Source organism: Triturus cristatus, chromosome 3_2 (genome assembly GCF_964204655.1).
Source record: "Triturus cristatus chromosome 3_2, aTriCri1.1, whole genome shotgun sequence".
Lineage (NCBI taxonomy): Eukaryota > Metazoa > Chordata > Amphibia > Caudata > Salamandridae > Triturus > Triturus cristatus.
The window spans coordinates 607,039,104-607,183,282 of NC_140584.1; the positions used below are offsets into that span (position 1 = coordinate 607,039,104).

The 144,179-nt window shown below is 47.2% G+C and overlaps 1 protein-coding gene across 1 annotated transcript; it reads left to right on the plus strand.

Moving 5' to 3' along the window:
* Positions 1 to 1,099: 1,099 nt before the first annotated feature.
* PEF1 (penta-EF-hand domain containing 1) lies at positions 1,100 to 104,907 on the plus strand. The gene is made up of 5 exons (XM_085648480.1): positions 1,100 to 1,508; positions 53,603 to 53,903; positions 56,039 to 56,194; positions 57,784 to 57,927; positions 103,625 to 104,907. Exons 1-5 carry the CDS (start codon positions 1,485 to 1,487, stop codon positions 103,852 to 103,854), a joined length of 855 nt encoding a protein of 284 aa, XP_085504606.1. The 5' UTR covers positions 1,100 to 1,484; the 3' UTR covers positions 103,855 to 104,907.
* The last annotated feature ends 39,272 nt before the right edge of the window (positions 104,908 to 144,179 follow it).

The window sequence follows — 144,179 nt, forward strand, 5'->3', positions numbered from 1 at the left end:
TTTAAGTATTTCAAGACTTTATAATTGGTTTATAAATATGCAATATATAAAAGCTTTCTATAATGTTTCTTCACCAAATTCTTTATCAAACTTTTTTCCAAACTTTCTCGGGGCTTGCTTGCTTCACTCTGTCTCTAAATCAACTCCGACCCCAATTTTTACTTGAGAAGTCACCAGCCGCCACTGGGTAAGTGCTGACACTTATAAGGAGCAATTTATCTGAACATGTGTCCACTTCAGAATAGTAAGGCAGATTTGCAACAAGCATTGGCAATGCCAATAGGTCTGACTTTAAAGGACTGCTGTATGGTAACATTAAGCATTAAAAGTAGATAGTATGAGAATGTATGTGTATTAGTGTGGAAGAAAAGAACTGTATAACAATAATGGTATAGGTTAAAAAGGTTGGTGACAGTCGCACTATCTAGCGAGACTGAACAATCCATGTAGCTTAACAACTGTCCTCCTCCCATCTGTGCTACCAAAGAACAACATAAATGATCTAGATATCTAAGTCATTTAAATAGTATCACAGTGTCATGTGTGAGTCCCTGAAAACTGAAGCTCAGGCAGCAGGATAAATACATGCACTTCTGACTTCCAATGGGTAGGAGGAGCCAAAGCCCCTCTCATGGTCATTCTCGCCACATAATTGTCTGGCAACAGCTGCCTCAAGCCAGACAATAAGAATGCTGACCCAGCATACATGCCAACACTTCACAAGCGGAAAGTGGAAGATTTATAAAACTAAATCAGGAGAATGCATTTTTCCCATTGATTTATATTGTAGCAGAGGCGCTGTTAGGCAAGGGACAGCTATAAATAAAGCCATATGGCTCCTAAAACCGGGAGTCTCCCGCCTGAATAAGGTCTGTTGGCATGTATGCCCTAGAAAGGCAGGTCGATTTTTGGGAAAGTGAACGTTTTGAAAAAAGCTTCAGATGCTGGAAGGTTGATAGGTATGCGCTCAATCTTTTACAGCTTTAATGAGAGTGAGAGAGTAACAGAAAGATCGTGCCAGAGAATTACACACTCCTGGCGATCGTGGAATGATAAGATATGTAGAAATGCAGTAATGGCATTACTTCCGGGAGACAGAAGGCGGAACTTAAATTTGTAGACACTAACACCTCGTCCCTTCCCGCTTGAAGTGTCACAGGCTAAACAGACTATTACAAGGTTCGTCGCCACGGCAGGTTATATGAAGCAAATCACGCTGGTTTATAATCGGAATCACTGTGATTTGGTTCTGGTCTGACGCTGTGTTGAAGCACTTATGAATTTCTTTTGACGATTAAAACGTTATGCTCTTTCTAAATTCACTACCCAATCACCGCAGAAGAGGCTGAAATCGGCAACGTTTGTTTGACAGACATCCAGTCTCCCCAATGAAGGTTGAATAGGCGGAGCATGAGCTGTGACATCAGACAGTTGCAACTGAACGGAAAAAGCCGCACCCCGGAAGTGACGTTTCCAGAATAATCATGGCCGGGTATTATGGACAGCAGGTAAGATGGGACTGTTAAAGAGGTCTTAAGAAGGAGGGGCGAATAGCAACACCAGTGTCAGGGTACGAAGTGAGGGGGGCGGAGGCTAGGGGCTTTTGAATAGGATTTTCCATACAATAGGTATTGTGAGAATAGGACAATAAAGAGGCAGGGCGGAGCATAGTGTCGTGCCACAGCGAGTTCTTCATACCTGGACTGCCCGGAAAAGTCTAGGTCTCTTCGGAAACGTGATATTAGTTTTTCGTCCTTAGTTTCGCCTTTTGCGTTGTAGAAATTGTTCTTTCACCCCAATTAGGGCACCCGGCTCTACGATAACAAATTGTAAACGCGCATCCTGGAAGCTTGTTACACCGATGATCTAATGACTATATGTGAGATAAACTGTCGTTGGATTATATGGGGGAACTCCTGTGTATAAATATGTGCTCTCCTTCCTCTACGTGTGCATTTTAATGAAATGTCGTTTTCGTGCAAAAGCAGAAGCATTTATTAATTCATTCCATATTCCTATGTGACTGCTTTAGTGTTTTCGGCGGTGTGATGGTGCGCGTAATTTTTCACCGCCCTGCTGATGTGTCCGTTTGATGTGTTACTGAGCGTGGTTTCCGTGGTGTGCAGTCTCCTCTGGGTAACATTTCTCTGGTGTAACTACCTCACCATGTTGGTTGGGTATAGGCAGGACTACTGTGATTCTGCAGCAACGATGTTTTACCATATTTGCCACATAACCCACCAACTGCTTCATAATTTGCTGATTCCAAACTAAATGAGTTTGTAGCTCAAACGGATCAAGGGACTTTAAAACGCACCAAACGTCGTTCTGTGCAGTGGCATACACCTGTAAATTGATACTTGTATAGCGCACTACTCACCCGCAAGGGTCTCAAGACGCTTGTACGAATACCGCTGTGGAACCCATCCTGGCTTTCCCTGTGAGGCGTCCACTCCGGGCACCTCCAAGGTGGAGGCCAGGCATCCTTAGCGTTGTGGGGCCGTTGTGGAGATTAAGCAAGCTATTGCCCAGAGTTGCAGAGTGGGACTCCATGATTGGAATAGGCACCGAAGCGAGAATTATCAGGTCCGTGGAATTTTTTAGCCCAAGACCCGCCGAGGCGGGGAATTGAACCCTGGTCCCGGGCTAGACCTCTGCATCAGGGTCTGCCGCTCTAATCATTGAGCCACACTTCTTACTTCACACTAGCCCTGTAAGGGTTAACTCGCCACCTTTTATTTGCTTATTGATTGATGTATTCAGGCATCAATGAGGTGATAGTATTCGTATGTTAAAATGCCGAAATAATACTACCTTAGAATGTGCCTCTTTAGGCCATAAAGTCTGCATTCCTTTTTATTTAAATTTGTTTTTCTCCATATTTATATAGCGAGAACTCGACCCGACGGTATTGGAGCGCTTTACATTAGCACCGTATTTACATTACACATTCAGGCATGGGGAGATTAAGTGATTTGCCCAGAATCACAGAATGTGGACGCGACCCGGAGGCTCGAACCCTGGTTTCCAGCACCAAAGTCGGCAGTCTAGCCGAGGGACCACATCCTCTCCCCTTGCAGCACAGTTTAATAAACCCTTTGTATAGGCGGATAAATGTCTGTACATCTTACTGAAGAAGCGCGTCGGCTGGTAGAAGAATGTTAAGATGTGAAGAAAGGGCCACGTGGTAAACTGCGTTTACTGTGGATCTTCCCTGTCAAAGTGGCAAATGTTCTCAGAAAATGGATGTGGACAATCTTGCATTGAATTGATATAAAAGCGTGATCTGTACTGGCAAAGCCTGTTCAGTGACGTGATTCACTCTGCCAGAACAGTGTTTACACTTCTAACATGTTTAAGACCTTTCCAGGCACTAAATATCCTGTCATAGTAGCGAACGGAAGGACTGGGAAAGCATTAACTTCTTAGATCGTCTATATCGAGAAATATCCTGGTTAATTATTTGCGTTTATTGACAAACTCGTTTTTTTTTTTTATCTCTGCCTTGGCAGCATAAAAGCCCATGGGGGTCTGTACCTCTTAATTGGAGTGTAAACAGATGTCTGTAGCAGGTTTGTAAACCAACCAAGGGCCATATCTCCGTTTTTTGTATTTAAAAGCCAAAAAAGCAGAGATAATATTAGCCCCCTATCTACAAGGGGATGCTAACATGCAGTAGCGCATGTGAGCACCCTTTTTCCCGACGCCTCGCTTTGCATCTCTAATGAGATGCAAAGTGGACGTCACTGGGCAGTACAACCTGTAAAATATCGCTGTTCTGCACATCGCGATATTTACAAGGCGGCCCACGCATTTTAGCAGATGTTAGTTTTGGGCGAAAACCACTGTTTTCGCCAAAAACTAACGTCTGCTAAAATCCTGATTCACGTATGTTTAACATGGGAGGGGGGTGGATTCTTGTGTTACGACCACAGGGTCGTATCATCAAGCATATCGCCATTTTGCAGGGAACGTCGCTGGAAAACCGCAATATTCCCTGCAAAACTGCGATTTCCCCGCTATCTCTGGAATTTACATCGCCCTGGAGAAACGCGTTAATAACGCGCTAACAGGGCGATAAATTCCTGCGATAGACAGAGATAAATGCAAAAGCGCTAAGCGCTTTGCGTTATTTATCGCCGTCCGTTGCTGATATGCCCCCAAGTTCTCTTTACTGCCCGCCGTATTGGGCTAAGGAATCGGAAAGTGCCCATTAGACCCTCTGGTTTAATAATTCAGAGCTAGTATCCCCTCCAAGTCCCTGCTCAACCTTGTCTTAAAGTATGAGTAAAATGTATATTTTGCATACTTTTTTTTTAGTTTGTTAAAATTATTGCATGGTTAATTTTTTGTCTTAAGGGTGTAGTAGTGCTGGAGTGAAGCTATATGTCGCATGGCTACTTCTGGCTTGACTGGTTCTGTCCCAGCTCTTTCACCCTTCCAGGTGCATGACTCATAATGACATGCCTGTCATTTCAGAGGTGATCTTGACAAGTTATTGGCACCGTCTTACACAGGGGTCTCCAACCTGTTCTGTAATAAGAGGAACTTATGATCAATGAAAATCGTCCTGAGTGACTAATAATATTAAGTGTTGTACTAGTGGCCACATCAGACAAGATTACATTAGTGCCCATCATATGGAAGATTACCATTAGCGATCCCCTTAGCATAACAGGAGGACTATCAGCAGTCATGTAGAAAAGGCTTTGTCAATTTGGATTGCCTCCATGCAAGTGACACAGAACATGTATGAAATACCCCTGGCACCAAGAAAATATTTGTAATATGATTCCCCACAGCCACATGATTTATCACTCAAATATCAGCTTTAAATATATTTTGGAAATTCAACCATTTTTCTCCAAACATCAGTTTATGCGTTCTGAAAATACACACATTTTCGTCTCCAATACATGCTTTTCAATTTTGGCGTAGACATATTAATTCAACCAGGCAAAATCTTTTAATTTAGTAGGTTGGGCAGAGCTACTTACACATAGCTAAAGAACTACCAGTAGCTTTCGAGCTACTCGTTGCAGAAGCCTTGTCTATCACTACCAATCTTTCAATGTGTGGTGTGACAAGGCAAAACCTAAATCAACTCTACCAGTTTTCCAGAGGCAAATATCACATATGGCTGACATTACCCAGTGTTACTGACCTTTTACAAGTGTTTGTGGCATGTGACTTCCATTGTAATGCTCATGTGATAGATTCTGCTCAAAGTCTGCCCATTTTCAGTGATCCAGACAAGAGACTGTGCTGCTGTCTGCCAAGCTGCCTCATATCACGTGCAAATGATGATTGTCACTGCGCACAATGCTAGGGGTAACAAAGACCCATTGACAAATAATCTCCTTCTCAAAAAAAGTAATCAAACACAACGTTCAGGTACACACGAACATATATTAATACATATATGCGATAAGTGAATACAAGTATATCAGTACATAGACAGAGTATAACACCTATGTGGTGTCCTCAAACTGTTACAATCGTTTCAAAGCGAGATAAATTACAGTGCTTTTAATTCATTGCATGAGAACAAAAAAGTGAGCCCAATGCATTTCGGGACTGTTGAGTCCCTTCGTCAGGGGCAATCTACAACAAAAAAACAATGAAGCACAATATTACTTGAAGTGAACATACATAATATTCAATGAGAAACATTACATTAACATGGTAAAACAGTGAGCCACCCCCTGTGGATATGTGAGCAGCGTACATCTATTGGTATTAATATGTCAATAAATAAATAGATGCCATCACCAAAAGGTAGAAGAGCATTGTGGTTGAAGCAGTGAGGGAATTATGGGGAAACTAATGATCAAGGGGTAGATGGAAAACAGTACGAAAAAATCTGGGTAAAAAGAAGTGAAACGTGACGGGTAAAAACTAACCTCATGCGTGGTATAGCAAAGGAACCTCACTGAGGTAATAAATCGATGTTACCGGCCACCTATGCTGTAGCCTTGAAGGAAGTGAATAAACATAAGTCACAGAGGTAACGTGAAAAGGACTGGATGAAAGGTGAAGTGAGTGGAACCTCGCTTACCTACAGCTGAAAAGCGTGTCCACGGAGAAAGGCTGGGAACTGAAAAATCAAGTCAGAGGGTATTGTAAACGAACGGACTAGCCGTTAAAGGTATTGCATCCATAGAAACCAAACAAACGGGTATCTGCTCCATCAATTCCTTCTACGTCTTCTTTTTTAACACAGGCCATGGACCACGGGCGTCCACCGTCCCAACTAGATCCATCCAAACACACACAACCCGAAAAACACGTAGAGGGCAAGGAAGGAAGCGGAAAGTCCTTACGCAGCGGGAAAACTGTGAATTAGTGATTAATATCTCCTCTCACACGTTGAGTGATCGAGAAAAAGGTCTTCTTGGACGTGGCCTATCATTTGTACCCACATCCCACACTACTCATCTCCAGACGCAAGGTGAATTTTTCAAATGTATGCGATCTATACGATTGAAACATTTCTTCAACAATGTTGTGACCATTGATCAGCAAGACCGTGAAGTAATCCAGCAGCCATTCAAACCCAAGAGTACATTTATGCCTCCTTCTTCTCATAAAACCTTGGATAGTTTTGAGATCCCGGCAAACAAAGACCTTGAAAAACTTAATTATCGACCAAAACACCACAGCAACATCTCTAGGTATGATCGTAACATCATTCGGAACCTAGCAAACAACCCGTCGATCATAATCCAACCAGCTGACAAAGGAGGCGCTATAGTGATTATGGACACTGAATATTACCACCTCAAAGTATCTTCACATGTTTCAGATACCAATACCTACATGTTACTTTCATGTGATCCTACTCCTCAACTTCAGGACATGCTCAACCTATTACTCAAGGCAGCTAGTGAAAATGAATGGATTGATGACGCTAAACGTCTTTACCTCACGACTACCAACCCACGCCGGCCACATTTGTACATGATCCCTAAAACACATAAGAATTCAAATGATCCACCTTTTCGCCCAATAGTGTCTGGATGTGCTTCTATATTCGATCCTATTGGGAAATATTTGGATTTTTATCTTCAAAAGTTTGTGCAATCATGGAGCACGTATCTAAAGGACACGACTCATTTCCTTCAGGCTTTACAACAGGTAAAGATTGACTCTCAAAGTTTCATTTATCTTTGCATCATCGATGTAACAGCTCTTTATACTTCAATCCCACATGCAGCATGCCTTGATGCAGTGGAATGGGCTCTTCTCAAGATGGATGATATTGATACTGACAAAATTTTCATTCTTCAACTTCTCAAATTCTGCCTCCACAATAGTTATTTTAAATATCAACATCAATTCTATGCTCAACTCACTGGAACATCGATGGGCTTTTCTGGAGCTCCGGCGTACGCCAATATCTATATGGCACAATATGAGCAGGACAACATTATCTCAAATCCCACTTGGTGGTCCAAGATCATCTTGTATTATCGTTACATTGACGATATTTTTCTCATTTGGAATGACAGCATACCATCTTTTATCACAATGATTGAGACTCTCAATACCATCAATACACACATTCAACTCACGTACTCGATTCAGGAGGACACCATTCATTACCTTGACGCACAAGTGACTAAAACTGCTTTAAACCAATTCGCTACGACTATTTTCCATAAACCAACAGATCGCAACAGTTTATTGTCTTACTCAAGTTTCCATCCACGCAATCTTATCAATAACCTTCCATTATCCCAATTCATTAGGTTACGTAGGATCTGCTCCAATACTGCAAACAGTTCCTTTGAAGTACTTGAAACCTCAAAACGTTTCCAAGCAAGAGGTTACCCTCAAGAAATATTGACAAAATATCTAACAAAAGCTATGATTAAACAGTGACATGAACTCTTGATACAACAACCACGTATTCCTCAACAAAGACTAGTTTTTGTAAGTAGCTTTTCTACCTCATCCACTAAAATCAAACATATCATCAACTCCATATGGGAGCTACTTCAACAAGAAGATGATTTCCAAAATCTATTTCAAAATAAACCTATGTTTGCGTATACCAAAGGTAGAAATTTACGTACACTTTTGAAACCAACTACAATCACGGAAAAACAGAGTCTGTACCATGGGACACGCAAATGCCAGGCGTGTATACACTGTAACAACGTGATCACGGGTAATACCCTCACTCATCCCATATCGGGTTCAAAGATACAACTTAAACACTCCAGTGACTGCAACACCTCACACGTCATTTACTGTATCAAATGCCCTTGTGGCAAAGCATATGTAGGGAAGACGGAACGTAAAATTAAAACTCGCATTACAGAACACAAATCTAGGATCAGAAACAAAAACACTACCTCAAGTCTCGCCACCCATTGGACTGAAGCACACCACACAATCTCACAACTTAGGTTTCAAATTATTGAAACTATAAAGGTCAGGCCAGTGATAGATGTGAACAAAGTGCTACTCCGCAAAGAAATATTTTGGAGACAAAATCTTTGCACCCTGACCCCAAATGGGCTTAATGATCGTCTTGATATGACATGTTTTCTATAAGATACCTTGTCTCAACCCCTGGCAGCTCATCACCCTTAACCTCTTGCGTGCCCCGCCCTTTCCCCGCCCTGTGCCGGGCTTTCTATTAGCGGGCGGAGTTCATGACGAGATGGTCTCGTCATGGGCACTGAAGGGGATAATTTTTTTTTTCTTTTTTCTTTTTTCTCCTATGCTCTTTGTGGTTTCATTTCACTACCCTTGCACTGTTACCTCCCTTCTATTAAGTTCTTATTAGGCCCCTGGTGTTATTCTCTCACCGTTTTTTCTTATCTGTTTTGACTACCTTTATTTACTTTTTTCTGAGTGCATGTGCCTTATACCTTGCTTCTTTTTCTCTCTCTATCCTATCAGACTCATTGATTCCTTTGCTATTACGGTTTGCACATGCTCATCTCCAGCGTTCTTTCTTTTATTTTCATAGTACCCATCATAGTAGTCATCGTATCCGGTTCCATCCGTGCATCACTATAGCCTTTTTTCACATTGCCTTCGTTTCACTAGCAGTCCATCTGGACATACTTGGGCGTTTTTTCGCTTTATGTAACTTTTTCGTTAATGCTCTATGTTTTGACCCTTTCAGAGGGTTTTTATTGTTGTTACGCCAGCGTTTTATCGAGGTCCTTTTTTCAACAGTGATATGTATTAGTTTCTCTTTTGTTTTCTCGATCTTGTACTTGGTGACATCTCTCCGTTCCAACATGGCGACACTCGTTAGTCTCATTTCTATCTCTATCAATTCCCGGCAATCTGCATCCGCTTCTGTGCTTCTACTTGTGTTGCATTTAATGGCGGGTCACTTCCCTTTGAGGACAGCGCTCCTGCTATTCCCTCTACCGGTCTCTACATTCCACGGTTCTGCTTCTCGTCTATAACGTAAGTCGCCCTGCTCGTTTGTTTGATTTCCATGGATGCAATACCTTTAACGGCTAGTCCGTTCGTTTACAATACCCTCTGACTTGATTTTTCAGTTCCCAGCCTTTCTCCGTGGACACGCTTTTCAGCTGTAGGTAAGCGAGGTTCCACTCACTTCACCTTTCATCCAGTCCTTTTCACGTTACCTCTGTGACTTATGTTTATTCACTTCCTTCAAGGCTACAGCATAGGCGGCCGGTAACATCGATTTATTACCTCAGTGAGGTTCCTTTGCTATACCACGCATGAGGTTAGTTTTTACCCGTCACGTTTCACTTCTTTTTACCCAGATTTTTTCGTACTGTTTTCCATCTACCCCTTGATCATTAGTTTCCCCATAATTCCCTCACTGCTTCAACCACAGTGTTCTTCTACCTTTTGGTGATGGCATCTATTTATTTATTGACATATTAATACCAATAGATGTACGCTGCTCACATATCCACAGGGGGTGGCTCACTGTTTTACCATGTTAATGTAATGTTTCTCATTGAATATTATGTATGTTCACTTCAAGTAATATTGTGCTTCATTGTTTTTTTGTTGTAGATTGCCCCTGACGAAGGGACTCAACAGTCCCGAAATGCATTGGGCTCACTCTTTTGTTCTCATGCAATGAATTAAAAGCACTGTAATTTATCTCGCTTTGAAACGATTGTAACAGTTTGAGAACACCACATAGGTGTTATACTCTGTCTATGTACTGATATACTTGTATTCACTTATCGCATATATGTATTAATATATGTTCGTGTGTACCTGAACGTTGTGTTTAATTACTTTTTTTGAGAAGGAGATTATTTGTCAATGGGTCTTTGTTACCCCTAGCATTGTGCGCAGTGACAATCATCATTTGGTTGTTTTACTTTGGTTATTCGACTGTATGCTTGATTGACAGCAAGCATATCACTGCAGCACCTTTATCATTACAAAGAACAACAATCTAAAGTTAGCTAATAGGAGTGCGCTGCTTCCCACACTTTCTATCATATCACGTGCAACACATTCAGCCGGTCAAGGCTTTTTAATCGGCATTCTCTATCTTCTGTAACTTGTAGTTTTGATTTTTTTTTTCCCCCCATTATAGTTTGAGCTCCAGAGTCCCAACTTGTGAAGTGCACTATATTTGGGGCAAAATTAGCAGATATGTGACTACCTGCTTAATCTTTCGGAAGCATGTTAGGGTGAGGCAGTCATAGGTGTAAGAAAATAGAACTCCATGAAGAATTGCCTTAGAGAATGTATTGTCAATATATTGAAACGGCAACTCCTGGCAAGCATTTCCATGTTTTCATCCATGTACTCTTTCAGGTCTTTATCAGATCATTGCAAACAAATGCATATAAAGAGGTCAGCATCATGTAATTAACAGCTGCTTCCAAACGTTCCAGGCCTGTAGAATTTCTAAAAGTTCTAAGGGACATTGTCACTTGTAAAGTGAATGACCCACAACTAAGTTTGAGTAAAGGGCTCAAGAAATCTTTCAAATTACAATAGCCTCTGATTATGGGGAGCCACAGTTTTCTAAGTCTGAGTGCTCTGCATGCTATTATGGTACAAACCTATAAATGACAATCACTGTTAATTTCGATCCTAATGATAAAATTATTTATAAACGGGCGCGGAAGGCTCACTATAAACAAGCTCATGAGGGGAAAAAACTTTTTTCCTCAAAGATTGAACTTGCAACGAAAAAAACAAGAACATTTTTATGGATTAAATCTCTTTATTGGAATTTTAATGAACATATACCAAACATTCTCATAGCTACAATCATTCTGTCGTTTAACATTGCGAAATCTATGATCCAAACCGTACTAGCTTGGTCCGAATGTGCTGCAAGAGTCTATGCCAATGAAAATGATCCATGTTAACACTATAAAAATCTCAAGACAACAAAAAAAAAAAATCCCAAAAACCTACCCCATCCCCAACCAACCCCCTCACCCGTGCTCCACGTCCACCACCCAGGCTGTGTACACTCTACCCAACCTCCAGGTCAATGTCGTATGTTGTGCATCCGAGAGACGCAATAATCGGAGATTTCGGGGACAAGTGACTTCCCGAAATTCAGAACCCAAGATGGACAAAAAGGGTTGCCCGAGTTCTACAAATTTAGATCCGTCCCCTGCCAAAGTCAGTGTTAACTTCTCCATGCCAAGCACATGCCTCAGCTGGTATAGCCAGCCTGTGAAGGTTGGGATGTGGGCGGTGCGCCAGTGTGTAAGTATGTCTTGCATTGCTGTGCCCAACGCAATCGCCATGTGACGGCCTTTCCGAGAACATAGTGGGTAAGTCAATGCATTAGGAAGGCCCCGAAGGACATATGAAGGAAGTCGTGGGATTTCTGTATCAAAATGTTTATCAATTTCATCCAGGATTTTGTTAACAATAGGGCTGGATGTGGACGCACTCCCACAATAGGTGCACTAATGTACCCACTTGCTCACAACCCTGCCATCATGTCGCTGCTCTAGTTTGGTCCATGGCATGGATGCGTTCCGGGGTATAATACCAGTATGTAGCTATCTTTGTAAGGGTTTCGGTCAGTCCTGTGTGATAAGCGGAGTGACGTGCTCTATAGTATATACCCTGCCACTCTATGGGTGAAGGTCCTGCCTAGGTCTTTCTCCCAACGTGCCCGACCTGAGCTGTAGGTGTGAGCGAATCTGGCCTGAAGCATCTTGTATAAGTCAGAAATAAGCTTTTTGTCTGTTTTGCGTGTAATAATCCAGTGTTCGTAGGGAAGAAGATGCCTGCCAGCCATGGGTCGGACCTGTTCACTGAGCGCCCAGTGTCGCGCCTGCAGCTATCGCAATCATTCCTCCTCGGGCATTCCATAGTCTTGTTTAAATTGGGAGAAAGGGAGGACGCCCTCTGTATTATACATATGATAAAGGAATCGGCACCCTGGGGTGAAATCAGGGTTATCTATCAGTGGTGTGAGTGGAGACGGGAAAGTAGTGTACTCATGCCTGAGGCAAGTCTGGTCCCAAATTTCCATTGGGACTCGCGTAATAAATGAAGCATATAAATTCGGGGGTCTATGCTGTTTGCAGAGAAATTGTATTTCTTGCAGAGGTCGAGCCGCAACTGCTTGGTCTTGGAATAACCAGTGTTTCTCTGATTCCCACCGGCTCCACTCCACTAGCGGGCCTTCATCGTCCCAGTTCCCGCCTAATTTTCTGTCGTAATAGGGAGTAATTAATGATAACCGTGTTCTGAAGGGAGGCAGCTAATCGGCTCCCCAAATACGGGATCGAGTCTTCCGCCCATTGAATAGGAATAAGCTTTGCAAATATTCCCGCGTAGGACGTGCGAGAGACAAATCCAGGGCAACCGACTTGTCCATATTCACCTTGAACCCAGCTGTGCGCGCAAAAAGGTCTAAACCGTCCAGGCACGCCGGCAATGCCTCCCGTGGGTTAGATAATGTAATCAACATATCGTCTGCATAGAGACTAATCGCATGGACGTAGCCCCCAAATTTGATCCCAGTCACTAACGGATTAAGTCGCAGCTTTTGGGCTAGGGGCCCCATATATAGGGCGAAAAGGAGGGGTGACAAAGGGCTCCCTTGCCTCGTGCCCCTCTCAATAATGAACCTGGGAGATGTGTGCCCATTAACCCGGACCGCAGCCCTCGGGAACTTATAGCAGACCAATGTGCGGAACTCCACACCCAACCCCACTCTTTCTAGCACTTGCTCCAGGTAAGGCCAATGGACTCTATCGACCGCTTTTTCCGCGTCAATAGCTAGCATCATGTATTCCCCCTGTGCATGTGGCCTTTTCGATAAGATGCAAAGCGCGCTTTGTGTTATCAGCAGTTTGGCGTTCTGGGATAAAACCCACCTGGTCCGGGTCGACCAGCCCGGGCATAAGTGATGCGAGACGCAAGGCTAAGATCCCCGTATATAGTTTAAGATCGACATTAAGAAGGGAGATAGGGCGATATGCCCCACAGTTCGTCTTGTCCTTCCCCGGTTTGGGGATCACTGTGATAGAGGCTTCCAAAAAATCTTCGGGATCGCACCAGATTCCGAGAAAGAATTAAACAATTTTGTAAGAAGGGGGGCGATTTGGGCACATAACATTTTATAAAAGATAGCTGAGAAGCCATCGGGCCCAGGAGTCTTTGCTAGCTTGAGACGCGAAATGGCGGCGATGACTTCTTCTGGACGGATGTCCCTCTCAAGGTGATCCGCTTGCTCCTTAGAAAGGGCTGACAATGAAATGGAGTCAAGGAAGGCCGCTCCAGTGTCGCTCTCCAAGGGGGAGCAAGCGTAAAGCCTCGCGTAGAAGTCACAAAACGCCTCAGCTATATCGCTGTCCTCCGTGACTCGCCGTCCGTCACTCCGGAGGATCTCTTGCACACTCTGAGTCTGTCTGGTCTCTCGCAATTTATGAGCACGAAGACGCCCACACCTATCCCCCCCTGCATAATAGGCGTGTCACAAGCGCAAGGCCGCAAATTCTGCCCTATCCTGGTTGAGCGTCGCGAGCTTGTGGCGTACTGCCTAGAGTTGCCTCCACACCCGTGGGGCCCCCGTTCTCTGGTGCATTTGCTCCAGTTCTCTGGTCCGCTGAGTGAGTTCCTCTCTTTTGCGTTCAACATTTTCTGCGGTAGAAATGGCAATCAGCTCCCCCCTAACGACCGCCTTCAGTGCCCCCCACTGCGTGGCCAGAGTGTTATCAGTGTTGCTATTATGTGAGAGGTAATCAGAGATGACATGTTGTATTCGTGAAACCACGTCCTTACGGTGCAGTAGCGGTTCCCTGAGGCGCCAAGTACTAAGAGGGCGATGGACAGGTGAAAGGGAGAGAGTAACTGTCACGGAAGCATGATCCGAGAGGAATGCGACCCCTATCCCTAAGTCTGTCACCAGCGCATGAACAGATGTGGATGCCAGTAAATAATCCAACCGGACGTACGTTTTGTGCGCGTTTGAGTAGTACGTGTATTTGCGGTTATGGGGGTGGAAGCTGATCACAAAACCCTAAGTCATGTAAACGGGTCAGACCTTCTGTGGATAAGGCTCCTGTCTGGTGCATGCGCTGACATGATCTATCTATAGTATTATCTAGAACTAGTTTTAAATCCCCCCCACCCCCCAGCAGAATGTGTCGATCGGGTGTGGCTGAAGTATCCGCTAGAGCCGAGTGCAGGAATCGTTCATGGCCTTCATTTGGAGCATACACCGAGCCAATGGTGAATGTGGAGCAACCCAAGGCAAATCGGTATATCAGTAGTCTACCTTTTATCTCGGCCTCTTTGTGCAGAACCTCATCCCGAAACCTCTGTGCCACCAGGATAGCGACCCCAGCGGTTTTGGTGGTAGCTGAAGAAAAGAACTGTGTGGAAAACGTCCGAGATCGGAAACGATGACAGTCCTGCGGAAGAAGGTGTTTCCTGTAATAAGCAGATATCTGCTTGTGTCTGTCCTAAACATAGCAGAACCGCCCTGCGCTTTACTGGGTTATTAAGACCCCTCACATTTAGGGTGATTATTTTAAGCTGGGAGACAGGCATTCACCACAAGATTACTGTAAGAGGTGGTGGTGACGCACTGCATCTGTTGCATTTGAAGCAAAGAAAATGTTTACGCCCAGGAGTGCCTGTGAGACCTGGATCTTTGTTAGCTTCACAAGATGGGTGGACGAGGAGCTCTGCATCCCACCCCCAACCAAACCCTCCCCCGCCTACCAACGCTCATTGTCCATCATCCAAAGGTGATTGGAAAAAACAGTAGTGTAGGGTAGTTCCCCCCCCCCCCCCCCTCCCGCCAACAGCCCGGCACAAGAAGAATGGATCAGTCCATGACCCTGAAGTATCATAAGATCAGCCAGATTGAGTTGCGGCTAGCTCCGTTGATGCTGTCTCAAGTGTGGCTTGCTGACCCTTCGTGATTTCTGCGGCAGGGGGTTCCCTAACGGCCCTGCTGACGCCACCTGGGTTTGGAATCCTCTGATCCCGCTGCAGCACCCCCGTGTCGTCTTCCTCCGGGGGAGGGTCTACCCCCAGCAAGCGGCAGGCCTCCGCCAGGGATCGTAGCTGGAATAGTTTATTGTCCATGCGAAACACCAGTCTGAATGGATGGCCCCAGCTGTAAGAGACGTTGTGTTGTCGCAAGTGAGCAGTGATAGGCCGAAAGAGCCTTCGCTTTTGCAGGGTGAGCGCAGATAGGTCCTGATAGAGCACCGGAGACTGATTGCGAAACATCAGAGGGTGCAACTGGCGGGCCTTCTGGAGAATTTCCTCTTTTAGTGCGATAATCCTGGACGCACACTAAGATGTCCGAGGGTGGACGTGAAGTCGAGGGGCCTCCCTAGGATGTGATTGAAGATTGTGTATGTAAAGAGGTCCTTCGTATCATCTCCCATTTTCACTCCTCGAATCCGGAAGTTGTGGCGTCGGGAGCGATTCTCCAAATCATTCAAGTGCGTCTGTAGGTCCACTTGTTGGTCATGGATCCGGAGAACTTCTTGTTGTAATGTGGCTAGTTCCGTGTCCCTTCCGTCGCTTTTATCCTCCAGTTCGGCCACCCGTTCCCCTATACCATCCACATCTTTGCAGACCTCCTTTATTTCTGCCGCAAACTCCTTCTTGAGCGTATGGATGTCCTCTCGTAACGAGTCGAACAGTGATTCTAGGAAGGCTTTGGTGATCGGCTCTGACCCGTCTTCACGCTCAGGCGCGGTCCATGCCGCAATAGATGCCATATCAGTAGAATGCCTCTCTGCTGGAGCCTTTGCAAATAACTCCTTCAGCGTCTTGTCTCTGCGTCCTCGGGAGGTGGACATTGTGCACCCCACCAATGCCCCTGGGACCTTGGTGAGTGGCCGCGCAACTCAAAGTCTCAGAGTCACAATATCAGGGATCAACTAGAACTAACAGGCCCCACTTCTCTCAGATCGTGATGTTCATGGGTGACAGGGCACCGTGATCGGAGCGTCCGAAGAAGCCGCATTGCTTCCCTCACAAGAGGCTCGCTGTATGTGGTGTTCTGAACGGGTCCGGTCCACTCCCAAACCCGCCGGCAGCCCAACTCTCTCGAGGACCACTCTCTCCCCAGCTTCCTCCGTCCCGTGAGTGCACTCGTGGGGTCGCAGTCAGGGGCAGGCGACGACACGCCCGTAGGTGACCCACTATGAGCCACTGATTGTGTAGATGCTCCATTTGCCAGTCACAAATCCTGCCAGTGGTGGCCCAGGGGATCCCCGACAGCCCCGCACGCCTAACCTCTCGCTGATTCCGGGCTTCTGGCGCAATCTGTAGTGGCGCTCAGCACAACATGGCGGCTGCACTGCAGACGGGCGATCACCTTCACTGCCCCCCAGGACCGAGAGTCACCCCCGCACCAATTGCAGCCTCCACCGATTGCTAGTTGTTTGGGGTGGCCGAAGGAGGAGGTGGCCACATTATTTGTAAGCACTCGACCGATCCCTCAGACTCTCCCGGCCCCACCACACTCCACTATACGACTCCCCAAAGTCTTGCACACCCAACCCTGACGGCGTCTCCTCGTTCCCAGGCCCCAAGGGCCAGACGGCGGGCCCCACGCCTCGAGTCTTGCTGTCAGGGGGCGCCGAATGTCTCCGCGGCCCAGGCCACAGCCGAGACTTACCCCAATGTCCGTCAGTGCGTCTCGCCTGAATCCGATCCAGAAGCGCCTCAGCTCCCCGCTCACGCTCAAGGGGACACAGCCACAGGGTCACCCAGGAAACCCATCACCGAGGACTGTGCTCGAGGCCCAGTCGGGCGGGAGCCTCCATTGCTTCGAAGCAATCCGGCGCCGAGCGGGCCCCAGACTCACCGCTTTCCGTGTCACCGCCTTCGCCGTCCCCGCTCCACCACAGCCGCTGAGGTGCCAACTCTCTCCGCAGTCCAAGGCGACCACTGCGCTCCACTCCATGGAAGGCTCCCAGGACGCCACCACCAGGACAGTAGGCGGTGAAGCGCCTCCAACTCGATCCCAAAATGGCGGGCCGCTATTTCTCTTGCTGCAACATGGAGGGTCACTCACTGCAGGACCTCCAGTACTTGCTGTCACCAGTGCCTATTACTTTGCTTGAAGGAGGACTCCAGCACTGTAAACCTCCTTCCGCGACCTCCATAGCCGGCGCCGCGGCGTCCGAAGCCCCTCCGGTCCGTCAGCAGGCCTCGGGCTGGTCCGCCCCGATTCGTTGATGTGCCGAGGCCGCACCTCGCACCCCGGAAAAGGTGTGTCTTGTGGGGCCTCTGCAATCTTGTGCCGCCACACCAGGAACGTCGCCAACTCGCCAGCCCTGATGCTAGGGCCCAGGTCCGCTAGAACGGCTTAAAAGCCGGTGCTATTCCAGGCCGTCGGCGGGAGCTCCGGAGCGACTCGTCCGCTCACGCCGCCATCTTGGCCACGCCCCCAAGAACATTTTTAGAATAGTTAGTGAATTCTCCTCCCATGCAGTGGCAGTCAAGCCATTCACCCCCTCTGAGGAATGGACAGGCCATATGGCCTCCTCTTTTTATGATCAGATTAAAAATATTCAGGAGACCTTCCCTATAACACCTTCTGCGCACAGAGGCAGTTGTGAGTATGACCCCCTCCTTATTCCAAGTAAGAGAACCATCCCTGGCACAGTTTCCACCTGTCTCCATGGATAAATCTCTAGAAATCATGAAAGGCCTCAAATCCGGCTCTCCCTCCGACCCATGCCCTGCCACTGTTCTGCCATCAACAGCGGAGATTATTAATCCGGCTGTTAATCGGATCCTTAATCTCTCTTTGCAGAAGGGGCTGGTCCCCGAGAGGTGGAAAAGGGCGAAAATTCTTCCCCTATTAAAAAAGCCGACACTGGACCCAGAGTTAGCCTCTAATTACAGGCTAATATCTTTGCTTCCTTTCTTTTCCAAGGTCCTGGAAAAAGTTGTGAAACAGGTTACAACCTCATTTGTCTAATCCAATCAAGTACTCCTTCAGAGTCCGTCAGGATTCAGGGCAAACTTTAGTACTGAGACGGCACTGTTGGAAGTCTCGAAGGCCATAAAGGACACTCTGGGTAAGGGTGGCAAGGCCGTATTGATATTATTTTACGTATCTGCGGCCTCTGATACCGTCCCCATGACCGACTCCTGTTGAGACTTCAGGAGTGCGGTTTTGGGGGCGCGGTTCTCAACTGGTTTGCCTCCTTTCTAAAGGATCGCCGGCAAACAGTTTGGTCCCTGCCTTTTTCTTGCCTCTATTCCCCCTTTTGGAGGTGGGAGTTCCTCGGGGCTCAATTTTGAGCCCCAATCTTTTTAATATATATATATATATATATATATCTCCTTTAGCGACTCTGGCTGAGGGTCATGGAGCAAAAATTGTATTGTATGGTATGTGGACGATACGTAGCTGCTCTTCACCTGCAATAAAATGCGGATTTTAAAGGAGATGTGATTAACACCTGTTTATCAGAAGTGTTCTCCTGGCTCCAGTCTAATCAACTTCAATGCAGTCCCGAAAAGTCGGCGATCATCTTCTTTGGCCACCCCCTCCCCCTAGTAACGTGTGGCGGAATTGGTGGCCAGTAGACATGTCTCCTCCCACAACTTCGGTAAAGACAGTGAAAAACCTAGTAGTAAAGCTGGACGAGAAACTCTACATGCAGGCACAGATTCAGGCAGTTGTCAGATCTTTCTTCGGTATGCTGAAAATGCTAAAGCAGTTTCTGCCCTCCTGCCTATTACACATAGGAGAACGGTAGTCCAAGCTCTGATAGTCTCCAGGCTGGACTACGTAAACGTACTGTACCCAGGGCTGCCGGAGTATCTACTGGCAAGGCTGCAGGTGGCCCAGAACGCAGCAGCCAGAGCAATTCTCATGCTCCGCCCGAGAGCACGGATGTCTTCACAGTTGAAATCCCTACATTGGCTCCCAGTTCATAAGAGGATCCATTTTAAAGCTATGGTCCTGGCTTTCAAGTATCTTCACGGCATAGGTGTTGTGTACATCAGAAAAGAGTCCAGTTCTACTGCCCTCACCGTACACTAAGATCTTCAACGCTTCAGTTGGCACGCACTCCCAAATATCACAGAGTGCGGATAGGGGGACGCTCCTTTCAGGTACAGGTGGCTCAACTGTGGAACATTCTGCAACTGGAACAAAGACTGATGAAGGACCTTCTCACATTTCGGAAGTCACTGAAAACCTGGTTATTCCAGCAATAATATTCAACCTGGTCTCCATAGCACAGGGCTAACGTTGTCACTACGCCTTCAGCGCCGGGACACTATGGAGTAGCTGCGCGCTTTACAAATACTCATTTAACATAAATTGATTTAATGTTGTGTCTTCTAAAACACACAGGTTCCATCTCGGAATGTGATTGACTTGAAGTGCAGACCATGGTATAGGCAGGAGTGCGGAGATCAGTGAATGGGACACACACACAAGGCACATGAAGTCCCACTTCTGGGCATGATGGGCGGATGGGACAGAAACATGCTTAGATGAAAGCACAGCTTTAGTTAGTTTTGCGTCAGCAACCATCATCAGTCTTTTTACCAGGTTGATGCTGATTGGATCACCACTTCTGGTCACAGACGTTGGGGAAAACAGAATACATCAGGAAAAATTTCTGCATCTGTTGGCTTAAGCTTTGGACCTGGTGTTGTTCAAAATGGCTAAGTTGGCAGGCCTTCTCATCTCTAGTGAGGAAACCATGAAGTTGGTTGTGCAGTGTTATTCAGGCAGCTCATTCTGCTCTCCAGTTCCCTCGTTCACACTCCAGCTTATTTGCACACTTATCTCTCCACATCCCAACAAAGCTGCTTTTCATTTTATTATTGTCTACTTTTGATTCAATCAACAGTCAACTCAAAGTGGGCTTTGCCTCTTTCACCTTGATACTGTTGACAGCGCATTACAGGTCCCCTTTGCTTCCGCAGTCTGCTCACCAGGGTGCTACAGTGTCATCCCTCTCATGAACTACTGAATGAGGAAATAGTGCCCCCTCAAAACAATATTTGATTTGTGTTCCTGTCCGAGCACTGAAGCGGATGCTAATCATCCAAGCGTTGCTGGTAATTGTGAGAGTACCCTTCGAAATTCCATAGTGGCTCTATAGTCTGATTTCCATTAGATGAGTGGCTGGTAGTATTCTTACAACAGATCATGCATGTTATTCCATCACTCTGGACAATTCTGAATACATTGTACACTTCAGGGTCAGCCAGAGTGGATTTAAGTTGTACTCCTTGCATTTGGCTAACTTTCATCCTTAACATAAGGGCTGGAGGCTAATGTGAGTGCTTATCCCTGTAACAGGAATGCGCTCAGCTCTCCACACTGCTCAGAGACCTAAGACATCTTACCATTGTAAGGGCTTTTTCTAGGGCTTCAGGAAGCTTGGTCACCCACTCCCACTGGATTGTTTTCCCATTGTTTAATTGTAGGATATTCTGCTACCCTTGCTTAATTGTTTCTCAGCCATTCCGCCCTCTCGCGACATGGCGTTATGATCACTGTCCATTCTATGCAAAATGACCATATTCTTCAGGAATGGCCAAAGACGTATCCCCACTAGGAAATAATCAATACTGCTGTTGTGGCCTTTTCTACTGAAAGTACCTCTGCCCTCCCTATCAGACGGTGTCCTTCCATTCGTTGCTCTTAGGTCTAGATCTAAAGTTAGAGCTAATAGTCGTGCTGCTCTTAGTTGCCATCTCACATCAGGGAGGTCAAGTTATCCTCATCAGGGATCCTCCACCTATTTATCTTTTTCTGAAGTCAGATCGTATGGAGATGCCACCAATGGTTCAAAGGTTGTGTCAAAATCACCCCGGTAAAAGGAAACCATCCATCACCAGGTTAAAGCCTTAAGTTCATCTTCTACTGCTTTTAGCACCTCGGTCTCAGTGTTTCGATCTACCACACGATTGTAGACATTAAAAATTGACAGACCAGTTCCTGAAGACAAGACTATTCTGATTATCAATATATCTGGTGAGTCAATACTGATGAGATGAATTTTGCAACACAACGTTGTCTTAACCCAGATCGCTGCCCCTCCAGACGGGGTACCTCGACTGGGCCACATTGATGCAATAGGGGGAGAACCCCTTCTATGTATGGTGCAAGGCACCACATTTCTTGGAACAGGCCGACGTCATGGTCATCAACAAAAAGTCGCCATTCTAGTTCAGGCATCTTCTTGCTGATCCCAGCCACGTTCCAGGAAAGGATCTTTAAGCAGCCCAGGGCAACCTCAGACACATTTCTTTCCTCCCCTGAACTAGGTAACATATTTGCATCGCCGTTGACACTAGTTTTTCCTTCAGTTTCGGGGCTGGTTTCCCTGAAGGAACTAAAGGCTCCAGCAGTGTCACTACCAACATAGGCCAGTTCTCCACTCTCACTATTTGCAAATGAAACTGACAGCCATCTCTCCATTTCTTTGTATTCTGCTCTAGGGTTCTGACTCCATTTGATCTAGGGCTGTTTTGCGTTCCCAGTCAATTAACTGAACTAGTCTCCATTGGATTGGGGCTCTCTTGCTCCTCCTGGGCATCACCAATGGCTTGATTGCCACCTACACCAGGCACCACTTGGAGTTTATATTTGAGCTGTATTTCAGTATTTGCTTTCAATATAGTTTGTGCATCTGTTGCCATCAGGCCATCCACCAAATCTTGGTGCTTTAAAACTACTCTTACGATATTCCTTGTGTCTCCAAGCCCGAACACCTTTCTACATTTATTATGTCGCTCCTAATAATTGAGAGACCCTGTCCAACACCCTAAACCAGTATGTGACCTTGTTTAGTAGGGAGTCCTTTCCTTCTTTTGCCCCCTCTGCCACCTTGGGAACCTGAGTAAGATAGACTGAAGGCTTGTTTAGCTGTTTGCCCCTCCCCCGGTTTCGCAGCACAGGAGACTTCCTGCCTTACACTTCAGCTGCTGCATTTGAACTCTTGGCATTAACCGTCCTTTGACAGTTGTCTTTTCTGATAAAGTAGGGTAACTTTTGCTTAAAATAAAAAATTATGGGCACATTGTGCCCCTCAGATCCCGCCCGCTTTGACCACTGGTTGCAATCAGAAAAACCCGAGACCTAATGGCCACAAGGGTGGAGTTGCTTAGTTCTGTCAAAACTGTATTGATAATGAACTTTGGCCCCATACATTTTATCAGCCTGTAATTTTCCTATTCATGCTACTATGTAAAAATCTTCCTTGGCTTATGAATGCCACTGTGTTTTGTATGTTGTCCTTATTGGATTCATGATGGATAATAGAAATCCCCTTTGTGTAGGGCTCTTTAAAGTCATTCTTCCAAGACTACATGTTTTTCAGATATGGCATGTAGTGCTTAGTGCTTGAACGTTTAACTTTACTATGTTCGTTGGCTGCATAACTTTTTATGTATTTTTAATCTCCTTTGTATTGCACGTTTCTATTTACGAAAATCAGTTTTTAAACAAGAAGTAAAGCTACTGCTATGCCTTCTCCTCCTTCTTCAGTCAGTGTACCAAGCTAAGCTATCTTGCAAGTTCTCTATTTTATTATAGGATTCAAGGAAGTCAAAAAGTTCATTTTGCTGGCCAACAGTCTATTTCACTGATCCACTGATCACTTTGTGCTTAGGAATCTGTTGTACATCGGTTATTTGGTTCCTGCTAGCCTTGTGTAATTCTTGACATGATTTGGATTGATAGTCCAGGTCAGGAAAAATGTTCTTGTTGACGGGTACTTTATAAAAGTTATATTTCATTGTACTCTACATAAGACACCACTCGTGTTACCAGAAGAGCTCTCTAAATTAATTTTCCTCCACCCTACAGCTGATTTTCTCACAGCATTAGGCCATTCCTGGTTTCACCTTTATCCTCAAATTATATCTCTCCAGCAACATGTCACGTAAAACACCTTAACACTTGGTTCCAGCAGCATCTTCCCCACTGGCCCCATGTCGAGAAAGTTGACCCTGGGACCATAAACGCCTAGACACATTTTCAATGATGGGGCTTCACCTCTGCTTTGGAATCCCCCTAAGTAGGTGACTTTGACATCTGCATGGTAATTCACAATCAAAGGCCACCATCTGCAATGAAAGCAATAATACATGCGGCCTGAGGATCACACAGATAAGAACCGGAAAAATATATCTAAACTAACTGGGAATCCTTCAACGCTAAAGGCGGGTATACATTCACAATGTTTTTTTAAATAAAAGATTACAAAATTGGTTCCACCTTTACTCCTATGGAAGCACCCTTCACTCGTATACATTACTATCAACCAAGCACTCTTAGACACACACCAAGAAACTGTCTCACCATTACAGTGAGCTACCTGTATATTGCATAAACCCCTAACCCTATGTAAACAGATTCACACTCACTTACTCCACCAGAACCACAGATCCACCCACCTGCCAGTGCACTGAAAAATCAATACCTCCCCCAAAACACTTGTTGATCCACCACCCACTCCCTTACTCACTGATCTCTCCTTTCACTGATCATCTCTTTTCCTCTTCCAGCTATTCACGGTCACTCAAATAGTCACTACATGCTTCTGGAGTCTCTGGTAATATCTCCAGTCACCTGGTGGTTTAATTTCCTCCATATTTTGTGATTGAAGGATTTTGGAGCTCCCTTGTTTGAACTATGCTTTTTCTAGGTCATACTTGTCCAGTACATGGCCTGCAGGCCTCAATATGGACCGCAAAGGCATTTTATATGACCCACAGTGGAAGTATCCTATTTTAACAATTTTTAAAACTTTTTATCTCTCAGATAAGCAAGAGCTTTCTGAGCATTGGATTTGTCACAGAGGGTAAGCCACACCAAAATCTGTGCCTACTATCGGCTTCTGTTAAATTCCATAAAACAAAATAGTTGCCTACAGTTTTTTTTTTTGTAACGTCATGATAAACAGATTAGTTTTTCAGCATTTTGTATCACATTTCCCAATGAATCAATTAGACCAATAGCCTTTGTCATAGGCTTGTCCCCATACCCCAGTCAGGCTTGCTGTATTGAACATATGCTTTCCCACTGAAGACTATCAGGTATGCAGTCACAAACTTACAAATGTGTAATTAAAGCTGACAAAAAAATATACAACCTCTTTTAAGAGGTCCTGACAAGAAATGAAACACTACAAATCCGCTAGCCTGAGGCTTTGTCTGGAGGGGAGGGCGGATTAAACCTCGTAAAAAACATTCCCTAGTATGGTAATCTGAGATTCCATGTTGCATAGTAACTGTCTACATCCTTTAACATAGAGTAATACAAATCCACCAGTATAGGCCAATTGGCTTTAACATATGCTTTTTACAGTAAGTAAGTCAGGCCTACTATAGTTGTCATAAACTCTTGTAATAAACAGATTAAAGCTGTGACATCTTACAGAAATGTTCCAAATGAACAAGTTATGTCTATAGACTTTATCATTGGCTTGTCACCATAGCCAGCTCAAGCGTACGGTGTAAGCTTTTCCACAAGGCAACCAGGACAGAAGGCAACCAGGGCAGGTCTTCAAATTTCAAAGATGTACACAATTACATTTGGCAAACCTCTCCTAAAAGGGTCTGACGAGGTTTCTCACTGTGCAGGTCTTGCACAAAACACCACCAAATACATGTCTACAGGCATTAACACAATATGATAGCAAGCCACCCTTAAATGCCTGCTGGCTTTAACATATGTTTTGCGAAATAAATAAGTCAAACCTTCTGCCAATGTTATAACTTTTTATAGTAAACAGATTAGACCCATAGCCTTGAACATTAGTTTGTCACCATAACCAACTCAGTTCTGCTGTACAGAGCATATACTGTCCCACATAGCAAAAACTGAGGTATAAGCACTCCTTTTAAAAAAAAAAAAAGTTTTAATTTTTTATTTGTGGGAGCACCCAACTCTCTCAGTGGTTCTTAAAGCTCTTTTTCTGTTGATCACATTAAGATAAGGCAATAGTGCGCTATTAAACCAGACATTAAAGACCTGCTAGTAACTTGCAAGCAGCTCCTGTTTCTTTGTTAAAGGCTGTGTTCAGCGCTGTGAGCTGTGCAGTCTTCCAGTATGTTTGTTATTTATAACTAGGGCTTCCGGTTTTATGGTATTTATTTTTTTGTCATTTCCGTCTGTATTCATCCATATTTATTTTTTGTTACCTTTATCTGTATTTATCCATATTTATTATGGGTTTTGTGAACAAAGCAAAGCTGTAACTGGTATATTTCCACATTTATTTAACCAATAAATATGCAGTCATGCTTGAATGCCTGCCAGATTTCAGTGATATGAACACCCGCAGAAGATAAATCAATTCACTTGAAAGAAAATATGCACATTTCAATATCAGTCTTGTGCATAGATACTGCTGTTTAAGCCTCTTCACTAAAATCCCTTTCTTTTTTCACCTCATTGCCTATCAAGCCACACAGTTATTAGCCTGGCAGTCATGGCAAAGTGTATTTAAAATCACTTAAAAAGCACCCAATTTCCGTTTTTATCTGCATTTAAAAATAAATACAGACAAATAAATGGGTTTCTGTCTGTATTTATCTGTAAAAATGGAAAACAGGGAGCCTTATTTATAACCGCTGTGGTCTGTGTTAAAAATGCCTTTTCAATCCAGCCTCTTTGGTTGACTGTAACATAACGACAACTAAAGGTGCACTTTCTCTTAACTTTGCGAGCTGGCTAAGTGATAATTGACTTTATTTCTATGAAGTCTTTCTATTTCTATGAAGTCTTTCTAAGTTTTCTGCAATAAAAAGAGTTTATAAAAAGTGAGAGATGACAACCTAGATAGGGCAGAAATGTTACATTCTGAATTAATTCCTACGATAATATACTGGGCATCCTGTATATATCCATGATACAAATGCACCTCATTTTCTGTAATGAACTGGCCTTTAAATTTTGTTGAGTCTTCACATTTGCTGGGCATCAAAGACCGAGGTCAAATGTCAAGCTGTGTTTTCTTGGGAGCCTGGTGTTTATATTGCTGTCGGCTGACTTCAAAGTGAGAGCATTTATAGGAAAGAGGAATGCAGTGTATTTGCTCCATGGAGCCTGCTTGTGGCCTTTTTTCATTTAAATTTAGACATAGCCATCTCAAAAGGTATTTTTTTCTTTGGCTGCACGAAACATTTGTACTTTTTTTGGGAAAAATTACTCTTCCTTGAGTCCATTTAATTTGTGAAACTACCTTTTTAGGAACATAGTACAAAACCTCATTTCAGTCTCAGCGTATGCCTTACATGGTGAACTTGGGCAATTTATACTGTTTATGGCCCATTCACTGTCAAGCACAATATAAGATCTTTTCACTGGAAAGTGCCAGCCACGTTGTAAAACTATTTAACAATGCTTGGTTTTCACCTGGAAGTGTAAAGCATATACTTTATTTATGACCTTTGTGTCAACTCGTTTTGGAGAGTTGGATAAGTTCAAAGAATCTTTTTATGAAAGCTTTTGTGTTTGTTTACCTACACAATAATTATGTATTCCCTCTGCAACTGTGCCTTTTTCAGAACACGTATATTAGCGGATATAAACAATTTCCTTATTTGTCCTTGCGTCTACTAGGGTCATGCTTTCAATGGTCAGGGGCCAAAAGTTCTTGGAGATCCACTGAACAGCGATTATTGCTATATTTTTTCTAAACAAGCAGTCACAAGTGCATTTACCTTGCAGGCACTATGGCCATGATTTGAATGGTGCAGCAGGTGCAGTGGCACATGGGCCAAAAGCTCTCTGTAACCTACTAAATCCTGATTCTGTGTCAGGACCGGAGGCTTCGAATTATGCGTACTTTCTTCACTTTAATTTCAAACACAGCCATTGTAACAAAGAATCGAACCATATTTCCCTGAACTCCAGGGGAATTGGTGAAACCAACAACGGACAAGCACAGTTCATGATGGGCCATTGTCCAATCAGGGTCCAGCATATAGCCCCACTTCTGTGTTCACTGCTCATAGCCACAGATAAGTGCATTTTTCCTTCTATATTTCTTAAGGTGTTTGTGTGCTATGCCTGTTCGGGTATAATCTAGTTTTAGTCACGGGACCGCTTTTTGCTTCTACGCGATACCGTATTGTAATGACCCAGCTTATGTGATGGAGTGCTGTGGTGCATCCGACTGCTAGGTGGCGCTGTTGCAGTTTTGGATTCCCTGTCAGGATCCAAGATCACTTGTCTCCTGTCAGAGGATCCGCCAGCTCCTGGAGAGTGATTCTCTCATTGAGGGTCTGTACAGGCTGTGAAGCCTGCATTACGTTGGGACGCCCTGGGTTGCTCCTGCTGTAGGTATTGCTGATGTCCATAGACACCCATAGGGTCTGTATAGCGGCTGGGCATTACTACCTACCTGAAGGGGATATGCTCCCAGGTGGTGAATTGTGCCTTGTTATACCAAGCGGCAGGATAGTGTACCCAGGGCTGCGACCTTTGGAGTTGGTATGTGTGTGTGTGTATATGTATACATGTATGTATATATATATGTATAAATATATGTTTTTTTTTTTGCTGGTCCCCAGCATCTGGTGAGCAGGCCCCCTCGGGACTACTTGGAGGTCTTACACTGCCCTGCTTGCCGTAAGCAGCACAGGGGTTAGAGTGGCGGATGCCCTGGGCCCTGTCGCTATGATTCTGGACATGGTCGAATGCCAAAGCACCAGGTGCCCTAATGTCTGCGGAGGCCCTCTACAGTTGGGCCTAGCACGCAGTGGTGTTTCTCGGTAACACCAACTGTGCCCTCTCTACTGAGTGGAGACGTTCTTTTATAAGGTTGACCCAAAGTTGGGGCGCTTAGCAGATTCTGAGGCCGGGCGGTGGCCCAGGGAGGATTATTTGGCAAGCCTTGTGTCAAAGAGCTTGGGAAATTTGTCAATACATTCATATCCCTGGATTAGGCCCAGCCGTTTATGAAGCAGGTTTTTTCATCCCGGGTTTTCTGTGGGGCCAGTCGAGGTAGGGGCTGCCTGACCGCACAGCCCTTTCAAAACTCCAGAGGGCAAGGTTCCAAGCGCGGGCAGTCCCAGGATCAAGCCCGCTATAACAACTTCTACCCCACCCGCGGAAGACGCTCAAGAGGCCATGTCTTCAGAGGAGGCAATACTGCCTCAAACTCTGGTATGTGTTTCTACTTCTTGCGGGTGGTGCGGCAGCTTGGCCAGTTTTGTACAGGTGTGGTTAACGATCACAAGCGATGCTTGGGTGTTGCAAACGGTGCAAGGGAATTTCATAGAGTTCTGTGGCAGCCCTCACCAGGAGAGAGGGCCCAGGCCTATCCAGTTTTCACAGCAAAAGGCAGAATTGATCGATGCAGAGGTTGCCTCCCTCCTGAAAAAAGGGGCTATTTGTATTACGTCACCGCTCTCGCAGGGTTTTATAAGCAACATGTTTTGACGAATTGGGTAGCAGCGTCCGGTGTTGAACCTGCACGAATTCAACGAGTGGTTAGTTTGCCACCATTTAAAATGGAAGGGAATCCACCTCTTGAGAGATGTCTTACGCACAGCAGATTGGATCATCCGTTTGGACTTAAGGGACGCGTACCTTGCTATACCGGTTACATCCCCACCCCAACTTACAGGCAGTTCCTTTGGCGCCAGCAGGCATACAAGTTCATGACTCTGCCTTTTGGGCTTTCCTCCGCTCCTTGGTGCTTCACAAAGGTGCTCAAACCAGTCGAGGAACACCTTCGGGCGCTGGAAATTCGCCTCAATGTCTACCTCGATGATATGCTTCTTTTGGCGCAGGATCCCCCGGGAATTAAGGCAGCAGTTGCAGCAGGCGGTCGACCTGTTGAAGAGGCTTGGTTTTATCATCAGTGTCAAAAAGTCTCTGCTGGTACCAGCTCAAAAGGCAACCTTTCTTGGTTTTTTGATAAACTCTACCGAGGCTAATCTCAGCCTTCCTTCGTGGACGATGTCCAAAATCTGCCTCAAACTGTCCAGGACATTGGTCAAGCAGAAGGTGACCCTCCGATAGATCACCCGGTCGGTGGGGCTGTTGTCAGCCTCCATACAGGCCATCATTTCGAGCCCATTACCTTATCATGCTCTGCAGAGACTGAAAATGGGGTGTCTGCGGAAAGGTCTTCTTTACTCTTATTCGTTGGCCAGTCTGGCAAAGCGTGCATAGATTCACTCGTGGCTGCCCATATGAATGGACCAGCGCTTTTTGGCTCCACCCCAGACACCAGCAGGTCCGGCTGGGATGCCAGGTGTGGGGATTTTTCCACAGGAGGTTCTTGGTTTCCGCAAGCTCTGCACATCAATTGTTCAGAGCTTTTGGTCCTTTGGGGTCCGTTGCTGGACCAGAGACCGAATTCAATCATGTGTCCTTCTAAAGATGGACAGTAACTCGGCTGTCGGGCACATAAATCACCTGGGTGGTAATCGGTCGAAGGTACTCTCAGAGCTGGCAACTAATTTTTGGCAGTTGTGTCTAAACCACCAGCTTTCAGTGACATCCGAGTATCTCCCAGGGTGGGAGAATCGGATGACGGCCACTTTCGAGATTCCATTCTGTGGAAGTTACATCCCAAGGGTTTTTGTCATGCTTCAGAACCTTTGGGGACCGTTCTCCATGGATCTTTGTGCCTCCAGACTGGATCATCAGATACCCCGGTTCTTCAGTTGGAGGCTGGGACCCTCTGGCCTCTGCCACGGATCCATTCCTGCAGGATTGGACTCAGAAGCTAGCCTACGCGTTCCCGCCATTTGCGATGATCACGAGCGTCAGCCAAATATCAGTTGGCAATGTGCGGAGGTCGTTCTCATCACCCCAATTTGGAGGTTGCAAGTTTGGTTTCCGGTTCTACTGGAACTTTCTTGGGATTTTCCAATCTGTTTTCCCCAGTTGTCAGAGTTTCTTCTCGACCCGGATCGGGATCCCCATCAGATAGCGCTGGACGGGTCCCTACATCTGATGATGTGGAGGATTCCAGGAATGGATGGCCAATCCCAGGCCTTTGGGCATACACTGGAGACATCTTGTCCAAGGCTTGTTCAGACAGCACAGTCAAGAGATACCGGTCGGCCTGGAGGCAATGGTGTCGTTCATGTGTGCGACGCGGTTGTGAACCTGTGTGCGCTGACATAGTGTAAATCTTGAATTTTCTAGCATGCCTGGCCCAGCAACGTTTGGCCTATCATAATGTCAATACCTTTTGTTCCGCCATTTCGGCACGCCATGTTCCAGTGGAGGGGTCACCAGTTGGGAAACACCCGTTTGTGTGTCTGCTTCTGAGGGGTATGAGACTATTTCTGCCCCCAGAGCCGCGATATTCAGAGCTATGCGATGTGAACAAAGTCCTCAACCTGTCTTATCTTGGCAACCGAATGAGTTCTTGTCGCGGAAAGAACTATCAGCAAAACTGGCAATGCTCCCCTGTCTGATCTCATGTAGACGGGTCTTGCATGTTAGAGCCCTGGATATCACAGGCAGGGTTTTTCCCCCTACAGGGGTTTCTTTCACGATTTTGTCGTAGAACTAAATGTCACACCAGCGTGATCGAGTACCCCGCATTTCCAGACTCTCCTAAGTTGTGTGTGGTGCGATGTTTAAAGGCATATGAGGAGATACGCTTGGGCGTCTGGGAGTGAGGCAACTTCTGATCGCTCTCCGAAAACCTCATAAAGCGGTTTCATCTCCCACTCTAAAACGCTGGGTGGGTCATGCATTAGGCGAGCATTGATCTTCGACATTTTGGAGATCATTCTGCTATGAGGCAATGGCCTACAAGGCTTTCACACTAGGGGCGAGACTGGAAGACATAATGATTGCGGCCAATTGGTCATCAGACTTGAACTTCAAAAGGTTCTATTTCAAGTCTATTATTGATATGGCCCATTTGGTGGTAAGTAAACTTTTAACTAGCAAAATCCGAAGACTTCGGTCCTGACCTAGAATGAAAACTTTCCTGGCTAATGTAAGGGAAAGTTTCAATTCTATTAAGTTTTCTGAGGCGAGGATTATCCCACCGTGGAGGAGCTCAAGAGTTCCCACCCCGTAAATGGTAAGCAAAGTGTTTTCTTGGAATTTTGGCATGTGTCCTAATTCCGGAGCTGTGATAAATGTAATGTTATCTTCGTTTAGAATGTTTAGTAGTTGTGATTTAAGGGCATGCTTTTCTCTGTGGGGAAATGGCGATTGTCTTGAATGTATTCAACCATAGCTGAGTCTACTTTAGTACTGGTCTTGCTTCTTTGTTTCCAGGAGGGGATCCTGGAAAGCAGGAAGTGTAAGAAAAGACGGATGGCATGACTCGCACTACAAAAAAGGAAGACCAGAACACAGAGAGGGGCTATGTGCTGTATCCTGGACCCTGATTGGACAATGGCCCGTCATGAACTGCGCTTGTCCGTTTTTTGTCACACCAATTTCCCTGGAGTTCTGGGAAATGTGGTTTGATCCTTTGTTGAAATGTCTGCTGTTTGAAATTAAAGTGAAGAAAGTAAAGCATAATCCTCGCCTCCGAGTCCTTAATAGAATTGAAACTTTCTGTTACGTTAGTGAGGAATTTTTTCATTATTGCTATATTTTATTACTAAACAAGCAGACACAAGTGCAATTACCTTCATGGGTCTAGGATCATGATTTCAATGGTGCAGCAGGTGCAGTGGCACAAGGGCCACAGGGTCTGGAAACCCACTGAACACAAATTGTTGCTATATTGTATTACTAAACAAACAGTCACAATTGCAATTACCTTGCAGGCACTAGAGTCATAATTTAAATGATGCAGCAGGGGCAGTGGCACAAGGGCCGATAGGTCTAGAAAACGAACTGAACACCATATATTGCTATAGTTTACTACATATTAAGCAGTCACAAGTGCAGTTACCTTGCAGGCACTAGGGTCATGATTTGAATGATGCAGTAGGTACAGGTGCAGTTTCACAGTATCTAAAGTTCTAGGAAACCCCCTGAACACCGACTATTGCTATATTGTATTACTAAACAAGCAGTCAGTAGTGCTTTTTTTGGTTCTTTTGTAACCATTGCACCCCATGTAACACATAGCCTAAAGCATCACTGTCATAAAAGCTGTAACCTATTAGACTTTTCTGTCTACCTACAAGTTATGTTCCATTCAGTGCATTTATATGGCACATTTTCACAGTTTTTGTATGGTCCTAAAACTTTTCAGAATCTGGACAGACCGACACCTGGGCAAGATTTATTTGCTTTGTTAATGTTAATTTGAGCCATATGATACAGCAGTGTTGGATTCAGTCCAGCACAACTGGAAAAAGTTAAATCGTTCTAACGCGGACAATGCTGGCTGTGCCATACATTTTATTTTACATTACTTTCAGCCATTTGCAACATAGCTTAAAACATTAGCAAAACCAAAAAATCTCATAGACCAGGCCAATGCTTGTTGCTATAACTAAATTGATGACATTAATTTTTATCAATGTCTGTATCAATCAGTCTGTATTTATATAGTGCGGCTTATCACCCGGGGTTGTATCCAGGTGCTGAGGAATAGAGGTCCTTAGTCGAAGAGCTAGGTCTTGGGTCCCTTCCTGAAGTCGGCGAGTGAGGGGGCGATTTGGAGATGGAGTGAGATGTCTTTCTAGGACTTGCGGACAAGTGGAAGAAAAAAAAGCCTCCACTGCAGCTCTGAAAAAGAATTCTTGCAAAGATTTTAAAACATGGCACTAAACTTTTTCTTAGGATTGGAATCTGCAACACATATCAATCCACTAAGACCTCTTAGTAGTATTTGAACCTGGGACCTGCAAGTAACACTTCATGTACTGCAGAAGACACATTAACATCACTACTGTGGATAGAAATGGCATGCAAAAATGCAACTGGTTTGAGGAGCTGAGGGCATGTGATGTCATGGTTCTGTGTAGTATCCTGGGGCCTAGTATAGGGTGTTGGTTGGGCTCTGAGAGCCAACGAGGAGGGACTGATGGTCTCTTAGAGACGAAACTCAGGGTTTGAGGTGCCTTGAGACTATCTGATGAGCAGTTGACAGACTCTGAGGGCCAACAAAGATGCACTTCCTGGCATGGTGATCATCACTCGGATCCCATAAAGTAGGTCTTGGTGGTTGGCGGGGTTATACTGAGGGTCTGGGAATAGGTTGGATATGCAGCAGCCCGGTTGAGAGTCCGTGAGGCTCAGCCAAGGTTCTGGGAGGGCCGTTTTATGTAATCTGAGCTCCTGCTAAGGGCTCCTCTGGGTTGGGAAAGGGTCTCTCAGGGACAGGCAAGACTCTTTTGAGTCCTTCTGGGGCTAGCATATTGTATGATGAGGTAGGACATTTACATTCTGCCACACTGACAGGATCCTGGAGGGCTAAGGGGCTGCTTTTAGATCTGCCTGAGCTACCAAGACCCACCCATGAGACCCATCGTCGCTCCAATGTAGCTGTTGTCTTCTGTGGTGTGGGGCTTTCTGGTTTAAACATTTTTACCACCGCTGATTTTGGTTTCCAGTCTGACCATAAGCTAGGCAAGGTTGAAGGTGTCTTTGGAAAGACAGAGTGGCCAAGTAGAGGGGGTTTAACAGACTGAACTCCGAAGAGCGGAAGTGAGAGCATTTGAGAGTGACTGACAGCATTTAACTTGTGCTGTACCTTTTTGGGAAAACCATGCACTGCTGCTGTCTTTTCAGGATTTGATCGGTGTTTGATCAAACTTGGATAGCTCCTGCCTGTTCTTTGTGTTTTAGTTGAGCTTACAGTGTCGCTGCCTGTGTCTGTTTGTGTACGACAATTTTGTAGTACGCTTGTGCCTACTGAAGTTTGAAGGTCACGGTATGCCAATGAATATCCTGCTTGTTCATCTATTACAGATGTTCTTTCCAGTCCCCCTCAACAGTTAACATACAACAGAGGCATCCTTCAGTTTCCCCTGTTAAACATTTTATCAAATTACAACACTTATATGTGTGTGTTTACAGGTGAGCCCTAAATCAACACTTTTTCACCATTGTTCTATTCAAATGTCAAACGCCACTCAAATTATGCACCACAGCATAAAGTATGAATCAGTGGACCAGCCCACTCCAGCCTTTGGAAGCTTTCTCTTTGAGTGACTGCTTTATCCGTTGCGTTGCACATGTATACATACACCTGGAGAAAAAAAAAAGTTCCCCAAACGGTTGCACATGTATACATACACCTAAAAAATAGTTCCCCAAGAATAGAACGTTTTAGACGTGTGCTTCCCAGTAACTGCTAGTCCCTATGTGTAGTAGTGTGCCGTCAAGTATTTCTATATACTAGGCATCTCACTATAAACCAGCTTTGGTATATTTATTTATCCTACAGATGATCAGCACTAGTCATTAGAGTAGCTAGAGAGAATACACAAGTTTCTAAGTTGAAGCCACAGCCTGTCACATTTGTGCTTGCCATTTCAAGCACTTGTATCTGACTTGGGTGAAACCTCTCTAATAATGCCTCGAGGAACTGCAGCTTCATGAAAGAATTTCAGTGCTTTTGATATCTTTTATATCTGGGTTATATTGAAATTACGTTGGCATAATTCGCATCATTTTGGGAAATTTGCTTTGTACTTGTTACGTGAAATTTCAAAAGTTATGAAACATTGTGAATTAAGTGCCATTTGCGGTAAGAATGTACAGCAAATTTCACATTTTGCAGTAAAAAATTACTACAAACGCATAGGAACAACAGAACATAAGTGGCTGTTCTTCGCAGTGCTTTTGTTTAAATACGTCCTTGTGCCAAAAAATGATTTGAGGAAGCATTTTCTGCTAACTACAGCATGAAATTACAGGTTTACATTTGGGATAATTACCTATAATTTTGTTGTAGTTTTGCGGAAGAAAATTATGCAAATTTTGCATTCCTGTCATATCTTTTTCTATTGTGTTGCTCAATTGACATGGGTAGTTTGCTTCCTTCTGCCACAGCATAGAGCTGTGAGCTTTTAATATAAGCAGATGGCATTATTAGTATTCATATATAGTGCCACTCAAAAGCCAGTTTATGAATACGTTTGAAGGCACTTAAATTTACTTGTGACCGTTGGTAGTTTATACTCAAAAGCTGCCGGCCTGACGTTTTTCCCAAAAATGAATAAAAATAGCCAGCCATCTCTATCCAGTAAATTGCTCAGTTGTTACTCAAATTATGCCCATAGACATAGAGATAAACATACTTCTATTTTTTAAGTGCAATTATCATAAAGAAAGGTGTATGTGGCTTCAAAAATACCATAGGCATTAAAATTAAAATATTATTTTACCAGTTTATTCATTTTCTACAGCTAAATAACAGTAACTACTATCGTTTAGGTGTGTTCTAAGTCACACTTTCTCCTCCAGGTGTACAGGCCCCGACACTACCCCTTTGACCTCCGTTAAAGTGGCACTTCCGCAAACTGTGGTGATTGCTCAGTAAACGTGAACCCAAATTAGTTTTAATACTTGATTACCACATCTCATTTTTTGTTCTCTGTGTTGCATTTCTTATTGTCATTACATGCAGTTCACTTTAGCCGTGATCCTCAATGTGTTTTAGGTTGGCAGCGCTTTGTTGGGTCCGATCTAGATGCAGCTGTAGTTGTAATGCCAGACTCCTGTTTCACCTAAAAATATAATAAAAATACATACATTTATGCAAACATTCAGGGGCTTTCTGTCAACTCTCTTCATTCATTGGTCTGTTCAGCTGTCATGCACATTTTCTTACGCTCATCGCAGCATCCATCATGGGCTACATGTCAGCCCACTTTATCCATTGACTGTTTTGCCATGTGAGTATCGGCATTTTGTCTGAACATATATACAAAGCCACCTGAAAAGAAATGCACTTCATTGTTGAGACTGGTGTACCTGGGCTTTTGGGCCACTCCTTTTTATTTTTATGGACCACTTCTGTTTGTTCAAAACAACAGCAAGTTGTTAACATACACAGCTGGACTCCTACAATCAAGGGGCCCGGCAGCATCCATCTAAAGGTTCATATTTTAGTTAACACAGTTGTCTGCCTACAACCCTAAGGCTGGCAGCATTTCTGAGGCAAATTAATGTAGTAAATCGCAAAAAGCCCAAACAACTTCTCAAATTCCTTCATTAGGTATAGCTAAGTGGTCTATGGAGGAAATATGTTGAGGCAAGTGATGGAGATTTAAGCGTGTGTGATAGTCGTAGGATTATGCTGGGGCAGAGCTGTCAGTGGACTCACTCACTGGGAGCAATCAGAGCAGTTTAAGGTAACTTAGGCATGTTAATTCATTGGGCAAGAGTCACCCTTTTGATCAACAGCTAAGGACAATTATCCCATTCCCAATATGAACCATCATTTGTGTAGCCAAGCACTGTAATCTGGGATCCTATCGGTGCCTCGTAGGCGAGAATCACCTGGGGGGCCGCCCCCAGTGCTAAGGCAATTTGTTTCACTTTAATAGATCAAAGCGAATATGTCAAGGGATTAGGAAGCCCTGGAATGGTGCAAGTTGGGAACCTTGCCTTTGTGGCAATAAAGGCTTGATCTGTATCGTTAAGTATATGTTCCCAGTAGCGGGCTAGTTTTGGACAGTGCCAAAGGAGATGGAGCAAGGTTTCTGTATCCATGCAACCTCTCCAGGAACTGAGTGCCTTGATATATAGTCAGCCAATGAGTCATGCCGGAGGAGTTGTGGGAAGGGGTGGAGGGAGGGGGGAGGGGATGTTTTACGGTATAGTTAGATGATCGATTTAGGATTAGTTGTATTGATTATGCACTGGACCTGTTGAGTGAGAGCTCTACTATTCATATGCCTGTAACATGACCTTGCATGGAGATTTGATGGTGGAATTACTAGAGGCTATATTGCAAGGTGTATAGGGGGAGCGATAATTCAGAGAGTATGTCATCAGGTACCACTGGGCATGGCTGTACTAGGATGGCTGTCCATTTGGAGGTTTTACGTAAGTGTTGATTGCTGACTGTAATGTGCTTGCATGATCTCAAATGTTAATAAACATATTTTACACAAAAAAAAAAAATCCATGCAACCTCTCCAGCAATCTTTCGAACGTTCAGCGTTCCATGATGGGGTCCGGTACCAGTAGTACAGTATTATGTACGCAGTTTTGGTGCTTGCCATGTTGTGGGCCGTGTGCCGGGCTCTGCAGTAGATATCTTCCCAGTCTTTGTCAGAGTGCCCTACCAAATTCAGCCTCCCATCTAGTTTGTCCTACAGTTCTAGTCTGTAACACCCCCTTACCCAGCATGGAGTGAAGCTCATTAATGAGGCACTCATCTGTTTGAAAGAGTACCCATTTTTCGAAGGGCGAGGAGCCTCTCTGCTTGTGGCTTAATGGAGGGCTGCATCACCTATTGTCGTACCTGAAGGTATTGGCTACGGTTTGCAGACGTAGTCTTATTTTAAGTGTTCAAATGGTATCATTCCTTGGAGATCGAACATACATCCTATGCATTTCCAACCACCCTCCTTCCAGCACCAAAACCTGTCCTGTTGCATCCCTGGAGTAAAGTCTGGGTTAGCCATGATTGAGGTTATATTGGGCGGAAAGGAGGCCAAGCAAGATTTGGTCGCTACAGCATCTCATACTCTGAAAACAGAGCCGGTTACCGGTGAGGAATATAGTCCCAAAGCCCTAAGCTTACAGGGGAGCCAGAGTTCTTTCCAAATACAAGAGCCTGCTATTGCCTGGTCCATGAAGCACTAATGCTTCTCAGAGCGGATGGCTCCACTTCACTAGAAAGTGGAGCTGAGAGGCTTGGTAGCATCGCAGTAGAAGGGGCACTGCGAGTCCGCCTTCCCAAACGGACAAAATAGTAGGCATTTCTGAAGGCAGGGTTTCTTCCCATCCCAGCTAACTTAAGTTCTATTTGCAGAGACCACAGTGTGTGGTTCGGTGGAGTCAGTGGAAGGGCCGGATAGAGGTAAAAAATGTGTGGCAAAATTGACATTTTAATAGCAGCTATTCTGCCTAGCCATGAAAGGCGCAGGCGGCTCCATGTTTCTAAATCAGCTAATATTTGAGAGGTAAGGGCCACGTAGTTGAGTGTGATGGTTTTAGGAACCGACCATGCCAACTTGATCCCAAGGTAGGTTACAGAATCTGTCAAAAGTGAGCGAAGATGGAGGAGGAGCTTAGCGCGCATCCAAGATGGTCGCGTGAGCACAGGGCTCCCCGGACCCTCGCCGCTCCTCGCAAATTATCCTGATAATATCCTGATTTCTTGGACGGACTCTTGAAGGTGAACCTCGGCTGAGTTCATAACTCTTTCCAGAATTTAAATCGGACTTGGGCAACCGGAATTACAGCACTTTGAACTTTTGAGGCCCACCTGGAGGCCGTGCCGGGGTCTTGGCGATTTGTGGATCCGGGACGTAGTTGAACAACAACGGCAGTGGGACCTCATCGGTGGCCGTACCCCCACTTTCGCTTTCGTTTCCGGATCCTGGCAGGGTCTGATTGAGAGACCGTTTCGCTCGGTTGGGGACCAATCCAGCCTCCATTTACTGTCATTGCTGCTTCCTAACTATAGCCTCCTGGGTCCAGTCGTGACTTTCTCTGGGCCGTACGAGCCGGTTTCGTGATCGGTTGGTGCCCGACCTGCCGGCGGCCATTCTCACCAGGTCTCGCGGGCCCCTCCGGGGTGCATTTTTCAACATGACGGGCAGGGGTGAAGCCGAGAAGCAGAAGACCAAGACGCCTCTTCGTGGGGGACCGTTCCAGACAAACGTTATGGATCGGTACACTCAAGGCAAAGGATCCCCCGGGCTCTCCAGCCGTACCCCGGAGGACGCCAGAGACGACCCTTCTGCTCCTGTTGATTTGTCCCTGCAGGACATTATGGGCGCCATCACCGGCATGAAGGAGACCATCGGCCAGCAATATGAGGCTCTGGCTCGCAAACTTGACACGGTTGCCATTGATGTCACTCTAATCAGGGCCGACCTGTCTAAGACTAACGAGAAAGTGAAGTCATTGGATTTGAAGACTTCCAGCCTCACGGCCGATGTGTGGGAACTCCATTCGGAACTTGGCAAGTTGAGATCGGCCACCGACCTGATGTCCCATCGGCTGGAGGATTTCGAGAACAAGGCACGACGCAACAACATTCGCATCATAGGTGTTCCAGAGAATCCCGCGACTCATTCGGTTGACCTCCTGGTCGAAGACCTAATCCTCACCCATCTTGCCCCTTCTGGACTGAGCAAGTTTTTCGCTGTGGAGCGTGCACATCGTGTTCTGGGCGGTAAGCCCAAGCCGGGCGCTCCTCCGAGGCCTATCATCGCAAAACTCTTTCATTTCAGAGACCGTGATGGGATCTTGCAGGCTTCGAGAGTGCACGGCCCGATGAAATTTGAAAACTCCTCTGTAAATTTTTTCCCGGACTTCACTCCGCTTGTCCAGAGACATAGGATGGGCTTTCAGGGGGTTAAGCGACGTCTCCTGGACCTGGGATTGAAGTACGCAATGCTTTTCCCTACCAGGCTTCGAGTGGAATATGAGGAACGGACCTTCTTTTTCGAGCAACCGGACAATGTGAGTAACTGGTTGGATTCCCTGCCTGGTCGGGGCGATCGAACGTAGCACCCTGGCGGTGCCGAAGGTGGTGAGCCTACACAAAAGTGACCTCTCGGTCCCTAACCTCCGACAATCTGACATTGCTCAGTTGGGGTTTATCCTTTTTGTATATTTTTCCTTATGGTAGTTCATGTCTGGGTGGCGGGCGGAGACGAGCCTCTTTCCTCCTCCGGGGTATTTTTGTAGAATGGGAGTGTTAGGGCGACAGGCACACTGCATTTTGGGGTGGCTTTTCAGTCTGCAGGGGTGCAGGGAGGGGGGAGTTGTAACGGGTTTCGGTTGGGGGGTGGGAGGGGGGTGTTTGTCTTTGTGTTTTCTTTTCTCAAGGCGGCAAATTGTTTCTTCCTCTGCTTCAGGTGTCCTGCTCTTTGTGGGGAGACTCATGCAACACTTGCGGGGATGGGGGGGTAGTGGGTTGAGGTTGATATCCTGAAACGTCAATGGATTGGGGGATCGTATTAAACGGGGTGTTGTACTGCAATATCTGCGTTGTTTGACTCCTTATGTGGTACTCCTGCAGGAGACGCATTTGGTCGGCAATGTGTGTCATGCTATGAATAGGTGGGGATACCGATTGGTTGCACACTCCGGGTTCACCACTGGTTCCCGAGGGGTTGGTATTCTGGTCCGGTCTTCCTTCCCACTAGAGATCGATAATGTCATCCTTGATGACAGAGGGCGTTACGCCGCCCTAACCGGTAGGTGGGAGGGCAAGACTCTTTCTTTAGTCACGATATATGTTCCCCCGGGCCTCCAGACCTCCACTTTCTCTGATGTCGGTCGGATGTTGCTGGAGCTCCCTGATAGTCTTCTCCTCATGGGTGGGGACTTTAACTCTGTGCTATCCGGCGACCTGGACCGCCACCCCCCCAGGGCCCTTCCCGTTTCCCAATCATGGCTTGGTGGGTTCTTGGACACCTTTGGTCTGGTGGGTTGCTGGAGGTTAATGCATCCGACGCAATGTCACTACACCTTCCACTCCGGGGCTCATGGGAGTCTCTCCAGGCTTGATTACTTCCTCATGCCCGCTGCCCAGTCCTCCTGCGTTGGGGAGGTCAGACACTTGGCCCGGGGCATTTCAGATCACTCCCCTGTGTGGCTTCTTTTCGACACGGGGATGCACGCAGCGGGGCGGATCGCCCCTATCAATCCGTGGCATCTGCGCAACCCCAAGACCCGCAACAACCTCATAAAGTCGCTCGACCACTACTTCCTGGAGAACGAGGGGTCTGTTTTGTCCTCAATATCCCTGTGGGAAGCCTTCAAAACTGTTATTCGTGGACAGGCCCTATCTTTAATAGTCGAGACCAAGAAAGCTAGGAGTGGGGAGGTCGTGAGGCTGGAGGCCGAAATACTGGAGTTGGAGGCTGATCTAGACTTAGGCGTCACCCAGGATAGACTCCACGCCCTTAGCTTGAAACAGTTTGAATATAAATCCCTTGTTACCGATGCTGCCAAGACAATGTACAGGGAACAGTAAGGTAGACTGTATGATGTTGGGGACAAGGCGGGTAAATTGATTGCCTGGCTTGATAAGAGGGAGAGAGCGAATCGTGTGGTCCCTGTGATTCAGAATTCTGACGGCGTGAATGTGACTGACCCTGGCGAGATTGTGGAGTGTTTTGCTGACTACTTTCGTGTGGTCTACTCCCCGGTGTCCGATAGGGATGAGGATGACTCTCGTTTATTGTTGAGGGACATTGCGCTGCCCTGCCTGTCTGCAGAGGATCGAGAGTGCATGGAGGCGTCGTTGTCGGTCGACGAGATTGCGACCGCGATCCGTTCTGGCAAAGCGTTGGGCCCAAATGGATTGCCGATTGAATTGTACAAATTGGGCCCAGATAAAGTCGCACCGTTTCTACGTGATATGTTTATGGAGTCGCGTGATCTTGGCTCCCTCCCTTGTGACCAGCGTCTGGCTACTATAGTTGTGATTCCTAAGGAGGGCAAGCCTCGTGATCGTTGTGCCTCATACAGGCCTATTTCCCTACTGAATGCTGAACCGAAGATTCTCGCCAAGGTCCTCGCTAATCGCCTACTCCCTGTCATTTGTGACCTGATCCATCCGGATCAATCTGGTTTCATTCCACACCGGAACACTGCTCTCAACTTGCGGCGCTTACATGGCGTTCTTGCCAGGGCGGAGTTTCTGTCCGAGCCGGCCATCCTGGCCTCCTTGGACGCCACGATGGCCTTTGACACGATAGAATGGCCGTACCTTTGGGCCACTCTGGCGAAATTCGGTTTCGGTGCGGGATTTATCAGTTGGGTGAGACTTTTATATACGGATCCGCTGGCTCAGGTTGTTGTCAATGGTAGGGTGTCCTAGTCCTTCGCTCTCGGGAGGGGTACTAGGCAGGGGTGCCCGTTGTCCCCCCTGCTCTTTGCTCTTGCCCTAGAACCACTTGCAGCCTGGCTCTGATGGGCACCTTCGATAAGGGGCATTCAGTGGGCCCCCGATTTTGAAGACCGGGTCTCGTTGTACGCTGACGATATTCTCTTGTACCTCACCTCCCCTCGTGAATCCCTTAACGTTCTATTTGACGTCCTCACCTCTTTCGGTAAAAACTCCGGGTTGATCATTAATTGGTCTAAATCGTGTGTGTATGTCATCTCCGGTGGCCTTCCCCCCCTTACCGAATAGGTTTCCCATTCAAATTTCGCAATCCGGTTTCAAATATCTGGGGGTCTATGTATCGTTGGACCCGGCGGTCCGCCACGAGCATAATCTCCTTCCTCCTCTCCGGTGATTGAAGTTGGACATGGCCCGGTGGCGTAGATTGCCGTTGTCGCCCCTCGGTCGAGCGGCACTCTTTAAAATGATGTCCCTGCCCCGATTTCTCTACGCACTCCAGAACTCCTTTGATATCATTCCGGTGGCCTACTTTCGGGAGGTGGAGGGCTTACAGAGGAGACTTGTTTGGGATGGTCGCGCACGGATCGCTCTCGCAAAACTGACTCTCCCCTGGTATGACGGGGGCATCGCGCTCCCGGACATCAGGGGGTATTATTGGGCCTCCCAGTTGTCCGCCATCAACCATGCTTCGTATGCACCCGGTCCAAATCCGGCTTTCGAGATGGACAAATATCAGTTGCCTGGTGGCAACTTCAACAGAGCGCTCTACTCTCGGACAGCGGGGAGGAATCTAACGGGACCCACTAAGATTGCAGTACGTGTGTGGAAGGATGCCAATGTGGCCATGGGATGGAATGATCGATTGACGCGAGCGACCCCTTTGTTTGCTTCGGAACGGTTGGGATGCCTCTGGACAACGAAAGGTTTTGAAAACTGGGATACGATTGGCATCAGCAGAGTGGGTGATCTCTGGGTAAAAGGTGCGGTCAAATCCTTTGCGGTGCTTCAGAGTGAGTATGAGTTGAGTGAGAGGGAGTTCTTCAGATATGCACAGGTTCGCCACGCTTTGCTGTCGGTCTTCACGGCCGGTACAACTGTCCCTGTATCTTCCCCACTCGAGGACCGTATACTTGATGGTCATCTGCCCGATAGTACGATTTCTTTGATTTATAAGAAATTAATTAATAATCGGGCGGATCTCCTTGTGCGTCTTAGGGAGGCCTGGACCGGAGACGGGTTGGAGCTGGATGACGAAGACTGGCAGTCCGCACTGTCCTCCCCGAAAGAGGTCGCCATTCCTGCCCGTCTCCGTCTCGTCCAGCTCAAAATTCTTCACCGTGTTTATGTGACGGGTCCTCGTTTGGTTGCTATGGTTTTTTCTTCGGATGGGTTGTGTAAGCGCGGATGTGGAATGAGCGCCACCTTCCTGCATATCCTTTGGGAGTGCCGCGAGGTTGCGGCGTATTGGCACCGTGTGCATGCTGTAATGGAGTGTGTCACTGGGGTCGCTCTGTTGCCTGAGGCTCGTAGATGTTTGTTGAATGTGTGGGAGCCGAATGATTATGATGTTGCCCGGGCCCGGTGGGCGGCACTTGGGAACATGATTGCAAAGAGGGATATTGCGCAGCTTTGAGGTTCCCGACGGCCTCCCACCGTGTCAGCATGGAAGGAGAACATGGACTGGTGCATGTTTAGAGAGAAGACGGTATATCTAGCTAGGGGCAAGCCTGGGGCGTGGAGTAAAATTTGGGGCCAGTGGAACACCTACCGAGGTAACATCTGTACGCCCCCCTTCGAGGACACTCCTGACATTTCTCTGTCCCCCTGATCCTGAGGTTCCTAGACTACTGTACTCCTTTTGCTGATTGTCCTGACTTCCCCACTGCCTCCCCCCCTGGTCATCTCTATTGTCCTCCTGATTCTCTACCTGGTATGGCAGGTCCCCCCCTTCGGAGCTCGACACCGTTTAGAATGTTTCTCGCCTTGAGTTTTGTTTCATTGTTTTTCTGTTGGTTCCTTTTTCTAAAAATTTAAAATATTGGTATCCTGCCTATCTTCTGAGTTGCCGAGAATATATCCTGTAATTCTGCTGGGCCTCTGGGGACCAGTCGCTGCTTTTTGTCGACAGACAATTGATTTGTATATACTAGCGGCCGGCCCTTGCGGTTGTAGGCCCATATTTGTAATGATATTGTTTTGCGCAATAAAGTTTTCCAAAAAAAAGTGAGCTCGATGAGCTTCATGAGGTGGAGTTACCGAGAGGATTAAGATCTGGGACTTTTGTATGTTTACCTTAAAACCTGATAGATAACCAAAAGTATGAACTTCTGTTACGAGGGCAGGGAGAGACAACATTGGTTCAATGATGGCTGGAATCCCGTCGTCAGCGTGGGGGCTAATGAGATGATGGTCTCCGCCGTACAGTATTCCAGAGATGACTGGGTTGGACCTTATCCATTGGGCTAGGGCTTCCATGTATAAGGTGAAAAGGAGGAGGTACATCCCTGTCGTGTTCCACGTTGGATATGGAAAGGCTGGGACATTACCCCATTAACTCTCACTGTTGCCCTAGGAGCACTGTAGATACTACGGACCCATCTATGATATTTATTGCCAAAAAGTGCCCCAAGGTCTCAAACAATCTGGGCCAATGGTCTCTATCAAATACTTTTTCGGTGTTGATAGGGAAAAGAGTTTTTTTCTGGGATTTATGGATCTTGTCCATTGCATGTAAAATGCGTTTGGTGTTATCTCGGCATTGACGGGTGGGAATAAATACCTGTCTGATCTGGGTCAATCAAGTCAAGCATTAGCAGAGCTGAGGCGGTGGGCCAGAATGTTAGTAAATAGTTTGGCTTCAATAACCGGAAGAGAGATGGGTCTGAAGGACCCGCAGAGAGCGGAGTCCTTGCCGGGCTTTGAAATGACAGGGATTGAGGCTTCTAAAATAGAGTCAGTGAGGGAGCAGGTGTCGGCAAAGAAGTTATAAAGGCATGTGAGCACTGCGGCTAGGTCACGGTAAAAGACCTTATAAAATTGTGGGGCCAAGCTATTGGGACCACAGGACTTCATCAGTTTCAGGCGGGCAATGGCTGATATTGCCGCCTCCTATTCGTATTGGTTTCTCTAGTGTCTCAGAATCGTGGCGTGTAAAGGGGGAGGGGGGTGGGGAGGGGGGGGGTGGTAAGCAGGCTGTCCCCGAGATAACCCGAGAAGTCATCGGAAAGTGCTATCTGAGGCTGTGTATAGTGTGCTATAGAAATTCTGGAACAATGATGCAATTTGGTTATCTGTGTGCGCCTCAGTGGATGTGCTGGGTCAAATCACTTGGACCGATCCTGTATGGATTTTGGCCCGGATGCGGTGTGCAAGCATCTGGCCACGTTGATTACTCCCTAAAGTAGAATTTGTGCTTCAGCCATTGCATAAACTGCCCTATCTAGATCTAGACGCATGCAGTGTAGTATTTTTTCCAGTTCCCACCGCACCCTTGGGGCCCCATTGTGTACGTGTATGGCCTCAAGTTCTAAGACTTTGTTCTAAGCTCTCCTGTTTCTCCTTTCGATGGCTGACATGGGACAGACTGAGAGTGGGGTGCTCATCACAGGATGGCCCAGCCTGTACCTGAAGCCGGGCTGTCCAGCATTGCCCGGAGCTCCTGGGTGCAATCCTCTCACCCAGGGCAGAGGTGGTGTTTGCACTTTCTGCCAGGACAGTGTTTGGGTTGGGGACCTCCGGGGAGATCTAAGCGTGGATTGAAAAGATGGCTCGTCTAACAGGCCTAGAATACGTTGGGCGTCCCTGAGTGTTTTGAGTTTGTGGAGCTGACCCTCCCAGTGGAAAACCAGCCTGAAGAGGTGCCCCCAGTCGTAGGACACCTCTTTGGAGCATAGGAAGTCGGTGATTGGTTTAAATTCCCTGCGGCGCTGGAAAGTGAGTAGTGAGATATACTGAAAAAGTCTGATGGTGTGGCCGCGGAAGTAAATAGATTGCTTGACTTTCTTCAGAATGTCTTCTTTAATTTGTAAGACGTGCACCTATTTTTGAGGTCTTCTGCTTGGGCACTGAGGTCGTGTTGTTCGTGAAGGAGGATTATTTCTTGGTGCAGCATTTCAACTTCCTTGCCTTTCATGTTCTCATTAGCCTCCAGGATAGACACCCGTTCTCCCACAGAGGGCAAGTCTTGTCGTAGATCTCACAGGTCCTTTTTTGTAGCTTGGGTATTGGTCTTTAGCGAGTCGAAAAGGGAGGCTAAGAACGCTTGTGTCGACAGGGCCAGGCTGAAGTTGGAGGCCCCTCCATTTCGGTCTGGGTAAGGGTCTGTAACTGAGGGACAGAGTCTTTAGCAGGAAGCGGAGTGGGTGCGCATTTCCCTCACTGATTGGGCTCATTTATTGTTAGCTGGTGCCATAGCAGAGGGGGTGTTGTAATGTGTGTCTGTCTAAATCCCTCGGGTCCTGGCAGGTGGGAGGGCCCGTCTCCCAGCGCTCCCCCGCAAGATGTTTTATTCAGGAAGAGCCGGTAGGGTGGCATCCAGAAGTGATCTGCAGGCACCTCTTCCCCTCGGGTAATGGGCCTGTGCCCTTTGCACTCACCAGGTCATCTTTTCAGCCAGTGCAGGTCAGGCAGCAGACTCCTCGGATTCCTTTCCTGGGAGTTCCAGACTGCTGTACAAGAGCGATGTGGCCAGCTATGGTGGAAGGGGCCTGGGGCGTCCACCGGTGTTACTGCTTCTGGGCAGTGCAGGCAGGATGCTCCTCAGACTCTCCCCGCGGGGGCCCCTCGCAGCTGATCAGAAATGATGGCGGCAGCAGTAATAAAAGGGGCCCAAGGGGGCCTTTTGTGGTCCCGCTGCTGGCGAGTGACGTTCTCACCGGGGGTCAAAGAGACTCTCTAGAGGTAGGGTCATGATTTGTGTGCCCAGGGTTCCGGGTGCGCCTGCCAACGAGCGGAGCCTTGGTCCTTGATTCAACGCAGAAAACCCCTGACAGTCAGGTTTGTGCGTCGTTGGGCGGCATCCCAGAGGCCGCTGATCTTACCCAGGAATTTGCCAGTAATGGAGGGCCGGGACGGGCTTCTATTGTGGGGCAGGTGAGGCCTAGATATGTTGTAGCCAACCCGCACGCATTCTCCTTTGAGGAGCAGCAGGAGGTCTTCTTGCAGCGTGGCTAGGGCTGTAATGCCTAGGCGGCTGCCATTTTGGTATTCGCTCTGCTCGCCGATCCGGACATTACGGCAATCGAAAGATGTCTCGGCAGGTCTGCGCTGTCTTTCTGTTGCTACCGGGCTGTCTCTGCAATCTGGGAAGGGGGAATTTGTTGCCAGTTGTGGACCCGGAACACCGCTAAGCTCTGCAAGTGAAGGCATTGGCGGTGGAGGACCGAAAGCACAACTTACTCTGCCGCCATTTTGGCCACGCCCCATTCCTTTTTAGTTTTTTTAAATATATTTTTGATAGATTGTTTTTGTATAGTTTCATGTTTGTAGAAATAAGTTGAAATAGAAAAAACACTGCCTGCATCACATGCCCAGACCTATTAGCTTTCTAGTGCTTGTTTAGTATTTGGGAACTTAACGTTTTGTGAGATGCAGTCTCCGCATTTTGTGAAGTGCATCTAAAAAGTTTCATACTAGTCTTAAAAGAACATGTATGATGGAAATGAAAGAGTGGGTACAGAAATGAAGAGACCGTGGACACTGCCAAGTGTATCTCACAGGCACTTAGATCAGGGATTCAATGTATGCAGTACAGAATTACTATACAAGAACATAATTTGTCCATCAATCTAAAATCTCTATTTCACTGACGTCACTGTGAGCTTCTCTCAATCATTCCTTGAATACTAGTTCGCACTCTGTCAGGTCAGAATTTGTTCCCGGCATATATCTTTGGGAGATCTACTACTAATAATAATAATAATACGGACACTTGACACAAAGATTCAAGGTCAACCAATCCCTGTCCAACCCTATGCCAGTCACATTAGGAGTCCGTCAAGGTTCCTCTCTCTCACCCACCTTGTTCAACCTCTTCATGGAACCTCTCACAGATCTCCTAAGCCTTACCAAGATACACTTCCACATGTACGCAGATGACACACAAATATACATCAAGATACACTCACTAGAGGACATCAAATCGCTCAACACCACACTTCAAAAAACCCAAACATGGTTGGCAGAAAACCATCTGAAACCTAATTCTCTCAAAACGGAATTCCTTTTAATCGCCCCCCCCCTAACAAAACCCACACTATCCTGGACTGGATGAAGCACCTAACAGCTCTAAATGGTCACACGCTCATAGTCGACTCAGCGAAATCTCTGGGGATAACGCTAGACAGTAACTTATAGATGCAAAAACACATTAGCACCGCAACTAAAGGAGCTAACTTCCAACTAAAGACCCTGCGAAAACTGAAACCCTTTCTGCCTGCACACGATTTCAAACAAGCAGTTCAAACCCTAGTAATTCCCCGAGTGGAATACGGAGCAGTTACCCTATGCGGCCTCCCAAGATCCTCAACAGCACCGTTAAGAGCCACGATCAATTCAGCTGCGAGACTCATCACAGGATCAAAAAAACGCTCACATCTCCCCTGACTTGAGAGCCATCAACTGGCTTCCATTTGAAGCCAGAATTCACCTAAAAATTGCCTGCATGACGCACAAGGCCCTCTACCACAAAACCCCACAATACCTAGCACAGAAACTGGTTCTCTCTGCGGGCAGCAGAGCCTCTAGGAGTGCCAAAACCCTTCTTCTACAACCTCAACGATTTGCCAAGAAAAAAAACTTATAACCGTTCCTTCTCGGGTATGGCTCCGAAGATTTGGAACGCTTTGCCCAGTGAAACAAGAATGAACCCTTCCACTTCATCCTTCAAAAGAGAAGTGAAAGCTATCCTCATGGCTAAATTCACTTGAACTCTATATCTACTCATTGTTATTTTTCTTATTGTCTGTTGTCTGTGTATACTATACTTTGCCTCCTTCCATCCTGTAAAGCGCTCCGATACTCGCAAGAGTCTTGTTCGCGCTATATAAAACCTTCAAAATAAATAAATAAAAAATAAAACTTGTATAGTGCAACAGCTACCTTAAACAGAGGTGTCCCGGCGCTGAAGAGATCAGTAGTGCAGCAGCAGAAGGAAAAAGAAACCCGGTCTCCGGACTCTAGTCCGCCACAAAGAGCCAGGTTTTAACCGTTTTCCTAAAGAGGGTCTCAGTTTCTATGGAACTGAAGTTATTTGGCAGAGAATTCCACAGTTTTGCTGCTCCAAGCGTAAAGGATCTGCCCCCATGCGTGCTTTCTTGAAGTGGGGAATACACAGTAAACATTGTGAGCTGGACCTCAGGGATCTATCCTGCTTATATCCACGTAATCTTTGTTTTAGATAGTTTGGGCATGTTCCATGCATAGCTCAGAATGCCAGTGTCCATGCCTTGAATTCAATTCTCCTGGCTATTGGGAGCCAGTGAAGTGCTTTTAAATGCGGAGAGACATGTTCGCGAAAAGGTACTCGCCTAATTAGCCTCGCAGCCGCATTTTGCACCATCTGCAGGTGCTTGATCAAATACTTTGGTTGGCCCAGATAGAGGCCATTAGCATAGTCCAGCCTAGAAGTCACTAAGGCATGTAGTATGCTTTTCCGGCATTCCTCTGGCAGCAAATGCAGGAATTCCTTTAAATTCCTCAATTTGCAGAAGCAGGTAGCTATCACCTGTCGTATCTGTGCCGAGAATGAAAGGTCAGCCTCCCACTTCACTCCTAGGTTTTTTATACAATCTGCCGGGGAAGGGGGAGGGCCCATTTCTGTAGGCCACCAAAGGCCCGGAGCCGGACCTGCATTCAGGTAAAGTTTGTTGCAGTTCATCCATAGCGCAATGTCTCTTAAGCATCCCTTGACATTCTCAAAAGCGGCCTCGGTCTACTCTTTGAAGGTGAAGACCAACTGGGTGTCATCTGCATAGGAGATCGCTTTGACCCCCCAGTTGGCTATCAGAGAGAGCAAAGGGGCCAGGTACAGATTGAACAAAAGGGGGCTTAAGGCTGACCCCTGGGAAACTCTGCACCAGAGCTGTTTTGGTTTGGACAGAAATGGTTGGAGAGTAACCTTCTGTGTGTGATTACCCAAATAGGATTTCAGCCAGACCAAAACCGTACCACCAATGCCCAGTTCCCGCAGTCTCCCAGCCAGTAGGGAATGGTCGACGGTGTTGAATGCCGCTGACAAATCCAGGAGCACCAACATCGTGGATGCCCCTGAGTCAGCCGCCTGTCTTACCACCTCAGTCACCTCCAAGAGAGCAGTCTCTGTACTAAAACCTGCCCTGAAGCCAGATTGAGTGTCATGTAAGAGACCCTCCCTTTCAATAAAACAGGTCAGCTGCCGCTGCACCAGTTTGGCATGTTTCCAAATATGCCAGATGACAGGGAGGCATTCCAGATACACGACAGAGTGTATGATCGGGAGTGGGCCATCACCTTCCTTAATTTAGGGGGGCAAGGATCATCAGGTGCCCCTGATTTACATTTCAAAATTTCTGCCAAGGCATCCTGTTGCGAAATAATCATGAACTCTGTAAGAGACCGTTCAGTAGCTTGCGCCTTTCTCTTGTCATATTTCTCCGTCTCCACCGAGACAGAGAATGATTTATATACCTCCCAAATTTTATCGTGGAAGAAATCGGATATATTTTTGCACAGAGCAAGAGAAGGCTCAACTGCAATCTCTATGGCACTAGGTTTAAGGAAGGACTTGGACCACTTTAAACACCTCCTTAGTAGAATTATCTGCCTTGAAGATGCAGTCGGTCATGAATTCCCTCCTAGCTGCCCTAATCCGGCTGTGAAATTCTTTCAAAGCTGTTCTATAGGTGGCCTTGGCCGACTCACTGTAACCTGCTCTCCACTGACCTTAGTCTATTACACTTGCTCTTTGCCGACCTAAGTGCCTCCGTAAACCACGGGACAGAAGGGGAGAGCCTTGCTGATCTGGCGGATCTGGCTGGGGCTGCAGAGTTAACAGCTGTCAAGATCCAGTGATTAAAAGCCACGGCATCTTTATCGGGGTCAGCTAAAAATAGTGGTTGGCTGGCCTGTAGGATAGGGTCCAACCTCTCCACTGTCAGGTTTTTCCAGCTACGTTTATTATAGATTTGGTTGCCTCTCTTCTGGCCAAGTCTGTCCACCCTAAAACAAAATGGAATCAGATAGTGGTCTGACCAAGTTAATTTAATCGGGGTAGCTGTGCTCAGCGAGGCTATGTTGGAAAATATAAGATCCAGAGTATGACCAGCTTTGTGTCGGGGCTAAAACATGTTGGATGAGGTTCGCCCCCACCCCTAAAGACAATACGAGCTGAGCTGCTAGGGTACAGGTAGCATCATTAACATGTAAATTAAAGTCCCCTAGAACAGTGAAATTAGCATACATTATTGATTTCTGAGTAATATAATTGCTTAACTCCTGGATGATCTTAGGAGCGCAGTCCGGTGGCCTATAAACAAGGATGCCAGAAAAGGAGGTTGACGGATCAATTTGCAAGCAGAAGTTCAGACCCTCTATCCCCTTCAGATTCAGAAGACCTGAGGCTGCTAGAACCCAGGAGTCTTTAAAAATAATATCAACCCCCCTGCCCCCCCCCCCCCCCCCCCATATTTTTGCACTCTCCCTATTGGCATGGCACAGCTTAAAGCCACTGGGGATGGCTAGGGCTATTGATGCCACAGAATCTAAGTTCACCCATGTTTCAGTTAGGAAAACGGCATCCCACTCCTTATTAACTTGCAGGAGCCATATATCCTCTGCATGCTTCATCAGAGATCTGCAATTTATCAAACAAACCTTAATCCTGGCTGGATTCACACCTTGATTAAGAATGTCGCCCGCCACTACATTTAACCGCACTTGTCCCAAGGGTGACCCAGCCTCCCATGTGCAAGCAGAGCAGATCTCTAGCCTCCTATCGTTGGCAACATTAATACTGTGTGCCTTGGGGCAGGGACTACCTCTGATTGCGAGCAGGGCATCTCTCGACCAGCAGGATCTCTTCCCCGCCTGACAGTCGCGCATAGTTGCTGGCGCTGGCAGCGGTCTGGCCGCAGACAGGCTTGCCAACGGCGCGCCCGCTGCGCGCGTCTGCTGCGCGTTCTGGACCCTATGTGTTTTAAATAATGTTGCCGGGCACGGAAGTGATGAGAATCTAGGGCGCAGTCACGACCCTCCGTACAATCGGCACTATCAAGCGCTATCTTTGCTCTATAAAGAGGACTTTTGTCATTGCAATGCCTAGTCTTTGTTAACAGTATTGTTATTGAGCTCTTCATGCACCTTAGGTTTGTTTCTTATGTTGTTTTCTGCTAGCACAACTTGTGGTGAAGTGCAGCAGCAACCTACAGCTCCTTGCAAGACCTATGTTGTAGCGGGAGCATTGAACTGGTAATACACCTATTCTTAAACCAGTCAGCCTTGGTGCTAAATTAATCACCTCTGGATGCTTACACCTGGGTGTAGTTTATACTGTTAACTGGGCCCCAGAATCCTTTTTAAGGAGACCACTTTTGTCATTAAGTGCATCTCAGTCAGTCCCTGGTCAGGTGTGGCTGATAGAGGTAAGGGGGCGGGGAAGTGGACATACAACGGGATAGGGAAAATAAACTAAATAAATAAAACCACTTACCTTGCGCTCGCCAATTTGGCAGTACGGCGAGTGCAAGGTAAGTGCTTTTATTTATATATTTATTTTATTTTCCCTATCCCGTCGTATGTTGAGCTCCCCCCATACCCCCCTCCACCATCAACCGCTCATACCTGTATCGGCAGCGCCTGACCCTTGTGTGTTTGCCATCATTTCTGTTCTTTACTAATTGTGGACCAAATACTGTTGGAGATGTGCTGTGTCTGCATGGTGATAAGCCATTCTTCAGGCATGATGAAGAGGAGCTCAATGACGTCAGTGTGATAGAGATGTTTAGATACATGTACACACTCTATGTTCTTGAATAGTATTTCTGTACTTCATATATTAAATCCCTGATGTAAGTTGCAGGGAGTTACACTTGGCAGTACCAACTGCCTCTTGATTTTTTTTGTACCCAGTCTTTCGTTTCCTTCATACATATTCTTTCGAAAGCTGGCTTTAAGCAGGAATGCAAGTTATGACCAGCAGTATGTTGAGATGTATTCCCAAAGTTAGTTTCTCAGCAGTGTAAAACTTTGTTTTTTTCTTTTCTGTTCCATAGGGGTATCCTGGATCTGCAGGGCAAGCTCCAGGAGGCCCACAAGGTGCCTACTATGGAGGGCATTATGGTGGGGGTACACCGCAAGGGAATTCATTTGGGAGCTCGGCACCTGGCGGTCCCTACGGCGGACCACAACAGCCTGGAGGAGTGCCCTATAGGCATGCAACACCTGGAGGGCCTGCACCTGGAGCTCCTGGAGGAGCATACGGCGGTCAAGCACCTGGGGGCCCGTATGGAGCTCCCTCGACTAACCCATATGGTGCACCCCAGCCCGGGCAGTATGGACAAGGAACACAGTGTGGTAAGCATTCATGTAATCACATAGGTTGATGTTCTACTTCAGTTGTTGCAAACCCATATATAGCTCCAGAGATGTCCAAGATGCTGAAGTACCTTGTATCAGATGTCTATCAGAGTATTTATTCATGAAAATACTACACCTTTGGGTACGTTTTTTGTGTCCATGGCATTTCTTGCTCTTCAACTACCGTGGTTAAAGAAACAAGCCAAGAGTGTTTTAAATGTAGTGATTTATTTTTTAGGGTGATTACAAATCACCTGCCCACTTAAAGCACTAAATAGCTCACATATAGTCCACACGGAACAAAGGGCTGCAACCTAGCTACTGGCAGGACAAGAGTGAGTTCTCATACCTTGTTTCCTGCTGCTTGGGATTTTCAGATGACCCTTGATTTCTCCTACTGTGCAGCTGTGTGGTTAGGGTCAGGAGCTGCAGGAAATACTGGGATATTCTGCAGTTAATGTCGGTTTCAACAGGGCACTCCAGGGTCAGTAGGGATGTTCCTCGACGGAGGTGCATTGGAGAAGCAGCCAGATACTGATGTTAGCATTGGCATTTGACCTTGTAGACACAACCAAGGTCCAGAAAGTGTGTGGTGTGTTCTCGCTCTGTTATTGCCACTGGATTTCAGACATGACTCCTGATCCCACCACATGCTATAACTACATTACCCTCTCTTCAGGTAAGGTCTGGAAATATTTCCTCTGTGAGAAAGGATGCCTAGACACTAGCTTCCACCTAGGAGTCTGGGCAGGAGGAGGTGGTACACCAGGGTTGTTCTCTCAAGCGTAGATTGAAAGATATGAGTTTAAGATTATTGGTTGATCATTGTAGAGAGGATCACGTGCAGTGGTGCGTCTTCACTCGTTTCTTCCCTGCAGCATGATCTCAGTCCCTCTCTTTCTCCACAATGGGTCAGTTGTTTATTTTGGTGGGAGGGGGAGGGCCCCCCATTGACCACTGGTATCTCATGTCCCCCCCTCCCTCCAATTGACCGCTGATATCTCATGTCCAGTAGCTCAGTAGACCAATGTATCCATTGTAAGAATCCTCTATTGACCTCATTGTCTTAGGTTTGAATTCCGACTGGCCAACTCAGCCTTTCTTCTTTCAGAGGTTGATAAAATGAGTACCATAGAGTTGGGTAACAATAAACATCTGTTATTCAGCACTAAAATAACTCCTCATGAAAGTGCTTTCCAAGTATATCTTATATTTGGGCTGTTCTTATTCCGGGGACAGGAGGGGGGCTGCTGCTGTTTTCTTTTATTGGGCTCCCCGCATTTTGGTGGGCATCGATTCTGTGGTATTTGCACTCTCCGCGCTGATCCTGTTTCTGAAGACTTTGCAGTTCTAAATCCGTGGGAGGCTATTTGAGGTTCCAAGTCACAGGATCACTGCGGCTCAAGTCCATTTTTGTTTACGTTATTCTTTACACTTTTCCCTGCAATGTGGCTAAAACTGGCTTGTTGCAAATTGTAAATTTAGCAAGCCACCTCTGGAAAAACCAGCTCAAACCACTCATTATATCAGTGTCGATTTTACTGTTTCTTTGTGAAAATGTCCTCTACGGTGGGAAAAACATGTCCATAAGTAGCGTAGCCTGGCTTCCTGAGGCTACAGTGTGTATATATTTCTGTGAAAGTGATCAAGTCAGAAGGCCTTTTGTGGTACACTGGAGTAGGCATCGCACCCTGATGTACCTCAGTAACTTTTATTCCTAGAGCTGAGATTCAGATCTCTGATGTGAAGGAGTTGCTAATGCAGCGGGCTCTTAGCAGTTGAAGTTGGTGCTTGTTCGTTGACCAATCGTTTAGCTCTATTTAGGGGTTTACTCTAAATAAATGTGCCGTAGATACATATGAAACTTCAACCCTTGTGCCATGCACAGGAGAATGTGAATATGAATGTTTTTCTGTGCTCGGTGATATCCACTTCGAGGTGTGACATGTATTGCTAGTGAATACCTTCTATATGCCTCATTATTTGCTCTTGGTATTTATCACATTAACTAATATTTTAAGATTTCACAATACTTAATTATTGATTAATCTTGTGACACTAATGTTAGGACATGTGAAGATTTGTGTGTCTGCTACATTGATTACTTTTCATGCTATACCCTCCACCTTCAGGTAACATTCCCCAGGGCGTTGATCCTGAAGCATTCTCCTGGTTTCAGAGTGTGGACACTGACCGCAGTGGTTACATCACAGTAAAGGAGCTCAAGCAAGCACTGGTGAACTCCAACTGGTCCACCTTCAACGACGAAGCCTGTCAGATGATGATCAGTGAGTTTGTTCCCTGTGTCAATGCACTAAGTGCTGGGCTTGCGCCACAGATGAAACCATCACATTTTCATGGTCACAGTGAACTTACAGCTTGAATCTGCATTGTACATCTCAGTTCCACTCTTTCTCGTGCGCACATCATTTCTCTTCTTTCCCCTTGTTCAGAAATGGCTTAAATATGTTCGCTTTATTCAAAAGCGTGGTTTAAATGCATTCTTAAAGGTCTAATTAAACGGAATGACATTTATAAATGTGTGTCTTTTTTGGGAATTGAAAACCTTTTTTTTCTTTACAAAAACCTTGTGTGTGAAACCTTCCGCTTAGGTCCTCAAATTCAGTATAACGTGTTTAGGCTGCAATGCATCTGTTCTAGTAAGGGTTAATTTTGAGAATTTGAAATGTTTTGTCCCCCACAGGATCCAGAGAATTCAGGAAGTTGTGAGTCTTGTTCTTGGTGTGTTGTTCACTGTCGTTTTTTTTTGGTTGACTTCTACTTGCTTGTGCTGTTTCTTTAAACCTATTGTCTGGATTACTGTACCCATTCTTTGCATATTTCTGCGTTTTGCATGTTACAACTTGCTCTCAGTCACTGCGTTCATCTCTTTTTCACCTATACTATCGAACAGAGTTTTACCATTCAACATTTTCGACTCGCAGAAATTAAATTTCTTTGGAAAATATGGCGTTGTAGAACTTCATATATGTTGTAAAATTGTTTTTCTGGATTTTTACTTAATATGCGGTGCAACCTGCGCAATTACATCACTTTCTTTGTGCACTGCCATAATTCTCCCTACCCATAACATCAGTTTTAATTGCTGGTATTCAGATATCAGTAGCTGAGACATTTCACTTGTGTGTCTTCCCCAATACCCAGTTGGTTAGCAATATCCTTTTCACTGGTCTAGATTTCCCGTACAGTTTTGCCTTGACCTGCTGCACCCCCTGAAGTATCACACTGGGGCCCACATATACACAGGTCTGCCAATGCACCTTAGTCCTAACCTGAAGCACACTCAGTTATTACAGTTCTTGGAAACTTACCAAGCTTTGCCTATGTACATGTATGCTGACGTAGTTTTCATTGCTATTTCAGTACCTGGATTCACGTACATGTCTGCCAGTGGACCTAAGTTCCAACATGCAGTGCTCTCTTGCCAATTAAGTACTAAGGCATACAGACAACCTGGCTAATGCACTTCTATCCTGAATTTGCAGCCCTATAATTAAAGTACTGTAGCTCACTCCACACTCTTGCCAGTTCCTCAAATCTTATCCTTCCTAATTCCACATCTCCACATCTTTGCCCTTTTTTCCGTATATTCCCTTGTCCTGTTCCTAATGGACACCTTTTTCTTGTCGAAGGTCTCGGCGATAGAGCCACGCGGTGGGTCATGAAGCAGGTTTGCTGTAAGGCGTTGACGCACTTCTGTTTCTCAATTTATTTTTGAGTATTATTGCTTTGTGATTCGTTGGTTTGCCTTTGATCTATACTGACAAGTTATAGTGAGTTTCTCAGTTTTTGACTTTGATAATTTGGTCTTATGTGCTGCTCCTGTCCCTCATGTTTCTTGTCCATTTGTTTGCAGCCATGTTTGATAAGACAAAGACTGGGAGGATTGATGTCTTTGGATTCACAGCTCTGTGGCAGTTCATCCAGCAGTGGCGCAATTTGTTCCAGCAGTACGACCGTGACCGTTCAGGAACCATCAGTGGCGGCGAACTTCACCAAGGTGACTCAAATTTATTATTCGGTGCAGCAACACTTCAGTGTTGCACGTGAAAAGAAAATCCATTGAATTGTACGTTTCACAACAAATCTCAGTAGCCACGTATTTTGACAGAACAGTCTCAGAATTATTTTTTAACGCCAAAATGTGCACCTCCCACCGTTATACTAGGCATTGGAAAAAACAATAAGTATGGCTTTGGCTTTGCCAGTGCTTTTGTTGTCAGCTGCATTATTTAACAATCAAGTATTTGAGGTGGCTGCCCATCTTTGAATTGTTTTACTTTTTTTAAATATTTTTTTACCATTCTGTGCTAACAGGTGAGTTAGTTGAAATAGTTTTGGCCAGCTTCAAACAGCAAAGAAGGTATATGTACGTACAACCATTTTAGAATCATTTTAGGTCTCCTCTTTTGACAGGACTTAGCTGTCTGTTGTTGAAGACTTGTTGTGGACCGTACTAATACTGGCAGCGGGGTTTGGGTCAGCTTGTTGCTTGTACTTGGTAGACTTTTTGTTAGTGTCATTTGCTTTATTCTTATTGAGATGCTTTCTTTCCTCTACTTGTGCTTGTCCGTCGAGCACAGCTTCTTTACTATTGTTTTGACGGATGTCTTGTGTCCTTCCATGGCTTATATTCAGGAAATTACTATTTTCTTCTCCTTTCAGCACTGCTGGGAGTGCCAATGTTATCTTGCTCTTCCCCACTCCCATGTGTGTTGGTTCCTTGCCCTCTCTTAATGTTGTTCTCATACCCCCAGCTGAACCGTTGCTTCCCTTCACCCTTCTCCAGCTCTCTCACCTTTTTTTATTACCTTCTTCAGCTCCCCAGTGTGGCTCAATTGTTGACTCGTCCCTCAATTTGCCTTTTTTTAAATTCAATACTTTTTTACTTTCTGAAAGCAGCAATATGTTACTGGGCCACTGCTTTCCTCAAATGCACTTTTGCACACCTTTTTAGTTATTTTTGTTTTATCTATAGCTTCAAGGTAGGTGTCCAACACCTTAGAAATGTAAATAAAAAACTAAACAAAATGTCTGCCATGTCATGGCAAACGCCATCACATTAGGGCCACCGTAACGGATATGGATGCATGCACTTTTTCGTCAGTGCTGTTACTCATCATCAATAACCATGTTTTACTTTTTTCCCAATGTTAAACAACATCAACAAAAAACACTGGCCGAGCCAAACGGTAAGACCTGCCTATGCTAGTTATCGCAAAAAACATAAAATGTTACCACCCATGCGTACACAAGTGTGGCAGTTGTCTTGTAAAGGTTAAAGTATGCCAAAACCCATTCCAAGGTGGCATGCCAGTTTGGAACAGGTAAATTAGTAAAGTATGCCTAGGAGGCCCATCGCATCAAGATAAGTTTTAGTTCTGCCAGTACTTGAAAAATATTAATAATAAAATGAATACTAAATTTGGCCCAAAATTACACTATTTAATGTAGGGATGACCACGTGCACAGGAAAAAGGCCATCACTCACAAAGATCTAAGTGACCTCACAGTGACCTAAGTGGGTGTCCTAGTTCTCCTTGCTATACACGGTGGTGGCTTGAAGCAAAGTGTGATTGACATTTTAACAGACTACTGGATTAAGATCGCTTACTAAAAGTCCATATCTGTATACATAATGTATGTGTATTTGAAAAAATTGTATTTTTGTAAGAGTGGCCAGACCTAAATTTGAAAATCCAAAAACACAACAAAAAAAGCATGACTTAATTTTATATGTTTTCTTAAGAGAAAAAGCACAGTATTGCCATTCTGTGGTAAAGAAGTTGTCACTGAATTATTTTAAAGGGCAGAATATTTTTGTGTGTGAAAAATCTAGCATAATTTTCAGTGCCTTAGTGGTGTCACAGAGTAGATATGAGAGGAACTATAGAGATGTCAGAAATGTCAAAGCACTGTTCATGTTCATCTTATTAAAAGGTATGTTTTCCGAAACCATTTAAAACCGATCTTTTTCTGAAACTAAAACAAAATAGTTTCTAATCAATGTGCCACATGACCCCTCCGATTCAGTGAATTGTTACCCCTTGAATCGAAGTCGGGTAAGGATGTTCACTTAAGTAAACGCACGTAACAAATCTCATTCCTGAGCAATGACAATTGATATAATGCTAAATCGGATTTTTTTGCTTGTGACAACTGTAGAGTCTAGGTTAATGCTTGGAAGATTTCTTTGTACAAGATTTGTTGGACTGGGGTGTTCCATCTTTCTCTCCCACCCACAAAAGATGGTTCTTGTGTGAGGGCTTAATTCCTACCACCAGCAATACCTTTATGAGCAACAAACGTTGTAAGAACACACAACATATGAAGGTTTTACTCTACTGCTTTTAGTCCACATGGATTCCCATCTACTCTTGTCCTAGAATTACATAATTAGTTTTCAAATCAAAGAGGAGGGAAAGGGAAGATCACTGTTGCATCTTATGCCAGTTGCGAAGTGCACCTTGATAAGTCACAAGAACAGATCTTTGAAATTGCCACCCACTAAAATCTTGCTGCTGGTTGGTCACGTTTTAAAGTTGTAAATGTCATGGTGGACAGTATTTGAACCAGGTAGTGCTATACCTTTCAACCACTGAAAGCATTTCCCTTCCTTTTAGATCAGTGTTGCAGGCAATGTTCCTCTGTTGCTTGTAATCAAGAGATCTCTGTCCTCAGTAGTAAATAACAGAGTAGTAATGTCTGGGACACTGTTGTTTCTAATGATTAGTGTGATTGATGTTTTTACTTCTGTACATACACTGTGTTGTCCTGTTCTGTAGTACTATTTGTACATATATATTTGGAGCCTGTGCCTCACTCTACCAAGTTGTCAGCTTGTCTGTAGAATGTTGTTGTCTGAGTCAGTACATTTGTCTGGTGCAAACTGATCTAGGCATTGGCTGCTCTTTGTAATCTGGGGCTTTATTACTGTCTTTACGATGGTTGGGTATGGACCCCTCTCCTTCCATGGAGTAATGTGTTTTGGGAGTCTACACCAGCCATCCACTGTGCACTACAGTCAAATAACATATTCCTATAGCTTCAGTTTGGGTTGGAGTGTACCCTTTCTTTCTCTCCGATTTGTATTGTTATCTTCGTAGTATAGCGTGATATGGCCAGTAGGACAATGTTACTGTGATTTAGCTAAGTTATTTTGCAAGTTCTACCTGGTGATGGTGCCTGGTTCAGAATTTAAGTTTGAAAAAATAAAATTTTATTGAATAAATCGCTTCAATGAGACAGCCTTATAGGATATTATAGATACAGTGGAATAAAACGATGATATAGATCTAACAGAACAAATCCATAAGTAGAATATGATGCCTAGTAAATTTATAAATTTGAAGAAAGAACAAAAAGGGAGAGAAACTAGAAGAAAAAAAGGAAAGTAAAAAACAATTAATGTAGCAAATCGCAAAAAACAATCATACACATGTTAGAAAGTGTGAAAATAGGCAAATAAATGTATAGAAAAATAAATATTAATATAAATACTAGTCAGAGCCTGTGGCATTTGTGCTCATTCCACGCCTATAATTTCTGGCAGAGATAAGGAGTTATGCTGGAAAATCCATCTACAAGGAGGCCGCCAGTGGTGGAAATGCTGGCAGGTCAGTGTTTCAAAAGAATATTGACTATGTTTCAAGATGGCCATTGCAGTTACCAGGAACTAGGAAGTGTGGGTCTTGAGAGAGGTTGCTCTCGAAAGGGAGTGGATTTAATGATGTGTAAGGTGCACACTGTGTGTCACCGATTGTGGATTCTGTTTCTGAGCTGCCGGCGTGGCATGCAACGTTTTCTCTTTGAACCAAGGTGGGCCTCCAGTTGCTGGGTTTTTGGACGTGTGGAATTCTTGGTCAAACTCTCGGCCAAACTCTCGGCCCTCCTATCTTGGTGACAAGCTAAGTCAACCACATTTCGGTTTGGGGGGTGGGGGAGCATGAGTATTCAGCCGGTCCGTGATGCTCACGTAACAGTGTGTCTAAAAAAGTATTTGTGAGACTAAGGCACACGTGTGGGTGAGACAGCGCGTAATCGCATTCAAATCTGCAGCTCTCCATATTGCAGTGGTGTGATAAAGACTACGGATTTTGGTGCAATCTTTTGCGTTTGGACACATCGATCAGCAGTTATCCGAGGGGGTGTTTTCCTTTCATTTCCAGTTATCGGTTCACCATTTAAGGGTGCAACCGATTCTATAAAGAATTACAGTTGTAGTTCAGGTCTCTTGGGAAACCCATTTACACAACCTAAAAGGTCACATAGGAGTTCAAATGTGAATGCCTATGACGTGTAGATCTTTGAAGTGGTTCTCGGGCATAGACATGGTTCTGTCTTGAATTCAACTGATACGAAGTAATATGTGTTAAACTTAACAGTACATGACATCAATGTGCTTCTTACACTGTGTTGAAAAATATGCCTATGAAAGCCTATGCAGCTAATATACTTCTGGCACTGTGTTATAAAGATGTACAGTTATTGTGCTATTGCACTATCATAACGATGTTTCCTGAGTATATTATACACCTACATGTTTGGTTGGTTGTTTTTGTTTTGCAGGTCTCCTTCCATGGTGTAACTACCCTAATTTCCCTTCCTCGCGAGCCCCGTCTGGCCACTCTATTACTCTGTTATACAATAATCCTACCTGGAGCTGCCAGAAGGTGGGCCTCCTGGGAGGTACTATTTCTTAGGACCTTGGGCCCTGACAAATGCAGTATCATTTAAATCTTCCAGTACAATAATGAAAACCCGTCAAGCGGAGGTTAGGAGTTCCTTCAACGGAAGGGTGATGAGAATTAATTTTCTGTGAGGATAAATCGTAAAAACAGTGACCAGGGTCCAAATAATCTCTCTTTTGAAAGCGAATGTAATTGGGTGAATGTATGTTCACACTTGTCTATAATTATAGCATACACCATACCCCCAAGCTTATAAAGAAATATTGGAGGAGTACTTCCAGTTTTTAGTGATCTGCTGAAAAGCAACAGCAAGTATTAAATTAACAATTGTAGTACTGAGTGAACAATTACTCCAGTCTTCTGAGGAGCTACATAAAAATATATTTGCAGAAGAACAAGGTACATTAATGTTAAAAATAGAGTTGATTGGTTTTCCCTACTTTTATCTAAAATTCACGTGTATGAGGACAGGTGAAAAGCATTTGCTTAAGATCAGGATGAATGGTATTGCATGTCCAGCAGGAAGGTAGAATCCTATAATGCATTTTGCTTAAAACAACTGGGATAACCATAAGTGTGTTATAGATCTAAAATCTAAATTAAGGTTTGAATTCTTTTAACTAATTGAGAGGTTTTGCTAAGTTTAACCCATATTTGATTCCATGTGGCATTTGACTCACTACACATGCACTATTCTTATTCCAGTGAAATGCAAATAAAATAAAGTATTTTTTTAATGGAAATGAGCTGGAATATTAATAGAGATTACCTAGAGAATAAAAAGGACTATGGGAGCAAACATCATTTTGATAGAATCAAGTCTACCCCCACCAGGACAGAAATAAAGTGTGCCATGTGGAGATTAAAGAGGTTAATTTAGTTACAACTGCATTTAAGTTTAAAGAAATTGATTCTTTACTAGAATTTGCAGACCAAAGTCTTACATATTTGAGTTAGTAAGACTTATTAGCAAAATTAGTTTGAGTAAAGTCTTGTTTAAAACAAAAAGTATTTAGTGGAAGAATTGCACATTTGTCTGAATCAAGCTTATAACTGAAAGAATGGCAAATTAATTGCCTTCTGTAAGAAGTGCTGGTAGAGAGGAGCATGGAATGGACAAAAGTAATTGAATAGCATCTCCACACACACAAACATTAACATGTTTATCCCTGTAACAAAAGCCACGTATATCAGAATTTTGTCTTATTTTTGCACAAAAAGGTTTGAATGCGAAAAAGAGTAAAGGAGATTGGGGACATCCCTAATGAATACCTTTTTGTAATGAAAAGCCAGAAGAGGCAGCAGCTAACTTTTTAATCAAGAAAGAACAATGCCATGAGCTAAGTGAGAGGGTGGGGCACACCTTAGCAATTCGCATGAGGCAGAAAACTGCAGTAGGGGAAATAAGGGATATTTCAGACGGCAGAGGAGATATAGTAACAGACTCCGGGGAGATTCTGGAGGTCTTTAGGTTATTCTATGCAGGACTATTCAACGAGGACCAGCCAAGAGATTCAATAGCCATCCAGGAGTATCTCAAGGACCTATTAGCCCCTGGTTTTCCTGAGGAGGAGAAGGCGGCACTCGAACTCCCTATAACCCTTGACAAGTTACTCGTGGCATTAAATAATCTCACATCAGGTAAAGCGGCAGGTCCTGATCAGATACCTGTCAAATTTTATAAGGTCTTCCAAGGGGCTCTAAGTAGGGATATGAGGGACACGATGTTGAAGGCGCAAGGGGGAGATTCTATACCAGATTCCTGGGCAGGGGCAGACATAGTAGTAATTTTGAAAAAGGGCAAACCGTCTTTAGAGCCAGGGTCTTATAGACCCATAACTCTTATGAATGCGGATGCAAAGATTTTCTCTAAAGTTCTGGCTCTAAGACTATGCAGGGTGATAGAGGGACTGGTTAGCCCTACCCAGCACGGCTTTATACCAGGGAAGGGCACAACGCAGCACATACGGCAAGTTATTACCCTCTTCGATGCAGTGGAGGTCTCAGGGGACCCTATGGCTGTTCTGTTACTAGACGCAGAGAAGGCATTCAATAGGGTCTACTGGGACTATCTCTGGATGGTCATGAGGTGGAGCAGCATAGGAGAGGGATATATAAAAGCAATACAGGCTCTTTATAGAGGTTCTACAGCCCGACTTAGAATTAATAAAGGGTACACTGCGCCTTTCCAGATTAAGCGGGGGGCTCATCAAGGGTGCCCGTGCTCGCCACTCCTTTTTACTTTATACATCGACCCACTGTTGCGCAGGATGGAATTAAACGATAGGATTCTGCCGCTAAAAGCTCAAGCGCAAGAATTTAAAACATTTGCATATGCAGACGATGTGGCAATTGTCACTTCAATGCCAGTCAGGGCTATTGAAGAGGTGGAGGCAGAAGCTCAGGCGTTTGGGCAGGTTTCAGGATACGCGCTCAATAGGGCTAAAACCCAGATAATTAAAAATAGCAGGGCAGTTTGTAATGATGAGCGGGTGGTCAGTTCGGCCATGTATTTAGGGATTAGCATCTCGGCAGACCTCGACAAGACAGTGGACAGGAGCATTGAGCCTTTGTTAAACTAAACGAGATCTCGACAGGATACATAACCTTCAGTTGTCACTAGTTGGGTGCACGAATGTGATAAAATTGATTATTTTCCCTAAATTTCTTTATTTATTCAGGGCAATTCCACTTTTTCTTTTTTTTAGGCCAAATGGTTTTTGACACTGGAACAAATAATTAATAGATTCATGTGGGCACAAGGTAAAACGAAGAGGGCACTGTGGTACATGACTCTTCCTAGGGCTAGAGGAGGTTGGGCGGTCCCGGATTTTAAAATGTATTATTGGGTGGCGGCATTTCAGTACATGCAGGGACTGCTAGGTGGAGCGGCAGGGGACCCAAAAGTAAAATCTAGCTCCACAGATGTATATGCGACGCTTTTGGGTGAAGAAGCGGGGAATTGCTTTCTTAATTATGCGGACTCTAGCTATTACAAAAGAACGAGGTTCAAGACGCTGCAGGCAGCTTATAAGATATGGGCAGCCTTTTCGGTTAAATGTATACACTCGCATGTTTAAGAATGTGTCCCTCCCAGGAGAAATATTTGCGGACTCGGTCATTGCCGATTGAGGAAGGCAGGGAATCTCGAGACTAGGAGATGTGATGGGGCCGGATGGGGTACTCCAGTTCGCAGATTTGCAGGTGGTATATGGTATTGACAGAAGGAGCTTTTTCAAATACTTTCAGGTCCGTAGCTTTTTTTCCAAAAAACAGGGCGGGTCGGCAGGGTTCAGTAAAAATAAGATCCTTGATGTTATTGAAAGCAGGGCAGATTGTACTATTCGCAGATTTTATTCAGAGCTCTCCGCAATAAAGGCTGACGATCTGGGGAAGTATGGCACTAAATGGGCAGAGAAACTGGGGATAGAGCAGGATTGCTTTCAGGATTCATTGGATTTAGGACAGACTACCCTATGTTCAGTTGGGCTACAGGCCCAGCACTATAAGACAATATATTCCCTATATTATACACCTGCAAGGATAGCTCAGTGGGGAGGAACCACAGGCATTACTTGCCCGCGTTGCGATTCCTTGGAGGCAGATATAATTCATATCTTCGCTACCTGCCCGCAGATGTACACACTCCATAGAGCCATTGAAACATTAATAGGTCTTTGGGGATAAAGATTACCCTCTCGCCGGTATCGATTATATTCAGGATTAATGGGGAGCTTGAACAGGGGCCTAACGCTCAGTTCTTATTTATGGCTATGTCTGTCCTACGAATGTGTATAGCAAAGGCATGGTTAGATAGAGCGCCCCCAACACTACACCAGTGGATAGCTATGCTTCTCGCTGTGTTTAATTTAGAGAAGGGGATTTATGCAAGAAAAGGCAAAAAGGGCAGATTACTCGCGAGGCGAATTTGGGAACCTATCCAGAGGTGGAAGGAAAATTTAAAGAATGTAGAGTAGGTTACTAATATAGTCAGGGTGTTTTTCCTTTTTTTCCTTTGTTTCCATTCTACCTGCCTTCCTTTTTAGGTCTCGGCTGCGAAGGCTGCGCTTGCGCAGTCTCGCTCCGAGATTTAATGTTTTTCAGAAGAGCGGCTTGAACCTGCCCCTCTTCTCCATTGGCTGGCCTCTTAAATGCTGGTCAGCCATTGGAGAAGAGCTTTGTCTCTCCAAACAAGCCCCGTCTTTTTCGGATTCGGGGGCGTGTTTTTTACTTTCGTTCTCTCCTCTGGAATGTAAACATCCCAGCCAATGGCAAGAGGAGAGAAAGAAAAACACGCCCCGAATCTGAAAATGCCGCTGCGTTTCTCTGAGGCATTTCTGCTTGACCTCGGAGAAACATGGTGGTGTTCAGGGCGATTCCCTCAACGACTGGCAGCTGGGCTCGCTCGCCGTGGCAGCACGTAAGACTTGTTCACAGAAGCTTCAGGTACGTATACAAGGCAGCACCGCTACACGGAGAAGTTAGTGAGGTCACTGCCAGCGGCAGCAGGATAGCACGAACTGCCTTATTCCGGGCGGCAGGCTGGGCAGTATAAACCGAATGGCGTTAAGTGCTTCGATGCCAGACAAAATTGCGAAGCACGTAAGAATTCCCCTTTTATTTAAAGGAGGAGACGCCTTTTGTGCAACGTGTGCTGAAATGTCCAAGTTCCACATTGTGCCTCATAATTTGCCTTTGTGCTGCTTCGGCTTTCTTTTGGTGATTACTCCTACCGCATAAGGTGGTCATCTGCCGCCACATAATTCCAGTGGTCCTGCCCACAGCCCAGTGGGGAGAGCGCGGTGATCTGCCGGGGGTGGCATCAGCAGGGACGACCCTTCAGTGGCGAGTCGGAATACGCAGCATCTCGCCCTGCCTAGTGGCTGGCCAGTGTGCACTGTTGTAAGCCAGTGAACTTCACCGTCTGGAGCCTCCCCTGGTGGCTGGGCTCACTGGCACCAGTGACGCCCTGGACGACAAGCGGAGGTTTCCTTTCCTTCAGGGCACCTCTACTTGCGTGTCTCCTTCGTGCACTTCTCACTGTTTCCCCGTTTTTCCCGGTTTTACTTTCCAATGTCTTCCATTCAAGTCAAGTCAAATAGTTTTTCGTCTTTACTTTCTCTTCTATTTTTACTTTTCCCTCTTCCCCTTTCTCTTTTACACTCGATTTTCTCCTTTTCCGTTTCGGGTGGCTTGCTTTTGGTCCTGGCTGATGCACTGTGTGACCGTGGGAACGTCCCTTTCCTGTCCACTCTTGAATCGTATTTAGCATCATTTTCCAAGTTAGCCTCTGAGTTTCGTGCCCTTACTCTAATCTAACCCTGACCGCAGACATTTCCCAAAGGCAAGATGTAAGCAGCAAGCTGCACAGCTATGTATATAAACTGGGCACAACCAGACTTTCTGTTAACTGAGGCGGCGGAGGAGCGAGGAGGCGACAGTAACAGTCCCCGACGGCCGCTCCCGCCGCCTCCTGCCCACGACCAGGTTAAGGATTTCACGGGTTCCTCGGTGCCGTCCGCTCTTACAGCAGCCGAGGCAAATGAAGGCGAGGAGAGAAAGTCGCTCCAGACCGGCTCCCAATCTCGCCCTAATATAATATACCTGTGTAATAGACTAGCAGAGGGTATCGCCACAAGTCCCCGAGGCGCTCGGTGCTTCACTGAAATGCGCAGGCTTGCTCGGCTTCTCCAGACGGTCTGGGGGAGGAGAGGTCTGTGAGCCACTCAGGTCGTCTGCGTCAATGCAGCGCTTCGCCAGCTGGACAGAATGACACATACACCAGGGATGGACATTCACGGCTCTTCTGTGCGGCAGGGCGCCACTGAAGTATGTTTACAAAAGGTATGCGAGACCTATTACATTACAAATTGATATTCTTAAATGGCTTCTAAAATAGCGGAGGCAAAGTAACCTCGAGTCCCATCTAGATGTTGAGCATATATATAATTGTTCTTCTCTGTCTAAAATCTTTCAAATTGTGCGGGCTGGTGTAGCGCCTCCTGCGCCCCGTGTTGCAGGCGGCTGTGCCACATACAGATGGTGAACCAGTATTAATTCTAGATTTCGTCAGTGTTTTGGCAAAGTCTGTCCCCAGACCAGTTAAAGCGCTTTCATTGTTTACACTTCTTAAAATTGTCGGGGAACTGCGGGTGGGCAGCACTTTGATTCCTTGCCTCATGCACGAGTGTCCCCAGAGCCGCCCCTCACCCCCCCCCCACCCCCCCTTCACTGAGAGGGTGTGTCTTGCGTCGTGTCTCACCACTTGCTAACACTTGCACAGCTGCACCAGCCGTTATTAGAGCCCCAGTGAGTGACTGAAAACCCGACCGGGAGTAGACATCGCGCAGGTTTAGGTCGGAGATCTGTGCACACAAAAAATGACGCTCCAGTGAGTCTCACCCGAACACACATACTTTCCTTCTGTTTCCTTCTCTCGCTTCTTCTTATCCTCTTTTCTCATATATTATTCTTATTTCTTTTTCTTTCATCCTCTCAATTCCTTTCCATTCTTGTAGATGTTTATTTCCTTCACTATGAGTGTCGCACACAGACGCACACTTTTCTTTCCTTTTTATTTCGCTGCTTCAAAAATCATAAATCTCAAAACGTCTTTTCCACCTTTCAGATAATCTGTCAATTTTTATTAGTCATTTATTTTTTTTAAATGCTTAATTTTTAGTGAGAAATGCAAAGATCTAGAAACAACGGTGCCACTTCTGCTTTGGCTCCCAAGATCAATGTTTATTTGTCTAGATCTATGTGTGTGTGTGTGTGTGTGTGTGTGTGTGTGTGTGGCTGTGTGTGTATGTGGCTCTGTATGTATGTGTGGCTCTGTGTGGGAGGCTCTGTGTGTGTGTGTATGTGTGTGCCTCTGTGTGTGTGGGTCTGTGTGGGTGGCTTTTTTGTAGGTGGCTCTGTCTGTGTGTGGGTAACTCTGTGTGGGTGGCTCTATTTGTGTGTAGGTGGCTCTATGTGAATAGCTCTGTGTAGGTGGCTCTGTGTGGGTGGGTGGGTTTTTGACATTGTAAATAATAATGCCGTTTCTATAAATGTTTTGAAAACAAAGACATAAACAAAAATAATGTCATGAGCAATGCCAATAGCTCTAACTTTAACAATGCCGAGACCATTGCATTGTAAATGCTTGTTATTTGTTTAATTTTTATATAAAGGGAACGAGATAGTTTATGTTGTGACTGTAAACTTTAGAAATGTGATCATGAAGATATTTCAATGTATGGAAATTGGATTCTTGCTGTGCTGTAACACAAAATTTTAATAAAAGTATTTTTTTTAAGAAAAGCCAGAAGAGATTAAACCATTGACAGAAATTGAGGCTTTTGGTTCTGTATAAAGAAGAGAGACCAGTTCTGTAAATTAGGACCAAAACCAAACCAAGAAAGGGTTTGAAAAATGAAATTCCAATCCATGCTTTAAAACACTCTCTCAGCATCTAATGAAATACCCACTAAAGACTGTTTATAGTATTTCGATATACTTAAAACATTAAAGAATAACCTTGGTGTTGGCTGAGAGATGTCAACCGTTTGCTAAAATTTGATTGTTCTTTTCCTTTAAGGGCTGGTAGTAAAGAATCCGGGTGAAAAGCCAAGGACTTTTGCAAATATTTTGTCATCGGAGTTGACAATGGAAATTGGTCTATAAATCTTACATAGCTTAGGATCACTACCATCTCTGGGAATGAGGCAAATTAATGCATCTTGGAAGGTACCTTCTTGCTGATTTGGCATTTATAAAATAGGAAAATAATTTGTGGATTTTAGGGACTAATAGTTGAGAAAAATTAGGATAAAATTCGATGAGAAACATCAGGACCTGGAGCTTTGCCTGGTTTAATCAGTTTAATTGCTGTGGTAATGTCATTTTGATAGGTGTCTTGTTCCAAGGAGAGCAATCGATATGACTATCAATTTCTTTGTGAATGGGTTATAAATATCAGTGAAAAGTGTCCGAATGAGGAACTGACAATGGAATATTGAGGTTTATATTAAAATTCATCAATTTCAGCATCTTTGAAAACCGGAGCGGAATCATCCTTTGGAATGCAATCTATTTTAACTTGGTCATTTAAAATGTTTATTCTGCCTTCCATTGCACTTATCACTGGATTTAAGTAGATATGACGCAGATGTTTCTATGAAATTAATCATCCAACTGTGCTTTGAATTTAGTAGAGGAACATAACTTTTCGAGTGTTCCATGGCTTCTTGTGATTTTTGAAAGGATAGCGTTCTCTTTGGAGACATTGGAAATATTGAAATCTCTGTCCATTGCTAAATTAGTCTCAAGTAGTCTGTCGTGAGAATTCAGGGTTAGAATTTATTGTAAAGAATTGATTTATGAAATCTTTGAAAGCACCCATGAAAGAGGTGTCTGCTAATAGAGACTTATTAAAGCTCAATCTTTTATTACCATTAACAATAGGCAGTAGATCCAAGTCTAGAGTGAAAGTGGCATGATCAGAAATCCTTATTGAGCCAGTTTCGCGCTTAAAATATGTTATGTCAAAGATTTAGAAACAAACAAGTTATTAGTTCAAGATTGTGAGAAACGTCTTGATTCTCGGCTCCCGGCGAGCGCCCGCGCTCTCTGTCCCCTCGGACGGCCTCGGATGGATAAGGACATTAGAACTGCAGCTGAAACTGACAGCAGACACTCTTCCTCCGGGGAGGAGGAGGTAATGGGCCCTTCACTGCACCACATGGCGGCCGAAATAATGGCGTTGGAACAAATGACGTTGGCAGAGGACGGGACATCCCAGAATGAGAACCCCCTGACTCTAACTCCTGAACATGGGTCTGCAGGAATGACCGTGGTTTGGACTACTGCGCCGGAGCAGGCAAGCTGGACACCCACTCCCACTTCTTTTCGTCCTTTAATGCTCATCTTGACTCTCTCCCTATTTTCTTCTCTTTCTCTTCTTTCCACATTGACATTGGCAGAGGACCGGAGATAACCTGGTGGCTGTGTTCATTGTGGTCCCTCTGGTTTCCGATCTCCGTCTTTAATTTCATATTTTCTTGACTTAGTCTTGATGGTTTTGGGACAGCCGCAGGAGTTTGTACTTGTGGCATAAGTTGGGACACAGGAGGGCGACAGGCCTCCGCCTGCCCTAAAGTCCACTCCCGGCACCTTGCTGGGGATGAGTCATGAGGGAGGGAGACTGGGTGGGAGGGGGGGTAGAGGGGGTTGTATTTGTTTTATGGATGGGAAGGTTTTGTTTCATGGTTTTTTCTTCTGTTTGTTTGGCACACGGTTCGCAGGACCGCACTGGCGGGCGCGCATATCACCGGCCCCCCACTAGAGACAAACTTGATATACACCACTCCATGGCCTCCCTGACTGATTATGGGACCCCCAAGGGTGGACTGGTGACCGGCCCCTACAAGGTGCTCACGTGGAATGTGAATGACCTAGGGGAGAAAATTAAAAGAGGACTGGTGACGGCATATATTAAAAGACTACACCCGGATATAGTCCTCCAGGAGACCCACCTTAAAGGCACGAAATGTGGGTTTCTCGCACGAGGAGCCTATAAAGTATTGGCTCATGTGGGCTACACGGCGGGCTCCCGGGGGGGGGATAGCTATTTTGATAAAGTCTTCACCCTTTACGGTGACTTGGACATGGACGGACCCCCAGGGGACTTATGTAGGGGTATCAGGAACATGGGGGCGACAGAGGGTTACATTAGCCTCGATTTACGCTCCCCCGAAACTCTACGACCCTCTCCGGTCTGGCCGATATCCTACTCGACACACCAAACACGCTACACATCATAGGTGGTGACTTTAATGACGTTATGTCCACCCCCATGGACCAATCCGGGACCCGCGCCGACAGTTCCACGACTAAGCCCTTGGCTAGGGTAATGACTACACTGGGCCTGACACGAGTGGCGACGTCTGCACCCGGAGATCGGAAGCTATTCCTGTTAATCGGGGGCCCACAGGGTACACTCCAGATTGGACTATATCTTCCTCCCCCGACACGCACTAGGGGCTGATGATGAAGCAGAGTATTTAGCAAGGGGAATCTTGGACCCCTCCCCCCTACTGGTTCGACTGGGTGGGAAGCTCTGAGCCAGTGCTAGAGGTTGGAGACTGACGGCATGGGACTTGCAGAATAGTGAGATAATGCAGGGCCTTAGGGCTGACACGAAAGTATACTTTGCAGAAAATGTAGGCTCAGTGCAATTGGGTGTTATCGTGTGGGAGGCATACAAAACAGTGCTCCGTGACTGGACCCAAAACCGGATATCCTGGGGGAAGCGGAAGACGCAAAAGGAACTTCATACCCTGGAAATTCAAATATTAGACTTAGAGCGGCGGTATCTGTCGGGAAGGGACCCACAGGTGCTTCGGCGCCTGACTGATACTCAGCAGCAATATAAAGCCTTGGCCACAGACGAAGCGAAAGCACAGGCACTAGCAACCCTACACAGACTCTATGATGTTGGGGACAAGTCTGGAAAGCTGCTGGCATGGTTAAGTCGTAAGGAAAAGGATGCCAGGTGGATAGACAGTGTGGTCGATGGACAGGGACGGCTACGGAGGGGGGACGCCCAGATCGTTCAGACGTTCGCTTCATACTTTCGGGAATTTCATGAAGCCAGGGAATTAGGCGAATCAGAAGAGATCATGGCTTACTTACTTACTTACTATTCAAACCCCGATCTTAGCGGACGAAGACAGGGATGCCCTCGAAGCCGACATATCGGCCACTGAAATTAGAGAGGCAATAAACAGACTCCGATCAGGGAAATCCCCGGGGCCCAATGGCACCCCAGCTGAATTCTTCAAAAGGGGTGTTGATTTGTTGACTCCCCATCTCTTAGTGCTCTTTAGGGACGCAGCCCAGGAGGGTACCCTCTCCCTTGACCTGCGACTGGCCACAATAGTACCTATATATAAACAAGGCAGGCCCCCTGAGGACTGCGCGTCATATAGACCAATCTCCCTCCTAAATGTGGAGGCTAAGCTACTAGCGACGATCTTGGCCTTTCGCCTGCACCAGGTGATTTCCAGCCTGGTTCACCAGGACCAGACGGGATTCCTGCCAGATAGGGCGACTAGGCAAAATTTACGACGGACTCATAACTGGCTTATGGAGGTGAAGGGGCGGGAAGATCCGCATATGTTCCTCTCTCTTGACCCTGAAAAAGCGTTCGTTGTGGTGCATTGGCTCTTTCTGGAGGCGGCTCTGACCAAATTCGGCGTTGGCCCTAACTTTAGGAAATGGGTGGGACTTCTGTATGCAGAGCCCGAGTTAAGGTAAACAGGATCCTATCGGAAGACTTTCCTATTAGGAAGGGGACCCGGCAGGGATGCCCCCTGTCTCCACTGCTATTTGCCCTCACTATTGAAATAGTGGCCTGTGAGGTCCCACAGGCTGAGGAGATAGGAGGCTTTCAGATATCGCAGACCGACACGCAGGAAGAAAAAATATCGCTATACGCGGATGATATTCTGTTATATGTAGCGCAACCGGCCATCACAGTCCCCGCACTGTTCAGGCTCCTGGGTCATTAGGGCTCCTTTTCGGGGTACACGATAAATTGGCATAAATCAATCCTATATAGCCCACGACGGGAGGAGTGCCCCCCCCCCCCCCCCTGCCTGGCGCCCTTCAGGTCACCCAGACGGGGTTCACGTACCTGGGGATCTACCTGACTACAGACAGACACCTGTCCTATCAAAAAAACATCCGAGTGATTGGGAATTTTGTGGACGATGCCCTTAGATGGAAGACCCTTCCGCTCACGATATTAGGCTGAGCCGCAATGTTTAAGATGATAACATTGCCGCGCTTCCTATATGCCCTACAGAATGAATATTTCCCCCTCCCCAGACAGACGTTTAAAGTGATCAATACGGAAATGCGCTCTCTGCTGTGGGTGGGAAAACAACCGAGAATGGCCCTGGACACGCTCCAGAGAAATCAGTATAATGGAGGGCTCTCCTTGCCAGATGTGGAGGCATATTATTGGGCTGAACATCTGGCGCCAATAAACGAGTGGCCCCACGCGTCAGCGGATCACCCGACATAGACTGGAAAGGGACACAATGGCGCGCCGCACCAGCCTACATTATTTGTTTGGGGGCCCTGGAAAATGGAGGTTACTCTCGGCCACGCAGATAACCATAGAGGTCTGGGAAAAGGCAACGAGGAAGATGGGGTGGACACGTAAACCAACAAAGCAGACACCAATATGGAATTGCCCATGGCTGAAGGAGCTCCACAAACTCGGGGGTTTTGAAGGCTGGGATAATATCGGGATCTCCACGTTAGGGGACCTGGCAAAAGGGAAGTTTAAACCCTATGGGACCCTGGCGGCAGAATATGGACTACGCCCCACTCAGCTCTTTAAATATGCGCAGCTGCTCCATGCCTGGAGGGCGGAGGTGACACTCTCCTCTCCCTTGCCAGAATATGCTCCACTGGAGGGTCGCCTGTTGCAAGAACGGGTACCCAATAAGCTAGTATCCCTGACATACAAAACCCTGAATAACAACACTCCGGACAGACTAGGGAGACTGAGAACAGTCTGAGGACTTGAGAGAGATGGACGCACTAGATTGGGAAGCAGCCCTGATGCATCACAGAGAAGTCTCGATTAAATCCCGCCTACGACTCATTCAGTATAAGATATTGCACAGGGTCTACTATGACAGGGTTAGGCTACACCATATGGGTCGAGCCAGTGACCCCTGTTGTCTTCGGTGTGGACACCCGCAGGGGGCCTTCTATCATATTATCTGGGACTGCCCCATTATCCATACGTACTGGATACAAATACTGGAAGAATTAAGTAAGGTGCTTGAGGCAAAGCTCTCTGTAGAACAAAATTTGTCTTATTAGGGATAACAACTGATGTGGATCTGAGCCACCCGCACCTGATCTTTGCGATGCTAGCCCTGGTGATGGCGAAAAGAGACGTGGCACGTGCATGGGGAGCGCCATTACCTCCCCAATTGGGGGACTGGAGGAGGGGGATGGATATGTATATGGCGGCGGAGAGGGCCACCTACAAAGCAAGAGGCTGTCCCCGGAAATTTCATACAGTATGGGGAAAGTGGAGAAGGTATCATGGCCTCGATGGAGGTCTGGGACAGGATTGATGCACTGAGAGTCCTTCTACCTAAGACTTTGTTCCAAGTTGCCGGAGGGCGGCCCAGGGGCCCTAGACCTGTAGGGAGCTGCTGGGGACTAAAAGAGCATAGTAGACTCATGTGTGGTGGGAGGAGACTGGATTTGGATGAGCAGAGATTCACAGTGCTGTCATTGTGGATGATGGATGGAGGGGTGGGGGGCGCCTGGGAATGCGGATAATCACCTGTGACTTGTTAGTTGTGTCAATGTTGGTTAAAATGCAAATAAAAAGATTAAAAAAAAAAAAAGAGATTGTGAGAAATGTACCAGAGAGAAAAAAAGTATACTCTCAGGACAGGATTACAGTCTCCAAGCAAACACAAGAGGTCTTTGATCTCTAGCTGTACTAAAGTGTTTATGCATATTGAAGGGAGCAAAAGTTGCTTTAGAATTGCAATCTGTAAGAGGATCATAACTAGGTTGAAGTCACTACCAAAAAGTATGTACTCATCGAAAACTAACATCAATTTATATGAAATAGAGCCCCAAAAGGTATTGTCTGCTTGATTAGGAGCATAGATAGACATTAAGAAGTGAGAAAGTAATGTTATTAATGAGCCATTTCACCTCATCCCATCTCTCTGGTCAGAATTTTGAGAGATTAATGTAACATTTAGAGATTCATGACCAAGAATGGTAACACTTTTTTCTTCCCTGACCCTGGTGCATAAAAACATTTTCCACGCATGGTCTCTTAAGTTTTGAAACTTCAGCAATAAGGAGTTTCCTGTAAAAATGCAACCTCAGCCTTTAACTTGGACTCGAAAAGAACACTCTATCTTAATTGGCCTACCCAATCTTTTAACATTTCACAAGATTATTTATAATGCCATTTAAGAATAAACATGAACTTTAGGAAATTCTACACATCTAAAGTGAAAACACAACATGAAATTTTGTACTGAAAAAGGAGAGAAGAGAACAGAAAAAGGAGTAGATATTTATAAACAGATAACATGAAGAACAAAATAGCACATATATCCTACATAAAGAACAGACATATAATCATGCGTGATGAGACCACATTGGGTAGATGACTTGGAAATGGGGGTCTCTATTTGACAGCAGCTTACACCTTGTCCAAGGTCGGACCCTTTTTTCTAGTCAGGGTAAGGGAGTTACACAGCTAAGATGACCCCTGCTCACCCACTGCGTGGCTTGACATGAGCAGTCAGGCCTATCTCTGAGGCAATGTGTAAAGCATTTGTACCAACACACACAGTAACACAGTGAAACACTACACCATTTAAAAAAAATAACCAATATTTATTTGAGTAAAATAAGACCAAAACAATACAAATCCAACATACACAAGTAGAGATATCATTTTTGAAATGTTCAAAACTGTTTATTCCATAGTAAACTATGGATGCATCACCAAAGATGAAAACCGGGGCGGAGGAGATGAGGCACCGAAAAACAAAGCGATGCGTCAATTACTTACTCCCGGGGAGGTGATGCGTCTATTTTTTACTGCTAGGGGAGGTGATGCGTTGAAATCCGGACACATGCCTCGGTTCCTTACTGCTGAGCTATGTCAACTTGGTGCACAGGTGCGATGTGTCGGAAATCTGGACATGCTGGATCGATGCAGCGGTGAATCACGCACTGTGTCAATTTTCCAGTTGCGAATCAGGTGATGCGTAGTTTTCTTAGCTGCACAGCAGGGCCTGTGTCGGAGCGGGTGCCTCGGACATCGGAGGCTCGTGACTCGGGGGTTGTGATGATCTTTCAGCCGAATGGCAGGCACTGCTTCGATTCTTGGCTGCACCGCAGCATTGTGACAGTTTTTCAGCCGCATAGCGATGCTTCCTCAGGAAAAACAGGCGCTGAAGGTGGATGCATGGATTTTGGGGTTTCTTTGCAGCAACAGCCATTTCCAAGAGCCCAGAACTGGAATTGGTACCACTTGGCGGGTCAGAACTCCGAGCAGAAGAGTTAAGGGGCTGCAGATTAAGTCTTTGATGGCCCTGAGACTTCTTAACAGGAGGCAAGCACACACAAGTCCAGTCCTTTCACTGTGTAAGACAGAAGCAGCAAGCAGTAGGCCAGCACAACACAGCAACAATCAGAGTTGCGGTTCCCCCTCCTGCAGCTTCTCCAGCTCTTCTTCTTGGCAGAAGTGTTCTGAAGTTGTGGTGTCAAAGCTCCAGTACTTATCAGTTTCTACCTTTGAAGCAGGCAAACTTCAAAGGAAAGTCTCTGTAGTGCACAAGACCCTGCCTTTCCCTGATCTGGCTCCAGGCACACTACAGGAGGTGGAGACAGCTTTGTATGAGGAAAGGCACTCCGTGACCACTCCTCCTACCACTCTAGCTCAGGAAGACCTTTCAGCCTGGTGATGGGCCATTTGGATATACAGAGCACACCTCAGCTCCCTTTGAGTGACTGTCTGGAGTGAATGCACAAACAGCCCAACTTTCACTCTTCCCTCAGACATGGATTCAACAGGCAGGCAGAGGCACAGAATGGCAAAGTAAGAAAATGCCCACTTACAGGAGCCATTTTCAAACACACAATTTAAAAACCAACTTCACTAAAAGATTAATTTTGAAATTTTGAGTTCAGGGACCCCAAACTCCAAATCTTCATCTCTTCCCAATTGGAATTTACAATTGTTGGAGGTTGTAACGCCGCTCCAATGATAACCTATGGGAGAGATAGTCCTTGCTGTAGTGAAAAACGAAATTGGCAGTATTGCGGGACATGCAAAACAAACCAGTACATGTCCTACCTTTCACAAACACTGCACCTTGCTCATGGGGCAACCTTGGGACTACATTAGGGGCGCCTTCCATGTAGAAAAAAGGAAAGGTTAGGGTTTGCCAAGTGGATGCACTTGCCAGGTCGACATGGCAGTTTATTACAACCCACACCGATACTGCATTGGCAGGTCTGAGACATGAATACAGGGCTACTCATGTGGGGTGGCACAACTAGTGTTGCAGGCCCACTAGTATCATTTGATTTACAGGCCCGGGCACACACAGTGCACTTTACTAGGGATTTATCAGTAAATCAAATCTGCCAATCATGGATATCGAATAATCATCACAATTTACACAGGGAGCACTTGCACTTTAGCACTGATCAGCAGTGGTAATGTGCCCAGAGTTCTAAAGCCAGCAAAAACGAAATGCAACACACAGTCAAAAACAGGAGGTCAGAAGCAAAAAGATGGGAAAAACATGCCAAAGATGCAGGTCAAAAAATGACACACTGGACTCCAGGACACATCAGAGAGGGAGGTCACACCACACAGACAGACATAGGTAAACTCCATCGAGGCGAGGTCGAACGCCTAAAATGAGGTAAAAATACAAAGCATATTGATGTTGCATATGAGTTGCGCATAAGAAAAAGTATCAAACAAAAGCATGGATTCACTAGTTATTAGAAAACCGTTTTAAAAAAAAAACTTTTATTTCCATTGCTTCTTCTCTGTAAAATCCTATACATTTCTATAGGAGACTTTGATCTTCAGAAGTTGTAGTCTTCTTTTTACAGGTAGCTTTAAAGAAACCAGAATGAAGCAATCCAGATCTGGCATTGATTTCTAAGAGCCGGACAAATCTCCAAAAACATCTTGCGTCTCTCAGCAGTAGCTTTGGCTAAGTTTTGAGATGAGAATAAATTTGAAAGCAGCCAAGAAATGTGATCTTTACCTTTTTAGCTGCTTTAAGAACCGTCAACGAGTCCCTATCTTCTGGAAAAAGAAGACTGTCGCCAAGTGTATGAGGTTGTTGAATATTCAAAGTAGTGTCTAACGTTCCAAGAACTTTGGAAATGAAAGATTGAAAAAAGGAAATAGTTTTACCCTGCTTTGCTCTCTGCTAATCCATAAATATGAAGAAATTTTCAGTAACTGCGTTTTTCAAGATCTTCATTTTGCTTCTTCAGTTGACGAACGTTGTTGTAGGAATGTCATTTGGTATGTAGTGTCTTTAAGAGTCCGGCTCTGTTCCACCTCCCTGACTGTGATCGATTAAAGACCATTGATCATCCAAGATTTGAAAGTGCTTATTTGTTTCTTCCATATATGGTTTAAGTGCTTTTATTTCCTCAAAATGAGTTTCATGGTGATAGGAGGAGTAGGAGGCTTCACTTGCGAGACGGGATCTTTTTTAAACTGTTTTATGTGAAGAAAGTAGAGGTGCCACTGTGATTCAATCCGGATTTGGAAGAATCTGCAACCAGAGGATGATTATGAAGAGCACTGAGATGCAGGCTCAGTCTTCTATGGCAGTCAGCAAAGCAGAGAAATGGATTAGGGTCAGAGAATGTGGAATTACTGGGTTGCGTCGCTATAAAAGGGCAATTGAATTTCAAATGTTGTGTTTCCCCATAGAATTGTAACCGAGTGCAACCGTTGTAGAAATAATAGCGTGTAGATATCACAGGTTCAAAATCTTCATAGAAATATTGCCAGCGAAATCAACAAGGTGAGTTTACTATATAAAAAGTTACGTCGGTAATATTTATATATGAAGGCCAAAAGAAGATTGAAAAGCAACGTTAGTTAAAGTAGCGCTTTTGTGATGGAAATTCAGTAAAAAGCATGAAGTCTATGGAATCCGTGGTTGAATACCTTTAGGTGTATGTGGAGTTTATTGCAGCAATGTAGAACCCCCTTACAGTTGAGCGCAGTAAAAATTGCCTCCGGCTGATGGTACAAAATGACGAGCATGACTACAGTCCGGCAGCATGCCCGCAATGTTGATGAAAAGCAGGGCTCGAGTCGGGGTACCACGCGGGTGGACGGCGTCCCCCCACTTATTTTACCAGGTTTTTCCGGGTGGACGCCGTCCCCCCTGCCCAAAAGCTGGACAGCATTGTGTGAGCAGAGAGCCCGGGTGGGAGGGAAGTTTCCCGTAAATTACCAAAGATATGCTAATATTTGTAATTGGAGACTTTAAGAGGCACCGGTGGTGTGTGCAGGCTGGAGTGATTGGGAGGCGGAGCGAGCAGGCGTTGGCAGTTAACGCTTGGAATGTGTGTCCTTCTGTATCTTGTGCACTTTTGAGCACTTCGTTGTGCAACTGGGGCACCCCCTGGGGGAGTGGGGGGGAGGGGGGGTTGCAAAGGACATCGAGTAACAGACCAGGGGTAGCAGTGCTGTGAAATGCCCCGTCATCTAAAGGCATATGAATACTCATGAGATTCCTGTTGTGACGTCACTTCCGGTGACAGCGTCCCCCCACTTCTTTTCATGAGATTCCTGTTGTGACGTCACTTCCGGTGACAGCGTCCCCCCACTTCTTTTTTTAGGACTTGTGCCCTGATGAAAAGCCACCGCTCTCGCAAACGTGGGACAGCTCAAGTTGAATTGAGAGGTTTCCCACAGAATTGCCTCCTCTCAAGAGTTGCCATGAATTGAGGAAACTGCCAGGAGACTGACAACCATCTCCGGCCGCCGCTGAGTTTTAACAAGTTTCCATCTTCTGTCAGTGCCAAGCCATGCCCCCAAAATCAGATATAAAATTGGATGCATTATACCTCATGTTGTACAGTTTAGGCATCCAGTATATTGCAGATTTAAATGTTTTAAAATGAATGTTGACAACTTGTAATGCAATCAACAAAAACTAAATTATTTTTGGGGCAAACAATTGAGAGAAGTGTTTTACAGTAAACGGTGAGGATGGAAGAGATATAGGGTCCAGCAGTGACAGCAAGCCAGTATTTTGGGCCTTACAAAGAGCTCAGGGAAGAACCTCGTCATGCGCCACACAATATCTATAAAGATGTCACCCTTGTTCTTACCTTCATAAAAACATTGCTGACCTGCAGAGCTAATGCTGATGAGGCCGCTTAAGAGTGGATGAGCTGGAGAGCTTAGTACATGCTCCCCATCTTTCGAAAGCTGCTTGAGAAGCCTTCTGAGAGATGAGTGATATTGGAATACAGAAGAATCTGTATTGAGACTACAGTAAATTAGTTGTCTGCCTCCTTTTCACTACTTGAACTTGGATGGACATAAAGTCAATTTCTGAAAAGGTACAATTTCGTTATTTCACTCCCGGAAATTCAGCAGGAATCTTGCCCCTTCTGCCTTCCTGGAAAAAAATGCTACAAAAGAATTTCATTGATTTTGAATTCTATCCATAATGGGCATGAATCACTGTCACTTACTGTCCTGTTAAGTTCTACCAGCATTTGCCTCTTTACATGTGGTGTTTTACAGTAGTACTAGCTCAAAACCTGACTGAGTAATTTTTTCCCCGTTATACGTTAATTATGCTCTAGCAATTCGCAACAGGGGTTTAGTCTTTCTCCTAATTGACAGCGAGACTGTTCGATTCAATTAGATTATGGAATCAACTAGTTCAAGTGAGATTCATTTTTTCCAAGTATTTTATGCAAAGCATACCTCTGCACTCCCAAACCAGGAAAAAATAAACAAATCCATTTCGGACTTGTCAGTAACTCTAACCTATTTTGTAAGATAATCTTGCACTACTGTGAGGCCAGCTTTATAAAATGACATGAACGCAGCAACCTGCATACTCTTGGATCCTGTACTATAGCGAAGGCTCCCAGTTTTCCATTTTTACAGATTTTTACAGGTAACCACAGACAGAAAACAACATGTTTCTTGTCCCTATTTATTTTTAAAGCGGTAATGCAGAAAATAGGGATTCCTTTGTATGCTCTCCATGCTATAACCCAACAGACATCAAAGAATGACATCACATTTATTTCTTAAACGTGAAAATGTACAAGTTACCACAACTTAATTTATTTCCCTAAAATTAAATAAATATGAATAAATACCGATAAGATGGCAAAAATAAAAAAATATATATATATACAGTTCCACAAGATGCCCAAAAGCGGAGCACACTCCCAGTTCGCCTTCTCCAATTAAGTGAATATAAAGATGCACTTGGCGACAGCAGGGCCTGACGCGTTTCAGGTAAACCACCCTTCCTCATAGGCTTTTCTGCATATTGACAAACTGCAAGCAAAACAACAACCAGTTACCTTATTTTTTGCAGTTAGCACAATCAAACTTAGGTGCCAAAGTTCACACTCCAGTGAGTAATTTCAAAGCGATGTACACTGGGACTGGTAGTCCTTCAAATATAACCCTAGTGGGCTGCTTGCAGTTCCATCAATAAAATTAATCCAAAGTCCCAAATGCATTTGCACATTACTTCCCCGTTCAAGTTTTCTGCAAATCAGGTCCACCACACTGATTGAGGCACCAGCAGCAGAGCTGCTCCAATGTGCGGCGGTGCGCTGTAAATGTACAGTTCCACAAGATGCCCAAAAGCGGATCATATGCATAAGATGGAAATGATAAAAAAATAAATATCATAAAGCCGGGAGCCCTAATTATAACCAAATGATTAACTTGTGGGGACAAGCCTGCAGTAGATCACTTGGGCTTAGCCTACTTTATTTCTGAGATTGCCTGTGCCTGAGTTGCCTAGTCATAATCAGCTAGTGTTACAGGAACTGGATTTGTTACCTTTTTTTTATCACTTTCTAAGCATTGAAATAGTAGATGGCTGGTCTTTATGATGGCTTTCTTCTCTTGGATGTGATTGTGAAAATGTTGAACACATAAGGTAGCTACTAAGGACTTCTCTCAGGAGATCCTCCACACGTGATGAGGTGTGTCTAACATAAGATGTAATCTTATTGGTCTGGTAATTTCTAGGTCTCATGGGCGACAGCGCATGCGCTCTTGCTTGTGAGGGATATTGTATGAAATAAGTAGTTTGCAGCCTCCCCATTGCTTACCATTCATTGGCTTCATGTTACTCTTTGCTGCCTTATTGGCCCATGCATGCTTGGCTTCACTTCCTCTGCTTACGGCTGGAGCATGGACCAAGTTCTGATTACTTCAGCTTGAATGCTGTCCTTTTGTTGACGCAGCTGTGATTGAGGTACTTTTTTTTATTTTTTTTATTATTAATTTCATGTTGCTGCTTCCTCTCCCACCCAATGTCCGTATTTGGGAACAAAAGCTGCGCTGCTCTACCCGCTCTTTGGTGCTCACCCGCTGAACACATTCAGAATCCGCTGGATTTCTCTGTGCTAACGAATGGCACAAACTGTGCATACAGTACAAAAGGCACACCAATGTTCCCATACTGATGGCTCATTCTTGCAGTGGATTGTTTAATTAGCTTGTTTTCAATTGTGAGTGGTCAATTCCACTTGTAGCTTCCCAGGGAAGTTTTTAATTCAGTCACAAGAAGCTTAATGGGGATGTATGTGCATACAGCTTTAAGAGGCCCACATTGCACAGGACACCTGCTCGTGTTTTTGCTGCTCTGCATCGAATTTGAGATCAACTTTGATCCCAACCGAGGAGGAAATCTTCATGTCTCTGTAAGCATGCACATGTGAACAAGTTGGTGTCCGAGGGATGCCATGGTGAACTTGAGAAAGTGCGTGTGACCTGCAAGGATTACTATGTTTATCCTATTTCAGATTGTCTCTGAGCCATGGCCTGTGGTCTGATACGAATACCTCTAGGAAACATTGGACTAGCAGCACCCAGGAAGCAAAAACTTGGCTCCGTGAGCAAGTAAGAGATTGACACGGTTGCTGCCCACCGTGAGACCTTTGCAGGCTCTGCTGCTTACTGGCATTTGAGTGAAAGTTGATCTGTCTTTATTTCTGTGTATGATCTGCAGTGTTGGAAAGTGTATTTTTAGCATAGATAAGGGAGCTGTAGCACACATCCCAACTGGGGTGTCTGAAGTGTAACGAGGGATGAGTTTTTTTTTTTTTAAAGTGATGTTTCTTTTGTGAAAGAAAACACCAAAAAAAGCCTAATCGTGCCCCCATGAAGAGTATGTGCCGTACATTTTCACGTCACAAAATGTAAATGATTATTTTCACTGAAGATCATGGTTCAACTGCATTGTTGCTCCATTGTTGCCTGATATATCATGAAGCAACATGAGATAGTGATCTAATGCTGCTTTGTCAGTGTTGGAATTTCGCTGTGTGTGTCAGGTTGGGGCACTTTTAGGGGAACAGATTCTTTAACCTGTTTTCTGCTTTGTTCACTTTCCACTCACTTCACACATTATTCGAGGTTCCTTGTGAATTATATCGTATCATCTTGTCCAGTTTCTCATTGTATCCTGTATATCATTTCGCCCATTCTAACTATTGCATTCTGTTGTTTGGTTAGGTACATAGAGCTTTTCTGACTCTCTTTGCGGCCTAGAGCACTTTAGTTTAAATATATTCTACATTGGTGCAGTGTCTGTGGAAGCCTGTTTAAACATAGGGAGCTATGTTCATCCTAGTGAATAGGGATTCTTTGTGAAAGATTTTACTAGTGTGGGATATCTTTTCACTTGAACTACCATACTATTTGATTCCATAAGCATCCGTGTACATGTATAGAGAAACTCAAAAATACTCATTTGGCTTTTTACAATCCGAGAATTATATTTAATGTCAGTTTTTAGTAAAAGATACCAAAATAGGGCATTGTATTGATCTCAACAGGACCGCTACTTGACTGATTTTACTCAATATTTTGCCTCTGTAAAAACATTCTCCAATAACTCTCTGCTTGCAAATTTCTTGCATATGATGACAAGCCTATCAATTCTTGCGTTTGATGGCAAGGTCAAGGTGATATTTTACGCTTGATGATGAAAGACTGAGTTCTAATTTGCCCACAGGTTCAGAGAAGATCAGTCATTGAATAAAATGTTTCATTCTGCTGTCTGCTGCGTTCGTCTCTCAAAGTTAGAAGCTTCCACGGTGTGTATGTGGAGTAGAAGGGTGATAGAAGTGATATTAAGATCGGCTTCACATTTCAATAATGCCCTGTGACCTGATGACAGCTGTGAGTTAAAAACATGCAAAAGCAGTCAGCCCTGGATTGGGGGAGAAAAACAAAGAGAGGTGTGTTGCTACTTTTAAGTTCTCGCCGGAGACATTGCATGCTCTGTGGCCTGTGTAGCGTTTCGATGTATGTATGTATGTGTGTGTGTATGTATATATATATATATATATCAAACCCACGGGCCTCACAGCTTCCAATAACTGATACCAGACTCAAGGTTACACAGTACGAGCCGGAAGTCCCGTGCGACCTCCGCTCCTTTATTTAAGCTCTCTGGCCATGCCTGGCCAGAGAGTGATACAATGTGTGGGGTTTATTCCGGTGGTCTTGTCGGCCTGGCCGAACACTAGACCGCTATATCCCTTCCCAAATTAGATTTTAACAAAGCTCTCTCATAGTTCAACATACGAATTCCGCAAGTCTCTGGCTCGGCTTTGGATTAGGCCTGAGATCATACCGCTGGGGTCGTATGCGCTGGCTGGCGGTTGGGCTGCTCGTTTCGGGGCATCCTGAGCTGGGTGTTGGTTCATATTCAGGCTCCCGACTCACTGGCCCTGCGTCTCTACCTGCTCCTTCTGTCTGGCGGGGATGGACCTCTTCTTGGTATGTGTCATTACTCGCTTGTTGGTGGCCAGCCGGCACATCAACTTCCGGGGCTTGGACTTTTTTGAACCACGACACGTTCCGGGTGATGGTCTCACCTCCTTTCTCCGCCGTAACCGCGATTCCCCTGATCTTTGTCACCGTCCATAGCCCCGGCTCATATGCGGTGCGGAACTTGCCTCCACCCCAGCGGTTCCTCACCAGCACCGTGTGACCTTGCATGATGATTCGGGAGCGGGCTCTTCTCTTTTTGCTGGTCTTGTCATTGGTTGCCAGCCTGCGATCTTGCGTGTGTTCAGGGTCATAGGGTTGTGGTGCCCAGGTGTCAGCCATGGTTAAAGTGTCTCTCCGAGGTCCTGCCAGCATCAGCGACCATGGAACCCTCTGGGTTCTGTATTCCCGCAGGAATGTCTGGAGGGCTGCTTCGGGATCTGTTTGATCGGCCATGGCGATGCGAAATACTTTGTTTATGGTTCGCATGAAGCGTTCTGCTTCGCCGTTTGCTTGCGGCCATTGAGGAGTAACGCGGCGGTGCCTGATTCCGAGCTGCGCCAGAAATTCTTGGAATTCTTCCCCTTGGAACGGGGGTCCATTATCCGTTTTAATGACTTGTGGTAGTCCGAATAGTGCGAACGCCTTTTCCAACACTGGCCGCAGGTGGTGGAATGCTGTAGATGGAAGTATTTCCACGATGGGATACTTGGTGTAGCTGTCAACGATGACTGCTGTTACTCTCCCGTCTGGAAAGCTTCCAAAGTCTAGGCTCACCCACGACCACGGGGACGGAGCTGGTTCTTCCGTTATTATCGGTGCTGGAGACTCCTGACTACTGGTGAGCTGACATGCTCGGCAGTTCCTGACGACCCTCTCGACTGCTTCATCTAGCCCCGGAAACCACATTTTCTCCCTCATCTTGGATTTCATCCTGTTGATCCCTTGATGGCCTTTGTGCGCCAGTAGGGTTGTTTGTTCTTGAAGGTCCGCTGGCACTACAATCTTGGATCCCCTCAGGATCACTCCGTTGTCAGCCCCGCTTAGCTCGTCTCGGATCTTCCATAGTTTCCCTAGCCGATTTCGGTCGGTCTCGGTCCATCCGCTGATATTGTGTAGGAAATGTTCCCACGACCCTGCCTTCAGGGCAGTTACCACCCGCTGGAGGACCGCATCATTCTCAGTGTGCCTTTTGACTTATTCGATTGTGAGGCCTTTGGGACAGGCCCACTGGGAGATCATGTTTATGTAGTCTTCTATTTGCTGCTCCTGGTGGGAGTGGTCGGCCGCTAGGTTCGACGGGTGCCGCGAAAGGAAATCGGCCGGGTTTTTGGCTCCTGGTCTGTATACTAAGTCTAGTTGGTAGTGCTGCAGTTGTATGGCCCAGCGCTCGATCCTTGGTGGTGGATGCAGCGAGGTGCCTTTGAACACCCGACGGTAGCGGTTGGTGGTCTGTTACGACCCGGAAGGGATGCCCGCTGAGGTATAGATGGAAATTATTACACCCCCACTTGATGGCGAGCGCTTCACGCTCGATTTGTGAGTATCTGGTTTCGGTAGCTGTAAGCGCCTTACTTGCAAATGCTAGGGGAACCCATCTCCCGGGCTCTACTTCTTGGGTCAGCAGCGCACCTAGGCCGACGGGGCTGGCATCGACAATCAGCTCTGTTGCTTTGGCGGTGTCAAAGTATGCCATGGTTGTCTTTTCTTGCAGTGCTGCTTTTACATTATGAAAAGCCTCCTCTTCTTTCTGACCCCATGTCCACACTGCATCTTTCTTCGTCAGTGCTCGCAGGGGCTCGTATATTGTGGCAAGGTCGGGGATAAAACGTCCGCAATATGTTGCCATACCCAAGAAATTCCTTACGTCTGACGTCGTCTGAGGAGCCGGAGCATGATGGATCGCCTGAGAATTCTGGGGGTCTACTTTCACGCCATCTTGGCTGAACACATAGCCGAAGAAACCGATGGACTTCTTGAAAAACTGACATTTATCTTTGTGAAGGGTCACCCCATACTCAACCAGTCGCTGGAGGGTTGCTCTCAGGTGCAGGTGGTGCTCTTCCATTGTTGCCGAGTGGATCAGAATGTCATCACTGACATTTAGAACTCCCTGAAGTCCTGATAATAGTTCTTTTACTGTGTTTTGGAAGATCTCTGCCGCAGAAGAAATGCCAAAGTTTAGTCGTTTGTAACGCCGGAGACCTAGGTGAGTAGAAAAGGTGGTAATGTACCGACTTTCTTTGGCTAACCTCAGTTGGTGATAGCCAGCGTTAAGATCCAACTTGGAGAACCACCGGGAGCCATTTGGGTCTGCTAGGATGTCATCCACGGTGGGTGTGATGTGTCTCTCCCTCTTGATGGCTTGGTTGGGCATGCGCATGGCAATGCAAAGCCGGATCTTCCCTGGCTGCTTCGGCTTTTCCGCTATCACCATCGGGGACACCCTTTCTGCTGCGTGCGTATCGCGTCCACCTTCTCCGTCTTTATTGTTACTGGCTGCTCTCCTGGTTGGATCAAGGCGGCGTCCATGGCTGTCGCTCTGATAACTCGTGGGATCGCACTAGCACCAAGTTGTCTTCCAGCAGAATGCGCGGCTGCCAGAGTATGAGGGTTCGTAGTGTTTTGTTGCGGCACCCCTGGATTACTTGTGATCGTACTTCCTTGATTTGGTCATCTTCGGTGCACGTGCTGGCCAATTCCCGTAGTCGTGCGTGGAACGCATCCATTGATTCTCCTTCTCTTTGGCGTGCCTGGCGGAGCTTAAAGCGTTCGTAATTGGGATTTAGCTGAGGGTCGAAATGAGCATTCAGGGCTCTCACCGCTGCATCGTAGTCTGTTGGAGGCCCTGTGTTAAGGAGGTGTGCGAAAAGTTTGTATATCTCGTCCCCTGCAAAATGGAGTAGCATGGAGCGTTTCACAGCCCCATCGGTTTCTCTGGTGGCGATAAAATAGTTATCCAGACGGCCAATCCAGACGGTCCATCTGGGCGACGCAGTGGCCGGGTCAATCAGCTCACTGAACGGAGGCAATGCGCTGATTTGGGAGTGTTGAGGAACTGGTAGCGCCGCTGGGACCACTGCCTGTGGGGCTGCTTGTTGCGACGAAGACGCTGGTGGGTTGGACATGATCCTGGCAGGGTGCAGGGCTCCTGTCTTGGTGACACTTGATTTATTTTATTTTATTTTATTTGTTGAGGCTCTGTGCCTCAGCTTTGTGTGTCACTCTGTGTTTTCTGGGCCATGTGATGGTGCCTTACTGACTGTGAGCCACGTGGAGGCAATGGAGGGGCAGCCACTAGAGTTTATACGCCACTGCAGGGCTAACTGGCAGATGGGTGTGCAGGTATGCACTTCTTGTCGCTTGTTTTCCCCTCCTGGAGGATCGTCGCGTGGGCGCTGACCTCTGGGCCCTTCGCGCCGGATCGTACCGCCAGGGGGTGGGGCTTCGCGTCCGTGTTGATCTTCGGAGCGGGCCGGGAGCACGAGTGGGCCGGACGCTGAGCTCACGCGCCAGATGCCACTCACCGCCTCCACTCTCGGGCACCACGAGGTACGCGCACGACACAGTGCTCGATGTCTGCGCTCTCGCTGGCAGCAACCGTCTTTCCCCGATGTCGGCAGCTGCAGGGTCGGGCGCGGAGATTAGCTGGGCGATGCGGGCGGGTCACGTAGTGAAGATCCCTTCTCGTCGCCAGTGTAGCGTTTCGATGTATGTATGTATATGTGTATATATATATATATATATATATATATATATATATATATATATATATATATCATACCCACGGGCCTCACAGCTTCCAATAACTGACACCAGACTCAAGGTTACACAGTACGAGCCTGAAGTCCCGTGCGACCTCCGCTCCTTTATTTAAGCTCTCTGGCCACGCCTGGCAAGAGAGTGATACAATGTGTGGGGTTTATTCCGGTGGTCTTGTCGGCCTGGCCAAACACTAAACCGCTACAGCCTGTGCGACAACAAAATATGTTAACTAACAGGTGGCTTGGAGCCCACTTATTGCTTACTGTTCGTTGGCTTCACTTTCACTCTTATTTGCTGGCTCCTGTTTGTTCAGCGTGTGATAATTTCACTTTCTCTTTATTTGTTTCTCTCTTCCTGTGGAGCTTGGATCATGTGCTGATTTGCTTCTTTTTGACTGTCTTTCTGCCGCTCGCGCTTTGATTGAGAGGCTTTTTTTATTCTTTCCACGTAGTCTTTGTTGGTGCTTATTCTCCCGTCCCACCTCCTGTCTTTACTTGCCCGTTGTTACTTTCCTGTTGTTGCTTTCCTGTTGTTGTGTCCTCTGTCATTGTTGCATTTCTCTTCCCCCCTGTTGTTGCTTGTCCATTGTTTTTGCTTGACTTAGCACCCTTATGCATGCGTGTTTGTTGCTTGCCTGTTGTTCCTTTCTGTCACCTCCATTGTTGCTTGACCTATGACACCCATTACTGCCCCCCCCCCCGGCCACCTCCTCTCACCTGTTGTTGCTTGCCCTGCCCTACACGCCTCCACTCTCCCACCCCATGGTGCTTCCCCGTCACCCCCCACCCCAGTACCTCCTCGCCTCAAAAGAAAAGTCATTCACATACCCAAATAGCTCTTGAAAATGAAAGAGCTATTTGGCTTTATCAATGTGTTTTTATAGGCATGTTGTACAGAAGCACTGCTGCTGTACAGCATGGTTGAAAGTAAAGAAAAGGGTTATGACTTGCCCAGCATTAACCTTGTCATAGCGCTTTTTTTTCGCCTCACAGCACACTATTTGCAGGATACATACCGAATAATCACCTCAAAATTAGGCCCTGCATACAGGCTAATCGCCTCATGATTGAGCCTGGTACAACAATTAGTGTCACAGTGGAGAACAGTCAAACCACATGTACATAAGGTAAAGAACCTTGTTATCTAATCAAAAATCAGACATCACCATTAAATTGTACCCAAAATAGTTGTGATTTTATTTCATCCCAAAAGTTAATCAAATTATAAGGCACAACGTATTTCACGTTTAAACAATTTTTTTAGAAAAGTGCACAAAGAGTGGGGTGGCAAGTGCATGGGAGGGATTTGTGATAGTGATGTGAAAAGTGAAGGTAGTGCGCATATATACATCAGCAATTAATATTTACAACCTATTCAGCCAGACGACTAGCCAGTACATATATGACAAATTGTAACATAATTGATGCAGATATCAAATCTATGTCATCCCTGTTTGACAATACAACAAAACACTGTCAACGTTTCGACCCCTATAAAGAACAGGAAACTTTGCACCTTGGGAGTGGGGTCTTCATCAGGACTGAGGTGAGTGTAAATGGGAAGCACCAATAAAAGTCAGCAAAATCACTTTAGGCTGAAGATATGGAAGGTGGGCCTCATGCGCTCTCAGAATATTCACTGGTGTTAGTAGGTTAGATTACAAAGGCCACGGTTGATTAGTAACCTGTGGCTGGGGGCTGCTGGCAGAAACCGGTTTGGCAGCTAACCTTAGGCTGTTCTCCACTGTGACACTAACTTTTGTACCACATTTTATCCAAGTCCAGTGGCCTATCGGGTTGCTATAATAACTCTTTCAAGATTGAGCCTAGCATGGCAATTAACCAGGCATTACAGTATTCTCATCAACATTCCACCAGCTCTCATACATCATAAACTAAAGCAATTCTTTCAGATTATCTCATCTTATGTGCCTGGAGTAATCTTTGGCAAAGATTCAGCAGATCCCAGATATGAGACAGATGTTTGATCGGTCAGTCATGTAGTTCACTTTCTCCATTAACAGGCGGCGGTGCTGAACCCCCTCCACTCAAGGCAGCTACTGCCTCCACACTCCGGTGGTGTTCATAGTGCACCTGCGACTGAGATGGAGCGGCCCCCTGGGTATTTTTGGCTCCTTTCAGAGGTGGTCGCCAGCTGCACGGTCTATTCTTCAGTGTGAGGTTTCCTTTTCAATGATTGAGGAGGTCTATCCATTCTAGGGACTGCGGCGACATGAGAAATTGCACCTCCCAAAGATCACCCTCAATTTAACAGGGAACAGCATAGCATATGTGAGGCCTAGTAAGCAAAAGAGTTTGTTGCCATCAGTAAAAAAGGTCCTTTGCTTCTGGATTTCTCATGTTAAGCTGAGAAAGGATATAATTCCCAATTCCACTGAGTCGGTCCTGAGTCAGGATATGATCTCGGTCCCTAGAGTCCAAAACTTTCACCACGATTGGTCGGGGCTGCTCCAGGCCATGGGGGCCGTGTGGGCACTCGATGAGCTTCTTCTAAGAACTAGTTAGGGAAAAAGGCCCTCTGGAGCCACTTTTCCTTTAATCCATTTCTCCAAGAAATCCATCATGACAGCAGCAGTGCCCTCAATACACACCGGAAGCCCAATAATTCAGATATTAGTCTGACGCGCTCTATTTTCTGCATCTTCAGCTCTGGTTTCTGAAGTTTTATACTCGGTATGGTATATAGCCTGTTTTGCACTGAAGGCATTTCTGGTGCAAGGTCATCTATAGCAATGGTGGTGACTCGCTTAGTCAGCCACCTCTGATCATCTCGCAGCAGACCCATGTCTTCCACTGTGGAGTCAATCTTTGCTTCAAGCGCTTCTCTAGAGGCAGCAATAGCCTGCAGGACTGTATCCAGGGTAGGGCCAGAATGCTCTCCTCTCAATGTCCCCTCATGCGGGGATGTCTTGACCAACTCTTGAGAGCCCAACACCTGGGAGGAGCCTGACACCAGAGCCTCCTTTTTCTTTCTGACTTTACCCACGATGATGATCACTCAGACTAAGTGAAGAATCCAGTTAGGGATCTGAATACTGGTTAAGGTCTTGCCGCAAATTGAGTGGTTACCAAAGCAGAAGGCACAGTGCTGTCAGGGCCTGCACCATGTTTAACAGTCATCTCAGAGAATCTAGAATCGGTACAATGTGTAAAGGGAAAGATTGTCTGACTCCTAAGCAGTCACTCAAGCAGAGAGGTCGTGGGCTCCACCACTAGTCCGGGTGGGAGCTGCCAGGACAAGCAAAACTCAGTATTTCAGGCTCACAGTAATGCACAGCAGTGAGGCAGCATGCACAAAGGGAGCTTCCAGTCCAGCCAGATGTTTTAGGAATGCTGGTCCCCATTATTGCTTATTACTCATCAACTATCGCCTCCCAATATTCTGACAGCCTAAGAGCATGTGTAGGAGCCTGCCCTCCTTCGTGTGGCATCGGAGGCATGTCCGGGTTTCTGCTCTCCCCATTTTATGGAAACTGAATCTATTGTAGTATGCCCTGTGGAGTATGTTGAACTGGATTAAGCGCAGCCTGGCTTTAATGGCCATTTCCCTTGGGTGCATCAGGGCCACCTCCCAGTCCACATCATCCAAGGTACCGATATCCATTTCCCATTTCTCCTGCAATGTCACAAGATTATTAGGGTGGTTATTTTTTTATAGTGCAGTATTTTCGAGAGACTGCCTTGTGGGTAAGGGCTACACCCAATACCCAGCTTTCCAATGGGATGTGTGCTGAAAGATCGAGGTCTAGGATTCAGTCTCTATTAAGGACATGTGTAAATGCAAGTACTTAAACCCAGGGTTTTAATCCCAATGCGTTCCCATTTACGGAGGCTGACAAGTCCCCCGGTTTCAGTCAGTATAGTACCCTTCCAAAGTGAGTTGGTCAGGGTGATCCTGCCCTTCCTACTCATAGCTCTGATAGCATTGTCCCAGGCTTTCAGTGTGACCTTGGACGATTCAGGCAGGTGTGACATTTCATTTTTTCCATAGACATACTGGACGCATGCATCCCTCCCCACAGTCATTCATTCTATCCTATAAGCCAGTTCACTCTGTGGGCTACAACCCTAGTCATTGAGCATGTAGAGCTTTGCCACTCTGTGGTACGCTCTGATTTTTATTTTATTTTTAAATCTGTTTTTACAGATTTTTTTTCAATTACATTTTCATGAGCACGGCTCGCTTCTGTACTGAATCATACATCATAGCACGTATTGCTGATAGAATTACATGTCAAATGCGAGAAGGTAGAGCTTTGCAACAGTTCCTGAAGTGCTTACCGCACCAGATTGTACATAAGTCCCATAAACAGCTCAGACCATGAACATAGCAAATTACAGTACATTGCATTGAAACACAGTTACATCAAAATGCCGCTTGAGGTCTCCCAACCGGATCCATACGGGCTTCTAAACCGATATCAATGGAACGAAACTGGTAAAAACCCAACAACCTCAACCTAGACCAGTTCCATTATGAATGTACCTATCCCCGCTACCCTTCTGTTCCCACTCCCCCATGTCACTGTGCAGTGGCTTAGCTGCTGCTCCCAACCATGTACCTAGGTGCGCTTTCTCATGGTGCCTGTTTTAGGTATTGGTCGTATGTGGAACACTACGATCCTGCTCCGGCAGAGCTCCCATTTCCTGTCCTGGATGTGTATCCCTCCCCTCAGGCCGTTCCCCCCCCCCCAAGCCTGCCTCCTCGACTCGCCTGAGCGCCTGGAGCAATTCCTCCTATTGTGCAGCTATGGGCGTCTTCCTCAACCCCAGTGTCTCCTCCCGACGAATGGCGGTACCCTCCGCTCCGGCCCACGCGGAGAGCGAGTACCTCCATGCCTGTGGGTGGGGTGGATCCTGTGCTTTCCACCTCCTGGTCAGAAGGCGCTTTGCGACCGCAAGCCCCAGGTCTAGAAACCGGGATGTCACTTTGGTGGTCGGGGTTCTGCGGAAGTGGTGCAGCAAGTAAACTGTCCAGTCAAAGGGTATGTCGCGACCTGTACTAATGCGCAGTGACTCACTGATTGTGTGCCAGTATGTTTGTAATTTGCAGCAACCCCACAGCATGTGAACTAGATCAGCCCCCGGCTCAGCGCATCTAGGGCATATCGCGTCAGTGCGGTGAAAGTACCTGTTGAGGGCAGCGGGGGTGAGATAAGCCCTGTGCATAACGAACAACTGTATCTGTCGGAGGCGCATGTTTCTGGGTATGCGCACCGGACCTTTAAATATTCGTTACCACTCTTTATCCGCCAGCTGTCTCCCCAGATCTTGTTCCCACTTGCGTCTGAGTGGCTCTAGGGTGATCGCCGTGTGTGTGCGTAGTGACGCCGCGAACCAACGGACCAGGTGTCGGCCTCTCCCCATGACGTGTAGATACTGTATGGTAAGGTGTTGGCTGGGTTCTATGGACATGTCTCCCCACTTAGCGGTCAGGGTCCTAATTAATGAATGATGAGTTAAGAATTGTCCCGGTGGCAATCCCCCGTCCTCGACCAGAGAGTCGTACGGGAGGAGCACGCCATCTCGGCACAGGTCGCCCAAGGTCTGTATATCCGCATCCCGCCAGTGTGCAAGCGCAAGGGAGGTGAGCGATCCCGTCCCTCTAGGGGAACCCTCCAGCGGTATTACCGGCGCGTATGGGACCACATCTCTGGTGAGGAATAAGCTCCTACGGTAACATCGATATGCCACCTCGAGGAGGAGCGGGGTCGGCGTCGCAGACCTGGTGGCTGGGTGGAACAGCACCAGCAACTGCTCCAAAGAGCGTGGTGGCAGCGCGGACGCGGTGTACTCCCGACCCCTATCCGCCAACCAGCGAGCTATCCACTGCAGCAGAGCCGCTAAGTAGTAGTGCTCAAAGCAGTGCGCGGCCAGGCCCCCCTGGTTCGTAGGGAGATAGTTTCGTTAGCAACATCCTATGCCTGCTGTTCCCCCAAATGAAGTCTCTAAGTAGTTGCGACAATTTAGCAAAAAAGGCAGCCGGGATATATAAAGGCAGGTTAGCGAAATAGTACAATAACCGTGGAAGGATCACCATTTTGGACCGCGCTACTCTACCCGTGACTGTTAGCGGCAATGTGCTCCAGAAGCACACCTGTGACTTAATGGCCGTGAAGGCCCTGCCCAGGTTACCGTCCAATAGGTCTGCCGGCTGACGGTAGATCCGGAGTCCCAAGTATCGAAAGGTATCTCCTCTCCACTGTACCCTAGTGCAATCTAGGATGTATCCGGGGTCCTGCCGCCCCTCGCCGAACGCGTAGAGGCAGGATTTACTGGCGTTCACCCGAAGACCCGAGATAGTGGCAAAGTCGTGCAAGGTACGGGCTAACTGAGGGGGGATATCGTCTATGTCCCTCACATACACCAACAGGTCATCGGTATAGAGCGACACCTGGTGCACTGCATCCCCTAGTGGTATGCCAGCCCCCAGTTCCTCTCGTAAGGTCGCCGCCAGAGGCTCCATCGCCAAAGCGAATAGGAGCGGTGAGAGCGGTCACCCCTTCCGGGTGCCCCTACAGATTGGTATGGCACCAGAGATGTACGGGCCCAATCGCACCCTCACCGTGGGGTTCTTCTATAAAAGGCCCACCAATTGTAGGAAGCTCAATCCAAGGTCATAGCGCAACAGCAGCGCCAAAAGGTAGCGCCACTCCAGGCAATCAAATGCCTTTTCCAGGTCCAGTATAAGGCAGCCCGCTTTGGGCCACTCTTGTGTACTATCCGCAGCTACCATGAAAAACCTCCTCCGGTTCAACGACGTGCTGCGCTTTGGCACAAAGCCATTCTGGTCCCAGTGGACCAGGCGAGAGACCACCGGCGCCAACCGCTCCGCCAACACCTTAGCGAAGATCTTACAATCAACGTTAAGGAGCGCCAGTGGCCGATAGGATCCCAGGTCCGTGGGGTCCCGATCTGGTTTGGGCAGAGACACCAGATAGGCTTCACGCATCGAGGGGGTAGCTCGCCCGTCTCAAGCGCCGCTGTGTACAACTTGTGGAGGCGCTGCACCAGGGGTTCCCGAAAGGCTTTGTAGAACTCAGTGGGCAGGCCATCCGGGCCCGGTGTCTTCCCAGAGGCCATGGAGGAGATCGCGTCCCCTATTTCCTCCAGGGTGAAGGGGCAATTAAGGGCCTCTTGGTGCGCGTCGGAGGCCATTGGCAGCTGGGCTTGTCCGAGGAACCGCTCTAGGTCATCCCCCGAGCAACGGACTTTTGCGCGGTACAATTGTGTGTAGTGGTCCACCATAACCTTATGAATCTCCCTTTGGGTATACACAAGGTCTCCCTCCGATGTGCGCACCACTGCGATCGGGGTGCGGGTGCCTTCTTGTTTTAAAAGTCAGACGAGTAGACGTCCTGCCCTGTCCGCCGCGGCATGCAGGCTGTGTGTGCCGCATAATTCAGACACCTCAAGCGCTCTAAAAGTGTTGTATGTTGCGTCTGGAGATCGACCAAGTGATTTGCGTGTCTGCCGCTGCCCTCCCCCTCCCGCTCGTACTGCAGCAGTTGGGACTCAAGGTGGGTGAGTGACTGCGCCAGCTGCCTTCGCATACTCCACGTGGCCCCCAAGCAGTGACCCTGGAGCGCTGCTTTAAGTGCGTCCAATTCCACCATCGCATTGCTCGCTGTGCCTTCATTAAGCTCAAAATATGAAAGGATAGCATTCCCCACTGAGGAGCGGAATTCAGGGTCCTCCAGCGCAGTAGGTTGGAGCCGCCATATAGGTATGGGAGGCCGATCCGCGTCCCAGCTGAGCTGGAGCCACAGGGGATTGTGATCAGAATGCGTCCGCCCCAAGTATTCTGCTTTCACCACCAGCGGTAGCAAAGCCTGAGACCCCACCACTCTATCCAGTCGCACATGTAGGTCGTGCGTCCTTGAATAGTAGGAGTAGATACCGTCTGCAGGGTATAGGGTCCGCCAGATATCAAGTATCGCCCAGTGTGAGAGCCAATCAGTCAGTGCCCGTGCCGTGGAGGCAGCTGACGTTGTGCGCAGGGGAGGAAAGGACCTGTCCAGGTGCACATCAAGCACGGAGTTGAAGTCCCCTCCTATCAGCCAGGGGAGCCCGGCGTAAGGGGTCAGTTCCAGCGACAGTTGTGTGAGGAAGGGTATTTGGTCGACATTCGGGGCATAAATCGAAGCCAGCAATACGGGTTGACCATTAAGTGTGCCCCGTACAAGGGTGTACCTGCCGTTAGGGTCTATCGTCACGCCCGTACTGACGAACTGACGAACGGGACTCCCGTCCTAACCCATACGAGGGTGCCCCTGGCATGCGCCGAGTACACGGTACCGTACACTTGACCTCTCCAACGCCTCCGCAGCTTATCTAACTCCGGCTGTGTCATGTGTGTCTCTTGTAGGAGAGCGATTCCGACTGAGTGTCGCTGGAGGTAGGCAAAGATGGAATATCTCCTTGTGGGGGTATGCATGCCTCGTATGTTCCACGTGAGCATGCTAACGCGCATCATGATTGAAGTGGGTAGTCACTAGGGGAACCAGGGGCGGGACATGTGCCAGTAAACATGCACTAAGATGAATTGTGGAAGCTCTGGTCTGAATAACAATAACAACGTGTTAACAGTGAAAAACATAACGGCTGGGGCGAACTTTGCGAGTGTGTCCGTCCAAACTTACGCTACCTTGCGCAGGTGAAAACTAGGTCAGGGTGTGACCCGGAGGGGGTGTGCGTGTAGGTAACAGCTTGCTGTCGCTATCCCCCTGTGTCCCGTGTGTGCAGTGCGCCATTAATGAGTGTCGCCAGTATTGGCCTATGCGGTTAGCGAGATACAGGTGAGGAGCAAGGGGGACCGCACGCGCTTTCTACTGCCTGTTGGACCCAAGGGATGTACGACAGTAGACCGGGTGGCTCCCCCAACCAGCCCTGCAGGCCCACACAGTTGACTGCACCGCCAACCCTCCCCCGCCGGTTACAGCAACAGACAATGAGATACTTGCATGAGTGGTGCGGCAAGAGCAGCCTCTCAGTCCAGAATACCGTCTGCAGTTCGCGGGGTAACCTCTGGCCCGCAAAAGTCCTCAGTTTGCCGTTGACGATGAGCCGCTCACCACCACCTCATGTCGCTCGTCGACGTCCAGCTGGTCCGCGGGACCTGGGCTTGTGATTGTCGTAACTGCCTTCAGTGCATTTTGACGTTCCAGTCTCATTTTCACCGGTGTTGGGGCTGCTGCTCTCGGCGCCGCCTCACGCATGGTCCCGCGCCGTCTGCGCTGCCTGTCCCTCTTGCCCGGCTGGGTGCCATCTCCTGAATCAGCCGGCCTCGGTCCCGTCCACAGCCCGGACTCCTCAAGCCAGTTCCGTACCTCCGCTGGCGAATCGAAGTAGCGGGTTTTACCTTTCTCCACCACTCGCAGTCTGGCAGGGAACGAGCGAGTACGGCAATGTCAGTTCCCTGAGCTGACGTTTCACTGCCATGTAGTTGTTTCTGCGACGTTGCACCAAAGCAGTGTAGTCCGGGAAAAACATGACTTGACTGCCGTCCACAGAGAGACCGTTCATATCTCGAACCTCTCGTAGCACCGCATCTCTGTCCCTATAGTTGAGAAGTTTGAACAGGAATGGGCGCGGTCTGGCTCCCGGCCGAGGCCTCTGGGTGGGTACCCGGTGGGCTCTTTCCACCGCGACTTGGGCCGACAACTCTCCCGGCGGCATGAGTCCTCGGAGCCAGGTCTCCACATACTGTTCCGGATCTCGCCCCACTTCTCCCTCCGGCAAACCCACAGCGCGGATATTATTGCAGCGGGAGCGCCCTTCCGCATCTTCCGCCCTGTCTTCTAATGCGTGAATGCGGTCCAACATATCCTGTAGAGCAGCGGCGTGACTGCGGGTGACTGGCTGCCGTTCTTTGAGTGTTTGCCCTTGGGTGGCAACTGTGTCCGCCAGCTTGCGGTGGTCTGCATGCAGAAGCGTGAAATCCGAGGTGACTTTGTCGATTCGGTTTTCCAGAGATGTCCTGGTGTGATCTAAGGCTGTCCCTATTCTCTCCACCGCGGCAAGTACAGAGTCCATCTTTGCCGCGAGCGCCGCGGACGTCGGCCCTTCATCGGTCTCACCTCGCAGGTGCGTGCGGTCGGGAGTAGTCGTGCGCAGCGGTCCCTGCTGCAACTTGGCACGCATGCGGCCCATCACCAATTGCTGCGCCGTGGGCATCTGCCGCCAGCACCCAGCGGAGTGGACGCGCCTGCAGCGCGGTCGCTTCAGCCGTGGCGAAGAAAGGACGACTGGCTGGCAGGTGGGGTCCGCCCGGTCTATGTACGCAGAGGGAGGCCCCCAGGCGCCACTCCAGCACGGGAAGCCACACGCACACGAGTCCGTGCGGGCTCCGCGGGTGACGGTCCGCAGCAGCCCCCAGCAACAGGTCCGCACTCACAGAGATCCTCCGTCACGCCACCGTAGCGGCAGAAGTGTGCGTCAGGTGCAGGCACCTCTTCCCGCGGGGGCAACGATCAAACCCCCAGCCGCGTGCCTTCGGGCTGACACCAGGCGGGGACCAGAAGGGGCAGAGCGCGTGGGTGGACGAAGGCTATCACACACCAGGCCAAGGTCCAGAAGCGGTGCGTGGGCTCGTCGTCAAGGGGCAGTGTTGCACCCCGTGTGGCAGTCCGTCAGCCGCAGTTGCGCCTCCCGCGGCCTCTTCCTCCGGCTGGGCAGCGGCCAGCAGACGCCACTCGCGGGGCGCAGAGAAAGTCCAGGGCATCAGTACAGCTGCTAGATGCGCCTCCCGCCGCAGGCCAACCGCCCGCGCCTCTATGAAGGGCCAACAGCAGTTCCAGCTCGGCGCACCCCACAGTTGCGCTCCGCCGATCCCAGGTGCAGCGCCAGCAGGTCCACAGCAAGAAGCGCCGCACGGGCCCAAAGCGCGCTCTTCACCCCACTCGGCTCCGCTTACTCAGCGTCCGCCGGGAGGCCAGAGCAGGCACCCCCGGGGGTCCTTCTTTTCCCCCCCTACTCCAAGGGGGTGGCGTCCGCGTCTCGTTCAGTCTCACCTCCTATATGGATATCTCACCGCCCGGCTCCTCCTCTCCCACGTCGCCTTCGCTCCCCTGTTCAGGCACACAGCAGGGTGCTGGCCACAAAATGGCCGTCGCCGCCAGGCTCCCGCTCCGCACAGCAATCGCCAGGTCCCACACGTGATCTCCGGCGCCAGCAGTCGCCAGGCTCCCGGTGTGTCGCAGCCCCCTGCCGTCTCCTCCGCTAATTCCTGCAGCCGTCGTCGCCAGGATGTGCTCTCTGCCTGGGCCGCACTCCTCTCGTCTGGCAACAGGGCACCCTGCACCGGTAATCCTCTGCAGGGCCCCGCACACCCCTCCTTATGTCCCGGCCTCGGACTGCCCGCGGTCTCCCCTGGGCTATGCCCGCTCACCGGCCTCCGGCTCCAGGGGTCCGCCTGCCGCTCCCGCGTCGCGTCCGGCACCGCCTCTCTCAGCTCGCCCGCGTCAGCATCTGCCGCGTTGGGCGGCGCCGGTTGCCCCGGCTCCAGCCGCGCTCCACGCGTCTCCCCTGCTTGCTCCGTCGCCTTAGGCCGCACTCGGTCGTAGTTCCACAGCCCGGTCACGGATCTGGCGCAGCCCCAAACTTCACAGGCGCCTCCGCTCGATGTCACCACTGTCCCGCTAGCTGTCAGCGTGGAAGGCAGCACCTCAGGATCACTTTTAAAAGGATATGTCGGGGATGTCAAGCAGAGCTCTACAGACTTGCGTCTGCCATTGTGGCTGGCTAGCCACGCCCCCCTCTGTGGTACGCTCTGATGTCCAGGAGTGCCAGGCATCCAGTGTATACAAATTGGTATAAGTTCTTCAGGGCTATCCGTGTGGTGTTGGCATCCCAAAGGAATGTGCATAGTGACCTGGGTATGTTGTCGAAATAAGTGGCAGGAATATAGTATGGGGTATTCTGAAGAACATAGAGCAGCTTAGACAGAGTGATCATCTTGTACAGGGTGGCTCTGACCGTGATCGACCGGGGCAGTTCGCGCCAGCGCTCTTTATCATTGCAAAATTCTGTCTTAACCCTTTTAAGGTTTCAGTAGAGAAACCCTTAACGGACCATAGTAATATCAATGCTTAAATTTTTTAATACAGTCTTTGTCACTTGGATGCTCCATGCTGCGTGGTCTAGGCCCTCTCAGCGACCCACTTGAAGAACGATGGATTTATCCTTGTTAATTTAGAACCCTGAAGTCTCACCAGGGTGTGCGGACGCACCCCCCACCCCCAGCTGGTCTGGCAGACATTCCTCTAGTAATTCTCAACCCTGCTCTGGATGATCAGATAGGAGCCTCTTTCCTTGGAAGAGCACTTTAAGTTTAGCCAGGTAGAACATCATATTCATAATGTTCAGGGCCCTTAGTTTCTGGTTCACTGACACCTCTGGTGTCCCCCCGCACCGTCAGGGGGGCACGCTACTGCTGGGTTCTCCACCGCTTCCCGGCATCTACCTGGGATGGTCGCCTCTCTCCGGACTGATCGCCTCATCTCCATTGCTAATCTGCCATCATGTTGATCCTTGTTGGCCTTTGGGGGAATTACTGGTACTGGTTGTGTTGTGGGCTTCCCGCTCCACCCACAATGGCATCCATCCCTCAGGGAGGCCACGCACTGCTATGCCCAGATGACGAAGGACTGTCAGTGTGCCACGCACTCGCTACGAGATTACCACTGCCATCTTGTGATGTCAGTCTAACCCTCATCCCCTCCCGCATTAAGTTATTCTTGACTGGGGAGATATTTTATGTAATGGCTACAGTTTGCATGCTTCACGTCATTCCTCGAGGGTGAGGAGTCAGTGGTTCAGGTCAACAAGGATGAGGGTAAATGCTTAAGAATCTTCATGGGTTAACAGCTAGAAGGGCAAACGTGTTGTGATTTTCACAGCTGAGAGTGGGAATAGTTGAGAAGTCCCTCTTGGTTAAGTGTAGGTGTTTCAGATTGTTGCATGTGATAGACCATGCTTAAGAAAGTTCCTGGATTAACATGACAAATTGCTTTGGAACATTCCTGTGTTTTTTTTTGTTCTTCGGTTAACGGAGAATTTCCTTAGATCATTCTAGGGCAAGTGAGCAATGTTTCAGGACATTATTGGAAGAGACATAGCTCCAGGACATGGTTGAGTCAAAGATATAGCTTCGAAAATACTTAGGGCAGAGACAATGCTTCAAGAAATTGTTGGTAGACAGGAAATTATTTAGGACAATCTTGAATAAAAGAAGAATGCTTAACATTCTTGGGTTATAAAGCAAGAAGGGTAAAGCTTTGGGCTGTTCTTGGTAAAGTGGAAACCATGTTCTAGGTCATTCTTTGCTGACTGGGCAGGTTTGGTTAAATAAAGGTCAGTTCATTTGAGAATAATCTTGGCAATGCTTCAGATCAACGTTGGAAAAGGTGGGGCAATGCTTAAAGACCATTCTTGTGTCAGGGACAGGACACTAATTATGTATGTTATGGTTTTGTAATTGGGGCTTCTGTTATTATTGTGTGGCTTCTATCGTAGTCCAGATTCGGTGGTTGTTGCTTTGGTTCCAGAATGTACTGTACACTGGGAAATATGTTACCCTTTTGCTTGTGTACATTCTCACGTGTTGTTTTTCCCTTCTTCCTTCAGCGCTTTCCCAGATGGGCTACAATCTGAGTCCCCAGTTCACGCAGATCCTGATGGTCCGATACTGCACAAGATCGGCCAATCCCACTATCCAGCTGGACCGCTTCATACAGATCTGCACCCAGCTCCAGACCATGACGGAGGCCTTCCGGGAGAAAGACAGCGCCATGGCGGGCAACATTCGTATCAGCTACGAGGACTTCCTGATCATGACCACCTCCCGATTGTTATGATGTGCTTTCTGAACATCTGTGGGCTAGCCACATGGGATCTCTACTAGGGATGCTGGGGGCACGTGCCATCAGAGGCCTCATCCGACCTTGCCCTCGTATCACAGCTGACTCAATAAAGTAAACAGCTTATTATGACATCCTACCTGGACATGTATAAACCGAGGCCAGTAATGCCGTCTTTCAGGTGTCCACAGAGCTGACATGTGGCCCTTTGTTTGGTTTCCTGACTCCCATACTCTGTAACTATGTGCATCTTCAGAAGGCGCCTCACCCATTAGCCCTGCACTTAAGCCAGAATGAGGTTTTAATGTACAGAGAGTAAATTTACCCAAACCATAGATTTAAAACGAATCTCCAAAATGTGCGTTTACAGGTTCCCCTTGAAATGCTGTTTCTAAATTTGACTGGGTGGCTGTGTGTTTTTGGGAGGAACTGGATTGGTAAGAACAGAGTGATCTTGTTTTGATAATAATCCTACATCTCCATTGTGAATCTCCCCATTCAGATGGTGACACTTTCAGCACTTAAACCCAATTCACTAACCAGAGAAAGGTGCTTGCTTTAATTTGTGTTGCTAACTAGCCTGTTGTCCAAAACTTACAACTGAAAGATATTCTTGATTGTGGTGGTGAGGATGATGAGGAGGATAAAAAAGGACCATTTCTAGCGTGTACTAAGTAGATTTAAGAAAGAATGCCATACATTGCGGTTTTAGGGAGTGGATGGAATGTCATTGGGTTGCTTTGCCTTACAGCAACTGACATTTCCCTTCTTCTCGTGGTAACCTTTGGGGTTTCTTTTATGGATGGATTCTGCCCTGTCATGCCCAGCCCCATCTCTTATCCAGTGGAGTATTCAAAGTTGTTTTAATCGTAAAGACTTCTCTTGTAAACTTCACCGAGCTCTCCTGGACTGCATTGCTAAGAGAAGCCAAATCATGGACACACAACTTCCGTTTTGAAACCGGGCCACACTTTTGTATGAATGACACTTCAGTTGAGGATATTCTTCTTGAGATGTTTAAATCAATAAAGTTTTCTATATGCAAACAAATGTGTAGGTATACTACGTGTTTTTTGTGAGTTTTGATAGTTATATACCCTTGTGATCCCCAGTCTTCTACCCAATGCTCTTCAATGGCACGTAGAGGAAAGTTATGTAGGTTCTTGTAAGATGCCCGAGCAGTTGGAGAGAAGTATAGGTATGGACTCTGCTCTATAACTCTAGAACATGTACCTAGTGGGATGCCTCAATCCTACAGAAAATATACTATTTCAGTGAAAGAAAGCTGGAGTTGTCCATCCATATTGTACTTTTATTTTACAACGTAGCCGTTGTTCTCCTTCGACCTCTGTGTTGATCATGCCTTCTTCGGGGCTCAAAGGAGAGCTTTTGTTCCACTAGTGTGGTGAAGAGAAAGCACCCACTGCTATTTGCACCTTGTAGATATCCAGTCAGTCTTGTCAGGAAGCGAGCAGAGTTAGCCATAGACCTGTGGTGTTGGGAAGGTGCTATTATGGCTGAGCGTTACAGCAAGATGTTGCACTCAAGTTAGCGGAAGTGGAATTCTGTGATACCTAGGTTGGTTATAGGCAAGACTTCTAGAAACATGTGGCAAGCGAGGGCCAACATAGACACCAGGGGAGTTTAATGATTGGGAATGTTATACAATGTATGGGTCTCACTCATCCTGTGGCTTAAATTCACTGTTCTCATATTTTAACATCCTAAATTATTGTTATGACACGAATCCCAGTGCTTTAGAAAATAGATGCAGATAATATCATACAAAAAAATAGTACACCAACAATTAATGGTGCTTTTCTACATTAAAATACAGGAACACTGTTCTCTCAATTCTGTTCTCGTTGCCTCACATCATGTTTGTTTTGGAAATAGAAAGGCGGCGCAGTTAACGTTAATTAATACAAAGGCACGTGTATATACTTTTTTAATTGAAAAGGAGTGATTTTTTTAACCCTTGTTTGACATAAGCAAAGAGTGCACCACTAAAGAACAAAAAATTACACCATAAATTATCCAATCCGCATCCACATGTATTTTTTCAAGTTCTTTGTTTATTCAAAGGGTTAAAACAATTCAAGTTGACAAAAAACAGCCGACGGGTTTCGTCCAAACAAGTGGACTTCTTCAGGGCATATATGAAATACTCCTAGCGTCAGGGTGTCCGTTGGAGCTTAGACCAGCGGATGGAGCAGGTATATCTATTCATACACTATGATTAGTTTGAGAACACTATATGCTTTATTGTAGTTTCAATAGACTATAACCTAAGATAGTCCAATATGCAAAGTTTATACAGACAAACCCATGTATAAGGAGGACCATATAGCGGGGGCAAGCGCAGTGTGGTGGTCCGCATCACAGCACTGAAATGCATTGTCACGCATATAGCGCCTTCTCAGCTTTCAAGCTGGAACACTGCTTTAGTAGCTGGCAGACAGTGACAATTTGGTATTTTTCACTCGGGCAGCGCACGCTGCTGTAGCAGACTTGGGGCCTGGCTCAGGCAGCTTGCTCTGCCAGGGCTGGCTACAATGTTTCAATCGCGGCCGCCACCAGCGTGCAAAGTTACTGACTTCACAGTCACGTCATCAAGACAGAGTATGATGGGGTTTAATTTGCTCAAGCAACATTGTGACTAGGGCCTGGACGGTGCCACGTTTGCAGCTAGCACAGCCAGGAGCCTGCAACCGTAGCCGAGCTCGCACAGTGTGGCCGCCGGCTGGCGCATAACATATTTGGTCAGAGTGGACCTGTACAGCTGCTGCAAGAGAGCGGGAAGCAGCCATGAGTGGAATCACAGCCTTGGGCCGCAAAGCTGCTCACACCGGCGGACCGGACGTAGTCGGTGGGCGCTGAAAGTAAGTGTCTGCTTTTCCCTGATCAGAATGTCAAGTGCGCGAGCAAAGATTTGAAGGCAGGAAGTTAAACTGTTTTCACGGTGCCTGAAAAACACAGATCATGCTTGCATGGTCCTAACATGGAAATTTCCAGAATTAGCGACGAGTGGCTTAATTAACCCTTGGATGAGTGTGAGGCAGACCTACTGTGTGCTGAACTTTGTAATTTAAATTTGACTTTCAAATGGAGCTGGCTAAGACCAGTAAGGGCTGAGATAAGGTGGTCAAACTTTCAGGTGTCTGCTGGAAGTTAAAAGTGCATAAGCAATACCGCTCTTTTTTACCTAGGTTTTTTTTTTTTTAAAATCAAACCTACCTCACATGCAGACAAATATAACATTTATTGTAAAAAATCCATGTTTGTTCAAGTGGGGCCTGCTTCAGCTTGCATACGCTCCGCTTAATAGTTTCTGAACGGGCCCCATCGTTAGGTCCGGCTATAATATGTTGCAATATTGCGTGTGTTGCAATTTCATTGCAAGTGTTTGCGTGTCTCCGCCCTTCTTGAACTTTTGGGGCAGAACCCTACATCTGTATTTTATCTGGTCTACGCTTCACTAATAATATTAGCTGCACAACACATCCACCATATACCCTAACAGCAATGTTGGGCTGTCATGTCTGTTTCTGCAGAAATACTCTCTCCTCTTGTCTGAGCAATTTTTGTCCAGTATCGTGATCAGGACAGTTATAAGTAGGCTATCTGGTTTTAGGTTTAAACCTATAATAACTGATAAAACCCCACCGAAAGGAAAATAGCTATCACTGGTGTAAACATATAAACACTGAAAAAACACTTTGCAACCACAAACTAAGTGCCATTCAAAGAAAGGAAAAGATGAGTGAAAGAGACATTTTTATTTCTTCTTGAAGGGGCCAATACAATGTAACTTTGTTATACAAGGTAGCATCAAGAAAGACTGGTCTAACATTATTCTGCTTGAGGTTTGTTGTTTAGGGATGTCACTAAAACACTGTCTCTGCTTTTATATGTTTTGTGGTCTTTGGTCTAAAGATGCATCTTTTAGGTCTTATTTAGTTATTTTATAAACTGTAGAGAATCGGAAAATATCAAAATCATATTTGATATTTTGGCTACATTTGATTTCACTGATAGGTAAAATGGCTGGTTTCATAAGAATCTTTCCTAATGTGTACCATCACATTTACCCAAGGACAGTGAATGGGTGAAATCCTTTGATACATCAGCCCAATTTTCTAGTGAGTCCGTATTGATTGCAAGTGAATTTCCCAACACCCAAAGCTTAAAACATTCAATGCAAGATGTAGTGACAGGTTTATGTGAAAAGAATGTTGTCACCAAGCATCTGAGATTGTGGTGAAAACATGACACCAGACGTTTAGTAAAAATGGAGCGCAGTGTCGCTTGGAATGCTGCTTAAAAAAGTTCCTACCAAGTTCAATAAAGATTGGAGTGATATTGTTTGTATTTGCAGTAATCGGCTAAGTATGTGAACAAGTTCTATGATGGTCTGTCAAAATCGATACCTGAGCTGAAGTGCTTCCCTGTAAGAGTTCCTTGTCACTTGCTAGACGGTATGCTAAAAGCATCTTTACAATCTTCAGAGTTAATGAAGAATGTTATTGACTTTGTAGTCCATTCTGGTGCAGTAAAATGTATTTGGATCTCATATACCCTGTGCACATGCACCATCAGTGCAGAAAGCAAGCAATACTTACAATTCATTTAAAATTCCATAAACACCGGAAAAACACAGTTTCTGTTATTTTTAATGACGCAAAAATGTGTAACCACTGACAACCACTGTTTTTTTAAGGTATTGAAAAAACTGAAAAAACCCCACCAGAATTTACCAAAAATAGAAACTGAAAACAGGAAAGCCTAGTTATAAGCTACATATATGAAACTAGCTGCATCGTGCATACACTGTACACAGCCATACCAAGTGCTATGTGTTCAACAGAGTAGTGTTTTTACAAATAACACCTTAGAGTTCTGGCTGCCAGCTATGGCCTGTGTGGTACTGTGTGCTCCTCAGCCTGAGGCTTGCCCGATGCCCCGGAGCTTGTCTGTGAGTCAACTCTGTGTTGATTCCTAATTAGGCAGCTGAGACGAGATATTAATGTTGCAGCCTCACATCCTTCTGTTGTGGACTGGGTCCCACTTGTGACAGAAAGACCCTAGAGCCCCTACTGCTGCTCTGCATCCTGATCTGCTTGATTGACTGCCGGCATAAGGGTGGATCCAGGGGACGTAGTGTGGGAAAAGGCTGACTAAGGCATCTGTGTTTCAGTAGTTCAGCTAACTTGCTTATGGCTGTTATTAATCAATAAAATGAATGCTTCAATCATTTTGATCTGCCTGCACCCTCAGCCTGTAGTGTACTGAGTCTGGGAACTGCAGTCACGCCATCTGACTCTGCCCTGTTTTCAGCTGCCTGTTGTTAGCGCTCCTTAGTTCAATGACGAGTGCCTTGTTGCTCAAATGGGTGTCATTTCTGATATTTATGTTTCCCTCATCTTCATCACTTGATTTTGCTCACGAGAAAGTATCACTCATAGTTGATGAAATGTCACTCGTAGCATTCTGAAACCTTGACAGCCATGAAACTGGATTGTCGAAATCGCTGATAATCCAGGGCCCGTTAAGAAACAGCCAATCAACGCAGTGTTCACATACCTTATTTGTCTCTCACTTTAAAAAACTTCAGCGTTCAGTTGAAAATCAAAACTACATTGATCCGTAAAAAGCAGGTGCAAACGCAGTTTTGAGAATGTCACAGTACATAATATCATGTTATATGTATTTTCTCGCTCCTCTCTCCTGCACCGGGGTCGAGAACCAGCAGCAGCGGGTCTATAGAACTCCAAACACCAGGCTCCTCTGTGTACCCGCAACATCACCAGTTAGCGCCCGGAGGCGCATTTGTGCACAGAAGAGCTCCCACACCGCGGCCGCCAACGGCGGGCCCGTCTACGCCAGTCAGCGGCAGGAAGAGGCAGGGCTGGGCCACCCCCTTGGCTCCATCTCTCTGGTAGCTTGCGGGTAAGACGTTTTGAACTAAATACCTCCTAACGGCATTCATCTCTTTTCCCTCCCTGGAATTGGCATCGATCTAAGTACTTTGACGAATTCAATCTAGTCACCCGATAACTGCACCTGATTGCACCAGGCTAAAGGGGAATACTCACCGTTGGATCACTAGTCTTCTTCCTTTGATCATTAGAACATTTGTGACTCCTATTTTTATACTCAAAGGGGTTTATTTGAGACATTTTTTCTTCACACAAATATTGAAGCCCTAATTAGTTAACCGTCTGTTCACAATTGGACCATTACGTAAGCCCTATCAAGGTGCTGAGTGCACATAGTCACGTTTTTGTTGGCTATTAAAATCCACCTTGTTCCCCTCCTTGTTCTATTTTCCATTTGGGCCATTCTTAACCATTTTTATATATTCTTATATCTGATTGTACAGATTAGATTTCAATTCGGGCCAGCTCCAGGTTGATTCCATTGGGGTGGTTGTGGTATAGGCCGGCCCAGGCTGAACAATGGGGAAGCGTACCTGCCCTCCGAAGCCTAAAGCTACTGCTTTATCCTCATTGCCACCAACTTCAATTGATAGGATGTTACAGAGGGCTATAGGAGTGGTTAACACAGAAATAGAGCTCACTGAGAGGCGCTTGTCACTTACTCCTGACTTATGCATTCCAGTGTCTGACCTATGTACTTCACAAACTGCCACCCCAGCCCCTTTAGCTGAACCAACCCCAACCCCACTCTAAGAAGCTGCACCAAAGAAAGTAACACATAAGGGGAGAAATACCATCAGCATTACAAAGAACGTGAAGCGTAAACAAGTACCTGGAGTGGGAGCTTAACCTCTTGAGTGCCCATGACGAGATGGTCTCGTCATGGGCCGCGGTTGCGCTATCTCGTCATGAGCCCCACCCGCTAATGAAACGCCCGGCACAGGGCGTGGAAAGGGCGTGGCACTCAAGGGGTTAAAGAAGGAAAATAAGTGAGGACCCATTATCCAGTCCAGAGGATTGTGAGAAGTCTGACTCGAATACAAGTTGTCCCCCACTTCCTAGATTAGACACTGAGTATCCTACCTGGGCACTGAATCTGTTGACTGACCTACAGAACCAACTAAGAGTTATTGTAAGGGAGGAACTCTCCCCCTCTACTCAATCGTCTAGATAAAGTGGTAACAATGGGGGAAAGTTGCCAAGTAAATTCCAATACAAGCGCCACCCCTGTAGCAGGAAGGGGATTGATTTTGGCTGCCAGGTCGACACTCTAAACCTGATATCTCTGGACGGGTTGGGTGTGCAGAGCAATCTAGAACCCACCACAACCCAAGAGATAAGGTACCCGGTTGTCAACAATTACCAGGCAGGCACAAGCTTCAATTGCGAGGCTGGGACCAAAATTGTAGTACCCCCCCAAAGAAGGTCATGGATAAAAACAGCCCCCTCCCCATGGAGACTGCGAGTAGGTTGGTGAGGGAGGGACGGACGCATTGTGTGTAGGCCTGAAGTGGTGAATTTACGGACCATAAATGTACCCCCTGCCTGATCCCCCGTACGTAGTTATATTGGTAGGAGTTCGATAATCAAAAGTGACCAGAGGGAAACACAACTCGACCTTAGGAACAAATGCCTTTTCTGGCTATCGAGGCACAGGCAGTTTGACTACGACAGGGCAGGGGAAATCCTAATGGTCCGTAGAGTTGGCTCGGTGGGACACAGACGTAAATCAGTGCAAGGGGACTGTGTAGTCTTAAACTTAAAAAAAATAAAAAATTGTGGGTAGCCTACTGAATCAGAAAACATGCCACAAGGAACCACCCACAGGCATTAGGCCTTTTCCACTGGATTTTGTTTACACTCACTACCAAATGCCACCTAGGACCCACATTGCCCCAGACACATGCAGATGGGCATTAAGCACTCCAACTGTGGGCAGATGGGATGCCCCCATACCTTTATTATTTAACATACAAGTAATTAATAGATTTGGGGTTCTGGGGGAGGTAGATTGACAGGTGGTGACTCTGACTCCAGATGGGAAATCTGTAACGCAGTGGTGGGACACATAATTGGACGAGCTTAGTGGGGATTATCTTACCCAGACAGAGTGTCCTGGGCTAGGGGCAACAGGCAAGGACCATCAATTTGAAACCTATCAGACTATTGGACTAGAAGGAGTAGGGGTACAATTGCCAGGAGCACTCCCTGCTCCATTACCTGCTCTCTTGAGTAAAACACAGAGAGAAGGCTCGTCTGCGAGGTTATCAAATTACCAGCCCACTATTTAAACGAGGGAATCCCAAACTCCTAACACCAATACACTTGAGTGCATCTCTAGAAAGAGCTCGCAAAGTAAAACAATGATGTTCTTATCCTGGAACGTTGCTTGTCTCAAAAGCAAACTGTTCTGCCCAGACTGGGGGCTTTTTGTGGACTAATACGATGTATGCATGTTCCAGGAAACCTGGGCTCGAGAATACCATCCGAGGGTGATTTTTGCTTCATTTAATATTCCAGCTACCTCCGAGGGGGAGGGTTAAACCATCAGGGGGTTTAACCTTCTGGGTAGGCTCACATTTGGGCTGCAGAGCCGAACAGTTGACCACCCCTTCAAATGAAATTCAGTGTGTCGGATGTACCTTTTTTTCAAAGATAAAAATTTCCTTTATCAATGTTTACTCTCGGCCTGTTAGCCTTAGCCAGGAATCTGTGACATTAGATCAACTGAACCGCTTTATCCCCACAGTTGATCCAAGCATGTGGTTGATCATAGGGGGTGACTTTAATTGTCAATTTGAACCCCTCACTGATCTAAGTAATACCACCCCAGGCGAGGAGGTCCTCCAATGGCTAATCCCAGATCCACAAATCCAACCTATTAAGGCCTAGTACCCGTTGGCACTCCAGATTAATTCAATCACATTAACCCACTCCCTAAGAGCGTGCAATGGCCGCACAAGATCGGACACCCCAGGGCAGCTAACATGCAACAGATTAGGTCAATTGTCCCTGTTGTATTACATTTTAGTGGAGACTAGGCTATGGCAAAGGGTTTGTGATTTTGCAGTCGTAATTCACAACGCTTTGACGATGGATCTGGAGATGCAGAATCAGGGTCATATTGATTCTAAGGACACTTGCACACCCCAGGACAGTGACCTAATACTCTCAAATGATAGAAGGAAAATCAGGTGGGTTCAAATCCAACAGTCACCTCAAAAAATGGCGACAGTATATCATTCAGTAATCCCGATACTAGTAAAAATGTGGGAGGCCACAATTGCAGAGGGTACTCCATCAACTATTGAGAGGGTTGCAAAATTACATGCAGAATTAACATCTAAACTGGTAGATGTATTCTACCCAGTGGTACCTCATAGGGCGAAAAAATGGCCTAAACGATCCTTATTCAATACCAAATGCCGGACCTCTAAACGGGCTCTGCTGGAAGCCATTAATACTAAGGATAAGCATTGAACCAAACTGAATCTGGTGCTGTATCGACAGCATCCAGCAAGCAAAAAAGAGCTGGGAATTGGGTAGATGATTGGCCATCAAATCTGCCTTATCTAATAAAGACATGAAGGTTTTCTGGTCCACAGTTAGCTCGGTGATACTGAAGGGAAGCCAGCTATTGAGCCGAATATAGCATCTGAAGCATGGGAGACTCATTTCTAGGCACTATATACTACCAAGGAAGCTGTGGCCCAAATTGATGAATCTTCCATAACCTTTACTAGGTTCACCCAGGAGGCTGCCTCAAGGATTACCATTTCCGATGTGCTGAATGCAATCAACAAGCTTTCCTTTAATAAAGCGCTGGGTTTGGACAAACTACCGGGGGACCCACACATTTTGGGACCTTACTTATGGGTCTTGTTTAATGCCAATATGAATGGCATGGAGCTCCCTGATACCTGGCTTGGGGCAGAAATTGTCCCAGTCCTCAAAAATGGCTCACTTCTTCTACCCACTAATTACAGGCCGATCAGTTTGATCGATCTTACCCAGAAACTCCTTGCATGGGTACGTCTTGACCGCCTTCAGGCGTGGATGGAAGAACAAGAGTTCTTGAGCCCGATTCAGAAAAAACACCTCTACCGTCGACCAGATATTTAGACTTGAACTTCTTTTCTGGAAAACGGTGTCAATAGGGGGTGGCAGCCTCTACTTAATATTTGTGGATCTGAAGTATGCTTTTAATCTTGTGCCAAGGGACAAACTATGGGGAGTACTTAGAGATCTGGGGATCCCCCCACCTCCTTAGCATTTTGATGAGGTTGCATGTAGGTCATTTTTCTCAAGTGAGGTATGGAAAACATGGTGATTTAACCCCCTGCTTTCCAGTTAACAAGGGGGTACAGCAGGCGTTCTCGCACCTACCTTATTTTGTTTATTCATTAATGCTCTGGTTGACCACATCAGACAGGTCAAGGATAATGATGCCCCCAAGTTAGTGTCTGTCGGTGTCGGTTCCAGCAATGATGTTTGCTGCCGACACCCTCTTACTCTCAAAGTCGCCTATGGGTATCCAGAGGATTCTCAATAGCTTTATTGCCTTCTACAAAACCAGGGGGTTGGAGATACACAGAAGACCAAATTTATGGTCTTCAATCCTGCCAACAAGTCTAGCTCTAACCCCTGTCTGAACGGCACCATGCTTGAAAAAGTGTCAGTCTTTGACTACTTAGGTGTCACCTTAACAGAAAACCTGAAGTGGGGGCCACAAACGGCCAAAGCAAGGCTTAAACTTGGTCAAACCATAGGAGGAATTGAACAATTGTATAAAACTTCCATACCCAAACCAGCCGGGCTAGTAGCTGAAATCTACAAAGTACAAGCAAGGGGTGCTACAATAAATGGGGCAGAACTATGGGGGCATTGCTCCACTAGTAGCCTGTACAAGATAGAGAACAATTTCATGAGGCAGTTGTTGGGTATCCCACCTAGCACCCACCTCAACCCCGGATCTGGGCATTAGGCTCATTAGGGAAGAGATCCCCCAGAAACCTGTGACTTTCTGGCGTAGATTGTGGGTGACCCCGGAACTGGCAACCTATCAGTCTGAGCTCAAAGAGCTGTTGAGTCTCCCAGGTATCAGCAAAATACCTTGGCTTGTACACATGAAAGGATGTCTGTAACAGGCTGGGTAAAGGAGGCCTACGGAGCACTCCTCAAGAATCGTGCCTTTTAATCTTGTGATCCGAATTGGTAAAATCCTTCAGGAGGCATAAATTTGCCGACATCCAGGAAAGCTCGTCCGCCAGCCGTTTGACAACCGAATTCTTAAAAATCAAAGACGAGTACATTATGGAATCTTTCCTGGATGACGTCCAACCCACTCTGGCAAGGAAATTGTATGTTCAGTTTAGATTTGTGACTCTACCGCTCCGTGTCTTTTCGAATAAATGGTCCAAAATTCAATCTAGAGGACGTCCTGCCTGTAATTATATTTTTATCTTTGTATCTGTTCCTTCTTTTTTAACAGTTTTATCGATAATATCTCCTGATGAAATATGTTTTTAAACCTGTGATTGCACTGTACTATATTATACGTCTAGCCTCATGCCCTGGAAGAACCTAAAATGCACTTTATTATTGTTAAATGTTTTAAACTGTACAGCTCTTTTTATTGGGACAATTTTTTTTTTTTTAGTATATTTTCTTTTACATGAATCAACTGTATGGTTATGTTTTATTTATGATCCAATTTTATGTATCCCCTTTGGAGAAATTTCATGATTATGTACTTTTATGGTCCATGAGACCGAAATAAAGTTATGTAATGGTATTTACTCAGCATATTTATTGCATGGTTTATCAGAATTCTGGGAAGTCCTCTCCCACTGTTCAGTGGTTTTCTGTTGACCATAGCTGTGGTTGCACTGGACCACAGTCTCTTGTCTGTGGATTGGTGCAGTGATGTATTTAATGGTTATTCTTCTTGTTTTAAGGAGAGACTCTGGGTGGTCTTAGTATAAGTTCGATGCAAGTGTGTTTGTGGTGTGACTATCTATCTGTGGGATCGATCAAGGGTTTTCCCTGGGTGCATGTTTGTCTTTAGGCTAAGTGTAATCCCACCTGTGACCTCTCAATCGGTAGGCTTGGGTTTGGGTCGCAGTGCTTGTCTCGCCCCTTATTTCTGACTTGGAGTTGATGGGGAGGTCGTCTCGGATGAACCTGGCAGCTACGATACGAGTTAGTGTGTGAGGTCAAGTGTAACATGGAGGTCATTGATAGCATATTTACTGATATTCTAATTTTATACGTACAGTTGTTACATCATACATCAACATTACATTGTAGGAAGCTGGTTCTGTATATACTATACCAAAATAAGATATAGTGTGCACAGGTTCCAGTGTAACTCCAAAGGTAGGCAGAGGTAAAAGTAAATAATACCTTACTCTATTTGTATGGGTGAGCAGTAAGGCTTTATCAGAGCGTATTGTTAAGCATTTATTGTACACACTCAGGCATGAACTGATGTCACACACTCAAAGACTGAACTCAGACCAATTTGTTTGTATAAAAATATTATTAAGTTATTTTAGTTCTAGAACCAAGCCAGGCCTGGTGCAGGTAAGTGGATGAATACTTTGCAGGTATATTGCAGTTGAAATACAATTGAAATGCAGTTGGATGCAATTGGTTTGTTTACAGGCAACTCAACAGTTAAAATTACTTTACAGTTACTTTTGAGATTGCTTTGTGCATTACTTTTCAGATTTAAGTTACTTTTTCTGCTCAGTGTGATTTGCTTAGATATCACACTGGGACATTTCCTAGAGAAAAGGCAAGTAATTCGTTTTTTGTACATTTGCAATTTTTTAAAGGGTTCATACAAATCAAGTCCACACTTGAAAGATTTTTCACAGAAAAGCAGTCAATGCAGTCCTATGAGAAAAAACAGTGTTATCGGTTTAATGGTAAGTACTTAGGTTTTAGAGTTGGTATTCTGGGGTTAGAACCAGGGTTCCCCCAGGGTCAAGGATCAACTCTCAAAGCGTCCTCAGCAGCACTAGGGTGGCTGGGTGCAGCGTGCTGAGGCCCAATGTTATCCAATGGGGGATAAGGGGCCTCCAGTTAGTGGCTGCTCACGAGCAGGCCACAAGGATGCGGGAGCAAAGCTTCTGGGGTTTAGCTAAGGGCAAAGGGGGATCTGATTTAGCACAAGGTGCACCCACAGCGGCACAGGGGCGGCACAGGGGCGGCCAGGTGTAGAGTGCTGATTTGGTGTCGGGTGCCCTGTTGTTTTCAATGCGAGTTGCCAGTTTTGGATTTTGACTGCAGGCTTGGTAAAGGAAGTCTACCGGGAGGAACCAACAGCTGGGCAAGTAAGTTGGAGGGCTTGTGGATGTAGATGCACCTCAGGTTCTCTTCTCCAGGACCCAGGGTGGTTGAATGCAGGGGTGTCGTTTGAGGTCGGATTTCACCTTACTGGGCCACTCGTTGTTGGGGAGGCGGGGCTCTGTGTAGAGGCTGCAGGCGGCGCCGGGGAGTCCTGGAGAGGTCAATCCATGGTGGACTCAGACTCTGGAGCGCTGGGGTACCTCACTGGGACTGGTGGGCCACTTGGACTCAGGCGTCGGGTTTCTTTGTCCTCAGCAGGCTCAGAGTCTTTCTTGGCAGTTTCTTTTGAACAGAGCTGCTGTTCACAGAAGAGCCAGTCTTTGTTGAAGGCAGTCAGTCCTCCCAGGGGTTTTGGAGGTTGCTGGCTGCAGGACAAGGTGACTTTTGGCGCAGGATATCTGGAAACCGCAGACAGGCCGGTAGGGCTGGGGCCAAGTGAGTTGTTCTCTGCAGTCTCCTCTGCTGGACGTCTTCTTTCGTCCTTCTTCTTAGGTTGCGGCAATCTGTCTTTTTGGTTCAGGGCTGCCCCTAAATACTGTATTTAGGGGGCGTTTTAGGGGTCTAGAGGTCAGTAGTCAATGGGCTACTGACTTTAGGGTGACTACACCCTTGGTGTGCTCACCCCACGTGGGGGAGTGGGCACAATCCCTAATCCTGATTGGAGAGTGCCAGCCATCCGCAAGATGGTGGGCACTAAAGAGTGGGCTTCTCGCCTCACCCACTTGAGGGGTGGGATTGGCCGAGGTGGGCACACCTTCTGGGCTGTGCTCATTTTTCCGCCTGTCTTCCCGCCGAAAAGGAGGGGAGACAGGAGGGGACCTGCTCCTGATGACAGAAGATATTCAAAAAATATGTAGGGGTTTACCTAAATTACCCTCCTATACCTGGGCAAAAATACAATACAAAGGTAAAAAAGGAAAGAATGGCAAGGAGGAAAAGATATATTTATATCTACTTACATAGGGAACTTCATATTACCCTATTAACAGTACATAGTCCTGTCGTTTATAATTTCAAAAATAACGATGATCAAAATCAATACAACAATAATTAAAATGACGTAAAAATGTGTCTTTGGTATGTGATTTGTTGTTTGGAATAAGGAACATGAATTAACAACAGGACTATGTACTGTTAATAGGGTAATATAAAGTTCCCTATGTAAGTAGATTTCAATATATCTTTTCCTCCTTGCCATTCCTTCCTTTTTTACCCTGATAGCAGAAGAGGCTGGGGTCACGTTACAAAGGTGGAAAGGCCTTTGAAGCTCCCCTGCCACAGATGGCTCTTCCTGACCTTGGGGAGATGTGAACAACTCCGCCCAGAAAAGGCGATGTTTCTGGGCTCACAGAGCAAAGGCTCCCACCCCAGGCATCCAGAAAAATTTCTCGTGGTGGCAGGCTGGTGTTTACCAGTCAGGCCCACCAGAGGCTTTGCGTTTTTCTGGGGGCATCTCTAAGATGCCCTCTGATTGCATTGTACAATAAATTCCACACTGGAATCAGTGTGGGTATATTATGCTGAGAAGTTAGTTGCCCAACTTCCCAGAATTCAGAAAAGCCATTATGGTGCTGTGGAGTTCATAATGACAAACTCCCAGACCATATACTCCTTTATGGCTTTACTGCACTTACAATGTCTAAGAATGGACTTAGACACTGTAGGGGTACAGTGCTCATGTAACTGTACCCTTATCAGTGGTATAGTGCACCCAGTTAGAGGAGTATCTTACCTATACCATAGGCAGTGGGTTGCAGGCATGGTACACAGGAATGTGTGCCATGTCAACTCTTCACTTTTCTCTGCACCAAAGCATGCAGCCTGCAATGGCAGTGTGTGTGTGTGTTAAGATACAGGACCTATAAGGGTGGCACAATACGTGCTGCAGCCCTTAGAGGCCTTCCCTGGTCACAGTGCCCTTGGTACCCATGGTACCTTTTACAAGGGACTTAGATGTGGCCAGAGAGGTGCCAATTGGGGATACAAAGGTACAGTTTTGGGAAAGAACACAGGCCCTGGGCACCTGATTGGCAGTGATCCAGGTCACATCAAGGCAAAGTGCATTAGAAATCTGGCAAAAAGTGCGGGGGTGTTACTTCAACAGAAGCCAAGCTTCCTACATACATTCACTGAGATTGACGTCATTATGCATGCATACGTTACTGTGCACAATGATATTGGATTTACTGGTATTGACATCACTGTACGTGCATAGATTCAGGGGTCTCCAACCAGTAGCTCGGGAGCTACTGGTAGCTCACCACCACCCTCAAAGTAGCTCTCAGAGGTGAAGCCAAACAAAGCGGATCTCAGATTCTGTGTATATTAAAGAAGGCAACACTGCTTGTTTCATTACCCGTAAGAGTTACAGACACCCAATCCAGTGGCTGGGCCTCTTGATAACACTTCAACACACACTGTGTTGACCTATCAATCAATCAATCTGGGATTTATAGAGCGCACTACTCACCCGTGAGGGTCTCAAGGGGCTGGGGGGGGGGGGGGCATTTGGGCAGCTCCATTCATTCGAAAAGCCAGGTCTTGAGGCTCTTCCTGAATGCTTGCAATGTGCGGCTTCTTCTGATGTTGAGGGGGAGTTCAATCCAGGTCTTGGCCGCGATGTAGGAGAAGGATCTGCCTCCTGTTCTGATTCTGTGGATGTGGGGTATTTCGGCTAAGGCGTGGTCAGGGGAGCGGAGGTTTCTCTTGGGGACGTAGAAGGAGATTATTTTGTTGAGGTATTGGGGTCCGGTGTTGTGGAGGGCTTTGTAGATGTATGTGAGCAGCTTGAAGGTCACTCTTTTTTCGACGGGGAGCCAGTGGAGTTCTCATAGGTGCTGGGGGATGTAGTCTTGTCGTGGGATGCTAGAATTGCTGAGGGGGACGCACCATTGCTGTGGTCACCATATTGGTGGCCGGTGGATAGGTGATCCCCTGGAGCCTAAGACCGTAGTCAAGAACCTCGGCATACACCTAGACCAGGCACTGACCATGAAAGAGCACGCTGCTACCACCGCTGGCTCCTGTTTCCATTTACTTGGTTTATTACGGCGAATCTTCCCCTTCCATTCCTTGTCCACATGGAAAACTCTCATCCAGGCACTGGTACTAAGCCTCTTAGACTACTGTAACGCCCTTTTAGTCTCAGCTAATGAGTCTACACTGAGCAGGTTACAGGTGGTCCAAAACACCACAGCGCGCCATGTCTTGAATGCTTCCCCTAGAACTGCCTCTCTTCCTCTCCTACAGCAACACCACTGGCTCCCGGTACGTAAAGGAATCAAATTTAAAATCTTTTGTATTGTACACAAGGCCTTGAACGGCAAAGGCCCCAGCTATCTTGCAAGGAAATTTAACCACTACATACCCACTAGGTCTCTCCGATCGGGAACTAAATCTCTGCTTCTTGAACCACGGTTCAAAACATCACGACTGGGTGGGAAAGCTTTCTTTCACCTAGCCCCTCTCTACTGGAACCGGCTTCCTATCCATCTGCGGCAATGCCCTGATCACCTTCAATTCGGAAGGCTCCTTAAAAGTGCATTATTTTAACATGCCCCCCTTCATGGCCTACTCATGCAACTCCATAGCGCAGAGATAGCCCTTCGGGGGTGATTCAGACGCTTTACAAATGAAATAAAGAAATAAATAAGATGCTGAGGATGAGTCTGGCTGCGGCGTTCTGGACGGTCTGGAGTTTGTGGAGCAGAGATTGGTTGATTCCGGCATAGAGGGCATTCCCATAGTCCAGCTAGCTGGTGATGAGTGCATGGGTGATGGTCTTCCTGGGTCCCGGGGGGGGGGGATCCATTGGAAGGACATGCGGTGTATGCGGAGGGTGTTGAAGCATGTGGAGACAACGACTTTGGCCAATGGGTCTGCAACATGAACCATCTATAGCCACTTTAAATCTACCTAAGGAGGAGATTGGCCATGTTATACACCCACCATGTGTGACATCAAAGAATGTGGCAGTAGTAACCAGGGCTGACCCACCAAAGTGTTGAAATTATGCATCCAGGGTAAAGAAAATTAGAAGCATCACATTTATTTTTGTGTGGGTGGGTGACATTGTGTCCTTCCCTAATAAACAGTGTTGATTCCTTAAAGCTACTCCTAGTGTCAAAGACTCCCAAACATGTATGCTGGTCCCCATCATAAGAGTATTCTCTGACGCATTTGTGCGCATTCATGGTATAATTGTGCCATAGCCATAATATTTTCATCCTGGACTCTTTTGGGCATACAAGTCTATAATTACATACTTCCTGCCATCACTGACATATTAAAAGCATGACTGGCCTGCTTTTAGCCATTCCTGACAGAGTGGCAACCGGTTTTCCCATAATAATGGCCATAACTGATATATGTTGGGCATCCAGCTGTGGCACAGTGGTAGCCCTGGTTTAATGATGGGCATTATTAGCATAACAGAGGCATTTTTAGTGTTATGGGGAGCAAGCTAGTCCTATGATTCCAATACCTGGGTATTTGAAGTAGAATGTGTCCATGAGAGGCATTTTTACATGGCGGTACTCAATGAAAACGAAAAGCTGATGTTTAGGGACTGTGTATTTTCTAACAATGCAAACTGATTTGATTTTTAAAGGAAAACAATATGCTTTTTCAGAAAAGGTCTTTCTTCTGGAAAATTGAGTTTGATTGCTCAAAGTGGAAAGTGATTTTGATAGAAAAATATGTGTATATTCAAAAACGAATATGCTAATGAAGACAAAATATTGCAATTCTAAAACACATTTAAAGTTGCTAGCTGAATGATAATTCAATTTCAGTTGGGAAGACTTACTGCTGTGGTAATACCCTATGTGGCACACAGCATGTAATGATTCGAATTTTACTTGATTACAAGTATTTAATATTGATAAACTTTTTCCTAGCATTCTGCTGATAACTTCACCTGGAATGTTTGGATGGTTACTACTGATAATTGTGCTTAGGGTGGCCATAGTGTAATGTTAATACATATGATCAGCATTTTACAATGATAAAATATGCTAGTAGCTTGGCAGGTCTTTCCTTCAGCAGAATTAGCTCTCACTACAGAAAAGGTTGGAGACCCCTGAACCAGAGCGATATCGTCCGTTTGCCTCTGAAACATAAAGAATACCTTGTAAATTTCTGTACAATTAGGAGTTGCCCGTTCCCTTCCAACCATATGTACCTATATATCTCAGTATCCCAGATTTCCTGGAATGAGGTGTCTGTGCTAGAGTTCGCCCCCCTCCCATAGGACTTATTTCCCCTAGCGTTATTGAGGTGGATGGCTCTACACTGGAATTCCGTACTGGGGATCCATTTGTCATTAAAAAAGGCAGCCCTAAATACGACAAGGCCATCCAAAACAACAGACAGAAGCAGGGGTGGGCACGTTTGCACACTGGAGTAGTGGTTCTGCTACCTCTAAGAACCTATTTTGACGAGATGTCTCGGGACCAACCAGTATCCTCCTCTACAGTGCCCCATCTGCGCATCCTGTCTAGCCATGTTTGAATGTCACTAGGTTGATTAAAAAGGTACAGTGCTGTGGGATTGGCCTCTTATTGGGAGATTTTTACTACTGCTTTATGTGGTTCTAGTCTACTGGGTTGTATCTTTGCCATAATCCTACAGAGATACTTGTGGTATCTCTTGGGGTGAGGGAAGTCAGTCTGCATCTACCGCATTGGGTATCAGTGAGCATATGTAACATGGCCTGTTCATGGTTTGAGTGCCCACTGTGGTCATGGGTTGATACCATGTGTTGTATAGGAGGAGTCCGCTGTGTAGTGTGTGTGAGATGCTAGAGTTAGGTTCAGTGTATGTGTACATGAGGTGCAAGAGTTCTCTACTCATGCATAACACGAATGTCAGTGTGGGTTTCACAGGACTTGGCATATTTCGGGGATTGACAGGGCGTGCAAGTACCCTGGCTAAGCAGAGTGCGTACAAAAATACAGGAGTCCATAACTTAAACATTTGTAGGCTGTAGGATGTTCTTCAGGGGAGATGTCTGTTGTCTGGGAGCTTAGAGATGTGTTGTCTTGGTGAAGAGCAAAAAAGAGAGTTTATTATAAAAAAAAAAAACAGCTCTAAAGTCAATCTGTAGTCCGCGCTCGTGTGTGGTTGGGTTGTGGAAGTCCTTTTGAAGTCTGTGATCGAAATTTCTTTTGGAGGTTTCAGTTCAAGGGGTGACAGCTGCTGAAATGATGGTGCACGTGTAATTAGATCACTGTAGGAGAGTAGGATCTGCACTTATGTTGCCCCCACTTTTTTTCTGATGTTAACACTGGTTTCTGGCTATAGTCTGGCTGGGTCCCTGCTAATCAGGGCCCCAGTCTCTCTGTTCTCTCTAAAAAAACTTGGTGTGCATACTAGATGCACTAGTGATTGGATACTGTGGTACCTTATGAGCCCCTAGTATATGGTACCCTAGGTACCAAGGGCATAGGTGCTTCACAGGCCTACCAGGGGCTGACGCATGTATTATGCCACCCCTGGGAAGCAGACTAAATCTGACACCACAGGCCTGCTACTGCAGCCTGGGTGTGGTAGTGTTAGCACTCCTCACTGAGGTATAGGTTCCTATATCTCACCATACACACACATATAAACCTATCAGTCACCCCTAAGGCAGGCCCTATCAATCCTGAGGGCAGGGTGCTTGGTTTGCAATGTGAGGGGGTGCCTCTGCCTGGGCAGGGCCCCTCTGCATCTGGCAGAGTCTATTCTCTGTGGCTGTTTGTGGATGCGGTTAAACCATATACTCTTAAGTGCATTATAACCTACTGGTAAATGCTAACTTTGGAATGACTGCATCAAAACATGTCGTGTTTGGTGTCAAACAACTTGGAATCATACCCCCACACCAGTAACTGGTGTGGGAGTATGATCCCACCCTTCTAGAGGGGACGACATGTACCTACTGTGGAAACACAGTAGAAATCTGAAAGAGCCCTGGCATCACAAAATGGATGCCACCAGCACAGACACTGGGCTGCCCTCCTGCTGCTGATTGAAACTCGCAGTGGAGGGGGCCCAACAATAGGCATCCTGTCACAGGGAGCTGTCACCACCTTCCAGACAGGATTTACTGTATTGGGGCTGGGTGGGTGCACTCCTAGAGTGGTTTGAAGTCCTGCACTGGGGGAGCAGTAGGCTCCTCTGTGCATATGCCAGCTCAAACCAGTTCAGGGGCTACCTGCCCCTGCTCTGGCGCGAAACTGGACAAAGGGAAGTGGGTGTAACGACCCACCCCCCTGACCCTCCCAGAGGAGTGGTCATAGAGCTAGTCCCTCCCTTCCTTTTAGTATAAGTTAGGGAACCCTTGCCATTGCAAGTTAGATATCCCTGGACGACGCGTTGACGTTCCACTACCTTTGGAAGACAGAAGAATCTCCCTTGGAGTCAAGGAGTGACTCCCCTGCATGGCAGGCACCCGAAACTCTAATCAACGTTCGCAAACTTTCCCGCTCCCACCGGAGTCCGAAGTCCCTGCAGGCCCGGAGGTGGATTTCCTGACTTCTCGACGGCCATTGTGAGTCCCCAGCAGAACTGAGGCGAGTGGACCCCACGAGTGACGAGGAAAAGCAATACCTGGGTACCGTGCACTATTGTCGAGTGCAATCCCTTCACGACGTTCTACGAACTTGTGCTTTGAACCATTTGTGGCCCAAGCCTCCAGCAGGTTATGGACCGAAAATCAGAGGCCTACCCCGTCCTGAATGACCGTGGGCTCCTGTAAAGCATTTCCTCACGAGGCGTCTTCGCGATCACTTGCCCGTTGGCTTGTGGGTCCCCCGAAGACTTTCTTATCGAACCAAAGGGCTCCCCTGTTTGCTCCAGGCCTGGCCTCACTCACCCTCACTGAGTGAGTCCCTCAGCCCTTGCTGGTCTGCACCATTGACTTTATTCACTTTTCACGAGACTTGCTGTTGCCAAGGCTTGTTGGCTCTAATCCGGTAGCCGAAACCTCAGTCAGCTGCAGGCGTCGTGGGACACTCCGAATCCAACTGCTGGTCATCGTCGATCTCTCCTGGACCTCGTGAGTGAAGAGTCAAAACACCCTTAATCACCTGAAATCACCCGACATCCGTGGGCATCCATCTTCCTGGCCCCGGGTCACTGGCAAGTGACTGTGAACACTGTCCCTTCTGCTTTCAGGTCTTCTTCATCTTGAATCCAGCCTTGGATTCCACCGGACACTTCTTCAGTCTACACAAACAGCAAATCTTCTTTGGCGTCCATAGAAAACAGTGACGCGACCCGACACCAAAAGACAACTATACACCCGGCTTCCCAGGGTGAGGTAACTCGTGCACTCCGGTGCCCTAGTGTGTGTTGGCCCTCAAATTACTTGCCTTGTAAGTGGCTTGCTTGTAGACTTCCTCGAAGTGCCCTAAAACTTTAAAAATCCAACCGCGACTTGCTCCATTGAAATCAATAGGGAACCTGCGGCTGTGTTCTCACACTGCACGTGTCTCCCGTGGGTCTTTTACTTACCGGCCTTGGGTGGATTAGTGAAGCCCCAGCGATTCTACAGGCCCTAGGCCTTGTCCTCTTTCCTAAACCTCTCCATTTGAATTACTAACTGAAAACTACTAAAGGTACTCAAGGTACATATAAAAGTCAAGCTTAGTATCAATAAGTTCTACTGAACTTAGAGTTGTTTGTGAAGGGATAGCACACCCTTGCTACAGCTCAAGCTAGGATCAGTAGGCCACAAACTAGTGTAGGTAGTACAACACTGCACAACACTAGAATTTCCTCAAGGGATGGAGCCAGTGGGTCCACCCAACCTCAGTATAAGGGCATAGCCTTCTTTGACTTGAAGGCCATGTGTATTGCAAGACACCTGGGGGTTAGGACAGAGTCCCTCCACACTACACCTGATAAATCTACTGATAGCAGATGATCTTAGACTAGCTCTAGGAGCTAGTGGATCTGGATCAGGGGGTGGGTCAGCCATAGTCTCTGGGTGAGATGATGAAAATCAAGATGACCTGGAGTCTGTGATTGAAGGGCCGGACCCACATGGGTCTGAAGAGGACAGAGGAATTCTCCCTAAGAGAGCTGACAGAGTGGAAGAGAGGCCTAGATCCCCTTCAAGGGAATCTAACCATTCCTATCACTCTGACAGAGAATCTGTCCAGCAGAGGAACTCATACTCTAATAGAAGGGAGACCTCCTCTGAAAGAAGGTACAAACTGCTCTAGTATGAGGAAGCAAGACTTGCCCTCAGAACCAAGCAGCTGGCCTTAGATAGAGAAGCCTTTGAGCTCCAGAGAGCTTCTAAAAAAGAGGGGTTAGAACCCCCTGGTGGCAGCAACAGTTTCCCTAGAGGCAGAGATTACATTCCAGACCATAGGAACCTGTCCAAGGTTGTTTCTCCCTACCAGAGTGGGGATGATATCCACAAGTTGATAACTGCTATGGAGAGGGCCTGTAAAGTTCAACAGGTCCCCCAGAAACAGTGGGCAGCAATCTTGTGACTCTCCTTTTCAGATAAAGGAAGAGACAAGCTCCTCACTGTTAGAGAAGAGGATGCTGATGATTATGATGTCCTGAAAGGTGCATTAATAGATGGGTTTGGCTTAACCACTGATCAGTACAGGTTGAAGTTCAGAGACACCCAGAAAGCACCAAATCAGGACTGGACAGACTTTGTAGGTTGTGCAACCAAGGCTCTGGAGGATTGGCTGGTTGGTAGTAGTTACTGATTTTAAGGGATTGTATAATCTTATGATGAGAGAATAGATCCTTAATAATTGCCAAAACCAGTTGTTGCATCAGTACCTGGTGGACTCTGATCTGACCTCTCCCCAAGAATTGGGAAAGAAGGCAGACAAATGGGTCAGAACCAGGGTGAGGCAGAAAACCCAGAACCAAGGGGGTGACACTGAGAAGCAGGATCCTAAATGCTCTGAGAAAGGTGGGGATAAGTCAAAAGACCAGAAGTCTTCACAAGGGCCCCACACATCTACATCTGGTGGGGATTCACAGTCTGCAAAGGGAAAATGCCAAAAGAAGCCCTGGTGCAAATTCTGTAAACAGAAAGGGCACTGGACGTCTGAATGTACCAAGTCCAAAGACCAAACCACCACCACTCAAGGCAACTGTTCCCCCTAGTACAAGTACTGGTGGAGGTGGTAATCAGAATAAGGGTGTGGTAGGGTTGACCCTGGGTTCTGATGTGGACTCTGGCCTAGTCAGAGTACCCACTCAGGCATTGCTGGTGTGTGAGGGAGACCTTGACATGTCCTTCCTAGTGAGCCCCAGTAATCTGGGCAAATACAAGCAGCAGCCTATAATAAATGGCAAACAGGCTTTGGCATTCAGGGACACAGGTGCTAGTGTCACCATGGTGGCAGAGGATCTGGTGGACCCTGCACAGATCATCCTGGGTGAAATGTACCAGGTTACCAATGCAAGCAATGTCAGGACCAACCATAGTCTGGCAGTTGTGAATTTCTCCTGGGGAGAGGTAACTGGCCTCTAGAAGGTAGAAGTCAGTGCAGACCTCCCTGTCGAATGTCTATTAGGCAATGCTCTAGAAACTTCAGCCTGGTCTGAAGTAGAGTTATGGACCCATGCTGAGATGTTGGGCATACCTGCAGAGGTATTTGCTGTGACCAGGTCACAGGCCAAAATGCACAAAGCTGAACCAGGTCTGGATCCTGAAACTATGGACCAGATGCTACCCAAGAGGAGGAGGAGCAGTAGGGTTAAGGCAGTGCCTTCCCCTCTGTCTCAGATCTCAGATTACCCTCCTGAGGGAGGAGAAGCAGAGCCTGAAGAAGGAACTGCCCCAGAGGAACTTGAGCCTGGTCAGGTTGAGTTCTTGGGGGCAGGGGGACCTTCCAGGGAAGATTTGAGTAAGGAGCAACAGTGCTGCCCCTCTCTTGAACCCCTCAGACAGCAGGCTGCTGCTGAGGCTGCTGGGAGTGCTAGTGGGTCCCATAAAGTTTATTGGGATAAGGGGCTCCTATCGTCTGAGGCTAGAGATCCTACCTCTGGAGCCACCAAGAGGTTGGTAATACCTCAGAAGTTTAGGGGATTCCTCTTGACCCTAGCACATGATTTCCCATTGGCAGGACACTTGGGCCAAAACAAGACCTGGGATAGGCTTGTTCCACATTTCCATTGGCCACACATGTCAGAGGACACAAAGACGTTGTGTCGCTCCTGTGTCACTTGCTAAGCCAGTGGTAAGTCAGGTGGCACAACAAAGGCCCCCCTGATACCACTACCTGTGGTGGGGGTACCCTTTGAAAGGGTAGGGATTGACATTGATGGTCCCCTTGACCCCCCAACAGCATCTGGGCACAGGTTTATCCTGGTGGTAGTGGATCATGCCACCAGGTACCCAGAAGCAATTCCCCTCAGGATCACCACAGCCCCTGTGGTGGCAAGAGCCCTCATTGGAGTTTTCTCCAGAGTGGGTTTCCCTAAGGAGGTTATATCTGACAAGAGGTACCAACTTCATGTCAGGATATCTAAAAGCAATGTGGAAGGAGTGTGGTGTAAACTACAAGCTCACTACTCCCTATCACCCTCAGTGCAATGGGTTAGTTGAAAGGTTCAACAAAACCCTAAAGGGAATGATTAAAGGCCTCCCAGAAAAGCTTAGGTGAAAATGGGAAGTTTTACTTCCCTGCCTTCTGTTTGCATACAGAGAGGTTCCACAGAAGGGGGTTGGCTACAGCCCTTTTGAACTTCTGTTTGGGCATCCTGTAAGAGGTCCATTATGTTTGGTGAAGGAGGGCTGGGAGTTACCTCTCAAACCTCCCAAACAGGATGTGATAAACTATGTACTTGGTCTCTGGTCCCGGGTGGCTGAATACATGAAGAAGGCAACCAAAAACCTGGAGGCAAGCCAAGAACTACAAAAAGCTTGGCATGACCAAAAGGCTGTACTGACTGTTTATCAGCCAGAACAGAAGGTGTGGGTGTTGGAGCCTGTGTCCCAGCAGCTCTCCAAGACAAGTGGAGTGGCCCCCATACAATTGTTGAGAAAAAGGGAGAGGTCACCTACTTGGTGGATCTGGGAACTCCCAGGAGCCCCCTTAGGGTGCTCCATGTCAACAGATTAAAGCCATATGTGGACAGGGCTGACATGGGCTTGCTCATGGCAACTGATGAGGAACAGGAGGAGGAGAGTGAACCTCTCCCTGACCTGCTCTCACAGAACCCTGATGATGGGTCAGTAGATGATGTTGCTTTGGCAAGCAGCCTCACTGACCATCAGCAAACTGAATGCAGACAAGTCCTGCAGCAGTTAAGACATATGTTTAGCCTGACCCCTAGTCAGGCTAGACTGGAGACAGTCTGCCTGTCAAGAGTAAAATCTACAGGCAACCTGACCATGTCAGGGACTGTATCAGGACTGAAGTCCAGAAAATGTTGGAAGTAGGTGTGATTGAGCCTTCAAATAGCCCTTAGGCTAGTCCAGTAGTCCTTGTGCCTAAACCTCATACCCAGGGTGGTAAGAAAGAAATTAGGTTTTGTGTAAACTACAGAGGCCTCAATGCATTCACCAGGACTGATGCTATCTAATTCCCAGGGCAGATGAGCTCATTGATACTTTGGCCTCAGCCAGATATCTGAGTACATTTGACCTAAGAGCTGGCTACTGGCAAATCAAGTTAGCTGATGATGCCAAGGCAAAAACAGCGTTTTCGACCCCTGGTGGGCACTACCACTTTGTGGTGATGCCCTTTGGTTTGACAAATGCACCTGCTACTTTTCAGAGGTTGGTGAACAAAGTTCTGACAGGTATGGAAACTTATTGCTCAGCTTATCTAGATGATACTGCTGTCTTTAGTTCCACCTGGCAGGATCACCTGGTCCACCTCAGAAATGTTTTGGAGGCCCTGCAAAAAGCAGGCCTCACTATCAAGGCCACTAAGTGCCAGATAGGGCAGAGTCAGGTTGTGTACCTGGGCCACCTTGTAGGTGGAGGCCAGGTTCAACCATTGCAGAGCAAAATCCAGACCATAATGGAATGGGTAGCTCCAACCACCCAGACACAGGTGAGAGCCTTTTTAAGCCTGACTGGGTACTATAGGAGGTTTGTTAAGGGATATGGATCTATAGTGACCCCCTTAAATGATCTTACCTCAAAGAAAATGCCAAAGAAGGTTCAGTGGACACCTAGCTGTCAAAAGGCATTTGATGACCTGAAGCAGGCCATGTGCACTGCTCCCATCTTACAGAGTCCAGACTACACAAAAAAGTTCATTGTCCAAACAGATGCTTCTGAGCTGGGTGTGGGAGCTGTACTGTCTCAACTGAATGATGAAGGTCAAGACCAGCGAGTAGCTTTCATAAGCAGAAGGCTGACCCCTAGAGAGAAACGTTGGTCAGCTATAGAGAAGGAGGACTTTGGTGTGGTGCGGGCCCTGAAGAAGCTGAGGCCATACTTGTTTGGCACTCACTTCATAGTTCAGACTGACCACAAGCCCCTTGTATGGCTCAAACAGATGAAAGGTGAAGATCCTAAACTGTTAAGGTGGTCCATTTCCCTACAGGGGATGGACTATACAGTGGAACATAGACCTGGGACCCAACATGCCAATGCAGATGGACTCTCAAGGTATTTCCACTTAGAACTCAAAGACTCAACTGGTCAAGGTTAGTTTAGTGTACCTATGTTTGGGGGGGGGGGGGTTGTGTAGGAGAGTAGGATCTGCACTTATGTTGCCCCCACTTTTTAGGTCTCGCCTGGCTATCGCGCAAGCGATCGCTCAGCGAGACTTATGTAGGGGCTTCAGAAAATGCTCCCAAAGGCTTCCCAGGCGGATCGGGTGGAGGTTGTTGGACTTGGCCCTTTTTGCAGGCTCATCCCTAAACTTTTTGCCTTCCTCCTGTATTTTTTCTGACCTGTTGTTGGCTATTTTATGACTCTGGGCACCTTACCACTGCTGATCAGTGCTAAGGTGCATATGCTCTCCCTATGGTAAAATGTTGATGTTCATTGGATTCCATGATTGGCTTATTTGGTTTACTATCAGCCCCTAGTAAAGTGCACCAGGAGTGCCAGGGCTTGTAAATACAAATGCTGCTGGTGGGCTTGCAGCACTGGTTGTGCCACCCACAGAAGCGGCCTAGTAAAATGTGTCTAAGGTCTGCCATTGCAGAACCTGCGTGCAGTCTGGTACTGTCATGCTGACTGCGCAAGTGCACCTACTTGCCAGTCCCTAAACCTTCCCTTAACTACATATTAGTCACCCCTAGGGTAGACCCAAGGGCAGGGTGCATTGTAGGCATAAGGTAGGACATGCCCTGATGTGTGTGGCATGTCCTAATAGTGAATTACAGCCATTTTCGTTTTTCACTATAGAAGGCTACCTGCTCTCCATAGGCCAGAATGGGCTGCAGGAATTATTACACTCTATAATCCCAGCGGACTCAGAGAGCATGGTAGAAAGTCAAGTTTAGTATGCCTGAACTCAGAATAATAAAATACTTCTTTTAGTAAAGTTCATTTTAATATCCTGTGTTTGTAAATACTAATTTTAGAAAGTAAGTATTTACTTGCTTAGCCATTTCAGTTCGCCTCTACTTTGTGTGTGTGTGTGCTGCCTAGTTTCAGTGAGGGGCAGGGCTGGGGAATTCCAGGAGACAGGCTGGCTGCCAGGTGGTGGGTAGAGAGATTACACCAGGATGGGTGGGAGGAGTACACCTTGACTCTGAATAGACCTGCGCTCTGCCACCACAATGCTGGCTCCGCCCCTGTGGAGCGGCTGATGTCTCTGCCCTGTGCACTGAAAGGAAAGAGCAGAGTCACCACAACAAAGTGCTCCAAAACAGGACTGAGCCAGGCACAGGCCCCCTGGCGACAAAGAACAAAAGAAACTGTGTATAAAAGAAGGAGCCCTGCTCCTAAGAAATCAGATCCTGTTTACGCCAAGAAGAACCTCTGCCCGAAGAGAAGGACCTGGGAAAGCTGCATGGAGGAGTACTGTCTCTAAGCCTGAGAGACTGGCCTGTGGTGGGTGCCTTGCTGCAAGAAGGAGAGGAAAAGACTGAGAAAGACTTTTGAATCAACTTGTGCTTAGTGAACAATCTCCAAGGGCTTGCTGGTGAACTTGCCCCCTGAACTGCGCCCCAGGAACAGTGGGCGCTACCCCTCCCTGGAAGAAAGGAAGCTGCTGCTGGTGATTGCGAACGCTGACCCCAGAGAACCTGTGTGCCCCCATCTCGCCGAGCAACGTGACCTCTGCCCGACTGTGCTGCTGTGAGCACCGTGACGGCCTGCCCCGCCTGGCCTGAGCAAAGTGAACTGCTGCCCCCTCGAGCCGGAGCTCGCAACGCAAAGAGAGACTGTTGAATTCCAAGCCCCGAGCCTCTGTAGCCCCGAGCCGTAGAGATCACCGTGAGGATCGACGCCACGCAAGTTCGCCACGTCTGGACGATGCCGACAGCGCTGCGCCGCTGAAATCACCCCTGAGCCGCCCCTCCTTCCACTTCGAAGTGTGCCGTGGAATCCTGAGGCGCCCCACGAAGCATCGCCGTCCTCTGACCAAGTGGCACTGCAACGCGACGCAGGACGCCCTTCTGAGGACTGCCAAGGCCGCCGCAAACTCTCTCCCAAGGAATAAGGTACTGTGCTCTCCAAGCGCCCCTGTACGATGCGTACTCTCCTTGGTACGGTCCGTACTGCGCTACCGTCCCGGTACGCTGCTCACGCGGGAAGCGTGGGGCTTAGCGAGACTTGTCCCGAGCCCGGACGGCGCGTACTTGCGACTGTACGGCCCGTACGGGTTAAATATCCATACGCTTGCCCACGCAGGAAGCGTGAGGCGAAGAAGGAATCGTACGTGTGGTGTACGACGCGTACCAACGCCGGTACGAAGCGTACAAACAGCGCTACGGTGCGCACTGACCCCAAAGAAGAGAAATTACATCTCAAATTGCCTTTTAAGAACTGTGGCCTCATGGAACATTGAGTACAAGTAACTGGAACCCTCTTGAAAAGTGAAACACTGTATTTTGAAGCCTGCTTGAAGAGTCTATCTATAAAGAGCTTTATTTTTATAAAATACAGTCTTAAGTCTCTGTGTGGTGGGTTTGTGGTTATTGTGGGGCACCCTAAATGCTTAACCTCATGCCCTCTGGAATCTAGCCTGACTGCTCGCGCCACGTTACCTAGAGGGTGAGCAGGGGTTATTTTTCACGAGTAATCCTTTGCCCTGACTTAGAGGAACGGGTCCCTGCTTGTCGAAAGTGCATACCTGCGCCAACCAGATACCCCGGATTCTAACAGCGGTTACGCACACAACCACGCGCATTCCATTTGCCACCAGCTACTTCCTGCGCGTGCGCCGCCTCACGCATTCAGAGAGATTTAGTAAGGGGCACAAGACCTTAGGAATGCGGTTTATGGCCAGTGCATGTGAGGCATTCAAGCGCAAAGCTGGCATCTGGTATCGGACTTGAAAGCAGCAGACTGCTTTCGCCAGCGCGCGCTCAGCCTCACTTCCTGCATCCCCTCTTATAACAATTAACTTTCGTTATAACTCACACCCCATATGCTCGTTCCCTCCCACCCTTCCTTTGATGTTCGCTTTTCTTGATGTTAATAAACCACGCCGAACACTGCTGCACGCCACACACTGCTGCACGCCACACACTGCTGCATGCCGCACACTGCTACACGCCGCACACTACCGCACGCCGAACACTGCTGCGCACACTGCTGCGCACACTGCTGCATTACACACTGCTGCATTACACACTGCTGCACGCCGCACACTGCTGCACGCCTCCCAGCTGCACGCCTCACACTGCTGCACGCCACACACTGCTGCACGCCACACACTGCTGCACGCCTCACACTGCTGCACGCCGCACACTGCTGCATGCCACAAACTGCTGTACGCCATACACTGCTGCACGCCGCACACTACCGCACGCCACACACTGCTGCGCACACTGCTGCATTACACACTGCTGCATTACACACTGCTGCATTACACACTGCTGCATTACACACTTCTGCACGCCACACACTGCTGCACGCCACACACTGCTGCACGCCGCACACTGCTGCACGCCGCACACTGCTGCACGCCTCACACTGCTGCACACCACACACTGCTGCACGCCTCACACTGCTGCACACCACACACTGCTGCATGCCGCACACTGCTGCATGCCGCACACTGCTGCACGCCGCACACTGCTGCACACCGCACACTGCTGCATGCTGCTGCATGCCACACACTGCTGCACGCTGCACACTGCTGCACGCCGCACACTGCTACACGAAACACTGCTGCACGCCACACACTGCTGCACGCCGCACAATCCTACACGAAACACTGCTGCACGCCACACACTGCTGCACGGCACACACTGCTGCATGCCACTGCACGCCACACACTGCTGCATGCCACACACTGCTGCACGCAGCACACTGTTGCACGCAGCACACTGTTGCATGCCGCACACTGCTGCACGCCGCACACTGCTACACGAAACACTGCTGCAAGCCACACACTGCTGCACGCCACACACTGCTGCACGCCACACACTGCTGCACACCACACACTGCTGCACGCCACACAATGCTACACGAAACACTGCTGCACGGCACACACTGCTTCACGCCACACACTGCTGCTCGCCACACACTGCTGCATTACTCCCTGCTGCATGCTGCACGCCTTACACTGCTGCATGCCGCACACTGCTGCACGCCGCACACTGCTGCACGCCGCACACTGCTGCACGCCACACACTGCTGCACGCCACACACTGCTGCACGCCGCACACTGCTGCACGCCTCACACTGCTGCACACCACACACTGCTGCACGCCTCACACTGCTGCACACCACACACTGCTGCATGCCGCACACTGCTGCATGCCGCACACTGCTGCACGCCGCACACTGCTGCACGCCGCACACTGCTGCATGCTGCTGCATGCCACACACTGCTGCACGCTGCACACTGCTGCACGCCGCACACTGCTACACGAAACACTGCTGCACGCCACACACTGCTGCACGCCGCACAATCCTACACGAAACACTGCTGCACGCCACACACTGCTGCACGGCACACACTGCTGCATGCCACTGCACGCCACACACTGCTGCATGCCACACACTGCTGCACGCAGCACACTGTTGCACGCAGCACACTGTCGCATGCCGCACACTGCTGCACGCCGCACACTGCTACACGAAACACTGCTGCAAGCCACACACTGCTGCACGCCACACACTGCTGCACGCCACACACTGCTGCACACCACACACTGCTGCACGCCACACAATGCTACACGAAACACTGCTGCACGGCACACACTGCTTCACGCCACACACTGCTGCTCGCCACACACTGCTGCATTACTCCCTGCTGCATGCTGCACGCCTTACACTGCTGCATGCCGCACACTGCTGCACGCCGCACACTGCTGCACGCCGCACACTGCTGCACGCCACACACTGCTGCACACCACACACTGCTGCACGCCACACACTGCTGCACACTGCAGCATTACTCCCTGCTGCATGCTGCACGCCGCACACTGCTGCACGCCGCACACTGCTGCACGCCGCACACTGCTGCACGCCTTACACTGCTGCAACCCACACACTGCTGCACCCCACACACTGCTGCATGCCGCTGCACGCCACACTGCTGCACGCCACACACTGCTGCACGCCACACACTGCTGCACACCACACACTGCTGCACGCCACACACTGCTGCATGCAGCACACTGCTGCACGAAACACTGCTGCACGCCACACACTGCTGCATGCCACACACTGCTGCATGCCACACACTGCTGCATGCAGCCACACACTGCTGCACGCCACACACTGCTGCACGCCACACACTGCTGCACACCGCACACTGCTGCACGCCGCACACTGCTGCACACCGCACACTGATGCACGCCGCACACTGCTACAAGAAACAAGAAACACTGCTGCACGCCACACACTGCTGCACGCCGCACACTGCTGCACGCCGCACACGCAACACGGAACACTGCTGCATGCCACACACTGCTGCACGCCACACACTACTGCACGCCACACACTGCTGCACGCCACACAGTGCTGCATGCCTCACACTGCTACACGAAACACTGCTGCATGCCACACACTGCTGCATGCCGCACACTGCTGCACGCCGCACACTGCTGCACGCCGCACACTGCTGCATGCCGCACACTGCTGCATGCCTCACACTGCTGCACGCCACACACTGCTGCATGCCGCACACTGCTGCACACTGCTGCATTACTCACTGCTGCATGCTGCACGACACTGCTGCACGCAGCACACTGCTGCACGCCGCACACTGCTGTACGCCGCACACTGCTGCACGCCGCTGCACGCCACACAGTGCTGCATGTCTCACACTGCTACACGAAACACTGCTGCACGCCGCACACTGCTGCACGCCACACACTGCTGCACGCCACACACTGCTGCACGCCGCACACTGCTGCACGCCGCACACTGCTGCACGCCTCACACTGCTGCACGCTGCACACTGCTGCACGCCGCACACTGCTGCACTCCACACACTGCTTTTATGCGAGTTTATGCTACTGACATTGTAAATGACAATGCCTTTTATTTGTTTTAAAACCAAAACATAAATAAAAGGCATTGTAATTTTACAATGCCAATAGCTCAAACTCTTATAAATGCGAGACCTATTGCATTGCAAATGCTTGTTTCTGATGTTAACACTGGTTTCTGGCTACAGTCTGGCTGGGTGCCTGCTAATCAGGGCCCCAGTCTCTCTGTTCTCTCTAAACAACTTGGAGTGCATACTAGATGCACTAGTGATTGGATACTGTGGTACCTTATGAGCCCCTAGTATATGGTACCCTAGGTACCAAGGGCATAGGTACTTCACAGGCCTACCAGGGGCTAAAGCATGTATTATGCCACCCCTGGGAAGCAATCAATCAGTCAATCGCATTTGTAGAGCGCGCTACTCACCCGTGAGGGTCTCAAGGCGCTGGGGGGGGGGGTGGTGCTGCTACTGCTCGAACAGCCATGTCTTGAGTTGCTTCCTGAAGGCGAGATGGTCCTGGGTCAGTCGTAGGTGGGTGGGGAGGGAGTTCCATGTTTTGGCCGCCAGGTAGGAGAAGGATCTTCCCCCGATGGTGGTTCTGCGAATCCGTGGGACGGTAGCGAGGGCGAGGCTGGCGGATCGGAGCTGGCGGGTGGTGTGTAGAACGTGAGGCGTTTGTTGAGGTATGTGGGGCCCATGTCATGAAGAGCCTTGTGTACGTGGGTGAGCATCCTGAATGTGATTCTCTTACTGACGGGGAGCCAGTGCAGGTCTCTCAGGTGGGCGGAGATGTGTCTGCGACGGGGGATGTCCAGGATGAGTCGTGCGGAGGCGTTCTGTATGCGTTGAAGTCTTTTCTGTAGTTTGGCTGTGGTTCCCGCGTAGAGAGCGTTCCCGTAGTCCAGACGGCTGGTGACGAGGGCCTGGGTAACCGTCCCTCTGGTTTCCGTGGGGATCCACCGGAAGATCTTACGGAGCATGCGTAGGGTGTTGAAGCATGAAGACGAGATGGCGTTGACTTGCTTGGTCATCGTGAGGGAGGAGTCCAGGATGAAACCCAGGTTGCGTGCGTGGTCTGTGGGGATGGGGGCGGTGCCTAGTGCCGGGGGCCACCAGGAGTCGTCCCAGGCGGAGGGGGATTGTCCGAGGATGAGGCCTTCCGTCTTGTCCGAGTTCAGCTTCAGACGGCTGAGCATCATCCATTCCGCAACGTCTTTCATTCCTTCCTGGAGGCTGGCTCTGGCGGTGGCGGGGTCGTTGGTGATGGAGAGGATCAGCAATGTATCATCAGCGTAGGAGATGATGTTGAGGTTTTGTTGGCGTGCGATGGCTGCGCTGGGGCTCATGTAGACGTTGAAGAGGGTGGGGCTGAGCGAGAAGCCCCGGGGGACAAGGGGGCGGGGCCGCGGGGGAGCGAGCGGCGGGAAGGGTCGCGGAAGGCAAGAGGGGGCAGGGGGGAAGGATAGTAGGCAGAAAACGAAGCAAAACGAGCGAGGGGTACAGAAAGGAACACGGGGCACAGCAACAGCAATCAGAGGGTCACGGACGGCGAGAGCAGAATGAAGCTAAAACGAACGAGGGGAACAGAAAACAAAACGGGGCACAGCACAGCAGTCAGAGGGTCACGGAGGGCAGAAAAAGAAGCACAGCGAAGAGGCAGACAGCAGTAGGCACGCAATGAGCGGCAGTAGTGGCACACAGGGGGTCTGTGCGGTGGCAGAGGGGGCGACCTGCCTGGTCACAGGGTCAAGGGTCGCTCCGCAGACTAAATCTGACACCACAGGACTGCTACTGCATCCTGGGTGAGGTAGTGTTAGCACTCCTCACTGAGGTATAGGTTCCTATATCTCACCATATACACACATATAAACCTATCAGTCACCCCTAAGGCAGGCCCTATCAATCCTGAGGGCAGGGTGCTTGGTTTGCAATGTGAGGGGGTGCCTCTGCCTGAGCAGGGCCCCTCTGCAGCTGGCAGAGTCTATTCTCTGTGGCTGTTTGTGGATGCGGTTAAACCATATACTCTTACGTGCATTATAACCTACCGGTAAATGCTAACTTTGGAATGACTGCATCAAAACATGTCGTGTTTGGTGTCAAACAACTTGGAATCATACCCCCACACCAGTAACTGGTGTGGGAGTATGATCCCACCCTTCTAGAGGGGACGACATGTACCTACTGTGGAAACACGGTAGAAATCTGAAAGCCCTGGCATCACAAAATGGATGCCACCAGCACAGACACTGGGCTGCCCTCCTGCTGCTGACTGAAACTCGCACTGGAGGAGGCCCAACAATAGGCATCCTGTCACAGGGAGGTGTCACCACATTCCTGACAGGATTTAGTGTATTGGGGCTGGGTGAGTGCACTCCTAGAGTGCTTTGAAGTCCTGCACTGGGGGAGCAGTAGGCTCCTCTGTGCATATGCCAGCTCAAACCGGTTCAGGGGCTACCTACCCCTGCTCTGGCACGAAACTGGACAAAGGGAAGTGGGTGTAACCACCCACCCCCCTGACCCTCCCAGAGGAGTGGTCATAGAGCTAGTCCCTCCCTTCCTTTTAGTATAAGTTAGGGAACCCTTGCCATTGCAAGTTAGATATCCCTGGACGACGCTTTACGAGAAGAATCCTGGCCCTTCAACATTCCACTACCTTTGGAAGACAGAAGAATCTCCCTTGGAGTCAAGGAGTGACTCCCCTGCTTAGCAGGCACCAGAAACTCTAATCAATGGTCGCAAACTTTCCCGCTCCCGCCGGAGTCCAAAGTCCCTGCAGCCCCGGAAGTGGATTTCCTGACTTCTCAACGGCCATTGTGAGTCCCCAGCAGAGCTGAGGCGAGTGGACCCCACGAGTGACGAGGAACAGCAATACCCAGGTACCGTGCACTATTGTCAAGTGCAACCCCTCCACCACATTCTACGAACTTGTGCTTTGGACCATTTGTGGCTCAAGCCTCCAGCAGGTTATGCACTGAAAATCAGATGCCTACCCCGTCCCGAGTGACCGTGGGCTCCTGTAAAGCATTTCCTCATGAGGCGTCTTTGCAATCCCTTGCCCATTGGCTTGTGGGTCCCCTGAAGACTTTCTTATCAAACCAAAGGGCTCCCCTGGTTGCTCCAGGCCTGCCCTCACTCACCCTTGCTGGGCAAGTCCCTCAGACCTTGCTGGTCTGCACCATTGACTTTATTCACTTTTTACAAGACTTGCTGTTGCCAAAGCTTGTTGGCTCCAATCCGGTTGCCAACACCTCAGTCAGCTGCAGACATTGTGGGACACTCCGAATCCAGCTGCTGGTCATCGTCGATCTCTCCTGGACCTCGTGAGCGAAGAGTCAAAACACCCTTGATCACCTGAAATCACCCAACATCCGTGGGCATCCATCTTCCTGGCCCCGGGTCACTGGCAAGGGACTGTGAACACTGTCCCTTCTGCTTTCAGGTCTTCTTCATCTTGAATCCAGCCTTGGATTCCACTGGACACTTCTTCAGTCTTCACAAGCAGCAAATCTTTTTTGGCTTCCATAGAAAACAGCGACGCGACCCGACACCAAAAGTCACCTATGCACCCGGCTTCCCTGGATGAGGTAACTCGTGCACTCCGGTGCCGTAGTGTGTTTTGGCCCTCGAATTACTTACCTTGTAAGTGACTTGCTTGTAGACTTCCTCGAACTACCTTAAAACATTAATAATCCAACCGCGACTTGCTTCATTGAAATCAATAGGGAACCCGCGGCTGTGTTCTCACACTGCACACGCCTCCCGTGGGTCTTTTACTTACCGACCTTGGGTGGATTAGTGAAGCCCCAGCGATTCTACAGGCCCTAGGCCTTGTCCCCTTGCAAGTCGACTTTCCTAAACCTCTTTTTTAGTATATGGTCTGGTACGCCCCTAGGGCCCCAGCCATATTTGTGCTTAACTTATTGTGAAACGTTGATATTTGAATGTGTTTCTGACTTCTAATCTCATAAAGGGATTAGTAGAGTGTGTCTAGAAATAAATACATATATATTTGATATATATACCTGCGTGGTGTCCTTTCATTTGGTAATTCAAGAGATTATAAGGTAAAACAAGCTGCTTTACATTCCTCTGAGACTTAACCTGAAGGTTGCTCTCCACCGCTACCACTAGGATAGCTTTCTTTAAAAGGTTGTCTTAAACCTATCTACCATAAGAGTCGAATTGGACTGGTGCAAGGTGGCCACTATAACTAGTGACCAGCATATGCCAGGCCAACTGCTCACAATCACCGACCTGTAGGATAAGAACTGTGGGTTGTTTGTTAGCTGTGAAAAAACAAATCCTTAGACTGTGTTTAGTACAATTCCTGGTTTTCTTTATACTGTACATTCTGTGGCTTAACTGGAGCTTGAAGCTACCAAGCAGGGTGCTGAAGAAAGGTGATGGCACATTTGGGGAATGGTGAGTTTTTGGTTTATTTGTACTTTTTCTCCCCCCTCTGCTTGCTACGGTGGGGACAGTATTTTCCTCTGTGGGCTGCTCTGTGAAAAGGTGTTAATTTAATCGGTGTGGGGGCGTCCTCTTGGCTTGCAGAGGCTGCATGCTATTTTGAGAAGCAGACGAGTCTTAGTTATTTGGTGGTCTGTCTGTTGACACATGAGCATTTTTCTGGCCTCAGCACATGGTGCGGTATCAGGTTCTCTCTAAACAGGGTTGGGTAATGGGTTACACTTTCTTTCTGGATGGTTTGAGAAACTTGGGCGGTTTCTAGGCTGCCTCGTGTGGGTACCGGTGGGCGTTCACCTGTGGTCTGGGCGTTGCTGCTTTTAACAAGGAATACTGGAGGTGGTCAGAGGGTCTTTGATGGACCCCCATAGGGCCTTGCAGGGAAATCACAGGTATCAGGTTTATTTGCTGTGTTTTCCGATGAGGGTCGGGTGTGCCGCTGAGACTCGTCGGGCTTGGCCCCATGTCGGTGATGTTAATGAATTCAATGGATTTTCAACTACAGACTAGGATCGTGCGATTCTATTTCTTTGGAGTGTTGAGGACATCTTTGCCCTATGCATGTGAGAAACCGGTTCCCAACACCGGAGCACTCGCCTCATTTTGGAACTAAAGGAGGGCCTCCATTTGGTGGTCAACCCTGAAGTTAACTAGACAGACGTGACCTGCCCGAAGTTTGACTTGCATGAGCAGTCGTGGGTGCCCACTTTTATGCACTAACTGGGGGCCACCCTGCTCCCTCCTCAGACTGTCCTCCCCCGGGGCCTGGTCAGCTAGCCACGCCCTAGGGGACCAACAGCGGATGCAGGCCTAGACCCCTATGGGCACATGGATTGGGAACTCTGGTGTGGCCTCTCGATCGACCTAGCATTTGGGTGCCAACACAACTGTTGTGGATGTAGGTAAGGAAATGTATCTGCACGATTGTGTGAGGGGGGAATACATCCAATTGGAGGTGATCTTGTGTTACTGTGTGTTCGTATTTTGTGATTGTGTAAATGCGTTGCCTCTCCAACCAGTTACCCTTTCCTGCTTTGGCTGTGGCCCCAGCCATTGCTGGGCTGGGCTCCCTGTCTGCGGTGACTGTAGCCACGCGCTCTGCCATCCATCCGGTCCCTGCTGTGGCAGGGCACCAGTTTCTTGATTTCCCTGGGGCTGATTGGAAGCTGCAATGGCATTGCTCTGGGCTTGATTTTGTGGATGGGTATTCTGTGTGGGCTGTCCGGGGATTATGCCTTTATAGGTCGAGCCTAGTGCAGCGCGCATGCGCTGCTCTAGGAGAGGGCCTCTCGGAATCACTCCCGACTTTCAAGAGACTTCTCCGTGTGGGTCGGACTCCTCCCACACATTCCATTGACCTTTGCATGTGGCTTTCAAAAATGAAAGCACGCAAATGGCCAAAGGCGAGGGTATGTCCTGCCTTTTCTATAAACGTTCACTCCCATGGCCCTATAGGTCTCGGAGCGAGCAGAGCAAGCAGCGGCCCGCAGTGTGCCAGCTGCATTCCAGGAGCAGGTTACTAATTAACCCAGCGCAGTCGCATTCACTTTCACGACCGCGCTTGTTGCTACAACCAATAACCCACCCTTCCCTCTCACAAAAGGAGGCCACACCTGCAGAAATGTTTCTACTCTCAAATTCCAGGATGGTAGGAGCTTCTCTATCTGCAAGGTGCTACACGAGGTGACGCGGAGATTCCATTCCACGCTATATGAAAGTAAACGTGGTGCGTCGTGTTAGCAGGATGAGAAAGATCAATAGGCACAACCGGTAACAGCGATGGGTAAACTCCTCTGAAGTGGTACAGCGCACACTAACCCAGTGCCTGGACGCCGTTGTGCAATGACCAATCAGAAACAATCGCCTCAAACAAAACGTGAGTATTAGTCAGTAACTGTACCAGATTAAAAGTTAAGCAGGCCGGAACTTGGAGAAAGATGTGAGCTGTCTGCTTCCCATTATACTGATCGCGGGAAATAAAGCAACTCAACCACAAATGGCATGGGCTACCTCGATTGAAACGGAGTTCTGCGTAATGCAACGGTGGTGGGCGGGATGACACACGCAATGTCTTCCGGTGTTCTATTTAAGCTCCCCATCTGTCCATGCCTCCCGGAAGCAGAAGGGAAGGTTAGAAATACTGGTGCCAAATCATTATAAATGGCGGTGGGGTATCAGGGGATTTGGTACCTGCATTCTCACGTTAAGCCTGAAATGAAAGCAAGACATTATTTACACTCACTGTAGCAAGCTGGCTGTTAGACTGGTTCCTGGAGCTAGTGTTTCTGCTGGTGATGTTCCTCAGAGAAGTTTTAGACCGAATCACTATAGTAGCACTCATGTCTGGTATGGTTGTTTTTCAAGGCTTTAGAGATGGCTTGTTCGTAAAGATAATGGAACTGTGCTACTGGGTGGTAAGGGAACAGGATGGAAAAGCTGAGCTGAACATGATAGTTAATTTGGCGAGTCAGGGCACAGCTAGCGTGAGTACTGTCCGCATAAGTCATTTATGAAAAGCCTTGAAGCCATGTTGGGCCCGATTCACAGTACTAACTTAAGACAAAATCCTAAACTTACTACCATTTTGGTATTCACAGAAGGCACTTACTCATTTCGGTATTCACAGAAGGCACTTACTCATTTCGGTATTCACAGAAGTTAGGAGTCCTAACTTTAGGACTCCTAAATGCCTTCTGTGAATACCGAAAGTCTTAAAATTAGGATTTTTCTCAGTTTAGTAGTAGTATAGTTAGGACACCTAACTTTAGGACTCCTAAATGCCTTCTGTGAATACCGAAAGTCTTAAAATAAGGATTTTTCTCAATTTAATAGTAGAAATGTTAGGACTCCTAACTTTAGGACTCCTAAATGCCTTCTGTGAATACCGAAAGCCTTAAAATTAGGATTTTTCTCAGTTTAGTAGTAGTATAGTTAGGACTCCTAACTTTAGGACTCCTAAATGCCTTCTGTGAATACCGAAAGCCTTAAAATTAGGATTTTTCTCAATTTA

Bases quoted from the DNA above. Each gene is read 5' to 3' on its own strand.
- PEF1 (XM_085648480.1), top strand. From the start codon at position 1,485: ATGGCCGGGTATTATGGACAGCAG. The intron at 1,509-53,602 runs GTAAGATGGGAC...TCTGTTCCATAG, and splicing joins CCGGGTATTATGGACAGCAG to GGGTATCCTGGATCTGCAGG. The intron at 57,928-103,624 runs GTGACTCAAATT...TTCTTCCTTCAG, and splicing joins TGGCGGCGAACTTCACCAAG to CGCTTTCCCAGATGGGCTAC.